Below are 144,179 nucleotides of genomic sequence, written 5' to 3' on the forward strand. Positions count from 1 at the left end.
TGGCATCCAGTTTGGCAGCAATGATGCCAAAGCCCACCTGCACCGGCTCAGCTTCTCCATCTGGCACTCCAACACACGGCGTTGGAAGGCCATGTGTTGTTCCTAGTGGTCTTGGAGGGTGCCGGGGCTGTGGGTGCCTCCTGCTGGGTGGTTTGGGTGGTAGGTGGGGTCTCAGCAATGTAGCTGGGCTGCCCTGAGCCTGGAGGTGAGTGACGGATGAGGTCAATGATGTCTTGGATGGTTTGGGTGTCGATGCTGGCATTGTCCTCCTCATCATCCATGAAGAGTGGCTGGGACTGCTCTTCAGGAGGTGTTGATGGTGCCCCTGAGATGTGAAGGAGAGATGGTGTATGACAATGTGTCCACATGTGTGTAGATGCATGGTACAGGTTGACATTCAGACAGCATGGCATTTTACATTGTGACAGTCTGAAGATCTGGGCGATGAGCCAGAGTCATTGTGCGTGTGCACTGTGCTCTGCTTGATTGTGCATGTGTGCCATTATGCCCATCTCCACCCATCCCCCAGTACCTGGTGGTCACTCACCCTGTTGCGGTTGTGTTGTGTCCTGTCGAGCAGTGTCCGGTCCCCCGACTCCGGCCACCGTCTCCACACTGATGACTGTCAACACCAGCTCCTCCTTGCCATCCAGCTCAGGCTGTGGCACTGGGCCCCCACCTCCTGTCTGCATTGCTGCGTTCTGGTTGGCGGAGAGTTTCTCCTTGGTCTTCCGCTTGATGTCATTCCATTGCCTCTTGACCTCATCCATTGTCAGCTTGTGCTCTCCGACGGCATTCACCTTGTCGACGATGTCCCTCCATATTGCAGTTTTGCTGCCCAGTGACACATTGGAGCTGATGAAGAGTTGGTGATGGTGTTCCATCACCTCCGTGACTATAATCCTGTTCGCCTGCGTACTGAACTTCATCTTCCTTGTTTTCTTGTCCTTGCCCTTTCCTATCCCCGTGGTCCCAGGCTGGTCGTCCGGGTGCTTGTGGGGTTGCGCTCGTCCTTTGCGCCTGATACGGCTGCCTCCATGGTGCTTGGGTGTAGGTTAGTTTGTGTGTTGGTGTTTTTTCTGCTTTTATGGACATTTTTCCCACCTGCCAGGTGTGTGTTGCAGGCCTGGCACTGCTTATAACTGAATTCCTCATCGCGCTTTGGCCCATCGCAGGTTTTTTGGTGTTTCGGTTTGTGTTTTTATCTCCATCGAGGTGGTTTTATCGCAGACATTGTCTGCGGTTTTGGCAGACTATCGCATGCTACCGCTTTGGCCCATCGCAGGTTTTTTGGTGTTTCGGTTTGTGTTTTTATCTCCATCGAGGTGGTTTTATCGCAGACATTGTCTGCGGTTTTGGCAGACTATCGCATGCTACCGCCTTGTTGCGAATCGCACGTTGTCACGGGGTTACTTATTTTCCCGTGATGGGCTGCGATATTGAAAGTTGCGTCACGCTACTCTTGCGGTAGTTACCACACGTTCTTGCAAATATACCCCAGAGTGTGTTAAATACCTCACCCATAGTTACATTTCAGCAGATCAAACCTGCCAACATTTAATAGAGAAAAAGCATACAGTATGTACCTAACCATGCATATTTTGGTATGTTAAACACCACAATTGACATGTTATTCTCCAATAACTCATAATAAGTGCCATCTATTGCACCCTATAAATAACATATACTGGGGTATCGTTACTGATAAGGTGCGATAAATAGCACCTTGTTAACGATAAACTTGGAATCAGGGATTTAAGGTAGACAGAGTTATGTGTTTTTGTTCCTGTCCGACACCAACGTTAGTGAGTAAAACCTGTCTATGAGTGACAGGAAATAATAACAACCCCTACACATTGGGAGAAAACTAGGATGGAGAGGAGGGCATTAGGTTTTTACTTTTCAAAAAGTATCTCCTGATTTAGAAGTTTGTTTATGAAAAATAAAGTCTTTGAAAAAGATTAATATCCATCCGTCATGTTTGACAAAGCTGGCTATCAAACTTTGCCTGTAGACAACTCTCAATTTCGGGAATCAAATAAAGCCAGAGCATTACTGTTTTTCCTGTCCCTCATCAACAGATGTTACCTACCACCCTGTCTCTCTTTACTATGTCCACATCCCAACTGAACGTGATGGTCTTTTTAGCTGCTAAAGAGGTAAGAGGGAAGAAAACAATTACAATTTAATCTCATTACAGTGTAACCAATTCGGCTAAACAATAACTACCTGATAACTAATATTGAGTTTAGTAAGGTTTAATTATAAATTCAAAAATAAGTTAATATAAATCAGTCTTAGCATCATTGTATAGAAATATAGGACTAATATAATAAGTCCAAATCTCCTAAAGAGATTTACCCTATATAAAAAAACATGCTACAAATTCAGTTATGGCAATGCATATGATTAGGTGAAAGAATTGAAAGCTAAATTGCATAAGTTGATTTTCAATAGCAAGCATGAGCATTCTATCTTTCCCTACACAACCTTTAAAGGGAAAACACTAAACTATGAAGCATTGAATAAGAATGGATAAGAGAAAGGTGTCAGCTGTCAGAGTCTTCAGTAGAAGAAACTCAAATTAAGGGTCATGTAGCATAAAGCCACACAATGCAGAAGAAGACCTGAAGTCCTAAGATGTCTCTTTGTCCATCTCCAAGTTACAGCATAAGATATTAGTTGCATCCATGATAAATCATGTGATCAGCTCCAGTAACTTTCCACAATTCCAGCACAAATTGTCTACTGGCACCACCTTTCCCATATCGATAAGTTGCTACTTTGTTCTTCTTTGGCCATTCTTCTCCTTCTCCATGAGAACTCGCCTACTTTCTATTTATTTATTTATAGGTTTTATATAGCACTAACTAGACACAAAGGTATCAGAGTGCTTTACATGAAATGCAAGACCATTCGATTAAAGTACATGCATATATAGAGACAAAGAGAATTTTTATGTAGTTAAGGTGGTTACAATATGCGGATATTAGAGCAGCAAGAGTTAATAGGGTAAATAACATAGTAGACAGCTGAAACAATAAATCAACTGACCGTCGCAATGGTTCTAGTCACAATGAGTGTGAGCTATAGGAACACAGCTCAGTTAGCATGCGTGTTAAAGTATTTGTAGAGGAAAAGGTGTTTCAGGTCCCGTTTGAAGCAGGAAAAGGAGGGGTTGGGGCAGAGATCTCCAGGGAGTAAGTTCCATATCCTAGATGCATTTCCGGGAAAATTAGCGTTGCCTGGGTGGATTTCTTTTTTCAGTTTGGGAGGAATGAAAAGAAGTGAGTTGGAGCTTCCGAGAGTTCTGAATCTTCCTGCTTTCTATAGTTTGTTATCTACATAGTTGGAGTTATGTGTTTGAAGGGATTTGTGGGTGATACAAGCAGTCTTGTAAATACATCTTCCTTTGATGGGAAACCAATTGAGGATCTTGAGGGCCGGCATGATGTGTTCAAACCATTTAAACTCTGTTAAGAGCCGGGCCTCTGTGTTGGAAACTGTTCTCAGGGGAGCAATGTGAATTTTCGGCATTTCTGTGAAGATGATGTTCCCATGATCGAGTTTTGAGAGGATTAGAGATTGAACTACCATCTTAAAATCATCAGGGGGAATAAATGCTTTGATTTTCTTGAGGTGTTTTAGTGTGTAAATCACTCCTTTGGCTGACTTTTTGATGTGGTTCTTCATTGACATGTTTTTGTCCTAGTTGATGCCTAAGGACTTTATGGAGTTCAACAGTGTGAAAGAGCAAACTAGGGCATTCAAGTTCTTAAGATAGTCTTAGGATGCGTAGAGGGTTATTTTTATGGGAGAAAAGTAGTACTTCAGTTTTGTTGGGGATCAACTTTAACTGGTTGGTGTCAAGCCACGTTTGTATCTTGATTACTGTGGTGTTCAGATGTAGGATGTCACTGGGTGATTTGATTTTGTAGCAGAGTTGAGTGTCATCAGCATATAAGTGATATTTGAAACCTGCTTTGTTCAAGATGACAGTAAGGGTTCCATGAAGAGATTGAAAAGGATTGGAAGAGAATTGAGCCTTGGGTTACATCAAGAGTAACTAGTGTAGGTTTTGAGAGACAGTTGATGATTTTAATTTGTTGCGAGCAAGATTGCAGGTAACCATCTTAGGACCGTGCCAATGATACCAGTGCGGTTCTTGAGTGTCTTGAGTAATGCAGGGTGAGCTACGGTATCAAAAGCCAAAGTTAAGTCAAATAGGCTACGTAGGCATGCGCCATCTTCATCTAAGGATCTGATCCTAGATATTGAGCATAGCAGTTTCTGTGTTACAGCCTTTCCTGAATCCTGATTGGAAGGTGTCATGGAGGTTGAATTTGTCTGCATGTTAGTTAAGTTTTTGTAGGACACACTTCTCCATTGTTTTGGCTATGGACAGGAGGTTGGAGATAGGTGTGATGTTACTGAGGTCATTGGGGTCAACCCCTAGATTTTTTGAGTATGGGTGTGATTTGTCCTACTTGGAGGGAGTCAGATACACAGCCTGAGGAGTGAGATGTATTTATGTTTTTTTGTCCAAAACGGGGCAATGATATGGTTGAGGTTTTGTACTATTGTGGATGTGAGGGGTTCAAAGGGGCATATCAACAACAACCGGCGATAATTATCGCAAAGCGCACTTAGCGCTTGGATAATTATCGTCGGCTAGCATTAATTTTTATCGCTGAGATAGCGTGCTATTAGCAACGCTTATCTCAATAGCGATAAAAATCTACATGCTAACAGGCTAACGTGAGATTATCGCTGGAAACCCAGCGACAATCACACGTTACCTTGTTGATAGGGACAGGCAAACTTAGCCATGATATCCTCCTTCCATAGATATCATGGCTAAGTCTGAAAATTGCGGTACAAAAGGGGGTGGTGATGGACGGAGCATCAGAACCAATCAAACACTCACACCCAGTCAACAGATCTGGGTTTGATCCATCACCGTTCTTTAGCCCACTCTGCCACCCAGTTCAGACATGGCCATATGCAAATCAGTCTGACCCTGTGCCTCATGGGAACAGTCCAGCCCGAACTGCCAAGCCATGCCTTCCCTGGAATGGAAACAAGCTTCCTAGGACCGGTTTCTGGCATTTCAGCCGTCTTCAGCCAGGCTTGCTTGAATCCAGTGGCAAAGTGAGCAAGGGACTCACGTCTGAGCATACCCTGCCAACTTATGGCGAACAAAGCGGTACAAAAGGGGGTGGTGATGGACGGAGCATCAGAACCAATCAAACACTCACACCCAGTCAACAGAACTGGATTTGATCCATCACCGTTCTTTAGCCCACTCTGCCACCCAGTTCAGACATGGCCATATGCAAATCAGTCTGACCCTGTGCCTCATGGGAACAGTCCAGCCCGAACTGCCAAGCCATGCCTTCCCTGGAATGGAAACAAGCTTCCTAGGACCGGTTTCTGGCATTTCAGCCGTCTTCAGCCAGGCTTGCTTGAATCCAGTGGCAAAGTGAGCAAGGGACTCACGTCTGAGCATACCCTGCCAACTTATGGCGAACAAAGCGGTACAAAAGGGGGTGGTGATGGACGGAGCATCAGAACCAATCAAACACTCACATCCAGTCAACAGATCTGGGTTTGATCCATCACCGTTCTTTAGCCCACTCTGCCACCCAGTTCAGACATGGCCATATGCAAATCAGTCTGACCCTGTGCCTCATGGAAACAGTCCAGCCCGAACTGCCAAGCCATGCCTTCCCTGGAATGGAAACAAGCTTCCTAGGACCGGTTTCTGGCATTTCAGCTGTCTTCAGCCAGGCTTGCTTGAATCCAGTGGCAAAGTGAGCAAGGGACTCACGTCTGAGCATACCCTGCCAACTTATGGCGAACAAAGCGGTACAAAACGGGGTGGTGATGGACGGAGCATCAGAACCAATCAAACACTCACACCCAGTCAACAGATCTGGGTTTGATCCATCACCGTTCTTTAGCCCACTCTGCCACCCAGTTCAGACATGGCCATATGCAAATCAGTCTGACCCTGTGCCTCATGGGAACAGTCCAGCCCGAACTACCAAGCCATGCCTTCCCTGGAATGGAAACAAGCTTCCTAGGACCGGTTTCTGGCATTTCAGCCGTCTTCAGCCAGGCTTGCTTGAATCCAGTGGCAAAGTGAGCAAGGGACTCACGTCTGAGCATACCCTGCCAACTTATGGCGAACAAAGCGGTACAAAAGGGGGTGGTGATGGACGGAGCATCAGAACCAATCAAACACTCACACCCAGTCAACAGATCTGGGTTTGATCCATCACCGTTCTTTAGCCCACTCTGCCACCCAGTTCAGACATGGCCATATGCAAATCAGTCTGACCCTGTGCCTCATGGGAACAGTCCAGCCCGAACTGCCAAGCCATGCCTTCCCTGGAATGGAAACAAGCTTCCTTGGACCGGTTTCTGTCATTTCAGCCGTCTTCAGCCAGGCTTGCTTGAATCCAGTGGCAAAGTGAGCAAGGGACTCACGTCTGAGCATACCCTGCCAACTTATGGCGAACAAAGCGGTACAAAAGGGGGTGGTGATGGACGGAGCATCAGAACCAATCAAACACTCACACCCAGTCAACAGATCTGGGTTTGATCCATCACCGTTCTTTAGCCCACTCTGCCACCCAGTTCAGACGTGGCCATATGCAAATCAGTCTGACCCTGTGCCTCATGGGAACAGTCCAGCCCGAACTGCCAAGCCATGCCTTCCCTGGAATGGAAACAAGCTTCCTAGGACCGGTTTCTGGCATTTCAGCCGTCTTCAGCCAGGCTTGCTTGAATCCAGTGGCAAAGTGAGCAAGAGACTCATGTCTGAGCATACCCTGCCAACTTATGGCGAACAAAGCGGTACAAAAGGGGGTGGTGATGGACGGAGCATCAGAACCAATCAAACACTCACACCCAGTCAACAGATCTGGGTTTGATCCATCACCGTTCTTTAGCCCACTCTGCCACCCAGTTCAGACATGGCCATATCCAAATCAGTCTGACCCTGTGCCTCATGGGAACAGTCCAGCCCGAACTGCCAAGCCATGCCTTCCCTGGAATGGAAACAAGCTTCCTAGGACCGGTTTCTGGCATTTCAGCCGTCTTCAGCCAGGCTTGCTTGAATCCAGTGGCAAAGTGAGCAAGGGACTCACGTCTGAGCATACCCTGCCAACTTATGGCGAACAAAGCGGTACAAAAGGGGGTGGTGATGGACGGAGCATCAGAACCAATCAAACACTCACACCCAGTCAACAGATCTGGGTTTGATCCATCACCGTTCTTTAGCCCACTCTGCCACCCAGTTCAGACATGGCCATATGCAAATCAGTCTGACCCTGTGCCTCATGGGAACAGTCCAGCCCGAACTGCCAAGCCATGCCTTCCCTGGAATGGAAACAAGCTTCCTAGGACCGGTTTCTGGCATTTCAGCCGTCTTCAGCCAGGCTTGCTTGAATCCAGTGGCAAAGTGAGCAAGGGACTCACGTCTGAGCATACCCTGCCAACTTATGGCGAACAAAGCGGTACAAAAGGGGGTGGTGATGGACGGAGCATCAGAACCAATCAAACACTCACACCCAGTCAACAGATCTGGGTTTGATCCATCACCGTTCTTTAGCCCACTCTGCCACCCAGTTCAGACATGGCCATATGCAAATCAGTCTGACCCTGTGCCTCATGGGAACAGTCCAGCCCGAACTGCCAAGCCATGCCTTCCCTGGAATGGAAACAAGCTTCCTAGGACCGTTTTCTGGCATTTCAGCCGTCTTCAGCCAGGCTTGCTTGAATCCAGTGGCAAAGTGAACAAGGGACTCACGTCTGAGCATACCCTGCCAACTTATGGCGAACAAAGCGGTACAAAAGGGGGTGGTGATGGACGGAGCATCAGAACCAATCAAACACTCACACCCAGTCAACAGAACTGGGTTTGATCCATCACCGTTCTTTAGCCCACTCTGCCACCCAGTTCAGACATGGCCATATGCAAATCAGTCTGACCCTGTGCCTCATGGGAACAGTCCAGCCCGAACTGCCAAGCCATGCCTTCCCTGGAATGGAAACAAGCTTCCTAGGACCGGTTTCTGGCATTTCAGCCGTCTTCAGCCAGGCTTGCTTGAATCCAGTGGCAAAGTGAGCAAGGGACTCACGTCTGAGCATACCCTGCCAACTTATGGCGAACAAAGCGGTACAAAAGGGGGTGGTGATGGACGGAGCATCAGAACCAATCAAACACTCACACCCAGTCAACAGATCTGGGTTTGATCCATCACCGTTCTTTAGCCCACTCTGCCACCCAGTTCAGACATGGCCATATGCAAATCAGTCTGACCCTGTGCCTCATGGAAACAGTCCAGCCCGAACTGCCAAGCCATGCCTTCCCTGGAATGGAAACAAGCTTCCTAGGACCGGTTTCTGGCATTTCAGCTGTCTTCAGCCAGGCTTGCTTGAATCCAGTGGCAAAGTGAGCAAGGGACTCACGTCTGAGCATACCCTGCCAACTTATGGCGAACAAAGCGGTACAAAACGGGGTGGTGATGGACGGAGCATCAGAACCAATCAAACACTCACACCCAGTCAACAGATCTGGGTTTGATCCATCACCGTTCTTTAGCCCACTCTGCCACCCAGTTCAGACATGGCCATATGCAAATCAGTCTGACCCTGTGCCTCATGGGAACAGTCCAGCCCGAACCACCAAGCCATGCCTTCCCTGGAATGGAAACAAGCTTCCTAGGACCGGTTTCTGGCATTTCAGCCGTCTTCAGCCAGGCTTGCTTGAATCCAGTGGCAAAGTGAGCAAGGGACTCACGTCTGAGCATACCCTGCCAACTTATGGCGAACAAAGCGGTACAAAAGGGGGTGGTGATGGACGGAGCATCAGAACCAATCAAACACTCACACCCAGTCAACAGATCTGGGTTTGATCCATCACCGTTCTTTAGCCCACTCTGCCACCCAGTTCAGACATGGCCATATGCAAATCAGTCTGACCCTGTGCCTCATGGGAACAGTCCAGCCCGAACTAACAAGCCATGCCTTCCCTGGAATGGAAACAAGCTTCCTTGGACCGGTTTCTGGCATTTCAGCCGTCTTCAGCCAGGCTTGCTTGAATCCAGTGGCAAAGTGAGCAAGGGACTCACGTCTGAGCATACCCTGCCAACTTATGGCGAACAAAGCGGTACAAAAGGGGGTGGTGATGGACGGAGCATCAGAACCAATCAAACACTCACACCCAGTCAACAGATCTGGGTTTGATCCATCACCGTTCTTTAGCCCACTCTGCCACCCAGTTCAGACATGGCCATATGCAAATCAGTCTGACCCTGTGCCTCATGGGAACAGTCCAGCCCGAACTGCCAAGCCATGCCTTCCCTGGAATGGAAACAAGCTTCCTAGGACCGGTTTCTGGCATTTCAGCCGTCTTCAGCCAGGCTTGCTTGAATCCAGTGGCAAAGTGAGCAAGGGACTCACGTCTGAGCATACCCTGCCAACTTATGGTAAACAAAGCGGTACAAAAGGGGGTGGTGATGGACGGAGCATCAGAACCAATCAAACACTCACACCCAGTCAACAGATCTGGGTTTGATCCATCACCGTTCTTTAGCCCACTCTGCCACCCAGTTCAGACATGGCCATATGCAAATCAGTCTGACCCTGTGCCTCATGGGAACAGTCCAGCCCGAACTGCCAAGCCATGCCTTCCCTGGAATGGAAACAAGCTTCCTAGGACCGGTTTCTGGCATTTCAGCCGTCTTCAGCCAGGCTTGCTTGAATCCAGTGGCAAAGTGAGCAAGGGACTCACGTCTGAGCATACCCTGCCAACTTATGGCGAACAAAGCGGTACAAAAGGGGGTGGTGATGGACGGAGCATCAGAACCAATCAAACACTCACACCCAGTCAACAGATCTGGGTTTGATCCATCACCGTTCTTTAGCCCACTCTGCCACCCAGTTCAGACATGGCCATATGCAAATCAGTCTGACCCTGTGCCTCATGGGAACAGTCCAGCCCGAACTGCCAAGCCATGCCTTCCCTGGAATGGAAACAAGCTTCCTAGGACCGGTTTCTGGCATTTCAGCCGTCTTCAGCCAGGCTTGCTTGAATCCAGTGGCAAAGTGAGCAAGGGACTCACGTCTGAGCATACCCTGCCAACTTATGGCGAACAAAGCGGTACAAAAGGGGGTGGTGATGGACGGAGCATCAGAACCAATCAAACACTCACACCCAGTCAACAGATCTGGGTTTGATCCATCACCGTTCTTTAGCCCACTCTGCCACCCAGTTCAGACATGGCCATATGCAAATCAGTCTGACCCTGTGCCTCATGGGAACAGTCCAGCCCGAACTGCCAAGCCATGCCTTCCCTGGAATGGAAACAAGCTTCCTAGGACCGGTTTCTGGCATTTCAGCCGTCTTCAGCCCGGCTTGCTTGAATCCAGTGGCAAAATGAGCAAGGGACTCACGTCTGAGCATACCCTGCCAACTTATGGCGAACAAAGCGGTACAAAAGGGGGTGGTGATGGACGGAGCATCAGAACCAATCAAACACTCACACCCAGTCAACAGATCTGGGTTTGATCCATCACCGTTCTTTAGCCCACTCTGCCACCCAGTTCAGACATGGCCATATGCAAATCAGTCTGACCCTGTGCCTCATGGGAACAGTCCAGCCCGAACTGCCAAGCCATGCCTTCCCTGGAATGGAAACAAGCTTCCTAGGACCGGTTTCTGGCATTTCAGCCGTCTTCAGCCAGGCTTGCTTGAATCCAGTGGCAAAGTGAGCAAGGGACTCACGTCTGAGCATACCCTGCCAACTTATGGCGAACAAAGCGGTACAAAAGGGGGTGGTGATGGACGAAGCATCAGAACCAATCAAACACTCACACCCAGTCAACAGATCTGGGTTTGATCCATCACCGTTCTTTAGCCCACTCTGCCACCCAGTTCAGACATGGCCATATGCAAATCAGTCTGACCCTGTGCCTCATGGGAACAGTCCAGCCCGAACTGCCAAGCCATGCCTTCCCTGGAATGGAAACAAGCTTCCTAGGACCGTTTTCTGGCATTTCAGCCGTCTTCAGCCAGGCTTGCTTGAATCCAGTGGCAAAGTGAGCAAGGGACTCACGTCTGAGCATACCCTGCCAACTTATGGCGAACAAAGCGGTACAAAAGGGGGTGGTGATGGACGGAGCATCAGAACCAATCAAACACTCACACCCAGTCAACAGATCTGGGTTTGATCCATCACCGTTCTTTAGCCCACTCTGCCACCCAGTTCAGACATGGCCATATGCAAATCAGTCTGACCCTGTGCCTCATGGGAACAGTCCAGCCCGAACTACCAAGCCATGCCTTCCCTGGAATGGAAACAAGCTTCCTAGGACCGGTTTCTGGCATTTCAGCCGTCTTCAGCCAGGCTTGCTTGAATCCAGTGGCAAAGTGAGCAAGGGACTCACGTCTGAGCATACCCTGCCAACTTATGGCGAACAAAGCGGTACAAAAGGGGGTGGTGATGGACGGAGCATCAGAACCAATCAAACACTCACACCCAGTCAACAGACCTGGGTTTGATCCATCACCGTTCTTTAGCCCACTCTGCCACCCAGTTCAGACATGGCCATATGCAAATCAGTCTGACCCTGTGCCTCATGGGAACAGTCCAGCCCGAACTGCCAAGCCATGCCTTCCCTGGAATGGAAACAAGCTTCCTAGGACCGGTTTCTGGCATTTCAGCCGTCTTCAGCCAGGCTTGCTTGAATCCAGTGGCAAAGTGAGCAAGGGACTCACGTCTGAGCATACCCTGCCAACTTATGGCGAACAAAGCGGTACAAAAGGGGGTGGTGATGGACGGAGCATCAGAACCAATCAAACACTCACACCCAGTCAACAGATCTGGGTTTGATCCATCACCGTTCTTTAGCCCACTCTGCCACCCAGTTCAGACATGGCCATATGCAAATCAGTCTGACCCTGTGCCTCATGGGAACAGTCCAGCCCGAACTGCCAAGCCATGCCTTCCCTGGAATGGAAACAAGCTTCCTAGGACCGGTTTCTGGCATTTCAGCCGTCTTCAGCCAGGCTTGCTTGAATCCAGTGGCAAAATGAGCAAGGGACTCACGTCTGAGCATACCCTGCCAACTTATGGCGAACAAAGCGGTACAAAAGGGGGTGGTGATGGACGGAGCATCAGAACCAATCAAACACTCACACCCAGTCAACAGATCTGGGTTTGATCCATCACCGTTCTTTAGCCCACTAAGCCACCCAGTTCAGACATGGCCATATGCAAATCAGTCTGACCCTGTGCCTCATGGGAACAGTCCAGCCCGAACTGCCAAGCCATGCCTTCCCTGGAATGGAAACAAGCTTCCTAGGACCGGTTTCTGGCATTTCAGCCGTCTTCAGCCAGGCTTGCTTGAATCCAGTGGCAAAGTGAGCAAGGGACTCACGTCTGAGCATACCCTGCCAACTTATGGCGAACAAAGCGGTACAAAAGGGGGTGGTGATGGACGGAGCATCAGAACCAATCAAACACTCACACCCAGTCAACAGATCTGGGTTTGATCCATCACCGTTCTTTAGCCCACTCTGCCACCCAGTTCAGACATGGCCATATGCAAATCAGTCTGACCCTGTGCCTCATGGGAACAGTCCAGCCCGAACTGCCAAGCCATGCCTTCCCTGGAATGGAAACAAGCTTCCTAGGACCGGTTTCTGGCATTTCAGCCGTCTTCAGCCAGGCTTGCTTGAATCCAGTGGCAAAGTGAGCAAGGGACTCACGTCTGAGCATACCCTGCCAACTTATGGCGAACAAAGCGGTACAAAAGGGGGTGGTGATGGACGGAGCATCAGAACCAATCAAACACTCACACCCAGTCAACAGATCTGGGTTTGATCCATCACCGTTCTTTAGCCCACTCTGCCACCCAGTTCAGACATGGCCATATGCAAATCAGTCTGACCCTGTGCCTCATGGAAACAGTCCAGCCCGAACTGCCAAGCCATGCCTTCCCTGGAATGGAAACAAGCTTCCTAGGACCGGTTTCTGGCATTTCAGCTGTCTTCAGCCAGGCTTGCTTGAATCCAGTGGCAAAGTGAGCAAGGGACTCACGTCTGAGCATACCCTGCCAACTTATGGCGAACAAAGCGGTACAAAACGGGGTGGTGATGGACGGAGCATCAGAACCAATCAAACACTCACACCCAGTCAACAGATCTGGGTTTGATCCATCACCGTTCTTTAGCCCACTCTGCCACCCAGTTCAGACATGGCCATATGCAAATCAGTCTGACCCTGTGCCTCATGGGAACAGTCCAGCCCGAACCACCAAGCCATGCCTTCCCTGGAATGGAAACAAGCTTCCTAGGACCGGTTTCTGGCATTTCAGCCGTCTTCAGCCAGGCTTGCTTGAATCCAGTGGCAAAGTGAGCAAGGGACTCACGTCTGAGCATACCCTGCCAACTTATGGCGAACAAAGCGGTACAAAAGGGGGTGGTGATGGACGGAGCATCAGAACCAATCAAACACTCACACCCAGTCAACAGATCTGGGTTTGATCCATCACCGTTCTTTAGCCCACTCTGCCACCCAGTTCAGACATGGCCATATGCAAATCAGTCTGACCCTGTGCCTCATGGGAACAGTCCAGCCCGAACTAACAAGCCATGCCTTCCCTGGAATGGAAACAAGCTTCCTTGGACCGGTTTCTGGCATTTCAGCCGTCTTCAGCCAGGCTTGCTTGAATCCAGTGGCAAAGTGAGCAAGGGACTCACGTCTGAGCATACCCTGCCAACTTATGGCGAACAAAGCGGTACAAAAGGGGGTGGTGATGGACGGAGCATCAGAACCAATCAAACACTCACACCCAGTCAACAGATCTGGGTTTGATCCATCACCGTTCTTTAGCCCACTCTGCCACCCAGTTCAGACATGGCCATATGCAAATCAGTCTGACCCTGTGCCTCATGGGAACAGTCCAGCCCGAACTGCCAAGCCATGCCTTCCCTGGAATGGAAACAAGCTTCCTAGGACCGGTTTCTGGCATTTCAGCCGTCTTCAGCCAGGCTTGCTTGAATCCAGTGGCAAAGTGAGCAAGGGACTCACGTCTGAGCATACCCTGCCAACTTATGGTAAACAAAGCGGTACAAAAGGGGGTGGTGATGGACGGAGCATCAGAACCAATCAAACACTCACACCCAGTCAACAGATCTGGGTTTGATCCATCACCGTTCTTTAGCCCACTCTGCCACCCAGTTCAGACATGGCCATATGCAAATCAGTCTGACCCTGTGCCTCATGGGAACAGTCCAGCCCGAACTGCCAAGCCATGCCTTCCCTGGAATGGAAACAAGCTTCCTAGGACCGGTTTCTGGCATTTCAGCCGTCTTCAGCCAGGCTTGCTTGAATCCAGTGGCAAAGTGAGCAAGGGACTCACGTCTGAGCATACCCTGCCAACTTATGGCGAACAAAGCGGTACAAAAGGGGGTGGTGATGGACGGAGCATCAGAACCAATCAAACACTCACACCCAGTCAACAGATCTGGGTTTGATCCATCACCGTTCTTTAGCCCACTCTGCCACCCAGTTCAGACATGGCCATATGCAAATCAGTCTGACCCTGTGCCTCATGGGAACAGTCCAGCCCGAACTGCCAAGCCATGCCTTCCCTGGAATGGAAACAAGCTTCCTAGGACCGGTTTCTGGCATTTCAGCCGTCTTCAGCCAGGCTTGCTTGAATCCAGTGGCAAAGTGAGCAAGGGACTCACGTCTGAGCATACCCTGCCAACTTATGGCGAACAAAGCGGTACAAAAGGGGGTGGTGATGGACGGAGCATCAGAACCAATCAAACACTCACACCCAGTCAACAGATCTGGGTTTGATCCATCACCGTTCTTTAGCCCACTCTGCCACCCAGTTCAGACATGGCCATATGCAAATCAGTCTGACCCTGTGCCTCATGGGAACAGTCCAGCCCGAACTGCCAAGCCATGCCTTCCCTGGAATGGAAACAAGCTTCCTAGGACCGGTTTCTGGCATTTCAGCCGTCTTCAGCCCGGCTTGCTTGAATCCAGTGGCAAAATGAGCAAGGGACTCACGTCTGAGCATACCCTGCCAACTTATGGCGAACAAAGCGGTACAAAAGGGGGTGGTGATGGACGGAGCATCAGAACCAATCAAACACTCACACCCAGTCAACAGATCTGGGTTTGATCCATCACCGTTCTTTAGCCCACTCTGCCACCCAGTTCAGACATGGCCATATGCAAATCAGTCTGACCCTGTGCCTCATGGGAACAGTCCAGCCCGAACTGCCAAGCCATGCCTTCCCTGGAATGGAAACAAGCTTCCTAGGACCGGTTTCTGGCATTTCAGCCGTCTTCAGCCAGGCTTGCTTGAATCCAGTGGCAAAGTGAGCAAGGGACTCACGTCTGAGCATACCCTGCCAACTTATGGCGAACAAAGCGGTACAAAAGGGGGTGGTGATGGACGAAGCATCAGAACCAATCAAACACTCACACCCAGTCAACAGATCTGGGTTTGATCCATCACCGTTCTTTAGCCCACTCTGCCACCCAGTTCAGACATGGCCATATGCAAATCAGTCTGACCCTGTGCCTCATGGGAACAGTCCAGCCCGAACTGCCAAGCCATGCCTTCCCTGGAATGGAAACAAGCTTCCTAGGACCGTTTTCTGGCATTTCAGCCGTCTTCAGCCAGGCTTGCTTGAATCCAGTGGCAAAGTGAGCAAGGGACTCACGTCTGAGCATACCCTGCCAACTTATGGCGAACAAAGCGGTACAAAAGGGGGTGGTGATGGACGGAGCATCAGAACCAATCAAACACTCACACCCAGTCAACAGATCTGGGTTTGATCCATCACCGTTCTTTAGCCCACTCTGCCACCCAGTTCAGACATGGCCATATGCAAATCAGTCTGACCCTGTGCCTCATGGGAACAGTCCAGCCCGAACTACCAAGCCATGCCTTCCCTGGAATGGAAACAAGCTTCCTAGGACCGGTTTCTGGCATTTCAGCCGTCTTCAGCCAGGCTTGCTTGAATCCAGTGGCAAAGTGAGCAAGGGACTCACGTCTGAGCATACCCTGCCAACTTATGGCGAACAAAGCGGTACAAAAGGGGGTGGTGATGGACGGAGCATCAGAACCAATCAAACACTCACACCCAGTCAACAGACCTGGGTTTGATCCATCACCGTTCTTTAGCCCACTCTGCCACCCAGTTCAGACATGGCCATATGCAAATCAGTCTGACCCTGTGCCTCATGGGAACAGTCCAGCCCGAACTGCCAAGCCATGCCTTCCCTGGAATGGAAACAAGCTTCCTAGGACCGGTTTCTGGCATTTCAGCCGTCTTCAGCCAGGCTTGCTTGAATCCAGTGGCAAAGTGAGCAAGGGACTCACGTCTGAGCATACCCTGCCAACTTATGGCGAACAAAGCGGTACAAAAGGGGGTGGTGATGGACGGAGCATCAGAACCAATCAAACACTCACACCCAGTCAACAGATCTGGGTTTGATCCATCACCGTTCTTTAGCCCACTCTGCCACCCAGTTCAGACATGGCCATATGCAAATCAGTCTGACCCTGTGCCTCATGGGAACAGTCCAGCCCGAACTGCCAAGCCATGCCTTCCCTGGAATGGAAACAAGCTTCCTAGGACCGGTTTCTGGCATTTCAGCCGTCTTCAGCCAGGCTTGCTTGAATCCAGTGGCAAAATGAGCAAGGGACTCACGTCTGAGCATACCCTGCCAACTTATGGCGAACAAAGCGGTACAAAAGGGGGTGGTGATGGACGGAGCATCAGAACCAATCAAACACTCACACCCAGTCAACAGATCTGGGTTTGATCCATCACCGTTCTTTAGCCCACTAAGCCACCCAGTTCAGACATGGCCATATGCAAATCAGTCTGACCCTGTGCCTCATGGGAACAGTCCAGCCCGAACTGCCAAGCCATGCCTTCCCTGGAATGGAAACAAGCTTCCTAGGACCGGTTTCTGGCATTTCAGCCGTCTTCAGCCAGGCTTGCTTGAATCCAGTGGCAAAGTGAGCAAGGGACTCACGTCTGAGCATACCCTGCCAACTTATGGCGAACAAAGCGGTACAAAAGGGGGTGGTGATGGACGGAGCATCAGAACCAATCAAACACTCACACCCAGTCAACAGATCTGGGTTTGATCCATCACCGTTCTTTAGCCCACTCTGCCACCCAGTTCAGACATGGCCATATGCAAATCAGTCTGACCCTGTGCCTCATGGGAACAGTCCAGCCCGAACTGCCAAGCCATGCCTTCCCTGGAATGGAAACAAGCTTCCTAGGACCGGTTTCTGGCATTTCAGCCGTCTTCAGCCAGGCTTGCTTGAATCCAGTGGCAAAGTGAGCAAGGGACTCACGTCTGAGCATACCCTGCCAACTTATGGCGAACAAAGCGGTACAAAAGGGGGTGGTGATGGACGGAGCATCAGAACCAATCAAACACTCACACCCAGTCAACAGATCTGGGTTTGATCCATCACCGTTCTTTAGCCCACTCTGCCACCCAGTTCAGACATGGCCATATGCAAATCAGTCTGACCCTGTGCCTCATGGGAACAGTCCAGCCCGAACTGCCAAGCCATGCCTTCCCTGGAATGGAAACAAGCTTCCTAGGACCGGTTTCTGGCATTTCAGCCGTCTTCAGCCAGGCTTGCTTGAATCCAGTGGCAAAATGAGCAAGGGACTCACGTCTGAGCATACCCTGCCAACTTATGGCGAACAAAGCGGTACAAAAGGGGGTGGTGATGGACGGAGCATCAGAACCAATCAAACACTCACACCCAGTCAACAGATCTGGGTTTGATCCATCACCGTTCTTTAGCCCACTCTGCCACCCAGTTCAGACATGGCCATATGCAAATCAGTCTGACCCTGTGCCTCATGGGAACAGTCCAGCCCGAACTGCCAAGCCATGCCTTCCCTGGAATGGAAACAAGCTTCCTAGGACCGGTTTCTGGCATTTCAGCCGTCTTCAGCCAGGCTTGCTTGAATCCAGTGGCAAAGTGAGCAAGGGACTCACGTCTGAGCATACCCTGCCAACTTATGGCGAACAAAGCGGTACAAAAGGGGGTGGTGATGGACGAAGCATCAGAACCAATCAAACACTCACACCCAGTCAACAGATCTGGGTTTGATCCATCACCGTTCTTTAGCCCACTCTGCCACCCAGTTCAGAGATGGCCATATGCAAATCAGTCTGACCCTGTGCCTCATGGGAACAGTCCAGCCCGAACTGCCAAGCCATGCCTTCCCTGGAATGGAAACAAGCTTCCTAGGACCGTTTTCTGGCATTTCAGCCGTCTTCAGCCAGGCTTGCTTGAATCCAGTGGCAAAGTGAGCAAGGGACTCACGTCTGAGCATACCCTGCCAACTTATGGCGAACAAAGCGGTACAAAAGGGGGTGGTGATGGACGGAGCATCAGAACCAATCAAACACTCACACCCAGTCAACAGATCTGGGTTTGATCCATCACCGTTCTTTAGCCCACTCTGCCACCCAGTTCAGACATGGCCATATGCAAATCAGTCTGACCCTGTGCCTCATGGGAACAGTCCAGCCCGAACTGCCAAGCCATGCCTTCCCTGGAATGGAAACAAGCTTCCTAGGACCGGTTTCTGGCATTTCAGCCGTCTTCAGCCAGGCTTGCTTGAATCCAGTGGCAAAGTGAGCAAGGGACTCACGTCTGAGCATACCCTGCCAACTTATGGCGAACAAAGCGGTACAAAAGGGGGTGGTGATGGACGGAGCATCAGAACCAATCAAACACTCACACCCAGTCAACAGATCTGGGTTTGATCCATCACCGTTCTTTAGCCCACTCTGCCACCCAGTTCAGACATGGCCATATGCAAATCAGTCTGACCCTGTGCCTCATGGGAACAGTCCAGCCCGAACTGCCAAGCCATGCCTTCCCTGGAATGGAAACAAGCTTCCTAGGACCGTTTTCTGGCATTTCAGCCGTCTTCAGCCAGGCTTGCTTGAATCCAGTGGCAAAGTGAGCAAGGGACTCACGTCTGAGCATACCCTGCCAACTTATGGCGAACAAAGCGGTACAAAAGGGGGTGGTGATGGACGGAGCATCAGAACCAATCAAACACTCACACCCAGTCAACAGATCTGGGTTTGATCCATCACCGTTCTTTAGCCCACTCTGCCACCCAGTTCAGACATGGCCATATGCAAATCAGTCTGACCCTGTGCCTCATGGGAACAGTCCAGCCCGAACTGCCAAGCCATGCCTTCCCTGGAATGGAAACAAGCTTCCTAGGACCGGTTTCTGGCATTTCAGCCGTCTTCAGCCAGGCTTGCTTGAATCCAGTGGCAAAGTGAGCAAGGGACTCACGTCTGAGCATACCCTGCCAACTTATGGCGAACAAAGCGGTACAAAAGGGGGTGGTAATGGACGGAGCATCAGAACCAATCAAACACTCACACCCAGTCAACAGATCTGGGTTTGATCCATCACCGTTCTTTAGCCCACTCTGCCACCCAGTTCAGACATGGCCATATGCAAATCAGTCTGACCCTGTGCCTCATGGGAACAGTCCAGCCCGAACTGCCAAGCCATGCCTTCCCTGGAATGGAAACAAGCTTCCTAGGACCGGTTTCTGGCATTTCAGCCGTCTTCAGCCAGGCTTGCTTGAATCCAGTGGCAAAGTGAGCAAGGGACTCACGTCTGAGCATACCATGCCAACTTATGGCGAACAAAGCGGTACAAAAGGGGGTGGTGATGGACGGAGCATCAGAACCAATCAAACACTCACACCCAGTCAACAGATCTGGGTTTGATCCATCACCGTTCTTTAGCCCACTCTGCCACCCAGTTCAGACATGGCCATATGCAAATCAGTCTGACCCTGTGCCTCATGGGAACAGTCCAGCCCGAACTGCCAAGCCATGCCTTCCCTGGAATGGAAACAAGCTTCCTAGGACCGGTTTCTGGCATTTCAGCCGTCTTCAGCCAGGCTTGCTTGAATCCAGTGGCAAAGTGAGCAAGGGACTCACGTCTGAGCATACCCTGCCAACTTATGGCGAACAAAGCGGTACAAAAGGGGGTGGTGATGGACGGAGCATCAGAACCAATCAAACACTCACACCCAGTCAACAGATCTGAGTTTGATCCATCACCGTTCTTTAGCCCACTCTGCCACCCAGTTCAGACATGGCCATATGCAAATCAGTCTGACCCTGTGCCTCATGGGAACAGTCCAGCCCGAACTGCCAAGCCATGCCTTCCCTGGAATGGAAACAAGCTTCCTAGGACCGGTTTCTGGCATTTCAGCCGTCTTCAGCCAGGCTTGCTTGAATCCAGTGGCAAAATGAGCAAGGGACTCACGTCTGAGCATACCCTGCCAACTTATGGCGAACAAAGCGGTACAAAAGGGGGTGGTGATGGACGGAGCATCAGAACCAATCAAACACTCACACCCAGTCAACAGATCTGGGTTTGATCCATCACCGTTCTTTAGCCCACTCTGCCACCCAGTTCAGACATGGCCATATGCAAATCAGTCTGACCCTGTGCCTCATGGGAACAGTCCAGCCCGAACTGCCAAGCCATGCCTTCCCTGGAATGGAAACAAGCTTCCTAGGACCGGTTTCTGGCATTTCAGCCGTCTTCAGCCAGGCTTGCTTGAATCCAGTGGCAAAGTGAGCAAGGGACTCACGTCTGAGCATACCCTGCCAACTTATGGCGAACAAAGCGGTACAAAAGGGGGTGGTGATGGACGGAGCATCAGAACCAATCAAACACTCACACCTAGTCAACAGATCTGGGTTTGATCCATCACCGTTCTTTAGCCCACTCTGCCACCCAGTTCAGACATGGCCATATGCAAATCAGTCTGACCCTGTGCCTCATGGGAACAGTCCAGCCCGAACTGCCAAGCCATGCCTTCCCTGGAATGGAAACAAGCTTCCTAGGACCGGTTTCTGGCATTTCAGCCGTCTTCAGCCAGGCTTGCTTGAATCCAGTGGCAAAGTGAGCAAGGGACTCACGTCTGAGCATACCCTGCCAACTTATGGCGAACAAAGCGGTACAAAAGGGGGTGGTGATGGACGGAGCATCAGAACCAATCAAACACTCACACCCAGTCAACAGATCTGGGTTTGATCCATCACCGTTCTTTAGCCCACTCTGCCACCCAGTTCAGACATGGCCATATGCAAATCAGTCTGACCCTGTGCCTCATGGGAACAGTCCAGCCCAAACTGCCAAGCCATGCCTTCCCTGGAATGGAAACAAGCTTTCTAGGACCGGTTTTTGGCATTTCAGCCGTCTTCAGCCAGGCTTGCTTGAATCCAGTGGCAAAGTGAGCAAGGGACTCACGTCTGAGCATACCCTGCCAACTTATGGAGAACAAAGCGGTACAAAAGGGGTGGTGATGGACGGAGCATCAGAACCAATCAAACACTCACACCCAGTCAACAGATCTGGGTTTGATCCATCACCGTTCTTTAGCCCACTCTGCCACCCAGTTCAGACATGGCCATATGCAAATCAGTCTGACCCTGTGCCTCATGGGAACAGTCCAGCCCGAACTGCCAAGCCATGCCTTCCCTGGAATGGAAACAAGCTTCCTAGGACCGGTTTCTGGCATTTCAGCCGTCTTCAGCCAGGCTTGCTTGAATCCAGTGGCAAAGTGAGCAAGGGACTCACGTCTGAGCATACCCTGCCAACTTATGGCGAACAAAGCGGTACAAATGGGGGTGGTGATGGACGAAGCATCAGAACCAATCAAACACTCACACCCAGTCAACAGATCTGGGTTTGATCCATCACCGTTCTTTAGCCCACTCTGCCACCCAGTTCAGACATGGCCATATGCAAATCAGTCTGACCCTGTGCCTCATGGGAACAGTCCAGCCCGAACTGCCAAGCCATGCCTTCCCTGGAATGGAAACAAGCTTCCTAGGACCGGTTTCTGGCTTTTGTACCGCTAAGTCTGAAAATTAGCAGATGTAAAAAAGCAGCGTTAACCGCGGTTAGCGCTGCTTTTTTTGTCTCTAACAGGGTTAGCGACATTCTTGATAATAGGAGAAATGTTGCTTAGCGACATTTCTCCTATTATTTTACTCTGGAACGCCCCCTTTGCATCTCATTAGAGATGCAAGGGGAAGCGTAGAGTAAAAGGGTGCTAACATGCAAATTTGCGTGTTAGCACCCTGTTGTTGATAGGGCGCTAGTTTTATCTCTGCTTTTTTGGCTTTTAAAGCCAAAAAAGCAGAGATAAAGCCCTTGTTGATATGCCCCTTAGTGTGGGAAGTGTCCTTCAAGTTCGCAATTATATTGAAGACTTCATTTTCAGCCATGGGTTTGAAGTCAAACTAATTTGCATCGTTTTTCAGTTGAGTGAGATTATCGCTGACATTAGTTTTTTTAGGGCCATTCAATCATTGGTTAGCTCTAGAGGGGGGACTACCATGGAGGGAAGTGCGTCAGTGGGGAAGGTTGGTAGGGATGTCTGATTTGTGACTTGGATGAGGGATTGCTCCATTTTTGCAACTTTATCAGTGAAGAAGCTGGTAATTTCTTCACAGTGTTCTTTGGTGGCTATTATTTTCTGTGGGGAGGTGGGGTTAGTTTGTCGTTTAGTGATGTTGAAGAGTTCCCTGGGTCTCTTCTTAGCACAGTCAAATTGGTTGCAAAACAATGTGGCTTTTTCTCTAAAGATGTGCTTCTCATAGGAAAGCAATGTGGTTATTAGGATTGTGAGGTACACTGTCTGGGGGTTCTGGCTCCATATCCTTTCTGACTGTCTGAGTTGTTTCCTCTCGTTGTTAATATCTGAGTTGAACAAGGATTTTGATTCGATTGTTCTCAATTGTTTTAGTTTGAGCAGTGCCACTTGGTGAAGAAGATCAGTCAGCACAGCCTTATAGTGGGTAGTCAGGTCATCAATGGTGTGATTCAGATGTTGATGCTGTAGTTGAAGAAGGATACTGGATTCCAATTCAGTTATTGGGACTTGTTCGATGTTCCTAGGCCAGTGCATAGATTTGTATGTTGAGGCTGGGTGAAATCTGATGTGGGTTTCGATGTTAAATAGTATGAGATGAGGGTCTGATGAGTCAATGGGTGAGATGGATCTAATTGAGACAAGCTCATTTTTGGTGATAATCGCATCTCGAGTGGAGCCTTTAAAATAGGTTGGTTTGCTGCAAAGTTGTTTTAGGTCATTTACTTCAAAAAGGTTTTAAGGTTACGGACTGTGGTGTCTTCTGAGTTGTTCCAGTGACTATTGAAGTAGCCCAAGAACACATCCTTTGAGTCAGTTAGGGCAAACAGTTATACTCTTTCGTGTTTCTCCTTGCCAAACTCTCATATTCACATACCTGGCGATCTCACTGAAACACAGCCCTTCTGCAATTGAAACAAAAATGTAAGCAAACACATTCTACATTGGAGGTAAAATACTAATTAAATGTAAAACTTAAATGTGAGCTTGTACTGAAACTGTTCTTACGGCCTAAAATCATGTCAGCTTACTAGTGCACAGGGTTTCAAATGGATGCAAATTTCTAAACACATAGTAAATGCAATTTCATAATGCAGAAACAAATTGTAAAGATTACGAAAACGATGCTATTTCAAACTACACCAATATGAATAGAATTTCTTGTTACATGTATAAATGCCTAAATTTCGCCTACACATACACTTTGTTTCACCAGCTTCATAATGAGACACAATATAAGCTTTAATTTATCTTAGAATACTAACATGCAAATGTTGTAGAAACGTTTACTAGTCATATTTCTATGCACCACATTTATAAGGCTAATTAGTGCTCATATGGAGTACTTTAAATATACAATACCCTATCCTTTATTAGTAACATGAGTCACACAGAACATATTTGAGTGCTTACATCACATGATTATAATACACTAATACGGTATCTTAGGACGAGATCAGAATTGCTCTGCTCCACCACCAAACCCTCAATCATGCACTACATCTGAGTGAGAAATATCCTTTTAGATGGGATATCTTTGGTCTATTGACACTAGAACTGGGACGAGCACTCCTTCACAAATGTGACCGATATCCTGTTTACCATATTGCAAGTGCATTAGGCTAGAATACACCTGTAATAAGGCAGACAGAATATCCATCACGTTTGTGACGGAGTGCCTTCCCACTACACTCTATATTAGATGTGGGCAAATAATTCTGCTCTGTCAGCGCAGTTTGTGGTATTTTGTCTCTGTCCAGAGTTCCGCAAAACTCTGGGATTGATATAGTGCGGAATTTTTTCTCTTGAGTGGCTCGCCAACGTTAAGTTTGTGAGCGTTTGTGAGAAATATCATGCACTAGACCGGCCTCCTGGCGAGATTTCTCAATGCGGGCAGTCGCTGTAGGTCGCAGCAGGTCACGACCACTCGGGTTGAGATATCTGCCACTCGCGTTGAGGAAACTGCAGCTCGAGTAGAATGTCCACTCAAGTGGCAGAAAGCAGCAGCATCCTTTGGCGTGATGCATAGTGCTGTTTGTGCTGATTTTACAGAACGGGACAAACTCCTGGCGCTCAAAATCAGTGCGACTTAACAGACTCCACTGCTGGCAGAACTCCATAGAGCATGGCTGAGTCTTTCCTGCACTTCGCAGAGCTTCGTAGAATAGAATTCCGTGAACTCTACTCAGGACTACTCTAAATCGGGCCCACTGTTTTTAATAGCATCTCTTTAATCATGAACTATCAAAGATCTGCCTAATAGAAGAACCTAGAAAGAAGCATTCTGTTTGCAAAAAAATCTTTCTCGGAATCAGATGTAGCAGCAATTTTATTTTGAAGGCAAAACGTAAACTCTTATTGGCAACGCAGAGTAAAAGCATTTTTAGGAGCGACACATTTTTGTAAGAAAATGTCTCTTCTTGTGCATTTATTCAGAGAAGCTGTTCCAGACTTTAAAGAGTGCTGTCAAAGTGACTGATTGGTAACTGATCAGAGTGTCATGTCAATGTTTTGTGATGGTTCTGAGAGTATGTCTCTATTGAATACTTTTGGTACAGTTACTGAAAGCTTACTAGTCTGTGAACATTGGACAATACAGTGAGCAAAATGTGATTCTAAACTTGGCATGCACATTCTGCAGAAACTTTAGGTTTGGGCTAATGCCTGAATTATATCATTTTACAACCAGATGTATTCTGCAGCATCACCAACATATGGAAACAGACATCCTCATCATATACTTTTTAAAATGGTAACCAACCTCCTCCCACAAAAAAGAACAGATACCATATTATTATCCATATCTGCGTAGTATTAAATGTGCTAGCCCAAGTTGTCAAGAAGTCTATCTACCTGTTATGTGTTTAGCTCTGTTTTGTTCAATTTGGATTTTTGATCTCTGTTGTGGGCTAAAGTGGGAGAAAGCATGCAAACAATCTCAAACATGTTAGTCAGGTTCACAGAATTCTTTAGTTGTTCTGCAAAACCATGCCTTAATCAAAAAGCTGAATTTTGCTTTTAATTTGAGTCTAAGGTTTTGCAAATGCATTCAACTTCAAAATTACACCCCAATGTCTTCATTAATAGATGGCTGGGTACATTGTTGTAATGCCATGATTAATTTCCACAATTGCTAATAGGGGTACTATGCAACAACCAAAGGAAATGATAGGGGTACTATGGCATATTTTGCATAAATGATGAAAAGCATGCAAAAGTGCTGTTTCTGCACATTTGTTGAGCATTAACAGGTGCAAAGAAAACAATAGTTTTGCTGGTGTTAAAGACATGGATTTCATCCATGCTGCAGTGGTAATACAACATTTTATTATCTGCAAATTCCTCTTTATTCAAAATTTTAAAGATCGTAATACGCTAAAATTAGGTCAATGTGTAGTCTTGCATAGTGTTCGATTATATTAATACAGGGCCTGAAGACACAAGATCATATCACGTCATCATGGTGGAACTCCATTGTCTCCCTATTGTTGACCCACAGCATCTTTAAAATTGACTGTGTCATATAATAAGCCATCCTGATCTGTACCCCGGCTTGTCTTGCGGACAAACTTACCATCTATGGTGGCTCTCGGCACACCCATAGCCAGGATACCATCGAACTGGAGATTGAGAAGGTCCAAAGCTGAACCTATTTCACTATTGTTGGTGTGCCTCAGCTACTCAATGAAATGTTAGATTGGTTGGAAAAGCAATGATGAATGCCACAGTGCCCAAATTTCATCTGACAACAAACATATGGAAAAGTGGCCGAGCTACAAACTATATGAACATCACTGAACATTGGTCACTTTCAAGGAGAATCATGTCAGGGCAATTCCCACCTGAAATGCTTTTTAGGGAATTATTGTTGGACTTGGCCCTTTTTGCACAGTTATCCATAAACGTTTTGCTTCTCCCTCCTATTTTTTCCTGACCTGTTGTTGTTGGTTATAGGACTCAGGGCACTTTACCACTGCTAATCAGTGCTAAAGTGCATATGCTCTCTGTTTCAATTGTTGGTACAATCGGTTCTCCTTGATTGGCATATTTGATATACTGGTAAGTCCCTAGTAAAGTGCACTGAAGTGTGCCAGGGGCTGTAAATCAAATGCTACTATTGGGCCTGAAACACTGATTGTGCCACCCACATGAGCAGCCCTGAGAGATATCTCAGACCTGCTAATGCAGTGTTTGTGCACAATTGTTAACTGCCATGACGACTTGGCAAGTGCACACACTTAGCAGGCCCTGACCTTCCGTTTTCTTACACGTAAGGCACCCCTATGGTAATTCCAAGGTACCCCTTTGGGCAGGGTGCAGAGTATGTGAAAAGTAGGTCATGTACTTGTGTGTGTGACATGTCTTGATAGTGAAATACTGACAATTTAATTTTTCACTATTGAAAGGCTATTTTGCCCCATAGGATAGAATGGGAAATGCTTTGTAACATCTTACAAGTATAACTTCCCATTGGAACAAGATGGAGAAATACCTTTTAGGCTCTCTGAACTCAGAATTTAATAGCACATCTTTTACTAAAGATGGTTTTTAAATTGTGTGTTTGAAAATGCCACTTTTAGAAAGTAGGCATTTTCTTGTTTCACGATTCTTTGTGCCTCTGCCTGTTTGTGTTTTGACTGTCCGGTTTTGGAGAGACATGGGCTGGGGATGTGCGTTCACTGTAGACAGCCACTGGGGGATTGAGGTGTGCCTGGCCCTTCCTGGATGACTCAGAGCAGAGCTGAGTAGACCTTGTCTAAATTTAGAGCAGTGGCAAGAGATTTCTTGGCACCTGAATAGGGCCTGTCTCCCTTGCACAATGCTGTCTCCACTCCCTGTGGTCATACCGCACCAGTGAGGACAGAACTGGTTTGGACCGGGAACAGAGACCCTTGCACAAAGAGAACAAAGACATTTTGGGGTATAAGTATTAGACCTAAAACCCCTGAACTTTAGACTACTTCTGGAATCAAGGGAAACCTTTGCCAAGGAGAGGAGCTGGAGAAACTGGAGGAGGAGTACTGCCCCTTTGCTGTGTGCTGTCTGGGGTTGGCCTGCAGTAGCTATTTCTGCCAAAGAAAGGACAAGGCTGTGTTGTGTGACCCCCTGCTTGAGGAACATCTTCAAGGGCATGAGTAGAGCTTGCCTCCTGTTCTTAAGTCTCAGGGACACAAAGACTTCACCCCCCAACTCCCCTGAGCTTCCTTACTGCGAGTTCTGACCTGTCAAGAGGTGCCTGTGACCTGTGACTGTTTTGGGCCTCTGGAGATAGTTCCTGCTGTTGGGAGCTGGAAAAGCAACGCAACTACAATAAAATAAACACATCGCTCTTCTTGCGGCTGTTTTTCTGATGCAGGACCACTGTGTGAGAAGAATCTCCACGCATCGCCGCACTGCTGCCGAAACCGATTCAGCACCTGTCGATGCTGCAAGAACAACTGACGCATAGAGGGATCGCAGCTAAAGAAAGTGATGCAGCGCCGCTCGACGCCACCACATTGATCGCTGGCGCATCCCGGATTTCCACACATCGTACCTGTGCAGCAAGTTTTCCAGACGCTTCACCCAAGGACCAGAACCCTCTCGGAATTGACACATCACTCCCTCTTAAAGACTGGATTTGACGCATCACTTCTCCTGCATGCAGCAGAACTGTCGCATCGCCTCCCCATGTCTCAGGAACTGACGCATTTCTTTGTTTTTTGACGCTTCCCATCTTTGGCCTTGTGAATTTTGTTGCAACTACAAACCCTTTGAGAGAAATCACGCATCCATAGTTTTCTATGGGCCAAGTTGTTTGAAACCTTTTTAAAGTCATATTACATGCAGGTTGAATTTTTGTTGCTTTGGTCTTGTTGAGTTTAGATAAAGATACTTTATTTTTCTAAACTGGTGTGGTGTTCATTTGTGGTGTTATCACCGTATTACTGTGCGTCTTAAGTACAAATACTTTAAACATTGCAGTTGGGATAAGTCTGTCTGCTCGTGCCAAGCTACCCAAGGGGTGAGCAGAGGTTATCTAAAGTGTGTATCCCCCTGACCATGACTAGAAGCAAGGGTCCCTAGTTGGGCAAAGTTACCTACCTTTGCCAACTAGTTACCCCCATTTCTAACAATTATTAAATATACAACAATTTCAATGTTCTCTGTTCAGAAAGTACACACAGCTTCTGGAGCTCTACCCAATTATAACAGCATCATGATTCACCAATATGCTGATGATACACAACTCTACTTGAACATCTCCTCTGTTTTAAACATCCAACACCCAAAACACTGCCTACACCTTATCCAGACCTTTATGCGCACAGCCTGTCTGAAACTGATCCCATCCAAAACAAATTCCGGTTATTTGCCAAGAGAAAAATCAAGAAAAAATACAAACCTGGCTCAATGATGAACTTTGATAGCTTCAAACCCGAACTTCCACTGAATGCTAAGTCACTTGGATTCACCTTGAACACTAAACACACCCTTACGGAACAGATTCACAAAAAATAAAGACGGTCTGATACCTACACTTCTTCTAAAGAAAGTGAAAGCCCTTGCACTCTTGCATCTGGATGGTGGTAATGCCCTGCTTCATTGCATCCCAGACTCTACACTGGCTACACTACACTTCTCAGTACGTTTCATCCAGGAAATAATATGACTACATTCCCCCCATTCTGATTGAACTCCACTGGCTTCCCTTGCCACACCTCCTGATCTTCAAAACCAGCTGCATCATTTACAAAACGATCACAGCCAACATTCATGTTTAAATCGCAGACAAGCTCAGCATTTATGGTGGCTCTTGGCACAACTAAAGCCAGGCTACCATCAAACTGGAAAGCGGCAGGACGTTAGTATCTGTCCACGGAGGATCTGGAACAACATCTCAATCCATAAGGACCATTCCAAAGCTGCTCCAGTTTAGGATAGAGTTGAAGGTACACCTTTTTCAAGAACAATAATTCACTATGCAGTAGAAATCCAACTGACAGCTATCTCTTGTATCGCTCGTTGACTGCATGCTTGCCTTTGACTGTACCGCACTCTCCTACCTTTTCTGTCCAAATTTATAAATGCATACAAACATACATACATACCCAGGCCCCTACAGCACCCCAACATTGGGGGTACGGCCCGTACCCAGGCCTGAAGAGCGTGGGTACGGGCCGTACCCCCAATGTTGGGGTGCCGTAGGGGTAGGTGTCGTACGGGCCGTCCCCACGCTCTTAAGGCCTGGGTACGGGCTGTACCCCTACGGCACCCCAACATTGGGGGTACGGCCCATACCCAGGCCTGAGGAGCGTGGGTACGGGCCGTACCCCCAATGTTGGGGTGCTGTAGGGGTATGGCCCACACCCAGACCTGAAGAGCGTGGGTACGGGCCGTAGCACCATTGTTGGGGTGACTTAGGGGTACGGCCTGTACCCAGGCCTTAGGAGCGTGGAAACGGGCTGTACCCCGCCTACCCCTATGTCACCCCAACAATGGTGGTATGGCCCGTACCCACGCTCTTCATGCCTGGGTACGGGCCGTACCCCTACGGCACCCCAACAATGGTGATACGGCCCGTACCCACGCTCTTCAGGCCTGGGTAATGGCCGTACCACCATTGTTGGGGTGACGTAGGGGTACGGCCCGTACCCAGGCCTTAAGAGCGTGGGGACGGGGCGTACCACGCCTACCCCTACGTCACCCCAACAATCGTGGTACGGCCCGTACCCACGCTCTTCAGGCCTGGGTACGGGCCGTAGCCCTACGGCACCCCAACATTTGGGGTACAGCCCATACCCAGGCCTGAAGAGCATGTGGGTGGGTGGGTGTCGTGCTACGATCCACATCATTGGACAGAGACATAGGGGTGGGTGCCTATCACTCCCAGCAGTGCCCAGACATATGAGGGGTGGGTGCCTATCACTCCCAGCAGTGCCCAGATGTATGAGGGGTGGGTGCCTATCACTCCCAGCAGTGCCCAGACATATGAGGGGTGGGTGCAGAGGACCCCCAGCAGTTCCCAGACATATGAGGGGTGGGTGCATATCACTCCCAGCAGTGCACAGACATATGAGGGGTGGGTGCCTATCACTCCCAGCAGTGCCCAGACATATGAGGGGTGGGTGCAGAGGACCCCCAGCAGTGCCCAGACATATGAGGGGTGGGTGCAGAGGACCCCCAGAAGTGCCCAGACATATGAGGGGTGGGTGCAGAGGACTCCCAGCAGTGCCCAGACATATGAGGGGTGCGTGCCTATCACTCCCAGCAGTGCCCAGACATATGAGGGGTGGGTGCCTATCACTCCCAGCAGTGCCCAGACATATGAGGGGTGGGTGCAGAGGACTCCCAGCAGTGGACAGAGACATGGGGGTGTGTACATCATCCTCCCATTAGCAAAACTCCATGGGTGCATGAAGGCATCCACAATGTGCGACTATGTTGATAGTGCCATGACAACACATCACTGACAGCAGTGTCCCACTCCCATGAGGATGGATGTCCTTCCCCCACTGCATGACACACCACATGTGGGTGTGATGACAAATTACACATGCATACCCACCCCTGGCGGTGGCAGCACAATACACACACTGAGGTCATGCAACAAGACTGTATACTCATGTTAAACCCTACTAAACTAAGAGAGCCTAAGGGAACACACACTGTCACGCACATTCCAGGACTGATAGGAATGTACAGGTGCTGGGGCAGCCAACAAGTTGTTGCCTCCCATGGAAGGAAAAGGGTGGAGTACCCACAGATACAATGCCCACAATTGTCAGGCAGGTGCCCAAATACCCTGCATAACAAGTAACACATGTGTGCTAGGCTGGGAGTACACACATGCATACTGCGGAAAGGGACCATGTCCACATGAAGCCATGGCAACATACTCCATACACAAGTACAGTGACTACCAAGGATGGCACAGACGATGCAAGCGGAGACATTGCTCAGCAGGCATGGCCAAAGTTGAAGGGATCCCTGACACACCAAGGAAATGTAGACACAGGTCAGCACAACAATTGGGAAACACCCTGCAGGGAAGATGTCAGGTGCCACAGAGGAAGGAACACTCCTTGGGACAATGTCACCATACTGTAAGAGCTTACATGACCAAAGATGATTTGCAGAGACCTTGTGATGGCACCCAGATACCAGGGTCCACCCCATGACCAGCACACTACAACATTTACCAGACACCTAACACATTATCACCATCCCAACTCATGAAGCAGCAGCACCAAGAGCAACACCAGAAAAGCATTAGTGTGCAAATGAAAAACAAAATGCTTTATTCAGCATAAAAATCATATTTGAATTGAAATGTACACTATATACAAGGCCCAGAGGCCAGTCCATATGCGAACTCGTGGGGGGGACACATTGGGACGCGTCTCCCCTAGCTTGCCTGCACAGTTCAGAGTTCCTTTTCATCCACAGGGGGGGGGGGCATCATGTGGGGTGGAAGGACCAGGCACCGCAGGGACAGGAGGGGCAAGGGTAGGTGTTGTGGGTGCAGGGACGGATGACTCCACCACAGGGGGAGGGGCAGCGCCAAAGGTGGTGGTTAGGATGGCGCTGCACACGGTCGCAAGGTCTTCCAGCGTCTCCCCTGCACCCGAAGGAACCACAGGCCCCAAGGAGGGGGGGGGTCGGAGGGATGGGTTGCAGCGCTACTGTGGGAGGGTGTGGACTGGGGGGGACTCAACTCCCCTGCCCGGGAACCTCCTCGACCGCTTGCGGGGTGGTGTCACACTGGGGCTGAGGAACAGACTGGCCATGAAGGACTCTTTGTCTGACTGTTGGGCAGGGGAGCTAAGGGGAGTGGTTTTTGGGGAAGTGGGTCGTGAGGACTGCGGACTCCCACTGTGGCTGCGTGTCAGCCGTTTCCCCCCCGACCCAGTGGGTGTGCCTACTTCACCCTGTGTGTGCGTGACAGGAGGTGTGCGCTTGGCCTTCCCTGTTGGTGTGCTGCCTGTGTCTGGTGGGGTGCGTGCATGGGGATGTCTGGGTGTGCTTGGGACAGGCATGGGAGTGGGAAGTGTGGATGGTGCAGGGGTAGGGGGGGACGGAGCGCTGCAGCAGACCCACTGCTGCCATCAGTGACGAGTCCATGGACCTCAGCAACATCCGTTGGTCAGACATCGCTGCTGACATGCCCTCCATGTACGACACCATCTGTGTCAGCAGTCTGGTGTGGCCATGGAGGACATTAAGCAGCGATGTCTGACCAACCTGACCTGCCGCAGGATGTCCACAGACTCAGCATTGACGGCAGCAGTGGAGACAGGGGCAGGGGGTGCGGTGCCTGGCACGAAGGAGACATGTGGTCGCCTAGCACGGACAGAAGGGACCCGAGCAAGTGGGAGGGCGGTGATGGGAATGGAGGGGGCGGCGAGAGAAGTACTGCTGCTTTCAGCTGTGGGAGCAGCCTCCGCCCCCTCTGGGAGCTCAGCCTCGGACCCGTCAGCGTCATAGTCGGTGTTGGGACTGGACAGGTCCTCCGCCTGACTCCCCTCGCCCTCCGTGCCACTTTCTGCGCCAGACTCCCCAGCACTGGTGGCACCGGTGCTGGATCCCTCCTCCACGTCCGTGCCGGTGTCTCCCCCGGTGTCCCCCGACGATGCTGTGGGCAAGGTGAAGAGACAGGAAATAATCAGACACCTGTATACATATGACACATGAGTCCAAACTACATAGGTCACAGTGCATAGCATGAAAAGCATCATGAGTAACATCTACAATACTACGCACATATGTAGGCCCTGCACTACACAGTTGGTTGACCCACCATGCCACTTTGAAACAATGGAGAGCATGACACAACAGCAAAGAACTTGATATCGAATTATACAGAGAAGCTAGTGTCTGTGGACAGTTGAGCACAGCATCTGGACCACACACCGTTGCCAAAAATGGATGAGCAGGAACCATGTCTTTTAACTTTTGACACATGCTGCAAAGCACAAACATTAAACCCTGCACAACATGACTGGGTCAATACTTGTTGAGTGTCTGTTCAGACTATCATCACACACAGGCCAGACCTGGCAAGGAGACATAAGGTTTGGACATGTAGGCCTTGCCCGCACAAACCCCCCGCCCCTACCTGAGACAATGTGATTGAGACAGAGGAAGGACTTACACCTCTTAATCAGGGTTTTCAAAAATGGCCTCCATTAAATCCTAATTGCACTCTAACTACCCCTCGTGGGGCTGATCACACATATTATTGACAAACAACCATCATCAGATAGTTGTACGCAGACACACAGGCACTGGCCAGTGTGAGGATGCACAAGCCACATTGGGTCACCCTGTACAGTGGACACATGTAGCACACCTTACGTAAATACTAATGTGGCCAGGGTACAATGCCACAGAGGCCAACCTATGCTGAAGACACTGAGAATGTCCACAGTGTTGGATGACACACATGATTCCTAGAAAAAGGTGTCTCAGGGGACTGTAGTGGCCACACTGCTCCATGGTCCTGGATAGATCTGACTGCAACAGGAGCAACCGTCCCCGCACTATGCATATCTCCCCCTCATGCACATCATGTCTGAGGCCACAACATCGGTCATGCATGCTGCAAGGCAGTTCATTTTAAGCCTCACACCCCTATGTTGAGACTCTGCATCAGTGCCAACAATCATGGACCACCAAATGACTGAACTGGACAGGGCACAGGCAAGGTCCCAACACATGTCACAGACCACCCCCACACATGATGCTGCAAGCATTGGGCACTTGGATTAACTGCCAGCCTAGATTACCTGGTGCAAGAGTGACTACACACAGACCAGGGAACACATGTCAAGGAGGGGAAGGGAGGAAGAACAGGACCGATTGACTTTGGGGAACAGGATATGCACTGCACATATAAACCCTGGCAGTGTATCCAGGCGACTGAGCACTTCTAACAGCTAGTGACACACAACAAACACACATGTACCTACCCCCTTCCTGCTGCTGCTTCTCCTGTAACCGCCTATCCATGTCAGGGAAGACCACCGCCAGGACACGCTTCATTTGGTGGGTCAGGCGCCGGCGCCCGCCGTGTTTGCGTGGAGGTGAGTCCCCCAGCAGGACCCGGGCGATCCTCCTGGTCCAGCACCGGATATCCTGCCAGCGTTTCCTCACCAGGGCCAGATGCCGACTGCGACCCTCCACCGACCTCACGGCCCTGACGGCCCGCTTCCAAATCTCCCCCTTGGCGTAGGCGGCTACCTGTGAAGATGACAAAGTGAGACAACATCAATACACCTGCTCCATGTGACAGAGACACACATTAGAACAATTGGGCTTGTTTGAACAGGGCATAGTATGCAGCCAACTCATTGCACCTTTGTCATAGGGACATTATCCTCTGGGGAAGGCCAAATGCACTACGTGGCATTTAAAGTACACAGGTGGCATGAGGGGTGCGACAGAATCAATGATCATGGCTCACACTGTGCATCACAAGCAACACCAGGATTATGGACAGCACCTCAAAGCAGTCACATGCCCCAGGCCACTGACGCAACCTCAGCGGAGTACACAGACACACACAGGCACAGGACAATCACCTGCCATTGGCAACTGCGGGTACAAACATCACTCTGCACATGTGCCACTTGACTGGGGGAGTCACAGGTGTGGGGCTAGCTCAGCACGTCAGACACACAGCACGGCTCCCTGCTCACATCAGATGAGTAGGGCATATGCATCCTCCATGCAGCTGGGGTGCAACACTCCACATAGACACTCACCCACATGATAGGGGACTTACACACACACCAATGTCCAGGGGCCGTACACATCATTTGGACACTATCACCACAGGTACACTCAACTCACACACATCTGTGGGTAGAGTCACCTGTCACACTGGGGAGACCACAGAATCACATCAGGACTATAGAAACAACATTCCCAAGAGGATTAGCCAGGCTGAATGTGGCATGCACCATGCAGTGATTGTCATAGTAAGCACAATGCAAGTAAGGAGTGCAGATATGAACCACATCAGGCTCTGCATGGGAGACATAAGGCATTCCCCACCCTGGGACCCACCATGAACAACATTGCATGTCTGTCACACCTGGACACAATGCCAGAAGTGACAGACACAAAAAAGGGGCACAGTCACAGCTAGTGGAGTCAGCACTCACCTGCACCCCTGGTCTCCCATACAGGCTGGGGTACTGTGGGAGGATGACGTCCAGCAACGCCTCATTCTCCTCCTGGGTGAATGGCTGAGCCCTCTCCACAGACCTGGACATGGTGCCAGAGGAATCACAAGCAGCAGCAGTGGTGTAGAATGAAAGGTTGTGCAGGCAAGTGCTCTCTCATGGGTCCTGGCTGCCTTATATCTCCCTTGCTGGGCTGTTTCATTTACAGGAGTACAGAGTGATTGGTCAATCTCATTTGCATCCTACGGTTCCTCCAATCCCTTTAAACCTACCCCAGTGAGGGCCTTTGCATGGTTCAAAATTTGAGCATGATGTCAAGTCAACAACCACTTTGCAACATAGTATATTGTCTCCAACCGACTTTTGCTGGCCACCTGATGAAAAATGTTGAACTGGAAACTTGGTCTCCATGACAACCAGCATGCATTTAGGCCCTTATACTTGTCCCTCATGTGTCCCCTATGTAATTTTACTATCCACACACAGGTACGGTGCATTCCACACGTACCCCTAGGGCACCACTACTCCAAAGATACGGTCCGTACACGCGTGTGTAGGGCCTGTAGCACTATGGTAGTGTTGCCGTAGGCGTATGCCATAGTGCTACGGGCCATACATACACGGGTACGGCCCGTATCTCTATGGCGTACGCCTACGCCAACACTACCATGGGGATAGGACCAGTGTGTACACGTACGTGTGTACGGTCCGTGCACACATGCATACTCCCACCCAAACCCCATATAGTGATACGACCGTACATACGCCCTCAGAGCGTGTGTACGGTGCATTTCACAGCTTACACTGGTGATAGGAGGCACACAGGAAAGGAATGGAGGTGTATGACTCGCACAAGGATGGACATCAAGTCATTGTCAGTGCAGTGCATCATGTGTAGGGCCTAGGTGTGTCAGGCAGTGAGCTGGCACATGTCTCCTCATGTTTTAACCCAATAGTTGTGTGCTGACCTGTGTACACATGTCACGTGTGATGGGGCACCATGTGGCGCACTTCCCCTTCACACCTTTTACATGTGTGCATGTAGTTCTAACTTGTCAAGCACTGCATCACTGGCATGGCACAGTCCCCAACACCCGCAACAGTCCCCTGATGCCAGGTACACGGATGATGACACCTGACATCTCACTACCAGCGTGCCACGATGTGACTATGTCATGTGTGTGTCATGTATTCCCTTGATCTTGCTGTTGGTGTTCTGTCAACTGCATCTGCTGTAGTTGCATCCAACATGTGTCTGTGTGTAGATGCCCATGTCACACTATTACGCACACCAGGACACATGTGGAATAACACGTGATGTGTGTCTGTATGCATCTAACAGGGACTTGCGAGCTTAGGACATATCTGCGTAGTCTCAATGTCTGTGTGATCATATTTGTCATGTACCCTTCATGGCAAGGTGTGTGGTCTGTCCTTTTTCCATGACATGTGACCTGTGCGTCTAGCTTGCTGGCAGCTGTCTGTATGAGATGACATGCTTCAAATGCACATATGTGGAAGTATGTCACTCCTGTAATGTGTCTGGCTGTTCACTCACACTGGCCCACAGCTACTTTCATGGCATGTCATGTAGACCTTGACTATCTATGTTTGTAGCTGGCTCTTGGTAGGAGTATCACCTGGCTGCCATACGTGTGCAGGATGTATTGCACAGACCAGACTCTGTATGTGGTATATGTGTATTAGCTGTTGAACATGTGCTCAGTTCATTGACATTGGTGTAGTAATGTACTCAATCTTCGTTATTCCTTCCAATTTTCTGCATGGCACCGCCTCTCCCCCGGCCAATGCCAGACTTGGCTGCCATGAGGGAACGTGACTGCATACGCCGCTACCGATTCCCCCAATGGTTAATTGTGGACCTGACAAACAGGCTGGCACCACACCTCCAACCGCGACACAGTTATCCGACTGCGCTGACCCCCAAGATGAAGGTGATGGTAGCCCTACATTTCTTTGCCACCGGTACGTTTCAATTGACCATAGCTGATGTGGGTGGCATGTCTCAGACCATGTTCAGCCGTGTCCTGCATGATGTTTTGGAAGCCATGTTGGAGCACCTGGATGAATTCATCCATTTTCCAACTTGTGAGCAGTTGACAGGTATCAAGGGTGGGTTATATGCCCTGGGAGGGATGCCCCATGTAATTGGGTCCATTGATGGGACACATGTGACTTTGGTACCACCACAGGCACAGGAGGAAGCCTTCCGTAACTGTAAACATTACCACTCCATTAATGCCCTTGTGGTGTGTCTTGCTAACATGGTGATTTCCCATGTCTGTGCACGTTTTCCAGGGTCAGCACACGATGCCTACATCATGAGGCGTAGCAGGGTGCCAGAAATGATGCTGCAGCTGCACAACGAACGAGCATGTCTTGTTGGTGAGTAGACTCTGTTTGTCCAGTATTCAGCGGTATCTTAGTATGTGACGGCATCTCCTGACCCACTTCTTTACATGATATTTCCATGTAGGGGACTCTGGCTATCCCAACATGCCATGGCTGGTGACGCCTCTCCGCAACCCGAGAACAGCTGCAGATCACCGTTACAACCACGCCCATGGGTAGACCAGGCAAGTGATTGAGAGGACGTTTGGCCTCCTGAAGAGCCGATTCCGGTGCCTCCACAAGACCGGCGGGTCCCTCCCATATGCACCGGTGAAGGTCTGCAAAATCTTCCTTGTGTGCTGCATGCTGCACAACATGGCAGTGGAGAAAGCTGTGCCACTCATCCTGGATCCCGATGAGCAGGAACATCCACCCATGGAGTATGACGGCCTTGGTCACGAGGCAAGTGAGGAGGAGGAAGAGGAGGAGGGCATCCGGAGTCAGCTCATACGCAACTTCTTCTCATAATAGTGAGTCCCTGTGTCTGAGTGTGCACGCTTGGAGCCTTGTGTGGCATGTGTTGCAATGTGTGTGTCCAGCTGACTGTATGCTAAGTGACTTTGAGGTGTGTGCTGATGTGTCACTCGAGTGCTGATGTCATTCCACACATTTTAGCTGACACACTCAATTGACAACTATCATGGTGTCAACCTTATTCATGTAGAGTACATGACCATGCATGCGGATGACTATGTTTATCCTGACTTCTTGTGTGTCTCTCATCCCCAGGTAGTTGCGCATGCTGTCTGCTCATGGCATCGTTGTGCTCCTGCTATTCCTCATGAGTAATGCAACGTTTGCTGAATCGGCGTTACATGCACGGATATGGTGAAAATTCTCCTTTGGGTAAGGATTCCAGCAAGGCTTTTTGGGTGTGGTAGTTGTTTGTAATGTGTGGGCACTGCTCCTGTGCAGGTTTTGTAACTATACATACATGTCGACTCACCATGGGGCACATGACATGTGGCATGACTCACATGAATTGATAGTCACACTTGGTGACAGTCATCTGTTATGGGATTGTGGTTTATGATGAAGGCATCAATGTGTGTACAACTTCCCTCGGAAACATACGGGAGGCTACGGGTGGACATATTGCGTGACATCCCCATATGATGCTCAATGGGGAATTGCAGCCTCTCCGTGTGCAGCAGGGGATGTTTGGGTCACCCCCTTCACTTGTGTGCCAGTATTATGGATTTACAGCATCTGTGGTGCAAAGGGGGTGTCCAGTGTAGGTCCCACATGTTAATCCAATAGACCTGTGAGTCAGTTAACATTGATGCATTTGCATAGGTGTGATCCTGAGAAATAAAGGGTTACCTCAGCCTCCAATGTGCCTCATCGCTGTCAATGCAGGTCTCTTGCCACTGTGCATGTGGCATCTCTGGCATGGTTGTCAAGGATTGTGCATATGAGTCTATGTTTAGATTAGCAACCTGCATGCTGTTCTTCATGCATTTGATTATCTATTGTGCATGATGTCCATGGCTGTGTATGTGTTTTGGCATGCTAGTCCCCCCCACGGGCCGTCAACATCTTCTGGGGTGTGTTTCCTGTGTGCAGCTCGGCCTTCAGTTTTATGATCCGGTGTCAGTCATCTTTGGTGATTGTGCATCCTTTGTCTCTGGGTGTGCCATTGCAAACCGGTAACTCCTTCCTTGACATACACCTGTTGCAGTAGTCCTTTCTGACATCCTAGTCTTTGTGTGGATATTGTGGCATAGTTCCCAGGACATGCCGCCTGCTGTTGCAGCCACTGCAGCAAGGGCACACGTAGTTTCCAGATTTGGCAACACACACACATCAAAGGTGCTCCTCCCTTCCTCCCTCAACACATTCATTTGGCTGTCTTCAGCTTGTCTGTGTCACAGTTGCGGCCACGCGGTACCAAAGGCTGGACCGTCTGCACATGCAACGTGCACATTGCACGACCCTCAGGTCCTTGCATGACCCACATCACACTACAGTCTGATGTTGCAGCCACCCTCCAAGCAAGGTCCATCCACACACCTCCCGCCTGCTCTCAGGCATGCACTGAGCGCACACACAACACCTTTGCATGATGAGTGTGCAAATCCGACTGCCTACACAGCGCTGCCACACCTTCCAGGACCTGTCACACCCACCAGGTTATGTCCCTCCTACTCCCCACCGGCTCTGTACCCCTGCAAGGCCATGGGAGTGGGAATCAAGGCTTCGGCATGTAGTATGCTTTCGTCATGAGGCACATGGCACAGGTATCATCTCTCAGCGTGTCAATCTACAATGTGTCCAGGACCCCCCTATCCACCATCACATGCGCACACGACCTCATCATCAACTCGTATGCCATTGACAGCCAGGTGCTCCTCACCCTCACCAAGGACGCAGACATTTCCAGTTCCAATATTCAAGATTGCATGGGATCCATAGATGAGTGGTAGAACAGCAGCCACCTGAGGCTGGACTTGTACAGGACTGAGGTCAACATCTGAGGGTTGTCCCCTTACAGCTGGGTCAACTGCATGTGTCCCACCCACAGAAGCCACGCACAGGCACCCAGTGTCCATGCACACAAGATGTTGTACATCATGGATTGCTTGCTCAAATTTGACATGGTAATCACCAGCATCTGTACCTCACACTGCAACACCCTCAGCATTATGCACATGATCCCCAGATAGATCCACTCCAAGGTAAGACGGACCATCCCCCAGGTCCACGACAACATCTGTGTCAAATACTGCCCTGCCCTCTACAGAGCAACAACATCCAAAATCCAGGGACACTTGTCCACATCCAGGCTGCATCTGCACACCTCAGCGTCAACATCCCGCGCCCCAGCCACATCACCGTCCAGCAGAGTTAGGTACAATGGGTCACTGTGTGCTGCAGGATGACCTTCAGACTCCTTACCCACACTCAGGAGGCAGGCCACAACCCTGACCCAAAACCAACCTTGTACCACTGTCATCTGAGACCCCGTAGTGCCATCTCCGTGCTTCCAACCTTGACCTGGCCACCATTCTTCTGATCCACCGTACTCCTGCATGCAGGACATAGTTCTCCCACCTGGGAAAACATACCTGGGACTCCCTCCCCGGCAACCTCCAAATGAGGCATGACCTCTACGCCTTAATGTTACTCTTCCAAATAGGTGTGTCCTCACAGTTTCCCTAGCATCCCCTCAGCAGCTTGAGGCCATCACAGGTGAGTATTGTGCTCCATGTCTGCATTGACTGATAACTTGTGACCCATGTTTGTCCTGTACCAGACTCAGATCCCAGGGAATGGATGGGTGGAGTTGGTTCAACACTCAGGCATAGTTAGACATTTACACACACATATGTTGTGGACTAATGCCAAATGACAGCAACATCTCATGAGAATAAAAAAATAGTTTATTTTTGGTGGGGTGAGTCTTTTGGTAGATGTGCAAAGGTGCTCTACCGGGTGCATAGAATCCAAAGTTCACAGGGGGAGATGGCATCCTTGTCAGTTGGAGTCATCAGAGTCCAGACCACAGTGTTGGTCATCATTGGTCAGACTGTGACCAGCAAGTCCATGTGGCAGAGAATGTCATTGGGTGAGGTGCTGCTGTTGCGCCAGAGGTCCAGGTGCCAGGCCAGGTGACCTGGGAGATGTTGATGGTCCGCTGACTCTCACGGTCTTTTCCGTGGAGGACCCACCTTCCTCGCGGGACCCTCAGATGCAGGCCTTGACGATGCTTGTGATGCTCCATCGGATGAATCCTCCTCCTCCTCCCTCCCTGTGGCTGGTGGTGGTCTTGGCTTGGTGGCACAGGGAGGGTTTCCCATGTTGTTGGCGATCCGACGGAGTGAACGGCTCATGTCCGTTTGCACCACCAGGAGCTCAGCCAGTCTTGCCTCCATCCGTCCTTGGTGTTGTTGTTGACTGGCATGTTGCTCGGCCTGCAGGTTCTTCATCTCGTCGAGGGTCCCCTTGATGTCTGTGAGGCTCGACACAACCTGGCTGATGCCCCTGGTGTCACGCCGGTATGTGTCCAGGATGTGGCGCATGTGTGCCATACCGGTTCCCTTAGCTGGCTGGTCAGGTTCTCGCCTCCGCCAGCCTCCACTCCCACCACCCATGCCCACACGAGCCTGGCCTGCTGTTGTGGGCACATCAGGTCTACGGGACCCCTGAGGGATGGCATTAGCGTGGTCGTCTGCCTCCTCCTGGGTGCCTGGATAACCTTGTCCCTCCTGGTCAGACTGGCTGTGTTGTTCACTGCGAGCAGGGCTCCTGGGTGTCTCCTGGGATGTGGCAGGAATGGGGGTGGTGGTTGGCACAGATGTACCTGACGCAGGTGCTGCAGGGGCTTGGGCACCGGAGGGGCCAGGTTGGTCAGGGTCATCAACGGAGTGGTGGGAGTCGTCGCTGCCGGTGGGATCATCTTCACGCTGAGCCTGGGACGGTGATTGTTCCCCCCCATTGTTGGGGGGAGGTCGATGACGTTGCCCTGTGTGTGAGAGAGAGACAATGTTAATGCTGTTTCATGCCACATCCATGTTTCATACATATTCAAGTAGTCACAGTTCCTCCAGGTGGTTGAATGTGCCTAGCATTCCTCTCAATGTACACTTGGGGATGGGTATGTTGTGGGGGACAGATTGGTATGTGCTCCTGAGTGTTTGCCAGTAGATTTTTGGCTGGGATGCTTATTTGGCTATGGATTGGTCTTGTTGCGTCACATGTCCATTGTGTGAGTGGGTAAATCTGTTGCCTGCCCCGGGGGTGTGTGCTTGTGTGAGGGGGGGTGTGACCTGGCCTGCTGTTGGGTGTAGTGTGATTTCTCATTGGGTCTCCCAGGTGATGTGTCTGTCCCCTCATGGTGCATGCTGGCATGACAGTGTGTGTGAGTTCCTGTGCTGGGTTTGTGAGCTAGTGGAGTTGTTGTTTGAGTGTACAGTGGTCACAGGAGGGCCTTGTGCTGCCTACAGCAGGGCCAAGTGTCAGCTACCTTTTCAGTACTTTGCCAGTCCCTGTGCATTGGGCATGGTTCATAGGAATGTACCTAGGCCATATGGGCTGTGGGCATTAGTGTCTGGTTTTGAGTTGCACAATGTATTCTGTGAGCCCCACCCTCCCAGCATCCCGGACATCCAGTCTTGGGTTTGTGGTTGGTGTGGCCTGGGACATGGCATTGCCTTAATTTGTGAATGGGGCATGGAGACGTTAGTGGCATGAGCGTGGTTTTTGGCTGTGGTTGTGTACAGTGAGGGCTTGGGGGTAGTTGCGTGCATTTGGTGTATTTGTGGTGTGGATGCCATTACCCCCATGTTACGTGAGTTGTTTGTGTACTCACCAGGCTCTGCGACTCCCTCGACTCCGTGTACTCCCACCGGCGGAAGCATGGCCATCACCTTCTCCTCCCAGGGATGGTAGTGTACGGGTCTGCGGGGCAGCCCGCCTCCAGTGATGTGACTCTGGGCGTATTCCTCATTCATCTTCCTCTTGACTGCCCTGCGCAGATCGTACCACCTGGCTTGGCATTCATGCCTGGTCCTTCGGATGGGCGCAACAGCATTCACCTTATTGACGATCCTCTGCCACAGGCTGGTTTTTTGTGATATGCTGGTCTGTCTGACCAATGTTCCAAACAGCTGTGGCTCGACTCTGATGACTTCGTTGACAAGGAGCTCCAGCTCCGCCGTTGTGAACTTTGGATTCTTGTCTGTGGGCATTGTGTGGGGTGTGGGTGTGGATGGTTGTGGGTGTGTGGGTGTGAATGTGACGGTGTGTGTGAAGGTGAAGAGGGGGTGTTTGTGAAGGAGGTTGTGTGATGGTGTGTCAGTTAAGGTGTATGGGTGCAGTTGTTTGTCTGTGGTGTCTGTGAGCAGTGGGTCTGTTGCAATGGCTCATGGGTTGTGTGTGTGGGCCCTTTTTATTGGTCCATTTGTGGGTGTGGCTGTGTTTGAATTTGTGGTGGGTGTGTTATAAGAGGTGGTTGTGATTTGGGCCTCTGTTTGCCTGTTTGGATGTGCCAGGTCAGTCATAAAGATGTATTTTGTCATGTTGACATGTTTTGTGGTGTTGTGCGAGTCGAATTGACCCTCCTTGTGCTGTTTTACAGTGTCCTGGTTCTGTACGAGTCTTTTTCGCGTAGGTACGGTCCGTACATATGCGATGCTGGGTGAGGGTGCTGGGGTACGGTGTTGTGGTACAGTGCGTACAGGTGCGGGGCTGTGCTACGGTGTTGGGGTGTGGCGCGTACAGGTGCGGGCTGTGCTACGGTGTTGGGGTACGGTGCGTACAGGTGCGGGGCTGTGCTATGGTGTTGGGGTACGGTGCGTACAGGTACAGGGCTGGGGTGAGGTGTTGGGGTACGGTGCGTACAGGTGTGGAGCTGTGCTACGGTGTTGGGGTGCGGCGTGTACAGGTGCGGGCTGTGCTACGGTGTTGGGGTGTGTACAGGTACGGGGCTGGGCTACAGTGTTGGGGTACGGGGCGTACAGGTGCAGAGCTGGGAGACGGGCTGGGGTGCGGAGCGTACAGGTGCGGGCTGTGCTACAGTGTTGGGGTGCGGCGCGTACAGGTGCGGGCTGTGCTACGGTGTTGGGGTGCGGCGCGTACAGGTGCGGGCTGTGCTACGGTGTTGGGGTGCGCCACATACAGGTGCGGGCTGTGCTACGGTGTTGGGGTACGGTGCGTACAGGTACGGGGCTGGGCTACGGTGATGGGATATGGTGCGTACAGGTGCGGGGCTGGGAGACGGGCCTGGGGTGCGGCGCGTACAGGTGGGGTGCTGGGGTACGGTCCTGGGGTGCGGCCCGAACATTTGCGGGGCTGTGCTACGGTGTTGGGGTACGGTGCGGAGGGGGGGTACGGTGCTGACATACGGGGGTACGGTGCTGACATGTGCGGGGTGAGGGGGGCTGTACGACTCGTATTCGGGCACAAGTTTACCTGTGTACATGTGTGCTACAGCGTTCGCTCCGTACGGGGCCTTTTACATGCGGTTGTGTATTCGGACGGGCGGTACGGATCGTACTTGCGCACTCGGACTTCTGTTTTATGATTTGCACGTAAAAATGTCCGGCTCCCTATCGGACACTTTTCCCGACGCTATTCGGACGTAAATATTTACGGGTCCCTCTCGGACCATTTTCCCGACGCCATTCATATGTATTTTTCACGAACGAATCGTACTTCGCCGTTTGTACGGTACTTGTACGATTCGTACGTAAAAAAATACGAATACGAGTCGGACGGTAATTTTTTTTAACGGATCGGGATCGGCACCAAAATAATTACACAATTAGCATAATTAATTACCAATTAATTAATTAAAATAAATTAACATCGAATTATTAACTAATTAATAATAAATTACCTTACACATTTAAAACTATAAAGTCTCAACTAAACAAATAATACATAAAATATAATCAATTAATTTACTGTAGTTAAATTACTTCCCACCCTATTCCCCTATAAACCCACAACGTGCTACGGAACTAAAACCACAAAATTCAAATTAAAAAAAAATGAATAACTACTAAAAATGTAACACATACATTAAAAATACAAAATAAATGATACAAAAAAATACATCACATAAACATAAAATATATACTAAAATACATAACATTAATTAACAAGCATTTGCAATGCAATAGGTCTCGCATTTATGCAAGTTTAAGCTATTGGTATTGTAAATGGCATTGTGTTTCATTTATGTTTCAAAAACCAAAACATAAATAAAAGGCATTGTGATTTACAATGCCAATAGCTCAAACTAGGGTAATTGCGAGACCTTTTGCATTGCAAATGCTTGTTTCCGTTTCAAATTATGCCAGCAGTAGCATAATACACAAAGATATTTCTTTCACGAAGGAAGGGTGCAGGACCAGGGACACCTAGTAACAGCCTGTGGTACTGCGCCCATTTCTTCGTGAAAGGAATTTCTTTGCGTATTATTTTTTTTTTTTTTAGGATTAGCGGTTATGATCAAATACGTTTAGATAATCCAGGGAAGAAAAGGAAACCGCAAACATAGGGAGCAGATGGATGGCTTGTGTGATCAGAGATCCCAACATGCAGACAACGGGAAATAATCGTAAAATAATGGAACTCCAGAGGTTAATTAGTGGAGAGAAAGACATGCTCCCTCGGTGGAGATGAATCCTAAATGAAGCATTGTGTAAATGTGAGCGATTGGCGTTGCAGATGCTAATTAGTTGTTTTCCATTTCAAAGTATGCCAGCAGTACGCAAAGAAATTTCTTTCACGAAGGAAAGGGTGCAGGACCAGGGACACCTAGGGACAGCCTGTGGTATGGCACCCTTTTCTTCGTGAAAATAATTTCTTTGTTTATGCTAATACTGGCATACTTTGAAATGAAATAAAAATTAGCATTTGCAATGTCAATAGCTGGTTTCCATTTCAAAGTATGCCAGCAGTACGCAATGAAATGTCTTTGGCGAAGGAAAGGGTGCAGGACCAGGGACACCTAGGGACAGCCTGTGGTATGGCACCCTTTTCTTCGTGAAAATAATTTCTTTGTTTATGCTAATCCTGGCATACTTTGAAATGAAATAAAAATTAGCATTTGCAATGTCAATAGCTGGTTTCCATTTCAAAGTATGCCACCAGTACGCAAAGAAATGTCTTTCACGAAGGAAAGGGTGCAGGACCAGGGACACCTAGGGACAGCCTGTGGTACTGCACCCTTTTCTTCGTGAAAATAATTTCTTTGTTTATGCTAATACTGGCATACTTTGAAATGAAATAAAAATTTGCATTTGCAATGTAAATAGCTGGCTATTTTGAATAATACGAGAGGTTTTGCACTGTAAATCCTCTGAGCAGCCTCCTGTGTGGCTTCAGCAGTGAATATGTAATTGCGGCAGGAAGCAAAGAACAAACCTGCAGTTTGCCCAATATAAGTTAAAAGGTAGGACAAAGTGAAAGGAAACACGTATCCACGAGGTAAGAATCTAAGGCAGGCTGAATGGAAGTGAAGTATCTTCTGATACAAAGAAACAGTAGGCTGCAAAGACAAGCGGCCGGAACGAGGGAGAGTAGGCACCCCTCCCCCAACCAGATGGCACACTGCAGGCAATTAAGTGCGAGCGGAAGCGGAAGTAAACTGTAGTTAGGCGCCGCTGCCTCGGGACTACACGGGACTACACGGAAGTGACAATAGGGCCAACAGCCAACAGAAATCAAGAAAACAACAGCAATGCTAAACTTAAACCAATCACGAGGGGCAGGAGAAATTACACAGAGGTGAAGCCAATATATAAATTACTTTAAGTCTCGCTGAGACAGCACATGCAGCGCATGCGCTGCCACACGCGAGACCTAAAAATGATACTTTTAGAAACTATATTTTTGCAAACGATATTAAACACTTCAATTTTTTTTAAATCGATATTACATACCATAAGTCGATATTCTTGACCACAATATTCTTGCTGTCGATATTTCTGGACTACGATATTTATTACTCGTTGTTTCTGCAACTTGATATTTTTTACTCAACATTCTGTCTGCAAACTACCCAAGACATATCCCCAGCCCTTCCAACAATCTCACCCACAATACACACTCAACCCTTTTCAAAATCCAATAAGGCCTCCCACCACAATATCAAATAATAGCCAATCTTCTCGAGCCAGAACAGTACCATTTTTTTTTTAAAAGAAGCCAGTTTGATAATTAGCGTTCTTCCAGTCACTCATGGCTATATACTTTTGCAAGGGCCACAATCTTTTCGAAGAGATAGAGGCTAATGCTTCAGCTGTTATGTTGGCTGTGGTGGTCTTGTGTTGACTGATGGATGATTTTGTCTTTGGCACCTCCATCACCTTTTGGACAAGATGGCATTTGCCCACCACTGTCTTCGCTATTCATGTAAGATGCAGTCACTTAGCAATTTATGTCCTGGCTGAGCTTGTGCAATTTCCAGTTTCCTATCAAGGGACAAATAAAAGGCACTGATATAATAGTGCTCATCATACAATGCAAAGAGTTGTAAAGTCATACACAATTACTAGTACTCTTAGGCTATGTATTCCACAACCTATACCCCTGATTTCTTATACTACCAATGTCTTCTTTACTATTAAATGTGTTGTCTTACAAATATCATATTCCTGGTTAGGATTACAATACCTTAAGGTGCCAGTCAGGATTGGAGTAAAGGATTGTCTAAGGGAAGGTTTGTATATTTAAAGGTTAAAGCAAGGGATGATTTTGGGGTAAAGATTAGGTAAGGCTAGGGTATGTCGTTAAGGAAAGTTTGGCTAGGTTTGGGGTGGTTTTGTGCTAGAGTGATTGAAAGTGTATGTGATTGTGAAATGGATAGTAGGGAGAAAGGAGTTGTACGAGAAAGTATGGGAGTGTTTCTATCTCACAATAATAAAATGGCAGATACGCAACATGGTGTAAGACAAAAACGTAACATTTAGGGGCAAAGAGGCAAAACAGTTAGAACTCTATTCAGAAAGGGAAATTTGGTAGTAAAAATGAGTCTATGACTGACTTTAGAGTAGCTGTCAGACTCTGTGTTTCCAGCAAGGGGGACAGCAAACTACTTCCCCTGGGTGCTCAGGGCCCCAGGAGTCATTCCTGTCAACTTTGGGCATAGCTTTATTGAGCACGTCTCCCTGTCCCACAGCATGGGTTGTAAGACTCTGTGGTTCCAGTGAGGGGGACTGCAAACTACTGTGACCAGAGTGCTCAAGGCCCCAGGAGGTGGTCATGTGAATTGCTCTCACCTGTTTATGGCATAGCGATTTACGCTCATCTCCCTGTCCCTCATCTTAGCTCGCACCCTGGCCTTTGCCCAGGCCAAGACCCCGGCAATCTGCACCCAACCTCTTGGTTTTACGGGTACAGATTCTCTATCTCCTACTAGGGTAAGATATGATCAAATATTATTAAACTATTTATAAAGAGAAAAGTAGGTGAAACATTTACAAAACGGTCAAACAAAAACCTGCCAAAGACATGACGAGAAAGAACCCCAAACGTTAAATGACAAACTCTGGGCCATATTATCAAGGAACGGCGATAACATTATTGCCGATTTAGCGGCAGGAAACTGCCACTAAAGCGGCGATAATGAGCTTGATAATATGCCCCTGAGAATTGCCATTGAAGCCCATGTTCTGTTGTGAACCTGGGCTTCCATGGGAATTCACGAGGGCATATTATCAAGCCCATTATTGCCAATTTAGCGGCAGTTTCCTGACGGTAAAGCGGCGATAATGTTATCGCCGTTCCTTGATAATATGGCCCTCTATTACCAATTATCTAATGGCTGCAGTGAGCCACATTGAAAGTCAGATAACTAATGTAGAGGTAAGAATTGCTGCCACAAAATTTGCCACTAAGAAGACCATTGGGAACAGTAAAGAGCTGTCTGTGGAAATTCCCAAATCCTTTCATTCCACAACCCCAATACTTGTCGGCCCTGATAAAACAATGGAACAGCCCATTTTGGTCAAACATCTCTCTGGCTTAATTGAAAGTTCACAAAATACCATCTTGCTTGTTCCTCATCATGCCATTGGTTTACCTCCAGCTATAATAACAAAACACCCAGCAGGAAAACCTGGGGCTATACCAAAAAATGTGAATAGAGCTCAAAACATAACATTTTCAACCCAAAGTGACACTCAAAAGGGTAACCCAAGGGAGCTTGGTATACAGGATTTTAAGAACATTGAGACTCTGATTAACACTAAAGATTACACCTGAAGCTCGATAACCTGGAAAAAAGGGGTGGGTTACAACCCTGGAAAGTATGTGTTCAACCTCTACTATTACTAGACAGAGTGTCTACCCCAAATGTCCCAATCGATGGCATAACTGATAGTACTAAGAAAGTTGACCAGACTGTAACTTCAACTGGGGGATACAGGCCAACCAAGTCCAGTCACCATAAAAACTGAGAGAGAATAAATATCCCAACCAATCTGATAAAAAGCCCGGATTAGAACGTCAACAGCCTCCGGCTACCACATCTGTTAAAGGCAACTAGGGTTGTTATGCACCCACTTCAGATATTTTACATCTTCCTCCAGATGCCACGCCAGATATTATCATACTGAAGGGTGTCCCTAAATTGGAATCATATACTAAAGAAAATTAGTCACACAAAAAAAATAAGCCTGCCGCTTGGTTGACACAAATTTTCTATTTCAGGAAATCATCACTGCCAGAAGGGTAAACTGGGTGGAGCAATTGCAGAAGACCTATCAGGGTGATTGTATAGTACGAAACTTTAGACACCAAGCTGTGGTCAAATCCTTGCTTTTTACTGTAAATCACAGACAATAACGTCAATGCCAACTTGAGGGGAGGATCACCCCAGTGCCGCTAGGCTTCTTTTATCGACTGCTGGAGCATCTGAAAAAAGTAGTGGGTCACTTGCCAACTGATGGATTAGGTTTTCTGGATCTGACATTCCTACAATATTAACCAATAGATACACACCCCTCTCAAACCCTGGGAGCAAGATGTTCTGCAAAATACTAATAAAGTACTAGAAAAACCAAGAGACCCTGGGAATAATAGTGTAGTATCCATAGGTATTGAATAGGCACCAAGAGTCAATGAAGTTAATGATACCTTAGTGGTCAAGTCATGGAATATTGCAGGAATAAAAAGCAAAGCAGACAATAGGGAGTGGCCAGAATATGTAAGCACAGCACACATATTGTGCCTGCACAAAATATGGCAGACACAAAGTTTCTCAGTAGATATTTTTGTGACAATTCCCACTCTTGCACTTCCATCAGCACATGGGTGGGCAAAGGGGGGCTTGGCAATCTTTCTCCGAACTACAGTTCCAGAACATTAAGGAAAACATATCTAAAATCCCTATTTTTCCAGGTGGCTCTTCTCCAGACTGTCTTAATCAGCTTTTTGTGTTGATAAATTTCTATAACAATGTTATTGGCATCTCAAAGTATAAACTAGATAGGGAACGGGGAGTTTTGCTAAGGACATGAGGGATGAGTGCGTGTTCATCTGGTTGGGAGATTTTAACTTAAGTAAGTGTAAACACTCCCTGCTCAATGTATGTGGATATAAAGATGTATCATGGAATACACTGAATCACTTTCCCCATAATAGATATGGGGATAACCTAAATAAAGTAATCCACAATTACAACTTTGAACTTTCAGAACAAAGTAGTGAAAACGGAAATGTCCACTTGCATACCTGTCAAGAGAACAGGCGTAGCTTGTGCATTGATCATATCTTGCTCTCTACACATCGTTTGGCTATGTTAATCTCCTTTTATGTGGATTTTTCAAATTAAAGTGATCATCTTTCACTAGCATGAACCATAAAAGTAGAGCTTAACAATTATAAAGCACCACAGCGAGCGTCCCATGTAAAAGTAGCAAGGAATAATGGCATTAACCTTAAATGGTCTGCGGTTGATGGTTCAGCAATCATGGATATAAATAAAAATAAAGAAGATTTTATGGTATGTACAGATCCAGAGGAAGCCCATAAAAGCTTACGGCTGTATCATTGCCCCCTTCCTATTTTCAATATACATTATTGTTGAAGTAGACAAACAGTTACAGCAGTTAGAAACCAGTGCTTCTATATGCTGATGTTGCAGTTGTGATTTCCAATTCTGAACAAAATCCAGAGAGAGAGGAACAACAAAGCTCGTCCTTCTCCCTTAGGCACTTATAACAAACAAAAATAATGAGCTCAATTAAATCTCATTTGACCAGCATCTTGTTGGTCAGACAGTTGTCTCCCATGAGTAAAAACCAATAGGTTTTTAAAGAACCCTCAGCCACCAACATACTTGATGGCTTGCTTCATCCACAGGTGCCCACCTAGGGGGCAGAGTGCCTCCTAGGTGTGCTTTGATGTCTGATTACAGTGGAGTAGGATTTGTTGGGGTGAACAGGTGAATTTTGGTGAGTGTGAACCTTAAAACTACCTCCAGGATACTCAGTCACATCAGGATAATTTTAATAGAGAGTTCCTGGAAATTAAAAACAAGGGTGGATGTGAAAGAGAAAACATTATCTCATACATCCCAAGAAGTTGAAATGGTCTACATGTTTCAGCCAATCAATTCTGTGTCAGGAGGCTTTCTTTAGGACCAGTGCTGCTAGGACCAAAAGTGAGTCTAAGCAGGTGTAATTTAGGCACACACCCTAAGGTGTGCGTAAGTGAGGGTGACTTTGAAAGTTAAGATCGACACCTCAAATGAGAATGTTAGAGGCACGATCATTTTTCATAACAAGGATCACGGCGGGAGGCGGTGCCTATGAGCACATTTTCCTCAAAAGCTTCTGCTTGCTCTAGTACCTACTTTGGCCCTGAGCGGGATCCTGACGATGATTCAGATGTCCAAAACAACAAATGGTTTACGACTATTGATCGAAAAGTTTGCAGCATGTATATAGCGAAAGGATTTGACACTTAATTTCACGAAAACCTTCATTATAGTTTGTGGGAAGGGAAAACCAAAGAATAAAGTACATCATTTGATTGGGCATAAACTGGAGGAAGTGAAGAACTTGGCCTATCTTGGGGTGATTTTCTTACACCGCGAATCATGGGATCCACACCTAAATACCGCAAAGTTAAAAACTGCCAGATCTATTGAAACTTTGTTTACATTCTCCAGCAAATGTGGTAACAAACCAATAAGGGAATTGACTCAGCTTTTCAGGAGTAAATGTGTCCCTTCTGCTACTTACTAAGCTGCAGCGTGGGGCATGACCAGGACCGGAATCTTACAAATTCAGGAAAAACAGTTCCTATGTTGGCTCTTGACTGTGCCCCACTCTGTAGCGTCTTTTGTTACCCACGGAGAATTGTATATGGCTTATCTTGAAGATACAGTTTGCCTGAATATGCTCACCTGTTGGCATAATATTTGGAGCAAACCAGGGTCCAAGTTCTCCATAGACGTTATACATGACTGTCTCACACTTGAACACTACAACAAGATTCAGTGGTTGACAAACCTAGATGGGGTAATAAAAGAGCTACAAGATGCTGTCTTTGTAACAAAGCTGTTAATAGCTTATGCAATAGCAAGAATGACATGAAATGTCTGTTTATTATTAATAGAATGGCTTTTAGAGAAACAAAACCAGAGAACTTTTAAAAAAACTCTGTGGTGAGATATGTGCTAGGACCTGTCACCCATGGAGTGCAGGGGTACTTGATGAGTAGGACACCTTACAATGCAAAGTTTTACAACGCATGCCTTTACAACGCAGTTTTTATATTGCAACATCCATTACAATGCATGATTTTACAACGCATGCCATCACAACGCATTTTTAGAAACTACACTTACAATGCATTCCATTACAACGCATACCATTACAACGCGTACCATTACAACGCATAATACTTTTAGGGCAACAGTAGTGTAAGTGTCGGATAGTGTAGGGGTATAAATTACTATTCCCACTCCAATGAGTGCAACAGTAGGGTAAGTGTTGGATAGTGTAGGGGTAAAAATGACTATTCCCACTCCAGTGAGTGCAGCAGTAGGGAAATTGTTGGATAGTGTAGGGGTAAAAATTACTATTCCCACTCCAGTGAGTGCAACAGTAGGGTAAGTGTTGGATAGTGTAGGGGTAAAAAATTGTATTTCCCATCACTTAATGGCATACGCTGTAGTGGTATGCATTGTAATGGCATGCATTGTAGTGACATGCATTGTAATGGCTGCGTTGTAATGGCATGTGATGAAAAGTATGTTGCGCTGTAATTACTGCATTGTAAAGGTAGTGTATTGTAATGACTCCATTGTAATGGTTGTTTACCGTACTTGATTATCTTTATGAATATGTAACAAAGATTTATTTTAACAAGGATGCAGTAGGGTATCCTACACCACCTTGTAGCATTCCCAGAAGGAGATACATGATTAAATAATTTACCCAAATGTCCCTGTGATGGGAAGTCCTTACTGCCAACTATTCATCCAATGTTGTTTGTTTTTTTTACTTTTTATTTTATTTTAATTTAGCCATAAATGCAAAACAATATACAGGAAACTAACACATAGGGAAATAACATTAACAAAATCCCAAAAGAAAGAAAGGGAGAACAAGGGAGCACTGATGGAAGAAGAGAAAAAGAAAAGCCTCACAATTTTGTAATGCAAACAGTAAAAGAAAGACAATAATTAATTATGAACTCATATATCTTGCTGGATATAAACTCAAACAAAGTATGTATATAACACAGTTCTAGCCCCACTGAATACCAGACCACATCCGTTTAAATTTTCGGCAAGAGCGTGGACCTCTAGCTTTGGCATTTCGTATATTTTACGAAGCAGAATCCAAAATTCATCAATACTGGGTCCTGTTTTTTGGATCCAAACACGAGCAATGCACAAATGGGCACATGCAATTAAGATTGATACAAATGACCCCTAAAGACAACCTCGATCCTGCATTACCCCCAACACAATTTCCTTCTCTGTCATCTGAATATTGTGTCCAGTCAAAATTGAAAAAGTATGATTAACTTTAAGCCAAAATACACTCAGCCCTGGACATATAATGAACATATGTCGTAAATCAGCTGAATAACCTTGGCATTTTGGACAATGTGCTTTAGGTGAGGATGATTTATTCACAGCCCATTTAGAAATTAGCTCGGGAGTATAGTACAGCATAAAAAGGACCCTGTGTTGCTGTAACTTCAGGTTGACCGATGCTACTGCTGTATGTATGGTCACCATGGATTCCTTTATTTCATTGCTAGTTATATTGGTTTGAAAAACCCGACTTAGCTTTGCTGCAATCTGTGTACCATCATCACTGTCAGTAGCTAAAAGTTTCCTGTAGGCTTTGCCAATTAACCCCCCGGCCAGAAGTCTGCAAAAGTAAAAAGAGTATTTCCAAGGGACTTGGTAACTGTAAGAGTCCCAAGCCACGTAACAAGCAGTCCCTTATTTGTAGATACTTGAAAAATGTACTCTGTGGCAGCCCATACTCTTCCTGCAAGGCAGCAAATGACCGGAACCCTTGTCCATCATACACCTGGCCGAGTTGTGCTATGCCCCTACTTAGCCATCTACTTCCAACAGGGTCGTGAAATACCTCTGGTAATGCAGAATTTCCCCATAACCTAGTGTATGCATGCAGATGTGAAAAAAGTATGTCTTAGAGATATCTTGCCATATCTTAACAATATCTCTCACAATCGTAAATCGCACCCTCTTGTAATAGTTAGTGTCAATGGTTATGTATAACAGAAACCCCGCATAAGGGCCACATGCCATTTAATAAGAAAACCAGGTACTGTTACTATCAGGTCCCTTAAGCAAACTTTGCAAGCGACCAAAATAAACGCGGCCCAAAAATATAATTTAAAATCTGGGAGCATGAACCCGCCTTGAATATAAGATAGTTTAATAAAACGTATGGCTCTCCTAGCATGTTGATAGCACCAAATAAAGCTACCTATAGCACCCTCTAAACGTTTAAAGAATGCCAGAGGAACCCTGTATGGGATAGTACGAAATAAATACAAAATATTAATTTTAACAATATTGCATCTCCCCACAATACTGATGGGAAGCCGGTGCCAACTACGCAGATTTGAAACAACACTCTTTAGCAGTGGTTCATAATTAAGCGCGATCACCTCGTCTATTTGACTAGAAATGCAAACCCCTAAATATCGTGTAATCCCCAGAGCAGTCGGAGCCGCATTTGATTGATAGTTCAATATTGGCAGTGTTTTATTTAAATGTAATTTATAGCCTGAAAATGACCCGAAACGCTGGGCTTCTAATGTAATCTCAACTATAGAGTCCTCAGGTCTACAGGAAAAGACTGCTATACCGTCTGCATATGCAGTTAGTTTGAGCTCTAAGAAATTGAGAAATACTGGTGGGATCCTTGTATTACGTAACAAATGCTGTACAAAAGGCTCAATATAAAGAGCGAACAGAAACGGTTAGCCATAGTGATCCTCAGACCACCCGGTCGAAGGCGTTCTCAGCATCTAACATCAACATCCCAACTCGCTGATCTAGCTGGCCGGAAACATCAAAAACAGCAATAGCTGTATTAATGTGAGCTGCCATGTCTCTGCCTGGAACAAAGCCATGCTGGTGCTCTCACACTAAGACGTGGATAACCAGGGCCAGACGAGACGCAAGAATTTAAAAAAAGATTTTAGTGTCGGCGTTTATCAATGATATCGGCCGATATGAACTCAGCTCCTCTGTCGGTTTCCCCTTTTTTTAAAACACTATGATATTAGTAATGTTCCAGAAGGGCGGAACATCTCCCCCCTGCATGATCTCATTACATAGTGACAGAAAAACCGGTAAAAGCCTGTTTTTGAAAATCTTATAGAATTCCAATGGAATTATATTGCCTACTACAGCTTTACCGGTAGGCAGAGGGTTAATTGCTCTCTCAATTTCACCTTGGTCAACATCCCTTTGTAAAGGCTCAGAGAGAGAACAAGTCAAAACAGGCATAGCACTCTCTTCAATATACTCTGTAGCAGTTTGTTGGTTGAATCAAGTTGAACTGTCGTATAAATCAGCATAGAATGACTTGAATTGTTCCATTACATCCTCAGATCTAGTATAGACTAACCCATCTGCCCCTTTAATACATTTAATGCTAGATCTAACCCTCATATCAGTGATTTGATTAGCCAGCAGACGCCCAACCCTTTGCCCATACTCATACTGTTTGGTTTTGAACTTATGATAGCTATTCGCTACTTTATCCCTTAAACATCTTTTAAGTTTAGCTCTGGCGTCTATAAACTGTTGATAAATTAACTGTTCTCCGGGGTCTTTTAAAACAATAGACCTAGCACGCTTTTGCTCTAAATCTAGATACAGCTTGTGTCTTTATTCCAGCGAAGATAACCCTATTCTTTTTTATAATATATTGCAGTGTAGCCCCTCTAACAAACGCCTTCATACAATCCCAAACCATTGCCGTTGACATTGTTCCCACATTATTTTTGATAAATTCCCCTAGTGTTCCCTGCATAAATTCCACATATTCTGGACCATTAGGAAGATATCTATGGAAGGAAAATTCCCTCCTTGGCCCTTTAAACCCCGGTTGGAGCCGCAAGGTCAACATCATCGGATTGTGATCTGAGGTGATCTTAGGACATACCGCGATATGTGCCCTCTCTAAAATCCTATTATTAACGAAAATCATTTCTATTCTAGAGTATGTTTTATGGGGATGCGAATAAAATGTATTACCTGGCACCGTAGGATTTAATCTTCACCATACGTCCTCTAGTTGATGTATGTGGAGAAATTCGAATATAGCAGCCCGAGTCCTACCCATTCTGGATCGCGTTAAAGTATTAGTAGTATCTATTTGTTTATCCATAGTACAATTAAAATCTCCCATAAGAATCAGATCGCCATCCCATTCCAATAATTCAGAACACAGATAAAAGAACATATCAGGGCAGTCGGTATTAGGGCCATACACTGAACAAACCTTAACTTTACGCCCATAGATCAATACCTGAACTATTGCCCATCTCCCTTTAGAATCAGCCAATGTACGAAGCACGGTAGCCTTGCAGTATTTAGATTTCAGAATAGGCACCCCCGAATAGAAATTGATTGTGACGTGTTAACAAGCACATCGTATCCAATCTGTTTTAGGTATGCTCTATCTTTAAAAGCCAGATGGGTTTAGGAGAGTCCTAATATATAGGGTATAAATACCCGAAGTTCCTCTGTTACAAGACGGCGCTTCCCAGCATTATTGAGACCTGATACGTTCCAGCACATATACTTCAAGTATAACATTTAGCCATATTTAAAAAGACCACTCCACTTGTTCCCCCTAATTACATTTCTCTTTTCCTTGTGCTCGACCAGTACTTCCTTAACCAAACTGTCGCTAATTAAACCCCTCCCTCCCCCCTCCCCACCAGTCATTCTGTAAGATAAGTTCAAAACAGCCAACACCAAATCCCACTTTCACCCAACCAACCCACCCCCGTGTCTAGGAAAAGGAATCGCCCCCTTTTCTGCTGTCCCACCCTGGCAGCATTTTAGGAAGATGCTCCCCCTGCATACCCCCGCGAGCCCCAAGCCACCACCTAACCCCACTGCTTCTACCCTAGTAAGTGTAATATAACCATCTTCAAACAACATCTACAAAAAACCTGTAAGAATATTATAAAGCATATTCTACAAACATTCACAAATTATTCCTCACTATTAGCCCGGGATAAAGAAAAGAAAAACCTATCCCCCAGACATTCAAAAGAAAGAAAAGGAGCATATGCCATCAAGTATTTGGTCCCTTTTTGGCCGCAGACTGCCACTCTGGAAGAGCTTGTTGAGCATCATATTCATTAAAGAAAAAGTATGTTCGGCCGTCCTTCATAACTTTTAAGAGGGCCGGTTCTTGCATAAATACTTGTGGACACAGATTCTTAAAAGGATCCATCAGTTGGCGCAGCTTCCATCACTTGTCCATTGTTTGTTTGCACAAATCAGAACGCACAAATATAGATATTGAGTCAACTTTAACAGGTGCTACAGGGCGGGCCTTCAAATATATCGCCTGCCGTAACCGAAAATTGCCAAGAAACATCAAAATTGGCCGTGCAAAATTTGACCTGCCTTGATTAGCCTGTGTTACGACCAGAGGTAACCTATGCGCACGTTGGACCTGTGAATCCACGTCCCAGTATCCTAGGTCTGGAAAGGCTTTCTGAAAAAAATTGACGATAAATGCCCAAGGGTCATTGCTTCCTTCCCTTCTGAAATACCAAAGACCCTTAGATTCTGATGACGTTGCCTGTTCTCGTGGTCTTCCAACTTTGCTTGCATAAGCCCAATTTGAGAGTTTTGCGATTTCACAAGATTCACTGAGTATGTGTTAGCCTCCTCTACTGCTGCAACCCGCTCCTGAAAATCCGTGACCTCCAAGGAGAGCTGAATAACCTTAGATGTAACAATACCAGCAGAGCTTGCTTTATCTCTTTATTGTCTTCTTTGGCCTGTTGATAGTACTCTTGTGCCGATTAATGATCTTCTTAGGGAACTTCCCTAGCCGATGATGTAGAACACAGGGACAATGGTGAGGGCAACAGAGAACTTGTAGGCATATTTTCCGCCATTGAAGGGGAAGGGAAGATGGCGGACTGACTCTGCCGAGGACGCTCGTCTCCGCTCTGGCCCTGTGAGCCCTGGATGTACTGCCGCCTACCCGCCTGCTGGCTCAACTAAATTGCTGTCATGACACCCGGGCGCAATTGCAACTCTAATACTGCGTAAACAGTGGGAAAATACCTGGAGAAAACCCCTCAGTTGATGTGTCGGATTACAGAGCTCCATGTAGCGGTGAGCGCTGCTTGAGCTGCTCGCTGGCTGATACAGCAAGTATGGCAGGCGCCATCTGAACCGGTGAGTATCACGAAGGTACAAGGAGATTGGCAGAGGTCCGCTCCAAATTCGAAAGAGCTGTGAAATGCGATAATGGCTCCACCGCGCACCACAAGGGGACGAGGTCGCATGGAGACACTAGCGGAGGCTGGAGCAGCTGCGGGGGGCAGGTTGATAGAAGGTGCAGAATTGGCAATACTGTTAACGATAGCACAGGTGAGCTGTTGGGAAATTATGTTACCTCCACCCTCGGCTTAGATAAAAACACTGGTTTACGGCTAGGAAAACCTATACTGAAACTGCTGCACTCTGCAAAAGGCACTGAACTGCTCCAGTCCTGCAGTATAGAAACTTCCAGTTCAGGTTTTGCTATGGCCGAGCGGCTAAATACAGCTGTTCAGGAGGATTTTGGGGATGGAGATGCTTTGGCTAAAAAAACACACTTTGCTTGTAACCTGCCATGGAATAGATGGGAAAGGTGGGTCAGCTACAGGAACATTGGGTGATAATATTGTGGAAAAAGGAGGAGTGAAAGCTGCCTCATTATTGAACAAGGAGAGGCACAGCATCCCCAGAGTTTGCTTGGCTTCTACTTCTACTTCTACTTCAGCAGTAAAATTAGTTGCTACTGTGGATTCGAATAGTCTGATACTGAATCCTTTAACAAAACCAGCGGCCATCTCTGTCACGTGCAGGCCGATAGTAGAAGATTTTCTAGAAGCAAATAGCCAGACATATCATACCTATGAGCAAATGTCTAAAGAAGCAGAAGGGAAAGAAAATGGGAATAGCGCCAGCAATGATGATTTGACTATGGACGCGGTGTTAGCAAACCCTACTCAAGACATTGAAAATGGCCAGTCCAGCCCCTCGGCGAGATTTGTGAAGCAGCAGGATGCATTGAGCTATATGTCATACTAATGATGCAGAGGCTCTATGTAATTCCAAGGCAACCATTTCCGAGGGGGTGAAAGGAGGCAAAGCAAAAGGTCCTAAAGCAGCGAAGGTTGGCAAGGGAGCAGAGGGCCGCGGCAGCCGAGCAAAGCTTCAAGTTGCTAACACTGTGGGGCGGCTTAAGGAGGCAGCGGCAAACACCGTAAAGGTTAGTTCGGTAGCAAGTCCCTTACGCAAATGGGTTTCTTCAAAGGGCGGAGTCAAGGCTATTGTCTCAAGGCTGTCTAATTCGGGCAGTCTTACAGCAGTGGCAACGGCAGCAGGAGTTGGTGTAGGAACCCTTTTTAGTAATGAGCAAGTAGAACTTTCAGAGGCTGCAGTAACCATTGGTGACAGTGTTAACAACCAAGGGGACTGTCTGGCACCTTGAATAACGGACTCGCAGGCCTCTCAAGAACGTCAACTGAAACATCCATAGTAACAGTAGTGCATATTCATCTAATGTTGTTTTGTGGATTGTACAGCAACAATAGAAAGCGTTTGTTGTGCTCTCTATTTTTACCTGAGAAATTCAAGTTTTAGCAAGATGCTTTTCCCATTTTGGGTAATTTAGAGAATGAAGGGATCTGTTATACTGTTTATACTTTTATTTTGTGCATAATTAAGAAAATAACTACTCTGAATTCCCTGGATAATTCAAGGCATGAATACGATTAGCTGAATATCTTGACCCATACGGTGATCCTGGATATTACTTTTTATGGCTGAATTTTGATTTTCTGTATTTGAAGTACTTTTTTCACTAACTTTACTAACATTACTGATTAGTACAAGTCTTGCATAAAGCTTTACTTGCGCAAGTACTTTTATACTCCATAATAACTGCAAACTATCTTGTCATGTCCACAAATTGACCTTATACATTCCTGAAGCGCTTTTGTACAAGTATTGTTTTGTATTTCTATTTGGTAGTTGCTTGGATATGGTGTTTTTAATCAAACAATGCCTAAACTGCTTGGAAAACTGACCTTGTAAATCTCTAAAGCACTTCGGAACAAGTACTGTTCTTTATTTTTGTAACTGGTAATTGTGATACATAAGGTGTTACTTTTAACTAACAGTCATTTTTAGAATCATATTGTAGACCTTTTAATCACTCGCTGCTATTTTGTGATTTCATGCTGCTATTCTTGTGATCTCTGCTCTTACCCGCACTTTAAAAACGATTATACGCTATCTTTGCACATTTCCGACTTTTACCTGCCTCTATCTCTGGGACGCCGTCTTCGGCGAGGGTTGGAGGGATTTCCGGGCTCTGTGGGCGCCATCTTTTTGCTCACAGGTCAGCGCTCTAGTTGTCCGTGAGCACAGGGGGCATTTAATGCGCGCTGCAAGGACGCGCAGCGGGCGCGCCGCTGGCGCGCCGAAGGCACGCCTAAGGCAAGCCCGTCTGCGCCCGTCCGCGCCCCGACGGTGCCCGGTGCACCGGAGGCTCCTGCTTGTGCCCACGCGCCTTATTTGCCTACGGTGCCGATTACATACTCCGGGGCGGCGCTTAGGGCTTTTGACCGGTTTGTTTGTCGCAATCTTCATTCCTTGGATGCGGCTGAGAGGCATCTGGGAACCTGCAGCTTGTGTGGATATCGACTAGGGACATGGGGCCCCCCCTCCATTCCCCCGGGTCCCACTGAGCGGTCTAAGCCTACCATGTTTTCTGCTGCACTTATTAATGTGCGTTCTCTGAATAAACACCATACAGACGTCTTTGAGCTGCTTGAGGACGGCACCTTAGATATGCTGTTCCTTACGGAGACGTGGCTGGACCCTTTTTCCGCTCCTACAGTGGCGATGGCGATCCCTGTGGGCTATAAGATTCTTAGAGCTGATCGTCTGGGTTTCAGGGGAGGAGGTGTTGCTGTTATTTACAAGGACCGGTGGGTTCTGCATCTAGGTAACTCAGGGGACTGGGTAGGCTGTGAAGCACTAGATTTCAGTACCCACCTGTCAGCCCACTTCACTCTGGGGGTTTCCCTTATTTATCGACCTCCCGGCCCATCTAACCCCTTTCTTCTGGCGTGTGGTGATGCTCTTACCTCTCGAGCAGCCAGGTTTTCTCATTATTTGGTCCTAGGTGACCTGAATTTTCATTTGGATACGCCAGGGGTCGGAGATGCCTCTGTTCTGCTGGACAATCTGCATATGGCCCAACTTGCCCAGCATGTCGTCCTCCCTACCCATCGGGCTGGCCATATACTGGACCCGATCTGTTCCAACTTTCCCATTTTGGTGCGTGAGCCCCGCCCTGTGTCATGGTCCGATCATTTTCTATCTTACTTCTCCTGGTCCATCGCCAGGGCGGAGTCCCAAGCTCCTGTTTTCCTGAAACCCGTTTTTGGGAGAGTAGACCCCCTGGTTCTGGCTCATGCTCTTGACATTTCCAGACCTTCGTTGTCCGGGGGTCTGGAGAACTGTTTATCCAGGTTCACAGGCTGGGTGTCTGGAGCGGTCAATTCCATCACCTCCTCCCGTCCTATCAGACCGGCCAGAATCACTCCCTCTAAACCATGGTTTACGCCCGCTCTTAAGGTGCTCAAACAGGAGTGTAAAATTCTGGAACGTGACTGGCGCAGGAGCAGCTACTGTCCGGCGGCCAAAAGTCAGCTTAGAACTGCCCAGAGATCCTATTATGCCGCCATCTCGGAGGCTAAAGGTCTCTTTTACACCTCCCGCATCGAGGCTGCCAGGAATAATTCTAAGGAATTATTTTCCATAGTTCAGAGTTTTACCTCCCCGGCAGCCCAGATTAATGCGGCTCCTGCCTCGTTTGATTGGTGTAACACTCTGTCAGGCGCCTTCAGAGACAAAATATTGGCTATTCAGGCATCTTTTCCCCCCACGCACGTGTCTCGCCTGACTTGCTGCCGGTGCGCCCGGTTCCCTATACCGTGTTGTCCGCTTTTTCTCCAGTGTACCCGTTGGATAGTCTGAAAATCCTCAGAGGTCTCAAATCGGGGTCCCCGGCTGATGCCTGCCCGGCTCGACTTCTTGCAGCAGTTGCAGATAACATCTATTTAGAAGTTAATCACATTGTTAACCTCTCCCTTCAGACTATGGTGGTTCCCCAAGTCTGGAAAGAGGCTAAGATTCTGCCGCTACTCAAAAAACCTACTTTGGACCCGCGTGACCCCGTCAACTACCGTCCCATTTCCCTTCTGCCAGCGATGGCTAAGATTTGTGAGAAGGCGGTGCTTAAACAATTGTCGGATTTTGTGGAGGCTGAGGGTCTTCTTCACCCATCACAATCTGGGTTCCGGTCGGGCCATTGCACGGAGACAGTTCTTGTCGAGGTTGTGGAGGCCATCCGGACATGCCTTGATGCGGGGGGTAGGGCCGCCTTGATTCTATTGGATCTCTCGGCGGCCTTTGATATGGTCCCACACGATCTTTTGCTGTCCCGCCTTGCTGAGATCGGTGTGTCAGGGGCCGTGTGGGGTTGGCTTAGGTCTTTCCTTGAGGAAAGGGTCGAGCAGATTTGGCTCCCGCCTTGCCATTCCTCCCCTCGCCCGGTCTCTATGGGTGTCCCGCAGGGCTCTTCCCTGAGCCCTTTGCTTTTCAACATTTATGTCACGCCTCTGATTCACCTGGCTGAAGCACTAGGTGCCAAGGTGATGGCCTACGCTGACGACACTCAGCTGCTTTTTACCTGGGATAAGGTTGTCAGCTCAGCGCTGGGTGCTCAACAGTGTCTGCATTCCATCTTCACCTGGCTGGCAGGGGCGCAGCTTAAGTGTAATGACCAAAAATCGGAAATTTTGCTCTTCGGCCCTTTTCCCTCTGATTTCCGGCTTCAGCTTTGGCCTCAGGAGCTCCCCCTCCCCTCGTCTGAGGGTCGGCCCTCCAAGAACCTGGGCGTTTGGTTTGAGGTGAGTCTGCTGTTTTCCACCCAGGTTAAGAAAACTGCTGGCTGCTGCTTTGGACTCATTAAAACATTGAGAAAGTTCTTTCCTCTCCTTCCACAGGCAGCCAGAGTTACAGTTACCTGCGCGTTGATTCTTTCCCGGCTTGACTATGCCAACTCCCTCTACATCGGCTCTCCGGGATACCTCATCAAGAAATTGCAGGTAGTCCAGAACACTGCTGCCAGACTGTTACTGGGCCTTTCCTCTAGGATGAGTGTTTCTTCCCATCTGATTGACCTACATTGGCTTCCTGTAGCGGCCAGAATCAAATACAAAGCGTTGGTTCTGGCTCACTGCACCCTTCATGGTCAGGGTCCTCTCTACCTCCAGAAACGTTTCTCTTTTTACGCCCCTGCACGGGCCTTGAGCTCGGCCTCTCTGGGCTTGGCCCTGGTTCCCAGATTCAGACTTCAGAGGATGGGAGGTTGTTCTTTGGTGGTCAGAGCTAGCAAGGCCTGGAATGCCCTCCCCCCTGCTCTTCGTATTACCCAGGAGCTCGCTGCCTTTAAAAGGAAGCTGAAAACATTTCTCTTTGTCTGATATCCTTTGTCTGTCTCAGGTTTCGCGCCGGGATACTCATGAGTAGCCGAGCGCGTTATAAATGGAATATAACATAACATAACATAACTTGTAAATCTCCCTGAAAGGATGGCAAAGTGTGCATTCTAAGTCGTACGTAGCCTTGGAAGTTTCTGGATGCCCGCACACATGGCTATTTTTTGGCATTTGCTCTTGTTCTTTCCTTTGAACCCTGGAAAAAGATTTATTAGAGGCAAGAGCGGGCACAAATCTTTTTTCCAAGTGGGAAGGGGAATGGGTCATAGCCGGATCTGATAGGGGTGTTTAGTAGAGGTTTCGCACAGAGAAAATGTTTGTTCTTGCATACAAAAAGTGTGTGCATTAGAATAGGCATATGCATTGCTTTCCGGTGAAGTGGCACTGGGGCACAGAGACTTGAAGGGCCAAATTCACTCCAATTTTGATGTTGTTTTTTGCTATCAAGTCAAGACATGGGGTCATATTGCATTAGGACCCATTGCACCCATGCGATCCATCTGTGTACAGTGGATTCTATTCCTCGATGTGGAATTCTCTTTTTGGAGAACTTCACATAACTTCACATAAGAGAACAATGATCCTGCTGGGGATGTCACTAGGCCTTCCTAGGACTATTCTTGGAAACCTATGCCTGGTGCAACCTGTCATGCATATTGCTGGGGAAGTTTGTAAAGTCGAGAAAGGAGTAAACCTAATCTTGAATGTTGGAGTAAATATGTGAGTGCTTACTAGTTTCTTTGTGAATCTCAGCATTAGAGTTATTTCAAGGATTAAAGTATGTAAGTGAATAATTCACAAATACAGTGACAATAATGTGGCTTCTTTTACCACTACATATTTTTATTTTTCATATATGTTGGCCACATAATTCATACCTTTATTTTTTTCAAATACTAGTTTGTAGGTTCTTATCAGTCAGTCAGTCAATTTGTTTTATTTTGCTATATTTCATAGCATATAAAGTACAGAAGCAAGAATATTCATCTTAAAAAGCAGATACAATACAATGTATCAACTGGCAATAAGAACTAACAGTAATTAACTTTGAAAATCAAAAAAGGTATCTCATTCCTAAAATCAAAACCAAGTTACATAAGAAGTAAATCTTAAAAATGAATTGAAGATCCTTTAAAAACAGATTTCATAAAGTGTCTCAGTTGGCCTTTTCTTCAGCCCAGAGGAATGACACCAATGAGTAACAAACCAGGTGGTCACCCAACATTTGAAAAAAGTAAAGTGCAAGTCTACGTCTTCTAAATTTAAACTTGCCTAATATGGAAATCATAAAACTCTTCTGGACAGTATAGAAAGAACAAAAAAAAGTATGTGCAAATCTGTCTGTAAAGATCTCCCGTCACAAGGACATAAAGTCAAATCATCTACAGAATATACATTACTGTGATAACTCAACATCAAGGAGATGTATTTTGTTTCTTTATTTCCAACGGCCTCCCTTCTATCAGACTTCATTTTCTGGAAGAATATTTATCTTATCCTAGCTTTAGAGATGAGCAGACAATTAGTGGGGATTTCATATAGATCTAATAAACTAATATCACTCAAAGTGTGACTGTCTGACAGGTACACTCCTATCCATTTTTTACCTACAAATACCCAATCACTTGAAAAACATCATGCTGGAATTGAAGCAATCAGTCCGGATGTCCAACCTTCAGAGCTACTTACTCCCCAAGTAATAATTACCATTACAGGATTGGAACAACATGAGTAATGTATCCTACTACTCTTCAGCAGAACATGAAAAATACTTCTCACACAGTAAACACTCATAAGAACCTACACCCATTCACCCATATACAACAATAAATGGTCTATTATTCCTCACTCATCCTCCCTCAATTGCACACTTAGGAGCAGTGTCTTATATGAAATAAAACCAACACTCTGGACAGTCTTGCACAACACCAACATGATTTCCACCTAGGTTACTGCTGTTCATCACTTTCAAATTAAACTCTCCCTTATGTTTGAGCTAGCTACCCATACTTGTATTTATATCAGTGTCTCATCAGGGTGCAAAGTACTATACAAATGAAAACATTTCACTAGAATACTAAATGTCTCACTCTGATAAAGCTTAGAAGCCATAATGCTTGGAAGTAAGCACAGCAGGAGCAAACCAGACACTGTAATATGACAGGTTACCTGACATCCCATCTCTGTGCATTGGGATTCCCTGGTGTGCATTTTCCACTCTCCCTTGGATCTGCCTTAAGCCCTCTTAATGGCAGAAGGGAAAGAGATTTGCCTCCACTATAAATGTGGCAAGCAGCATAGTTTCCACTCTACTTTGTCCTGACAGAAGTTCCTCGACAGATGGACATAATTTAGGAGTCACCAGGGATCCCAGCTCTGACCCCTGGCACTGCATTTGTGCTACCTGGCCTCCGAAGTAGCAAAATCAGTGCCATGAACAAGGGGGCTCTGCGTTCCTAATTTATTACCTGCTTTACATTATATTAATATTGAATAATATTCTATTATTCACTATTAGTGTAATTAAAAATGGAGCATTCTTAGGTTCTATGGTGGCAGTTGTGATAAGTAACAATGGTTTTAAATGTATGTTATATGTGTGATTGCGGATGAGAGTGTGATTAATTGATAGACAACTTGTGTATGTTTAAGAGAATGTTTCTGTATTTGTAAGCATGTGTTTGTGAGTTAAAATGAGTGAAAGGTACTGAGTGAGATTGTGTACGATTGAGGCCCAGATTTACTATTCTGTGATGCAAGGCAACAATGGGCCAAAGTTGCTGTGCTGCCTTGCTTAAAGAAAAATGTGTCATATCTATTAAAATATGGTAAATCTTTTCTCTCCCAGTGCTCTGGCAAGCTTTTGACAAACATGTGCTAATGGATATACCCTTGTGCCAGAGTGCAAAGTGTATGAATTTACTGAATCATAGGTTTTGTATTGGAAGGGGCTCCTTCCAGTACAAGAACTATGCTTTAAGATATTTCCCACTTTATATGCGTGTTGTACATTGCAGCACACATGCAAGGTTGGAAAAACAAGAAGCAAAGAAAACAATTCTCATTTTTATGCCCACCTCGAGGAGGCATAAGATTTTGGTGTAAATTCCTGCCTACCAATATTTGTAGATAGGGATTTGCATCAACACCCATGGGTGGTTCCATGGGAACACCCATGAACCATCCATGGACCCAATATAATGCAATGCAGTGCATATTGCAAGTTTGTATTACATTGTGATATTAGCCAATGAAATTCCTCAATTGTTGTGCTATTAGGGTCATGTGACATGCCTTCATTTAAAGAATCAGGGTTCATATGATGTCACTTCCTATAATGTCATTAATGTCAAAGGGTATGTTATGTTACTTCAGCTACCCCTGGTATTTTGGTGAATCGACTCCCATGGTCCGACAGCATGGGAGCTGAAAACATGCAGCCGGTCACGGTGACAAGACAGTGAAGACAATGAGCTGAACCGTGTCGAGCAGAGTGCTCCTGGCCCTCAGAGGCAACAAGAATGTTGACACAGTAGCACAAGCAACGTTTTACGGCCTTTCATCTTTTTAAATTCACATCACATTTGGAATCTGGCAAAAACTTGGAAAGGCTTTATGAAGCTTTGATGGGCTTAAAGTCGCATTTTCACACAGTAACAATAGCAGAGGAATGTTTTATAAAATAATGCAGGTGTACATACAAAAAGTAAAAATATTACACTGATTAATAATTATGACATCGAAGAGGTATAAACTTGAATTAAACTAATGTTGTCTTGTGCAGCTCTACATGCTGCTGGTTGTCATTCTACCCCACATATTAGCAGTTTCTTTTCACCCCAAAATGCAACGAAGAAAAAAGGCACTGGATAATAATAGTAACCAGCCTATTACCAGCACAAAGTCCTGAAACTAGTCCCTACAAAAAATGGCAACGTTTTCAATTAAGTGACAACAATTAATGATAGTGGATGGCAAAGCGTAAGGACCTGATTTAGAGTTTGGCGGATATGCTATCCCACCACTTTCTTTTTTTTTTAAGGTTAAAGAGCTTTATTGAAGCAAATAAGAGCATAGGTACAACAATAAGTATATAGAAATAGCAAAAACTAACAGGCAAAATGTATAATATGGAGAAGTGAAAAACTTAAAATAACTATCATTGTCAAATGAATAAAACCAAAAAATTAAAGCATTAGTGAAAAGTTGTACCTTGAAACGGAATAACATTTAACATTTTTCAGAATAGGAAGAATGCTAGAAGAAGAGAAAAGAATAGAGGGGGAAAAAGAAAGGACAGGAAAAGAAAGAAAGAAAGAAAGAAAGAAAGAAAGAAAGAAAGAAAGAAAGAAAGAAAGAAAGAAAGAAAGCGAAAAAGAAAAGAAAACATCCTTATCAGATATGTTATGTAAAACTTCCAAAATACAATCATTATATTATTTCCTGAGAACAAAGTAGGAACCATACATTGACCTATAAGAACTATATAAAAGAGATGAAACAAAATACTCATGGTGGTTGATATACAAAAGAATTGTCTTTGTTGCGTAATGCAGTTGTGGATAGATAATTGGTGAGAGGAGACCAGAAGGCTTCCTTTTGAAGATGTTGCTGAGATGTGATAGCAGAAGCTCTATCCAATCTGTGATGATAACAGAGAAGGTTCCACCGATCAGAAAAAGAGACCTTGGTGGCATTCTTTCAATTAGATGTAGTTACCTGAAAGGCAATCGCAATTAACAAATCCACAAAAATGCCCACCCTGCGAGATCCAAACCAATGTACAGAATTACTTCCCAAGAATATAGAGTAGATGTTAAAAGGAACATTAATGGAGCAAATGGTGGAGATTGATTCACATACCTTGGTCCAAAACAGAGTTATGCTGGGGCATAGAAAAAAGGAGTGTATAAATGAGCCAGGGGTGTTATTACTAGAGCAGCAGTTTGGGGATAGATCTAAACTATACTTGGAAAGAGATAATGGAGTTAAAAATAACCTCTGATAGAAATAATAAAGGGTCTGAGTAGTGCTGGCAGTGCAAGAAGTGTGGTGCATGCGTGCCCAGATAGGGTTCCATGTCTGAATAGAGAGGGTGTGTTGCAAATCAGATTCCCATAAGAGTCCAACTTTACTCTTGGGGCAATTAAGAGAGGAGAAATGGAGATATTTGTAAATATGAGAAGCGCGAAGGGACATGGAGGTGGACAGAGGTTCTAAAGTGGGGTCTAAAGCGGAGGGGGTGATCTAGAGAGGAGAGAAAACTGATTAGTTAAAAGCAATCTTAAAGAGTCATACATAAGGAGTGAGGAGACAGGTAGGCCGAACTTAGATTGAACTTCCTGGGGAGAAAGAAAAAGCGAACCATGTATTAGATGTTTAACCAGAAAGATCCCCTTGACCTCCCAGTTTTTTCAAAAAATAGTATGTTTGGACAGTTTAATTGATTTATTATGCCAGAGAGATGAGTCTAGAAATATCTGTAGAGGAGTGTGGGATTTGCGCTTGACTAAATGAACGGTTGAAATAAATTATGAGATGGTCGGGCAATTAAAAGAACGAAGAGGATGGGTAAAATTGGCTAACCAGAAAAAAGGGAGGGGTGAATCACGGATTCCTCTAATATATGCCAAACAGATGCATGAATATCTTCTGAAGAGGACAAGTAAGGTAAAATTTGACGGATTAAAAAGGAGGAGTGATACTGTTGAAAATTATGAAAGTGGACACCTCCCGGATCCTTAGGAGCAGACAGGAAAGACAAAGAAATATGGGGTTTTCGACCATTCCAAAGAAATTTACTCAAAGTACCATTAAGGGTTTTAACATTTTTAAATGGAAGTTTTACTAGTAACATGGACAGATAAAAGTTGATAACAGGGAGCATCATCATTTTGATTACGTCCAGTCTACTCCACCAAGAAAAAAAAGGGGAGACCATCTTCCTGCCATGTTATTTACTTTTAATAAAGCAGCTTCCAAATTTAGCTGAACCGTTCTTACAATCGAAGAAGAATATTTAATTCCCAGGCACGTGATATTGTTTATATTCCATTTGAAATCAGTCCCATCTAACATGCTTTTTAAACAATATTTGTTGAATGGAAGCACTTCAGATTTAGAAAAATGTAACTTGTAACCAGACAGGGCGGCACAAGAGGATAAGAGACCTGTGAAGGCAGGCAAAGAAGTAAGGGGATCAGAAATATATAGCATAATACCATCAGCATATGCTATAAATTTGATTTTAATTGCCTTGTGTTTGAAACCTCGGAAAGTGGAAGAATGACGTAGTGAATGAAGAAAAGGATCAAGAGAGAGGATAAAAAGCATGGGAGAGAGAGGACAACCTTGACGAGTACCTTGTTGTAAAGTAAAATAAGATGATTGAGATCCATTAACAAAAACTGAGGTAGTTGGAGAGGAATATAACAAATTAATAAGGGGCAGGATCGGGGGGGCCAAACCATGCCATTTGAGGGCACGCATCGTAAAAAGCCAATGAATATGGTCAAAAGCTTTCTCCGCGTCGAGAGTTATGGCTGCAACAGGGAAGGAACTCTTAGAAGCTAGATGAATAATATTAAGAAATGTTCTAGAATTATCAGCCAAAGTCCGTCCTTTAACGAATCACGTCTGTTCAGTGCCAATCAGTTCTGGAAGTACCTGATTAATACGGAGTGCCAGTATCTTAGCAAAAGTTTTACAATCTAAATTGATCAATGAAATGGGGTGCTAATTAGCACACAAAAAAGGGTCTTTATCTTTTTTCGGAATTAAACAAATCATAGCTTCAAGAAAAAAGCCAAGAGCCTCATTATGAGAAACAAAATATTGAAAAAGAGAAAGAAGATGAGGCAAAAGGATTTGAGAAAAACAAGAATAGAATTCAGCAGTAAAGCCGTCTGGGCCAGGGGCCTTTTCCTTAGGTATCTTAGACAGGGCTGACTTAATCTCAGAAAGAGACATATCTATATCCAATAAAGAGCACTCAGGGGGTGGGAAATGGCAGGGATACTGTATAAAAAAATTAGTTTAAGGCAGCGTCAGAGGGGGAGAATTCAGGGGTATATAGGGTCTTATAGAAGTCCATAAACCATTTCAATATCTCTTCGTCTTTAATAATAATAATAATAATACTGGATTTTATAAAGCGCGAACAGCTACCTCGCGAGGAGGTGTCCCGGCGCTAGAAGAACCATAGAAGACCTGGGGCGGAGATGGAAGACCTAGCGTGGCTGTGAGAAGAGCCAGGTCTTTAGCATCTTCTTAAAGCAGTGTTCAGATGGAGCCTGCTGGATTGCTTGAGGTAGAGAGTTCCACAGAACAGTGGCGTTAGCTGAAAAGGTGCGTCCGCCAAGGCGGGCCTTTTTTGCTCGTGGGACAGCCAGTAAGACACGGTCATTTGACCGTAGTGCCCGACTTTGGGAATATCTTGGGAGGCGTTTTTTTAGGTAAAGTGGGCAGGAGCCATGCAGGGATCTGAACGCAAGTGTCAGAGCTTTGAATTTTATCCGGTTGACCACAGGGAGCCAATGCAGGGTTCGAAGATGCGGAGAGACTGACTGCTTGAAAGGAATTCGCAGTAACAGCCTCGCAGCCGCATTTTGAACTACCTGCAGTTTATGTGTTAGGAATTTTGGGAGGCCCAGGTAGAGGCCATTAGCATAGTCAAGCCGTGAGGTGACTGTTGCATGGACTACCAGTTTCCTACAACTCTCTGGTAGAAGTTTAAGAAATTTTCGGAGGTTTCTTAGTTTACTCAAACAGCAGCCAACCACTTGTTGAATATGGGAAGTAAAAGACATTTTATTATCCCATCTCACTCCAAGGTTTTTTGCCGAGAGACTGGGCGAGGGGGGGGGGCCCATCTCCGTCGGCCACCATAACTCTGGGGCGGGGGTGGGACCTTTACCGAAAAAGATAACTTCGGTTTTATTGGCATTTAGTTTTAACTTGTTGATATTCATCCAGTGAGCAATGTCCTGGAGACAGCCTTTAAAGTTTGCGAAGGATCCCTGTGTCATCTCAGAGTAAGGAAATACCAACTGGGTGTCGTCGGCGTAGGAAATTGCCTTAACACCCCAGTTGGCAATTAGCGTAAAAAGGGGGGCCAGATAAACATTAAACAGGAGAGGGCTCAGGGCCGAGCCCTGCGGGACTCCACAGTTGAGGGTTTTGGGTGTGGAAGAAAACGTCCCAAGTGCCACCTTCTGCGTTCTCTGAGATAGGTAAGAGTTTATCCACTTCAGCGCGTTGTCTTGAATGCCTATCTCTGCCAGTCGACTAAGTAGTCTAGCGTGGTCCACCGTATCGAAGGCGGCCGACAGATCCAGGAGTACCAGCATAGCTGAACGTCCCGCATCCATCGACCACCTCACTGACTCGGCTACCTCTAGGAGCGCTGTTTCTGTGCTGAAGCCGGGTCGAAAGCCAGATTGAGTTTCATGGAGAATGTTATTAGTCTCCACGAATTTACTCAATTGGCGTTGTATCACTTTTTCCAGCATTTTACCCGGGGCGGCTAGCAGGGATATTGGGCGGAGATTCGTGAGGTCATCTGGGTCCCCGTTAGGTTTTTTCTTTAGGGGAAGAAGAGTGGCATGCTTCCAAACGTCGGGGAAGATTCCTGACGTAATGGAAGAATTCCAGATACTCTGAAGTGTGGGCGCTACAGAGTCCGCTATGGTGTTCCACAGTTTAGCAGGGCAGGGATCATCAGGGGAGCCGGATTTACAGCGGCTGAGTTCTTGCCTCACCTCGTTCAGAGAGATCTGCGCGAACTGGGTGAGGGTTCCTCCTGACTCGCCATTATTCGCTGTGTCCTGTTTCACCGTACTTATTACTGGGCCAAAGGAGTCGTATACTTTTTTAATTTTAAGATCGAAGTATTCTGAAATTTGCTCACAGAGTAATGGTGTGGGAACAACCTCTCTTTCAATGCATTGAGGTTTGAAGAAGGACTGCACTACTTTGAACACTTGTTTGCAGGACTGTTCTGCCTGTCTGATTGAGTCCGCATAGAAGCGCTTTTTATTTTTCCTAATGGCTTTGCGGAATTTTTTTAATGCTTCCTTATATCTTGTTTTTTCTTCTAAGCCATAGTTTACTCTCCAGAGTCTTTCCAGTTGTTTACAGGCCGCTTTCTCCTCTCTAAGTTCCTGCGTAAACCAGGGGGCTGAGGGGGATTCTCTTTTTGATAGGGCCCGAGAGGCTGGGGCAATAAGAGAGACCATCCCTCCTATCCACTCGTTGAGTAGTACGGCATCCAAATTGGGATTATTTGTCAAGAGGGGAGTGGATTGTGCCAAGACCGGGGACATAGACTCAGGGGTCAGTTTTTTCCATTGTCTTTTCATAAAGTAGCATTTGCTAGGTGCCTTGGTTTCACTACGAATGTTCAAAGTGAATGGGACAAGTGAATGATCTGACCATATCAAAGGGAGAGGTTTTTCGGGCCGCACATCTTTGATGTTCGCAAAGATGAGATCAATAGTATGGCCCCCAGTGTGTGTGGGGCCTTTATTGATCAGTCTAAGGCCGGCAGCGTCTAGCGTTGTGCGGAGCATCTCTGCAGTAGCGCAGTCTACTTTATCCATGTGGATATTAAAATCACCTACCACTAAGAAAAGAGGGTGGAGGAGCGAGCTCTGCACTATAGTGTCCAGTAGGGTAGTAAGGATAGGGTCTACACTAGCCGGGGGGCGATATATCACAAGTCCTGCTAGTGAGAGCTGAGGGCTCACTTGGAAGCAGAAGTGAAGACCTTCAATTCCTTGAATAGTCATGGCAGCCGAAGATGTCAGTACTAGATGCTCTTTGAAAATGATAGCTACGCCACCGCCTCTTTTTGTCCCAGGCCGGTTGGCGAGGCATATTTTAAATCCCGAAGGGATGGCAAGAGCGATAGAGGTCAGGTTGTCCTCTTTAAGCCATGTTTCAGTAAGGAACAGGATATCCCAATCCTTCTCTTGTAGTAGAAGCCAGACCTCAACTGTATGTTTGACGAGGGATCTACAGTTTAATAGGCCCGCCCTGAGGTTAGTATGAGGAGGGGATTTAAAGTTGGGGGGTGTTGCAGGGGCAGCGTTATCAAGCGTTATCCTGCAACTGCTACAAGTTTGGGCGGGGTCAAAGGTTGCTGGGTCTATAGAGTGAGGGCAGCAGTTGGATGGTGGGTTAAGTGCCTTTAGATCCTCACCTGACCAAGATATCTGTCCACCAAATGTTCCAATTTCGGCAGCATGTCTGGCCCCGGCCGCAGTCTGGTCGCGGACGGGCGCAGACGGGCTTGCCTTAGGCGCGCCTTCGGCGCGCAAACGGCGCGCCCGCTGCGCTCGTCCGCTGCGCGACCGGAAAAGGCACATATTAAATAGGAAATGGATAATAGGAAGGGGCGTGGCCTGATGTTGGTGGGCGTGGCCTCTGTGTCCCGGAGCTGGCGGCAACACAAACAATCAGGTAAGCCGCGGCAGCGTTGTCAGCTGCAGCGCGCTAATGCCAGGGGAGAATGAGGTAAAAACGTACTAAAACACAGTAAATACACTCAAATGTTAAAAGCACAAAGCTACTCTCCCGGCTTCCGCCTCAGGAGGTCTAAAGTTCTGGGACGCGCTAGCCAATCAGCGCGTTTTAAATGCCCAGCGTCGGAGGGGGCGTGGCCTGATGTTGGTGGGCGTGGCCTCTGTGTCCCGGAGCTGGCGGCAACACAAACAATCAGGTAAGCCGCGGCAGCGTTGTCAGCTGCAGCGCGCTAATGCCAGGGGAGAATGAGGTAAAAACGTACTAAAACACAGTAAATACACTCAAATGTTAAAAGCACAGAGCTACTCTCCCGGCTTCCGCCTCAGGAGGTCTAAAGTTCTGGGACGCGCTAGCCAATCAGCGCGTTTTAAATGCCCAGCGTCGGAGGGGGCGTGGCCTGATGTTGGTGGGCGTGGCCTCTGTGTCCCGGAGCTGGCGGCAACACAAACAATCAGGAAAGCCGCGGCAGCGTTGTCAGCTGCAGCGCGCTAATGCCAGGGGAGAATGAGGTAAAAACGTACTAAAACACAGTAAATACACTCAAATGTTAAAAGCACAAAGCTACTCTCCCGGCTTCCGCCTCAGGAGGTCTAAAGTTCTGGGACGCGCTAGCCAATCAGCGCGTTTTAAATGCCCAGCGTCGGAGGGGGCGTGGCCTGATGTTGGTGGGCGTGGCCTCTGTGTCCCGGAGCTGGCGGCAACACAAACAATCAGGTAAGCCGCGGCAGCGTTGTCAGCTGCAGCGCGCTAATGCCAGGGGAGAATGAGGTAAAAACGTACTAAAACACAGTAAATACACTCAAATGTTAAAAGCACAGAGCTACTCTCCCGGCTTCCGCCTCAGGAGGTCTAAAGTTCTGGGACGCGCTAGCCAATCAGCGCGTTTTAAATGCCCAGCGTCGGAGGGGGCGTGGCCTGATGTTGGTGGGCGTGGCCTCTGTGTCCCGGAGCTGGCGGCAACACAAACAATCAGGTAAGCCGCGGCAGCGTTGTCAGCTGCAGCGCGCTAATGCCAGGGGAGAATGAGGTAAAAACGTACTAAAACACAGTAAATACACTCAAATGTTAAAAGCACAAAGCTACTCTCCCGGCTTCCGCCTCAGGAGGTCTAAAGTTCTGGGACGCGCTAGCCAATCAGCGCGTTTTAAATGCCCAGCGTCGGAGGGGGCGTGGCCTGATGTTGGTGGGCGTGGCCTCTGTGTCCCGGAGCTGGCGGCAACACAAACAATCAGGTAAGCCGCGGCAGCGTTGTCAGCTGCAGCGCGCTAATGCCAGGGGAGAATGAGGTAAAAACGTACTAAAACACAGTAAATACACTCAAATGTTAAAAGCACAAAGCTACTCTCCCGGCTTCCGCCTCAGGAGGTCTAAAGTTCTGGGACGCGCTAGCCAATCAGCGCGTTTTAAATGCCCAGCGTCGGAGGGGGCGTGGCCTGATGTTGGTGGGCGTGGCCTCTGTGTCCCGGAGCTGGCGGCAACACAAACAATCAGGTAAGCCGCGGCAGCGTTGTCAGCTGCAGCGCGCTAATGCCAGGGGAGAATGAGGTAAAAACGTACTAAAACACAGTAAATACACTCAAATGTTAAAAGCACAGAGCTACTCTCCCGGCTTCCGCCTCAGGAGGTCTAAAGTTCTGGGACGCGCTAGCCAATCAGCGCGTTTTAAATGCCCAGCGTCGGAGGGGGCGTGGCCTGATGTTGGTGGGCGTGGCCTCTGTGTCCCGGAGCTGGCGGCAACACAAACAATCAGGTAAGCCGCGGCAGCGTTGTCAGCTGCAGCGCGCTAATGCCAGGGGAGAATGAGGTAAAAACGTACTAAAACACAGTAAATACACTCAAATGTTAAAAGCACAAAGCTACTCTCCCGGCTTCCGCCTCAGGAGGTCTAAAGTTCTGGGACGCGCTAGCCAATCAGCGCGTTTTAAATGCCCAGCGTCGGAGGGGGCGTGGCCTGATGTTGGTGGGCGTGGCCTCTGTGTCCCGGAGCTGGCGGCAACACAAACAATCAGGTAAGCCGCGGCAGCGTTGTCAGCTGCAGCGCGCTAATGCCAGGGGAGAATGAGGTAAAAACGTACTAAAACACAGTAAATACACTCAAATGTTAAAAGCACAGAGCTACTCTCCCGGCTTCCGCCTCAGGAGGTCTAAAGTTTAAAGCGATTAACACCCCTTTCATCAATTAGACTTTGCAAAACAGTGCATTGAGAGTTCTAATGTGGTCACAAGCCATTGAAACATGCCTTTGCGAAATCACAAATAAATAATTCAGAAAGGTTTGCAAAAGCCTTTTATGTGTCATAAAAACATTTCTGACTCTTAAAAGGGCTTTTGTACATTGCGCAGCAGAAAACCATATGATTCTTCAAATCAGAAGGTTTGCACTCCACAAAATGCTTTGTATAAATGGAACTTAGTGAGGTGCCAATGTTAGTGGTTAGGTCTATTTGGTTAAGGATGGAGAGGAGGAGATACTTGGGCGCAGAAAGTGTCACTTCTTCAAGGAGCAGGGGCAGATTTTTCTCTTTTTGGGTTCAATGGATAAAATGTGGTGTGGACCATATGAAGGATTGAATTAGGAAATGATTTATCCTTTCAATGATAAGGAGTGAGCGGACATAGGTCTACAAGTTTAGGAATGCCCCTTGTTGAGAATTTTCTCTGATTCTAAATTTTGTCATTTGATTCATAAACTTCCAATGTTGCTGTGTCTAACATTGATCAAACTCTATTTTTAGTTTTTATTTGAATTTATATAGCCTGCTAGTTCTACCACAGAAAGCCTCTCTACGCTATATTTGGAAGAATTGCATTTTTGTTGTGTTTTCTGAAAATTGTTGACTTAACAAATGCACTTTCATTTCATTACGGTTTCTTATTCTTTCGGTTCTCAGCCTGTTCAATAATGGATTTTTTGTGTATGCTTTCAGGAGTGTCAGCGAAGAATAGTGAATGCTGAAGGCCTCTGATTGGCCTGTATTGCAGATGTACTGCCTGGTTTTGAATAAAAGTTTGATAAGTCTGTTCTTGTTCTTCTTGTACCAGTAGCATTGGAAAATGATGTGTCAAATAGGTTCCATTTATCCTAAACTGCGCCCACACATTCTCCATTAGCAGCCATAGTAATCCTATCCATAGTTTCCTGACCATGCCACTCGCAGCTTTCAATTGTACAATCCTGAAAAAGCTTTGCAAATTCCTTTTGCTATATTTTAGTGTGTGCTCACTCCCTTCTGTACTTTTTTCCACCACAGGGAAAACATGTTTCCATGAGAAAGGTCTCGTCAATTTTGGGAACATTTCTTCTTCTGGTAAGGGATTTATTTATGCCTTTAAAAGGGGTAACTTTCTGACTTTTACAGGATTAAAATAAGTCGGACAATGATTTAGAATACCCACAAACATGGACAATTGTGGGTGTTTATCAACTTATAGGGCATTCCCACTCAGCAACAACCACTCCCCACCCGCAGGAGAATATTCTTGCCAAGGTTTTTACATATGCAAATAGATTTGTGAAAGACACACTTTATGCTTGGAGTCTAATTGATGAAAGGGGTGTTAATCGCTTTAAAGACACAGAGAAGTTCAATGGCTCTTCTTATCTCCAATGGTTTAATTTCCTTTTCCATGTAAAGTATACGGCCATGGTCCTGTCTATTTAGGTCTTGTTTCCTTCTACTGTGTTTACAGCAGTCTTTTCAGGTAGAACCATTTGATCCATCAATCAATCAATCAGGAGTTTGTTAAAGAGCGACTACTCACCCGTAAGGGTCTCAAGGGGCAGGTTCCATTCCATCAAGGAAGGGGGGTCTGTCGAAGAGCCAGGTTTTGAGGTTTCTTGCGAAGATGGGGAGCGATGTTGTCTGTCTGAGGTGGAGCGGAAGGGCATTCCAAGCTTTGGCCACGAGGAAGGAGAAGGAGCGGCCTCCCGATCTGGTCTTTCTGGTGCGGGGGACCACGGCGTAGGAGAGCTGGCCTGAATGTAGGGTTCTTTGGGGTGCGTGGAATTTGGGTTGGCTGTTCAGGTATGATGGTCCGGTGCTGTGGAGGGCCTTGTGTGCGTGGATGAGTATCTTGAATGTGATTCTCGCCTTGACGGGGAGCCAGTGGAGTGTGCGCAGGTGCTGGGAAATGTGGCAGTGTTTTGCCAAGTTGAGGACCAGTCTTACAGCGGCGTTCTGGATGTTCTGCAGCTTGCGGTGAGGTTTTTGTCTATTTCGGCGTAGAGTGTGTTGCCGTAGCCGAATCTGCTGGTGACCAGGGCGTGAGTGACAGTCTTTCTGTGTCTGAGGGGGATCCATTTGAAGTTCTTCTGAAGGAGGCGGAGGGAGTGGAAGCAGGAAGATGAGATGGAGTTGATCTGGCAGTCCATTTTAAGCTCAGAGTCCAGGATGATTCCCAGGTTGCGTGCGTGGTCCGTGGGGGTTGGTGGGTTTCCGAGGGCAGAAGGCCACCAGGTGTCGCTCCAGGCGTCGGGGTTTGGGCCCATGATGAGTACTTCTGTTTTGTTGGTTTTTAGTTGTAGGCAGCTGTTTTTCATCCATGGGTTCGTTGGATAGGGAGAGGATGAGTTGGGTGTCGTCTGCGTATGACACAATGTTGAGTCTGTAGGTTCTGACGATGGGGGCGAGTGGAGCCATGTAGACGTTGAAGAGCGTCGGGCTGAGGGAGGAGCCCTGGGGGACTCCGCAGGTGGTAGGTGTGGGTTCCAAGAGGAAAGGGGGAGTCTGACCCACTACGTGCTGCCGGAGAGGAAGGAGCGGATCCAGTCGAGGGCTTTGTTCTGGATTCCTGCGTCGTAGAGTCTACGTATTAGGGTGCGGTGAGAGACTGTGTCGAAGGCCGCTGAGAGGTCGAGGTGGATGAGGGCTACTGTTTCTCCTTTGTCCAGTAGGGTGCTGATTTCATCTGTGGTGGCGAGGAGGGTGGTTCCGTGCTGTGTTTTTTTTCTGAAGCCGGATTGGGAGGAGTCGAGGAGTTCTTCGATGAATGTGGCGAGGTGGCTGTTGATGGCTTTCTCGATGACTTTTGCTGGGGACGGGAGTAGGGAGATGGGTCTGTAGTTTTTGAGGTCTGTGGGGTCCGCTGAGGGTTTCTTTAGGAGGGGGTCGACCTTGGCATGTTTCCAGTCGTCGGGGAACAAGGCGGTCGCCAGGGAGTGGTTGATGGTGTGGCAGAGCATGGGTGCGATGGTGTTGGCGGCTCTGTTGAAGATGTGGGAGGGGCAAGGGTCCATGGGGGCCCCTGAGTGGATTGACTTCATTGTCTATAGTGTGTCTTCAGTGGTGAGGGCTGTCCAGTTGTCAATTGCTGGTTTCCGGGTGTGGGGTGGTTGGTGAGGGTTCAGTGGTTTGGTGGTCTTCGTCAAAGTTGTCGTAGATGCTCTTGATTTTGTGGTGGAAAAAGGTGCTGAGTTTGTCGCAGAGGTCTTGTGAGGGAGGGATGTCAGTAGACTCGCTGGTGGGTTGGGAAAACTCCTTGATGATGCTGAAGAGTTCCTTGTTGTTGTGCTCATTTCACAACGGCAGGTGAAAATGTTTTGTGGTGAAACTAATATATGTTTGGCACTGTACATTAAGTGTGCATACTAATTACTTGTGGCAAATAATTATGATTATTTGTTTGCATCAAGTATCTTTGTGAATACAGGATGGTGCAGATTTTGTGCTTTGCCTCAGGTGCATAATTGCACCTGGCACATTTTGATTCTAAATGTTTTCTTATTAATTCCATGACTTAGAAGAACCACTAGTTCAAAAATGTTTGTAGAATACTAATTGTGCGTATATCTCACGTCTATCCTCTGCCTCCTAGAGGAAACCTCTCCTAAAAGGATCCTGTTTCAGACATATTGTCAAAATATGAATTTATGATTTATGTTGGACCACAGAGATTATTTGTATTCTGCTTTTTCGAAAATACTTTTTAAATGAACAATGATAGTTAAGCCTTGCCAAGTGGATGAAAAGCATTTCATAATTCAAATATTTTAGAGGCGATAAAACCTCTGTGGCATCAATGTGTTCCTTGGCAACTTTCTATTTACCAAGTGTCCTTCCTCCATAATGGGCACAAAACGCTTCTCTTTTATCCTTTCACCCCCTCTCCCGAAGTGTGTGGTTCAGTATTGCCCTTGATTGTAGAGTAGCATAAATCTAAAAATCTTCTTCATCCTTTTACATTTGGTCAGGCAACATATATATTCACCTTAGGCATTATGTACTCATGTGATGCAATAATACCAATGAGCTAAGGTGCACTAAAGATATTGAAAGTGTGTATATTGTTTGTTCTGAAATATATGTGCGTGCTATTAACGTTTTTCCTTTTCAGAAACATCTGGATTGCTGAGATTAATTTTCTATAGGTTTAGATAGTAAGGTGGGGTGCTAAAGTGCATTTAATGCAGAGCATTTGCCAGGGATTAGTGAGAATGAATCATATGTGGGTTTAAGGCTTTCTTTATAAATTGTGACCAGTTGTCCTTTTTGTTTAAGTATTACATTACTGTGCCCCATATAAAAATACAGTATAAAATAGTCTGAATCCTTTATTAAGGATTTAATTTATTGGAGTATATGTAGGTTGTAGAATTATATATGCATTCAAAGACATCTATCAAGTTAGCTTGATTCCGAGTCTTAAACTTGCAGTTGAGACATTCAATACTAACGGGAAAGTTGTTCTTCTGCATGTTTTCACCTCTGCTGGTGCAGGCAAAGGCATTCTTCAGTTAGTGAAAAGCATATTGTAGTTTAGAGGGATGTTCGATAGAACAATGACTGCCGGAACAACAACAATCTTTACAATGACACCTTAATAACAAATTAGTCTTAACCAGGAAGGTTTTTACAACAACTATTTTTTCCAACAAATATGCCTTTCCAATGAATGCCTTTACCATGAAAATATATGTATTTTACAGGTATGTATAAACCTTATATATATATTATCAACCAATGGCAACAATGGATAAAGTATATCTATCCAATTCAACACTGTGTACCTTGATGGAACTTTACAGCATTGAAAAGGCGATAAACGCCGAAACGCGTTTGCTGTTCACAATCAACCTAGGAGTGCTCCAGTGTTTTCAAGTTGCTGTGCAGCAGAAGTAAGGTCCCACCCTCACATATGGAGGCAGCACCCGCTTTTGAGTTCGGAGTTTGAGGTGGGAGGAGTTTTGGAGTTCAAAGTCGAACTCCTGAACTGCCGCCGATGAGGTTTCCCATCGACTACGGAGTCTCAAGTTATTCAAAATTGGGACGCTCAGTTAATTATCTGACGCCCACGGATAAACATCGTATACCATCAGACGGCTGCGAGGGATAAGCTGGTGACACAGTGTTGCATTTGGATTTGCGCAGACAAAATGATTGAACTTTTTGCGGGACATTCGGAGCCATTCAATTGGCCCATTATCGATGAATGGCACCAATGGATACAATATATCTATCCAATTCAAAACTGTGTACCTTGATGGAACTTTACAGCATTGAAACCGCGATGAACGCCAAAACGGGTCTGCTGTTCACAATCATCCCTTGAGTGCTGCAGTGTTTTCAAGTTGCTGTGCAGCAAAAGTGAGGTCCCACTCTCACATATGGAGGCAGCACCCGCTTTTGAGTTTGGAGTTTGAGGTGGGAGGAGTTTTGGAATATAGGTATATAGCCTTGGAGTGCGAGTATTCCTTTACTGGATTCAGTATTGTGGAGTTTTCGAAAATATATATATATATATATATATATATATATATATATATATATATATATATATATATATATATATATATATATATATATATATATATATTACCTACTGGCGGTCGCCAGTAGGTAGTTATAGTTAGGACCACGTTTCCATAGGAAATCCGCAACATTCTATTTTGAATAACTTTGGCGCCGGTCGACGAATCCTCGCGAATTTTTCAAAATAGGTGGGGCGCTACGCTCCGCTCCTACCCTGAAAGTCTCGGGGGGATTCGTCAAGCGGGGGCTGAGATAAAAGGGGGGTCCCAAAACGCGTTTTTCCCATGCATTTTTCCATAGGACCTTTAGACAGGGCTACAGCCCGAACGGCTGAACAGAATTTAATGAAATTTGGCAGAGAGGTAGTCCCCAGGTCAAGGAAGTGCCTTTTGTAGGTTTGGTGTAAATCTGTTCAGTAGATTCTGAGAAAATAGCCTTTAAATCAATATATATATCTGAGCCCGCTTACGGTGCGCTTACGGTGCGCTTACCGTACGCATACGGTGGCAAGCGCGATTCTGATTGGCTCTTAGATCTTAGTAAACATTCGAATCGTCCGAAACCAGGAAGCGGCGGCCGCCATTTTCTCTCTCGCTCCCTGAGTTGGGCAGCAAAAACGAATCCCCAAAAATGTGTAAAGAGGCAGTTTCATGAGATCCTAACCACCCAGCATTGATACAGGGGTCCCCAAACCACCCCCAAGGCCAAAATGCGTACGGTAAAAAATTATAAAAAAAAAAATCATCCACAATCTCCCCACCTCGTGTGCAAACGGTGCCCGAAGGGCACCAATTGTTCATGGCATATTACAGCTATGAATTTAACAAAGAATACATTTCACAAAGATGTGCATAATATGTCCCCCATGTGCGCACGGTGCGCGAAGCGCATCGTGCGTACATGGCGCATCCCGCTTAACGTGGGCACGCGGTGCGCGCAGCGCACCGCGTGACCACCGTGCGTGCACGGCACTAACTGCGTAAAGTGGGCGCGCGGTGCGCGAAGCGCACCGCGTGCTCACTGTGCGCGCACGGTGCGCGGCGCGCACGGTGCGCGAAGCGCACCGTGCGCGCACGGAATGAACTGCGTTAAGTGGGCGCGCACGCCACGAATGGCGTAAAGTAACTTAGCATTTAAAAAACCGTACAAATTCACTGAAAAAACCATAGGTTTCACACACGTTATAGTTAGGAATTAGCATTAAAAAAACCTTGCAAATTCACTGAAAAAACCATAGGTTTCACACATGTTATAGTTAGCGGAAATTTTACTGATAAAAAACCAATGAAATTCCCCCGTTATAGTTACTGTAGGCAACTATAACTCACACGACGGTAATCCTCTGCTGATGACATATGTGTCTTTATGAAAAAAAAATATTTGTAATATATGTATAGCTAAAATTTAATGGAAGAAGACATGGGCAAATAAGTGTCTAAATACAGTATTAGCATCAGCAGAGGATTACGGTCGCGTGAGTTATAGTTGCCTACAGTAACTATAACGGGGGAATTTCATTGGTTTTTTATCAGTAAAATTTCCGCTAACTATAACATGTGTGAAACCTATGGTTTTTTCAGTGAATATATATATATATATATATATATATATATATATATATATATATATGCAGCCACTCCCAGACCCACACAGAAACTCACACACCCACTCACACACCCATCAAGACAATCACGTACTCACTCGTGTACCCGCTGAGACACTTATGCATTCACTCACATAATCACACACAAAACTTACAGGTTACCTTTAGGAAATACAATTTAGAAAACCTTAGAAATTCACTTAAAAAACAAAAGGTTACAGGGATGTTGTAGTTATGAAACAACATTTTTTAAAAACCTTAGAAATTCCCTGATAAAACCAAAGGTTGCAGGGACATTATAGTTAGGAAATGGAAGTTAATAAAAAATGTAGAAATTCACTGAAAAAAACAAAGGTTACAGGGATGTTACAGTTAGGCTCAAATTTCACTCTTACAAAACCAGTGTAATTCAGCAGTTATAGTTACCTGAGCTAACTATTACCTATGCCCCTGCACTGCACTGCTTATGACCTCACATATTACACCACTAATGTCATAGTCAGTGACATCACTGATGATATCACTGATGACATCATCCACGGAACCACTCAAAACCCCATACAGCCTCTCATACTCCCACACACACATCTGCACAATCACTTACCCATTTATAGACCCATACAACTACTCACATATCCATTCACTCATGCAGTCACTTGCCCATACAGGCACTCACACACACACTAACTCACCCATACACTAAAATAACAGTAAAGCGATTTTTAAATGTTTCCTGTTATCTAGATCACATTTCCAACAGTCAGCAATCCCCAGACTTCTTGCCTTCTGGGTTGCAATTGTGCTGTCAAAACAAAAAATGCCCATTTGAGTTGTTTTTTAATCACTCACTTGCTTTGCTTTACATCTTATTCTCCTTTGTTTCAAATGCTATTGGCTATTATAATAAATTGATCTTTCATAAAGCACTTCTGTCATTTCTAGGCACTTTGATTAAATAAATTATTAATATTACCCAGTTTAATGTTGCTACTCTTACCCATTTTATTGTTTTTTTCATCATTCTCTTACTTTGCTTGATGTCTTGTTTTTCTTTGTTTCAAATGCTATCACAATAAAGTGCTTTTTCGTAGTGCACGTCTGTTATTTCTAGACACTTTAATTAAATAAAGTATTACTCTTATCCAATTTAATGGTGCTAATTTACTCAGACACAAGGAATACAGACATGATCTTGCCCAAATTTAACCTCTTGATCCTGCGATCACTACATCTTTCAGCTGTGATTGTTGAACTCGCTGAGCCACCTTACGGATCTATTGTTATTAAGTTTTTTTACGTACTTTGCAGTCAGATGACAGGGCATGCAAGCCAGCCCGTGGCTGTCCCTCTGGTTATTATTGTGCAGTTTCTTGCCCCTCAAAGGCAGCATCAACAAGCCTTGCTACTGATGACAAAGAGCAGCACAGTACAATAATGACAATGGTCGGCTAAGACTTATATTAAAATATGGAATGGGAGGCAGCAAAAGTGAGTTTATGGATAGCTGTAATTATTTCTCATTGTCTCACTCTGTATTTCTCCATCCTCGCTGTGCTTCTTTCTCTCCCTGCCATCCCTTCACCTTGATTTACACATGCATGTCCTCACAAGCAAACACTCACACTGCAATGTGTCTTTGTACTGCTGTGTATACATGTACATCACAGCACTAAGACTCTGTGACCATTTATGATATCTTGAAGCCCGTCCATCTATCTGACAACATCTCCTTATTACACCCCCACACACAGACACAGGTGCATATTACAAACGTCATAGGCCATGCAGACTAAGAGACAACAGTGAGAAATGTGTTCAGCCCAGCTCTGTGGAGCCCCGTTACCTCTGCACCATAGGAGACATGTCCTCCACCATTTCATGAAGACCAAGATCACTGCGGTGGCAGCAGTTGAGCAGAGATCATACATAGGCAAGGAGTGGTGCTCCAAGTGTTTCCAGCGAGAATCACACAAAAACTAAACTAGCATGCTTCTTGCCACACACAAACACAGTAATTATCCATGACTCAGCTCAGGCACTGGAACCTTTGCTGCCAGTTCACCCATGTTGCCAACAGACTCTGCCCTTCAATAACACCCCTTACTTGGCCGCGCTTCCTGCTCTGGCCCCTATTTTTTTTATCCCTGCTTTCATGCATACCCACAGTATATCTAATGACGCGTTTATATGGGTAGCACTTCATCCTGCATGTGTTCCATTTCTAAGCTCTGTAAATAATGTGCATTGTAATGAGGAACCTTTTAAGAGTGCAGATTAAGTTACACCTGTAATGTAATCTGGTGAACATATAAAGCTCTCCAATGCCACTAGGTCAAGTTTGCACTATACAAAAGTGCAAAAAAAAATTGTCCCACAGTGACACTGTAACCCCTGGTTTTCCACATCCATGAGGCCCTAATCTATTTTCTGTTTCCCTGAACGGTTGTTAAGTGCACTGTCTGGCTCGCATATAGCACTCACTCCAGTGGGCAGGCTCCTCTTGGCGGCCTGTCCCTGCTGCAGGATTTCTCGTCTAAATTAAATATACACACATAATTAACATTGCCCCCAGGACCTGGCCCACCTGGGGGCTAAACTTAAAAAAGCGTCAGAGCACTTGTTTTTTTGTAAATTTTTGCAGGAGTTGCGGATCCACCATGATTTTCAGCAAAAAATAATAAAACATCTTTTTTTCCCTGGGGGGGGCCCTCTTTGACCCCAGGAACAGAGTAATAGGATCAGGGTATTATTAACCTGCCCCCTTATTAGGGGTGGGTGGAATTTGCGTAGTCGCGTAACGCAAATCTCTGCAAAATTGGCACAAATCTCCGCGAGCATGCGGAATCTCCGCAAAGACGTGGAAATGCTTGTCCCGCCTGTTCGCGATGTGTTTTTGCATGCTCGCGGGAAAATATATCGCTAACTTGCCAATGTGGTCGCTAATGGGCACAGCCATCTTGTTTTTCACTCGTCCCGCCCGCTCGCGATGGTTATTTCCTGTTCCGGGTCGCTTATTGCATGCTCCCGATGCTTATTTCATGTTCCAGGTCGCGTACTGCATGCTCCCGCCCGTTCGCGATAAGTATTTCCTGTTCTGGAACGCGTATTACGTGTTTGCGATGCTTTTTGCATGCTAGGGGGGAAAATATCATGCGAACTTTCAAACGCAGTCGCAATGGGCGCGACCATCTTGTTTTTCACTCTATTGCTATGGTTCTGGGCCTGCTTTTCAATCCTCCCTCTATTTGTTTCTGGAAACTTTTTTTGATCTTTTTTTATTTATTATATATCTCTCTATTTTCCTGATTCTATATTTTGAGTTTCTTTCAACTTTTTGTGTATTTTTCACTACTTTTTCACTCTTTTTCTATTACCTGCTTTTTTCATTTCTTTTACTTACTTTTTTCATTCCTACCTTTTCTTTTCCGCCCCCTGTCCTACTACCCAGAACCATGGCAAAGGGCCAAAGTGCTCGTAGCCGTAGCCAGAGCAGCGACCACCTTCCTTGCGGAAGGCGGCGCCAACATGGGGTGCAGCCACGGGCCTTGTTCGGTGACACCGAGGTGGCCGCACTGGGTTTTTTTGTGCAGCGCCACCTCCCCTTAACCCTGGCAGCAGGTGGCAGGTCTGGGTCCCGGTACGGGCTCCGGGAGTGTCAGCAGCGTTGGGGAAAGGTGCACTGGGCAGTGTTTCGCTGCTCTGGTATCCGGCACACCCAAAACCAGTTGACGCACCGGTGGTCTGATATCCTGGACCGGGAGCAGGGCCTGCTGGACCTGCTAGGAATGGAGGACCCGGGGCTTGGTGAGTAGCTATTTAATATTACTACTTTGTGTCTTTTCTTCTGCTCTGTGTTATATATTGCGAATATATTTTTTTTCCGACCAGCAAGAATGCTGCGGCTTACATTGCAGGTAAATAACGTTTAAAAATCTTCTGTGATTGTTATGACACTGGTGCTCGGCGCTACTAATCTTACTTGTTTGCAACTTTGCGCTCGCTTAGCGTGATTATGTAAGAGTTTCTTTTAGAGAACTTAAGTTAGGTAATGCAAGAGAGACTCTAATCCTTCCTTTGTCCTCCTGTCACTAAGAGATAGTGGTGGATTGATACTTAGGTTTATTTACTTATTAGTATGAGTTGGTAATTTTTTAGTGGTCTTCGTGATGCACCCTCTGTTACATCATGTGCTTTTGAGTGCTGCTTACCTCAGTCCTTAGTAGAACCTTTTGTAGTTTGTTTAATGAGTGGTAATAGGCTGAGCACTAGCAGAACATCAGCAGCAACCAACCAACAATTTGGTGTATGCAAAAGTGTAGGCATGTGTCCTCCATTTATGCATTTTTGAGGACTAAAATAAATGGAAATGCAGACTTAGTGAACAATTGGCCCGCCTGGAATAGGTGGACTAGGTCAGGTGGTACTTAGGCTTAGTTGGTATTCTGGAATCAGAATGGAACACTGGATTAGTGTTAATAAATAATAACTAGTCGGTCCGCAAATCCCCCGATAGTACTAGTTGACCAGATTAGATAGGTCAATTTTATTGCAATTGTTGTTTCTATAAATGTTTTTTTGACCGTTTAAAAAAATATTTTATTTGTTTCACAACAATCATCAATGTTTGTCTCTTTCTTTCTTATATCTTTCATGATCAGCATCCAGGGGCAAGAAGACGGGGTCGGAGTCGGCGGAAGCAGCTGGACAAAAACACCAGGGACAGGAGGAACAGGACCAGGACCGCTCCTCTATCAAGAGCTCTGCTGCTGGCCCCAGTAAGTTTTCCTGTTGTTAATATTAATAATTATTATTCCCTAACTTTTACTGCACCTTATTTTTTCCAAACTATTGTTTCTGTTTCCTAATGCTATTTTTTACCAATTCTTCTTCGATCTAGACTATCTGTTTCTAAATTCTTGTTATCCGTGCCACTAACTGCCTCTGCTATGAATCTCTGTACTACTACTATTCTGTCTGTAGCTAAGCTTGCCCAGTTTGCCACTCTTTATTTAAAAGGTTTTAAATAAAACTCAGATCCACCAATAGCTCTAGCCATTGAGTCCAGTCCTTTGGGTTGTCCTCTTCTACTACTTCTAGTCTTCTTAATCTTGAGGCTTTCTTCATCTTGAGGTTTTTCGACAATTCCCACCAACAAAATGCCCAACCAGATTTTACTATTTTTGATAGGATAGGACATACTACTACTGTTGTAGGGATTCTGCACATACAGAACTTTCCACAAGAAAATAGGACGTTGGTGATGGGGGGTTGGACCTTCCTTACACCTCAATCAGAACCCACCACAATCCCCTGACCGACTAGTTATAGGGTCTCATTACTATTAGCTCTCCAAACCCCCCCCAAGCTACCCAATGAGTAGACAACCCAGATTATAACACTCCTGACCTCTCAGTCACAGAAGCAATGCACATGCACACCCTTTCGCTCACTCACTCGTGTAAGTCCACACCAAATACCACTGAGTCTATGTAAGTTCAAAAGGTTTATTTTCAACTGACAGTGAGAAAGTGCCATCTTTCTTGCATGGCATGCCCCCACTTGTTGCTGAATTGCTGATGTACTTTGACTGAGTGTGCCCTGGGCTCCTGCCAATCAGGTGCCCAGGGCCTGTGTTCCTTCCCTAAAAACTGCATTGACGCCTAAACCCAATTGGCATCTCTGGCCACATGTCAGCCCCAGGTAAATGGTACCATAGGTACCCAGGACACTGTGACCAGAGAAGGCCATTAAGGGATGCAGCACAGCACCTACTGTGCCACCCTTAGAGGCCCTGTACCATGACACACACACACTGCCTTTGCAGGCTGAGTGTCTTGGTGCAGAACGAAACAGAGAGTCGACATGGCACACGTCCCTGTGTGCCATGCCCACAAACACACTGCCAATGGCATATCTCAGTCATCCCTCTAGCTGGGTGCACTATGCCAGTGGTGTGGGTACAGGTGCATGAACCCTGTACCCCTACAGTACCCAGGTCCATTCCTGGGCATTGTAAGTGCAGTGCCGCCATTAAGAGTATATGGTGCTGGGAGATCGTCATCACGAACTCCACAGCACCATGATGGCTACACTGAAGACTGAGAAGTTAGGTATCCAACTTCTCAGCACATTAAACCCACACTGATGCCAGTGTGGGATTTAATGTAAGATGCATGACAGAGGGCATCTTAGAGATGCCCCCTGAACCTAACCAACAACCAGCATCCTGCTTGAGAGGCTGCCTAGGCTGCCACCCAGCAGACATGTTGCTGGACCCCTGGGTAGAGAGCCATCCGCTCTCATGGGTCTGTAACAATGCACATCCTGGGCGAGGTGCTAGGTATCCTCCCCCAGGATGGGCAGGGGAAGCTTCAAAGGCATGCCGCCTTTGTGAGCTTCTCCAGGCCACTTGCTGTACTCAGCAACTGGCCCCCACCGGTTCTGACCCCCACTCTGGCGGGAAGATTGGCGGGAAAACCTAAGTGAGGAAAGGGGGTGTGCCAGCCTCTGCCAACCCCACCCCTTAGGTGGGGGAGGCAAGGTGAAGCACAACTCCGGGCTCTCATCATCTTGAGGATAGGGAGCCCTACCCAATCAGGACGAGTCTCCTGCCCCCCTCCCACTGGAGAGTGGCAGGCTAAGGGGTGTACCCACCCCAGGGAAGGGACCCATTGGTCCTCGACCTCTACCTACTTGTAACTCCCCTAAATTTAGTATTTAGGGGCACCCTGAACCTTCCTCCCTCAGATCCCGATTCTGAAACAAGAAAGAAGAACAAGAAGAAAGAAGACCTACGGTGCAGCTGTTAACAAGAGGACGACACCAACTCACTTGGCCCCAGCCCTACAGGCCTGTCGACCCTCGAACCTGCTCTGCTAAACCCCGGCGTCTCCAGTTGTCAGCAACCTCGAAAACCCCGGAGGACCTGGCTGCCTTGCTCATCTAACAGACTGGGACTCCCACGAGCAGTGGTTCTGCTCAAAACAAGCAACAACCCCTGGTGCCAGCCAGGAACCGCAAATCCAACACACTCTGCATCCGCCGAGCCCAGCCTGTGCCTGAGTGAACAAAGACCATGAGGACGTCCCCCCTGCGACTGTGACCAAGAATCCAGCACCCAAGGACACTCCTCGACGCTCCTGATGACGCCTGCAGCCTCACAACCAGGGACCCCACCAACCGCGACCAGCAGAGGGTAAGATTTCCTGATGTGAAAAGACACCCCTGCACCCGGCGCCCTGCGGCCCCCTGTGCCCAGCTCCTGGATGCCTACCTAACCTACAGCTTCCCAACTTACCTCTCGAAGTGGTGGTCGCACCTGAAGAATCTCCATCCCCGAGCTTGCAGCCTTTGTTCATCTTGCAGCTTCTCCATTGAAATACATCGAGCGCCCGACGGCTCAAAAGCACCCTGCACCCAGCCGCCCGAGTGCCCCTGGAAGTGCAACATCTATCCTATCTTACTTCCCCACTTGCCCTGTGTGAGTGTCCAGGGGCCCAGCTCCCACAGCCGCGTGACCTGCCTGCTAGCAGCCACCAACCAAAGGCCCCCTGCCCGCTATAAGCTAACATTGGGCCTAACTCTCTCTGAACCCAGCAGCCCCTGTGCCGCTGAGGGTGTAACAACTGTACCTACCTGACCCTGGGAGACCCCAGAGTCTATGCCCAGAACCTTAACTCTGCCAGTCAAGTACATACCTGAAAGCCGATAACCTACATTTTCTCCATAGGGTAACATTGACTGGTTTCACTTGGGAATTCTTCTAAGTGTCGAGTTTTGAAACTTTAAAATATTCACTAAAAATCAGCCGATCAACGAAAACAAAATTACTCACCTGTTATCAGGAGAGATCCCAGTGCTGGATCTTGGTGCCCAGCACTGACCCTGAAAAGTAATTACAACTGTACTTACCGATAACTTGATTTTCCTCCATTGGATAACATTGCCTGGTTTTTGCCAGAAATTCTTTTAAGTGGCGATTTTTGAATCATACAAATATTCCTTAAAAATCGCCTGTGTAACAAAAACAATTTCTTTCAACTGTTTACAGGAAATGCACCAGGGCTGAATCCAGGATCCAACCCTGAGTAAGAAAATCATACACAAAGTAATTGAAATTGCATTTACTTAAAACTTCCCATTGAGCTCAATGTTATAATTGTGTTTAACATGTGTTGCCTATTGCAACAACTTTAACTATTGCATTTAAAAGTATATTGCTTATTGAAAGTATTTAACTTAAGCATCTCATTCTGAGAAAGTATTTTGATACCTACTTGTGGTTCTAAAATAAAACAACTATATATTTTTATATACAAAACAATTGGCCTAGAGTTCAGTTCTTTAGTGTGTGAGACCATTTGCTGACTGAGTGTGTACAACAAATGCTTTACACTGTCCTCTGATACTGCCTTACTGCTCGACCAAGCTACCACTTTAGAGAGTAAGGTTATATCTAACTTTAGCCTCAGCCGAACCTCTGGGGACTGTGGACTCTGTGCACACTGAACCTTACTTTGGTGCAGTATATATAGAGCCACTTTCTTACACTGACAAGCTCTGTACGTTGTTCTGTAATGCAGCACCAACAGCAAAATGCATAAGATCAAAACAATAAACATTGTCTCAGTTAGTTACACTTACAACAACTACAAGTCCATAGAAGACAAAAGGCGAAATCATGATAACTGAACAGTGGTGGAAGCACCACCCTCCCCTTGGTAGGAATATAGTTTATATAAAATTATAAATGAAGATCTCTGAGCAAATTCTGGGGAGCCCTCACCTTAGAAGAACCTAGTACTGGTTACATCATAAGCTCTGCAAAGCTCTGGTTTGTAGAAGGGAATCTTCCGTCTGTTATGAGAAAAATGGTGCATGTTAGTACTATATTGCTAGCATTTCTCATTCGTGCCAAAAAGTGTAGCATTTTTATGGATAAGCAATATGGACTAACAGCAGAACTCCATAACAAACTGACTTGTTTTTTGACCTTGTACGCAGCGCTCAGACAGTTGCAGTATAAGCTCAAGTGGGCTCAAAGGCGTCTTACACAACAAGCTGCGAAGTAACATGGGCAAAAATAAAAGACACAAAGGTAAAATGGTTGCATGGCTCGGGCTAACTAAGCAAAGACTACAATGACCCTAGGGACCATATAACACTACTAGTGTCTACTCTACTACCTGATTTGTACTAGTGATGTATGTTGTATATGTCTGTATTAACTTATTTTTCATTCTTGCTAGTGAAAAATAGGGGTAGATGTATATGGCATCTAAAAAATGTGTAACGTTTTTTCTAGGCGCACTACTGACCACCAGTGCCTGGGCCAGCGGCGAAGGCAACGCGGCTGCTGAGGGCGGAGAAGATGCGGCAGTTGCAGGAGGAGCTGCAGGGGGCGAGCCAGCAGCAGTGGCGGGCGGTGGTAAATTATATTCCTAATCCTTACTTATTGACATTACACTCACTGCAAGGTTGTACTGTATACTGTACTGTTGAGACTTATTAAGTAAGATGTTGTGAATGGTTGAAGACACCCTCTACTTAGCATTAGTGAAAGCATTAGTAAAAGCATTAGCGGCGGGAGTGTTGACTAACCAATTGCCTCTTCTATCTGACTTCAACTCAGCTGTAAAAGTTTTATGGAGAAGACTAAAAGTCAGATCAGATGACCTTGATGGATGGGTTGAACGAAAAGGGAAAGAAGGGTGGAAGGAAGAAGGACGGGCGAGATTTAATATTTATGACTGGCAGAGAAGGATACAAGGGATGCATGCATGCATAGGTGGCTGATAGGAATCAGATGCATGGGTGGTTGAATGCCTGAAACTCCCACAAATGTTAGAGGCCGAGGAAGTGGGAGGATAGAAACATACCACAAATGTTATGTACTGTGCTTGCCAGTACTACCGTGCTACTATGTGTAGAATTAATTTTTCTTAATGCTTTGCTAAGAGTATATTTTACAATAGTCTTGTTTTTTCTTCTTGATATAGCTACTCCATCCAAAGGGAAACCGAACAGGTAGGAGTTGGCAGCCAAGGCCTGGCACCGGAAGCTGGAGGCCATACAAAGGGAATGGTTTTGGTCGAGGAGGAGGAGGAGGCAGCAGCAGCTGCAGCCTCCTCCAATGTCCCGGGCCCCAGTCACCCCCCTCCAGTGTTACGGCACCACCGTCTGGCAGCCGCCCGCTGCCGCCCATCTTTTAATATCACTGATGCCCCCCCGTGGATGCAATTGCCGCGTGTTGAAGCGCCACGTGGCCCGGCTAGAGAAGCAAGTTCGTGTCCTCCTGGAGAGGCGAGCCTGCCGATAAGACCCTGTTAATTGCCCCTTTTTTATTTCTTGTTTTGGTGGGTGGGAATCGGGCATTGGGGTTAACTTTCTTTGAACAATTGGACTTTTCATATAGGTTGAACTTTTTCATTCCGGACATTGGTTGGGGTTAGGGAGAGGGGTGGGTCAGGTGTTGTTGTGGGATTTTTTACATAGTTTATTTTTGTTAGGTTATTAAATTATATATTTATACTGTTTTACGTCACACTGTTTCCTAGCTGGTGCAGGGCCACTGCCAGTGTTTGATTTAAATAATTGGCTGACTTTGTAAGACACAAACAGATAGATGCTGTACCAATCACTGAGTGGCTTGTCCTACTAGTACTGTCAGTCTCTCCTCCTAGTCTATGCATTCTGCAACTGGACTCATCAAAGGGGTGTGCGAAATTGAATAAATGAAAAAATGTCCATTATTAATTATGCTTCCCCCAAACTTCTTCTCTTACCTGTGCTTAAATAAGGCACAGCGATGGATGCATGGTGATGATGGTTTTCTTTCCCAAGATGCCATGGTTGTGGTGGTAGTAGTAGTAGACACTGGCAGTAGCATTTACAAAAAAAAAAATGAGACAGTCAGTCGCCTGAGAGAGACTGTTGGAGGAGTAGTAGAACGAAGTACAGTACAGAACTTACTGCCAAACAATAATATCCAAAAATCCAATAAAACATAATGGTGGCGGGGATAGCCTAGTACATAGAGTTACAAACTCTAGTTGTGTCGAGTCACTCGAATAGGCCTACAGTACACTCGACACAAGCGTAACCATTAGTGCTTTGTATGAGGATGACAACAAATCCAATCAATGACGGCAATTAATGCTGATGGATTAGGTTCCTTTGGTTAAAAAATTACCTCGCAAATATACTGCTCATGGGTGGGCAAGCAGAAGAAGATCCTCGCCCTGCCTTGAAATTTAATCAGTGTTGCTTTTGCCACATCCGCCCCAGCAAGCGTGTGATAAATTATTGGTGTCCATTTAATTTAGTCACACCTCAATAAGTCACACAGCCCGGGGGAAGAGGGTTAGGGTTTGATGAATGGTTGGGAAGGGGGGTTTGGGGAAAGGTTTGACAAAGAAAAACAGTACGCATGGACAACAACAAAAGACAAAACAATTTGATTTGTAGTGTTTTTATTGTTATTACATTAGTCTTGGAATATTTAATATCTTTTTAACGCAATTTATTGATGATGGGATTTTTTGGTTTTTTTTGTTTTATTACTGTATTCTATGATGTAGTATTGTATATCTTGTTGATGTTGTGTCTTTTATGATTTTTAATCGAATAAAGACTAATGAAATTAAATGAAATGACAAAACAATCGGCAGACAACCATATCTATAAATCAGTTAGGGGAGAAAAAGGAAATGCATGCATGATGATGATAACTTGATGGTTAATGAAGTACTTACTAAGTACTACTAGACAATTAGACAGTACAGTGCAGCAGTATATTATACAATTTGCTTTGCCTGTCTGCCCTCAGAGACCCGAATTACATACAGTTTCTGTTCTGTTGTACCGGCCCGGGCTTACTAATAAAGATAGCAAAGGAAATTCAAAAATAGCTGTAGGGATGAATTGAATTATAAGCAGAGAGCAAACATACTAATAGCATCAACACACAGTAGTAATGATTGAAGACAAAAAAATTATCAAATTATTTAAAAGATGATGAAACTTGATACTGTTACTGTATGTTATCCTGGTCAAAATGGGGAGTTGCATCTCGGCATTCCTCTTGGTCCTCCCTTCCATGGATGCTCCGGCCATCAATCTTAGGTGACGCCACTGCCTGCCTGGCAGATGTAGATTTATTGGTAAGGTAAGTGTGAGTTGTTTTTCCCAGTATAGCACAGGGTAAGGGCCGACCTGTAATTGTAGATGGAAAAACAAAAGGCATATTGAAAGATCAAGTAGAAAAAAATGCATAAATTACGGTGGAGTGCAACAAGAACACTTTCAGAGGTGGCATGGATACATCATGTCTACTCTAGTCTGTTTCCAGCATTAACCTCCAACATTAACAGGACAGAGCAGGCCCACGGCACCCGCCATGACCCATCCTCCATTTAGCGTACTTTTTTGGGGGACAGCGGCAGACAAAGCACATCATATACAGCAACATAGCATTTTACAAATTAAGTGACTAAATCTATGCACCGCTCTCAGTCATGCCACCACACTCAACTCCACCACTACACAGACATATAGGTCTGCAGTGGTTGTTGTTGACTTGTTTACCTTTTATGCCACTCATGAAACAACCTGAGTTATTCCATCAATCATCTTGGATCCTACTGAGTGACTGCGACGATATTATGTCACTGTGGTCATCATCATGGTGTTGTCCAACTCAGTGTGCATTGTACGGTTTGAGTCCCCTTCCCATATTCAAAATGCAATGGATCAGCCTGCAGTAGAAGCACTAATTTGTTATTAAAATACGAGAATGGAATTAAACATTGCCTTGAGCTACTTTTAGTGTGTAGATTAGATAATAGTACACAATGAATAACTTCATGCACTACAAACAACAACAACACAAATCACTCAGTCAGCGTCCAATGTATGTCATCATTCATTACCTGTACCTTCTCATCTTCAGTTAATGGGCAGTCTCTCTCGGCTCGGAAAGGAGGATAGCTATAGTAGTCATCATCATGTTCCACTTCTTTTGGAGGGACTCAACGAGGCAAGATTTTCTTCTATTATGCTAATCATTTGGCTTGAGGAAAATACATTTAGGGCAATTCAGGAGGATGGAGGAGCAGGACTCGGATGAGTGGACTGAAATGCAGAAAGCTGAAACTCATATATGGCAATAAAAGACTAGAAGACGGTGGTAATGGATTTGTTGTGATTCGAAGTTTCCAACCAGAAAGACAGACACACAAATAAAAGTAAATAAGGGAGGAAGACTGTAAGAAGTGGAAGTCTAGTTGTCAGGGAAGTATAGCTTGTCTTCAAACTCTGGGGGTTCAACCAGAAGTAGGGAATCATCATCTAACACGCTACTTCTGTCACCTAAGCCAATGTCCTCATCTTCCTGCATTGATTCATGTATTGTGTAATTATGTGGTTTAAAGTGCTGATTCATTTCGATCATGGTTAACCTCTCCACATTTTTGGGCGAGAGACTGGTCCTTCTCACTGTTACAATGGAACCAGCAGCACTGAAAACACGTTCAGAAGAGACACTTGCAACAGGGCAAGCCAAATAGTTTATCGCCAGCCTGATGAGCAGTGGCTATTGGACCCTTTTCCCATACCAATACCGCAATGGGTTTTGATTAATGTACACCTCTGTCGGGTCATCCAGATAGGCATGGATCATCCGCTCAATGTTCAGTGGTGCTACACTTTGTTCGGCCTCTTTTTATGTGCATCAGCACTAGACCTGCCAAGTCATTGCTGTAAATACCAATCCTTTAACGATTTTACTGGGGCTGATGATCCGGTTCTTGCTGTTGTCGATAGTTTTGGTGAGTGTTCTGAGCCAAGCGCACTGTCCTCAGGCTGCGAAGTTGAACTTAACGCCGGATGCACTGCTGCAGTACCTGTTGTGGTTGTGGGTGTATGGAGCAGGCTTTTAATTATCAGCCGTTCATTTTCCAACTTCCTGGCTGCCTCAGCTATCCAAGATTTGTACCGGGCAACATCCACTTCAGAAAAAGGAATTAATGTCTTACTTTTCAGTGCCGATTTGGGCCATGGATCCAGAATTGTTGCACAAATGTAATGTTCTTGTGACAAAATCTTATTTTGCACCCTTGTATTGTCAGCTAAGCGACGGGATAAGCTCCCCACCAACTCATATGCTTCTTTTTTTTCCTCTACACCTTTGTACACTTCAGACACCTCATTCAGCATGTGCAACAATAGGATAGCTTGGCCAATAGTACAGTCCTCCTTGCTGACTTCACATGTGAAGACCTCGAAAGGAAGAAGCATCTCAGTCAGGCATTTAAATAGGCACCATTGGTCCATCTGAAGGGTCATGCCTTTCACAGTAGCATCCCCTCTTCACATGACATATTCATTGATTGGTCTGTACTGCTCAAACAGATGGTCAAGCATGTAATAAGTTGAGTTCCAACGTGTTGCCACCTCCTGGATGAGTGCTTTGACTGGCACTCTATAGTCACGTTAAATGATCCTCAGTTGCTTCCGAGCTTTAAAAGAACGGCTGAAATGAGTGCATATTCTTCGGCAGGTGGTCAGTAAGTTGTTGACTATGGCTTCTTTTTTCAGAAAGTCTTGAACTATAATGTTAATGCAGTGCGCCAAACACGGGACCCTGAAATAGGAACCAAGCTGCATGGCCTTAAGTACATTACTGCCATTATCTGTGGAAACAAAACCAATTTTAAGCCTTCTTGGGTTGAGCCATTCAAAGACCTTGCTGTGAAAGTCTTCCAAAATGTTTACAGCAGTAGAGATTTCTCCATGGTGAACATGGCTATAGTTGCTTGTTTCCGAGTAGCATTAAAAATCTCAGCTGTGTCAATAGCACCTACTTGAGATAGCTTATCTCTAACCCCCACAAAAGAGACTCAGTGTGCAGTGATGCACATGTAATTAGTGGCTTGGCAACTGGTCCACATGTCTGTTGTCAGGTGGATATTGTGAACAGCACTCTGCTGCAAAGCTTGTCCAACCAATTCCAGCACATAGTGATGTAGTGCTGGAACAGCAACTCTGGTGAAATAGGACCGGCTGGGAACCTTCCATTTAGGGCAGATGGCTGACACAAATTCAAGGAAACCCACCCCTTCCACAAATGAAAAAGGGAGAAGGTCCAGCGCTAACATTTTAGCCAGCTTTGCATTGTACAACAGTGCTGTTGGGTGGTTGCGTTCGTACTGCCCCTCCAACCTAACCAGGCTGAGAATGGTAGGCTGGATTCTTTTCCTTTGTGGTGCAGCTATTTTCTTAAACCCAGTTAGGCTCAACAACGCACTTTTTTTCATTTCAGTACTCGGTTGCATTGGTGTCTCAAGCTGACTCTGAGTATGACTCTTACTGCGGTGCCACTGAGATGTTGCTGAGGATGTCAGCGGTACCAATACACTGCTGGGGACAGGGCTAGAAATGTCTCCCTCTTGTTCACCTTCCACCGCCATCACATCTTCCCCTAATTCTTCATCCCCAACAACAGCAATGGCTTCAGTTTTACTTTTTTCTAAGCTAAGTAGATGAGCCTCCCACTGGATACTGTGGTGTATTCTGAGATGACTTGTTTGGCCTCCGGTACCAAGCTTACCCCGCCTAACAGCCTGTCGACAAATTGAGCATATAGAAATGTTCTCCTCCTTACTGCTAACCGAAAAGAAGTCCAAAACTGTGGAGGAGAACTTTCTGGCGCTGCTGGATGTGCCACTTTCAATACCAGATGAACTGGAGGGTGTGCCTGGAATTTGACTCTGTGCAGTTACACTAAATACCACTACCTACTGAGGTGGTGGTTGAGCTGGATGTAGGTCCCTGCCGGGCCTTTGCAAATATGGAAGCTGGAGGTCGTGTTGTTGTTACCTGTGTTGGAGGTATCAGTGCTACATCCCTCGCAGCGATTTTGGATAGGGTAATAATGTTGGTCTCCATCTCCTCGGGGCTGGGAGTGATGTTCGTGATGACTGGCTCGTCATCATCATCTGCCTCTTGTACATTTACCTCCATAACTGTAAGGCTGTCTGGAACCTTCCTTTTCACTAGCCTTGTCTTGTGGCGTGCATCACTCTCAGACTGAGCTGGTGGCTTCCAAGTGGCATCAAGATCATCAGATGCGGGGCTTGAAGAAGAAGATGATGGACTAACCCTCCTTTTCCTTTCTCGGAGTCTGGAAGACAATGGATCTTTTGAAACTGTGGCTTGCTCCTCTTTGTCTGCAGGAAGCTCGATTTCCTGAAATGCCCCTACTTCAGGAAGAACAACTAATATTGTGGGCTGTGCTGCTGCTGTTCTTGCGGCTGCTGCTGTTCTTGTGGATGCTGCTGTTCTTGTGGCTGCTGCAGTTCTGACGGCTGCTGCTGTTCTTGCGACTGCTGCTGTTCTTGCAGTACCTGCTGCTGCCCACTTATCTGCTGAATTTCCGCCTGCGTTGATTGTGTACTGCTTTGCGATAATGACATTTCAACATCGCTGCTTGTTAGTAGACTGGCTACCTCTGCGACACTCATGGGCTTGGGCCTAGGTTGGTTGGGCTGGCCCGCTGATGCGGAGGTGCTGCTCCCAGCTTGGTCCCCAGACAACGCTGCTGCAGGCGTAATTGTTTGTTTCCCAAAAAACATCTGGGACGGCACACCAGTCTTGGTAAGTGCCACTTCCTTTTTCTGTTCCTTCTTCTCACTGACAACTTTCTTGGTACTGGAGGACCTGTTACCTTTCTTTGGGCCCATCTTCTTCAGATGTCAGCAGGACGCAGGTGCACAAGTTTCAGAGATGTCTGTGGTCACACATGGACGTGACGTGTTGTGCGCAGCAGGATTCTGTCTGACAGTACGAGTGATGATGGCACCTCCTCCTCTGTATTTTTGTGCAACTAAAAGCAAAGAAGCCATGAGAAGAACATCAGTGAAATGCTGCATTTGTTGTTGTGGTTCAATTACTACTAGTACAAACAAACAAATAAAAGATATAACTTAGTGTAGCCATTTGTGAGACTTTGTCAACAAGGGTTCTCATGCTATACTGTGTACACTCTCAGGAAGGATAGGAAAGAAGAAGAACAACAACAAAAATATAAATGTAATGGAAGTGGACCCTGTTTGGCATTAAATTATTTGCTCATCACATCATTCAGGGAGCTGCTGCTGGCAAAGGGGATGGATGGAAGCAGTGAGCCAAGAGGAAAACCATACAGGCCTATATAGCAAAAGCAGCACACTTATATAACTCCCACCAGAAATGGCCACCAGCCACATAGACACTCACAAATCACAAGCAACAAGCAGGAGGCCTGGAAAACAATGTACTAACAAAAGGCCTATAATAGCGAGGCAAAGGATGCATGCTAAACCACACAGCTTTGCCTTTAATGCAATAAAATGCAAAAACGAAAATCTGCAGGGCTAAACAAGGTCTGCAAGGTACACAACACACCGCACACCACACACCGCAAAGGCATTTATTTAACACACACCCAAAAAGAACAGAAATACCCCCCAAAATACACATTTTGCAATTCAATCCAATGCCATTCATGCCCTAAATGATGTGTAAATTCAACAGAACACAGAGAAACAGTTGCTTCATGCACCCGTGACTACCTCTGAGCCTACTGAATGAAAGGCCTGTTGTCAGACTAGGCCACAAGCTTGCAGGCCTATGGCAAAAGCACACTACCAGGCCGCAAAATGGCCACCAGCCACATGGCCAGGCCCACACAAAAACAAGAAACTGAAGACAGACAATGCAGGCCTATTGCTAAAAGCACACGGCCTGGCTTCAAAATGGCCACCAGCCACATTGCCCGGCCCACAACTACAAGAAACTGAAAACAGACAATGCAGGCCTATTGCAAAAAAGCACACTGCCTGTCTTAAAAATGGCCACCAGCCACATGTCCAGGCCCACAACTACAAGAACGTGAAGACAGAATATGCAGGCCTATTGCAAAAAGCACACGGCCTTGCTTCAAAATGGCCGCTAGCATCATGGCCAGGCCCACAACAACAAGAAGCCTAGGCCACAAAGGAAACACATGCAGGCCTATATGGCAAAAGTAGTACACTTATAACTCCCACCAGAAATGGCCACCAGCCACATGGACACTCACAAAAAATCACAAGCAACAAACAGGAGGCCTGGAAAACAATGTACTGAGAAAAGGCCTATAATAGCCGGGCAAAGGACGCATGCTAAACCACACTGCTTTGCCTTTTAATGCAATAAAATTCAAAAACAAAAATCCCCAGGGCTAAACAAGGTATGCAAGGTACACAACACACAACACACCACAAAGGCATTTATTTAACACACACCCAAAAAGAACAGAAATACCCCCAAAAATACACATTTTGCAATTCAATCCAATGCCATCCATGCCCTAAATGGTGTTTAAATTCAACAGAACACACAGAAACAGTTGTTTCATGCACCCGTGACTACCTCTGAGCCTACTGGGTGAAAGGCCTGTTGGCAGACTAGGCCACAAGCTTGCAGGCCCATGGCAAAAGCACACTAAACAGCCTTCAAAATGGCCACCAGCCACATGGCCAGGCCCACACAACTACAAGAAACTGAAGACAGACAATGCAGGCCTATTGTAAAAAGCACATTGCTTGGCTTCAAAATGGCCGCCAGCCTCATGGCCAGGCCCACAACAACAAGAAGTGTAGGCCCCAAAGGAATAACAAGCAGGCCTATGTGGCACACTAATAACTCCCACCAGAAATGGCCATCAGCCACATGGACGCTGACAAAAAGTCACAAGCAACAAGCAGGAGGCATGGAAGACAATGTACTGAGAAAAGGCCTATAATAGCTAGGCCTGGGCAGTAAATTCCGTTCCGCTCGTGGAATTTGTGTAATTTTGCGTTCTGCGGAGAATGCGGAATTTCCCAAAATTCTGTGTTTTGCGGCTTCACGGAAATTTTTGCTTGTTTGCGTTCTCAAAATGCGTGTTCGCAAGATATTTCCCCCCGAGCATGCAAACAGCGATCGCAAACAGGAAAAAAGCATCGCGAACAAGCAATTCCGCGTGTTCGTGGAATTTCTGCGTGGTCGTGGAGATCTTTTACCGTTTTGCGTAGCTTTGCGCAGCTTGACTACGCAAATTCCGCCCCCCCTAATAATAGCCAGGCAAAGGATGCATGCTAAACCACACTGCTTTGCCTTTTAATGCAATAAAATGCAAAAACGAAAATCCACAGGGCTAAACGAGGTCTGCAAGGTATACAACAACACACCACACACAACAAAGGCATTTATTTAACACACACCCAAAAACAGAAATAACCCTAAAAATACACATTTTGTAATTCAATCCAATGTCATCATTGCTCTAAATGATGTTTGAAATAAATTCAACACACACCAAAGGAGCAGTTGCTTCATCATGCATCCACCCATGACTAGCTCTGGGCCTACTGGCCACCCACAACAATTAAAAAAAAAAATAATGATAAGCACCAAAATTGTAGTTGCAGCAACTGCAATGCCCCAATCAAACAAACAACAACACCAACTTACTTATCAATATCAAATTCTAAAGTCCTCAAATCCAATGATAATGATGCAGCAGACACAAAGAGTGATCCTTCCAGCTCAAAATCGAAAGGCAGAATGAACAGGAGATGGACAAAGCACTGGGAGGAGCCTGCTGGACAGGAACAGGAAGTTGGAGACTCTGTGGCACTTCCTCCCTCTCCCCCCCAAATTTATTTTTAAAAAGGACTCCTTGCACAAAAAAGGACAGCCAAATGTCAATCTGAGGAGTTTTATTCATCCAAATCATCATTTACAGAAGGTTTTATGCTGCTCGAGATATTATTCTTCTCCAGATTGAAAATTTTGCGTGTTCGGGATCGCGAGCTTCACCACACTTCCACCGGATGTCGGATGGCGCGTCCAAATGACGTGTTCGCGAGCGCACGCTCACTCTCGTGGTGGTGAATGACGTGTTCGCGATCGCAGACATCTCGCGGTGTCCAATGGCGTGGCGAATTACGTGTTGGCGATCGCAAATTCTCACGGGATAGCGCAAGCAGCTACCAACATCTTGTGGCACACGTGAACGGATCGGAAAACTCGTCGGCGAACGCAGGGATCCCGGTAAGTTGACCACGCGCGCGAGAATGCATTTTTAAAGCGCAAACATGAAAAAAATACGCTACACCGCGGATCGCGAAAATTTCGACATCTCCGCGTTCTCCGCAGAACGCGAAAATGCCTAAATTTCGCTAATTCCGCAAGCGGAATGGAATTTGACGCCCACCCTTACCCCTTAGCTTTTTTTTTAAAAACATTTTTTCAGGGACTTGGCTGAAGCTGAGTCCCAAGATGGCTGCCAACACTTCCTGGTTGAAGGAATTTCATCTAGATTTCAGCATGGGGAATGTTGGATCCTCAGAGGATTGGCATCCCTAGATATCCAACTTTGCATTTCTTTTAACATCTCAACAACTACTAAATGGATTTACACTAAATAACAAAAAGGTTTTTTTCTCTGGACCAAGAGCTACCTTTCTGCTACATTTGCTGTAATTTCATCCAACAGTCTGTAGTTATGTCTAAAATATCTATGGATATTAACATGGGAAAGTTTGTGAAGAATTGTCAAACGGCACCAAAGACATAGGCAAGTCAAGAAATGCTATTCCTGTGGAAATATGGTCCTAAATATAACTACCTAGCATACCTAATATACGTAAATATTACCTACTGGAGGTCGCCAGTAGGTAGCTATAGTTAGGACCTAGTTTCCATCGGAAAAGCAGTTTTTGACTTGAATATAACTTTGGCGTCGTTTGACCTATCTTTATGAAATTTGCCGAAAAAAGAGTTAAAGTAGGTTTTGTGTGTCATGGAAAGATTGGGGTGATCCGTGCAGTGGGGCCAGAGAAATAAGGGCATGAATTAAGGGTGAGTTTGTAATCTTAATTTCCATTTGAACGTGTTATCAAACCAACAGCCCGAACCAGTGGACAGATTTATATCAAATTTGGCAGAAAGGTGGATGTTGCTAACCAGATTGTGCTTTTTGTTCTTTGATGCAAATGCGTTCAGTAGTTTTTGTGAAATGAAATCTGAACAATATAGCGATAGCTCTGGCTGTGGCTATTTCACTGCGGTTTCGTGGTGATCGTGGTTAAATTGGGACGTGTTCAAGGTAAATCACGAAAGTGCGCAGCAGCGGGAATGCTCTGATTGGCTGGACTCAACCTGAATAGTCGGATTAACACCCACAAAGCTCACCCCACCCCTAAATGCTTTCCAAATAAAAGCGATAGAAAGTGGAATTTGATTACACCAGCACACTTTGAAGGTGCATTTTGTCCACCTCATCACGCAGAAACAGATAAGGTTGAGAAATGCCTAGCCTCCTTTAACGCTAGCCTACTTGCTACTTTAGATAGTTTAGCACCTCTGAAACAATGCTCTTCAATCATTAAACGATGCCAGGCCCCGTAGTACTCGACTCCCCTGCGGCTAGAAAAAGGCTCATGCAAAAGACTCGAAAGCCATTGGCACCGCTCTCAAAACCCTTCAGATAAAGCAGCATTTAAGGTGGCTCTGAACCATTACCACCGCAATCTACAAAATGCGAGGAAGACCCATATCGCAGCCTCTCTCGAACAAGCTGAGAGCTCTCAGAAATGCCTTTATCAGATTCTAAAAACCTTCACCAGTCCTTTGGCCTGTGACTCGGCATCTGTTCCATCCCAAACATTGTGCGATAACATTGCTGGTCATTTCACATAGAAAATAGACACGATCTATAACAAAATCACTTCTACTATAAATCGCCAATCTAAATAAGGAATTGATCCCCTACACATTCCACCAGCTACCAACACATTAGGAAATGTTCCACTACTTACTGTAGAAGATATAGAAGCTCTCTTAAAAGGTGCTAAATCAGGGTCCCCTTTGGACCTGATACCAGCTGAACTAACTGCCACATTGACCAAACAGTTTGCAGACCCCATTTGCAATATTCTTAATAGCTCTCTGAAGGAAGGAGCTCTTCTTCTGGATTGGAAAGCTGCACAGATACTCCCGATTAAAAAGAATCTCAAAATTTCACCGGAAGATATTATAAACTACCGACCCATCTCGCTTCTTCCCCTCCACACTAAAATTTTAGAAAAACACATCAACACCCATCTCTCCAAATTCATTGAATCCACGAACAGCCTAGATTCCTCACAATCTGGATTTCGCCCCAGATACAGCACTGAGTCTACCTTAGTGGCAGTGACAGACAACATCAGGACGCTGTTGGATAAGGGTCAAGCGGTGCTTTTGGTGCTGCTTGACCTTTCCGCAGCATTCAACACCATATCCCACCAAATTTTACTCAGAAGACTGGGTGACATCGGCATCACAAGGGAAAGCGCTGAAATGGTTAACCAACTTCCTATCCGACAGAACACAGACTGTTAAGCTAGGCTCATACCACTTTAAAACCACCAAAGTCAGCAAGCGATTACCTCGTGGCTCTTGCTTGAGCCCTACCTTGTTCAACGTTTATGTTGCTACCCTGGCGAGACTATTGAGAAAACTGGGCTTTATCCCTATATCATACGCAGATGACACCCAGTTACTCCTTCCACTTGACAAATCCAACCCTAACACCCAAGCCATCTTCTGTGAAGGAATGAAATCTATAGCGGAATGGATGAAAATGAATTTCCTCCAATTGAACGCCACCAAGTCCGAGATAATGCTATTTGGTGATGCCACTGTGAGATGGTCGCCCAGGCGGTGGCCAGAGGAACTGGGGCCCACCCCATGCCCTAAACTAGTGGTGAAAAACCTTGGTGTCCGACTGGACCAAAAACTTACCCTGAGAGACCATGTCTCTGCTACCGTCGGAGCCTGCTTCCATACTCGTAGCATGCTCAGAAGAGTCTTCCCTTTCCTACCACTGTCTTTGAGGAAAACCTTCAGGCATTAATTTTAAGCCGTTTAGGCTACTGTAATGCGCTGTTGATCTCAGCCAAAGAAAAAGACATAAATAGATTACAGATTGTCCAAAACACCACGGCTCGTTTGGTGACCAATGCCCCCCCAAGAACAGCCTCCCTCCCTTTTTTCTGAAGAAATTACATTGGCTACCCTTACGAAAAAGGATTAATTTCAAAATATGCTGTATGGCTTATAAAGCCGTATATAGATTAGGCCCTAGTTATCTCAATGACAAATTTGTTAACTATGTGCCCCTTAGACCCCTCAGGTCAGGAGACAAAGCCCTGATTTCAGTCCCACGCTTTAGAAAGTCTTGTCAAGGTGGTAAGGCCTTCTACCACCTTGGCCTACGTCTATGGAACGATCTCCCCATTTGCCTGCGACAATGTACAGACTACCTGGCCTTTAGGAAATTGTTGAAGACATCGCTCTTCTAAACCGGTCTCCTCGGTTCGCTTATGTGGTCCTAGCGCTGAGATACCCTTATGGGGTGATTTGTGCGCTCCATAAGTGAAATAAATAAATAGAAAGTTGTGACAATTTCACTGTGATCGCTGTTATATCGCTACGTGTTCGAGGTAAACCACAAAAAGTGCACCAACGGGAATGCTGTAATTGGCTGGACGCAACCTGAAGAGAAAGATGCAGCAGCCAATTTATGTATCAGGAACGGTTCCCAGGGTCAAAGCTAAGATTAAGGGGTCATAATGGAGATATTCTGACCCATGTTTGAAAAATGGGGGTATTAGTGACACAAGTTATGCGTCCAAAATTACTTTTTTTAATTGTGTGTGATATTTGCGGTGACTACGCAGCCCCCGTGTACCTTTGCAGGGACAGCGTAACTATGGATACATCATTGTGAATATTGGTGGAAATATAAATCAAAAAGTGCATACATCTATATCATATACACCCTCGTTGGTCACAGTCACAGACTCATGTACACCCTCACAAATTTACTCAGATGCTTATATACCCATTCACATACCCACTCACTTACTTATACATTCAGTTACATACCCACACAGATATTCATGCAGTCCACTCACATATTTATTTAGGTACTCATGCACCCACTTACAGACTCGCTCGGAGAGTGACACACCCATGTACAGTCCCACTCAGAGACTCACGTACCTACTTAGAGACCCACTAATAAATGTATGCGGACAGTCTCATACCCACTTAGAGACTATTATACCCACTCACAGACCTACCTAGGCACTCATGCACCCACTCACAGAACCACCCAGATACTCATACACCACTTATAGACTTACTCGGAGAGTCACACACCCATGTAGAGACCCAGTCAGACACCCATTTATGTACTCACAGATCCACAGAGACACACACCCACTGCGGACCTAGTGAGACACTCATACATTCACTCACAGAACCACTCAGATACTTATATACCAACTCACACACCCATACAGTCACTCACACACTCAGTCACAGATCCTCTCAGATGGTTATGCACTCATGTCACTCATTCATACATTCAGATACTCACACATCCACTCACTGACTCACTCAGATGTACACTCACCCACTCATTCACCCACTTAAAGACGCATGCATCCTCTCACAGACCCACCCAGATACTCGCCCTCCCAGTCACAGACCCACACAGGCACTCATGCATGCACCCATTCACTCACCCACTAAGAGACTTATACTCTCACTCACAGACCCATTGAGACACTCATACACCCACTCACAGATCTACTCAGACACTCATACACCCCCTCACAGACCCACTCAGATACTCACAAGCCCATACGGTCACTCACACACCCACTCAAAGACCCACTCAGAGACTTATGTACCCAGTCACTCAAGAACTCAGAGACTCACGCACCCACCCACAGTTGCACTTGGAGACCCACACACCCACTCACAGAACCACTCAAACATGCACACTCCCAGTCATAGACCCACTGAGAGACTCATGTACCCAGTCACAGACCCACTCAGACACTCATGCACCCACTCACTCACTCATTGAGACATGCACTTAGACACTCATGTATCCACTCACAGATCCAATCAGACAGTTATATACTTACTTACAAATGAACAAAGGCACTCATGCACCTACTCACAGATTGACTGAGAGAGTCATGTAACAAGTCACAGACCCATTGAGACGCTGATTCACCCACTCATTGATGCACTGAGACAGTCATGCAGTTTATTAAAAAACTATTGAAAGACTGATACACCATCTCACACTTCCTCTGAATGAAAGACTTAATGATTCAGTGATGCACACAGTCACAGATTCCACTGAAAGAGTTGTACACTGTGTTATAGAGATATTAAGGGAGTTATGCATGCTATTTTGGATCCTTTTAAATATTAATATGTTTAGTGTGGTGTTTATGATCTATTTTGCAGTTATACGTTTTGTATGTGGTGGTGGCTATTGAATGTCTGCTATTATTTTGTTATTTTGCAACATATTCGTAGTGATCGTGGCTGCTGATATCATTGCGGCACCCAGCATCATCCTGAAAACAGAAAATCCGTTTTAAAGATGGTTTCTATACAAACCCCGTAGAAAATTATGATTTTAAATAGTGCTCTAATACACTATTAGGGTCTAAAATACTGTAAATGTGTGCACATATGTGTTTTACACCTCTGAAAAAGGCGTGGTCACCGACATCATTGCAATTCTCGGAGTACTCGTGAACATAGAAAATCTGTTTAAACGATTGTTTTTACACAAACTGCATTTAAAATATAACTTTAAACAGCGCAGTAATAAACACCTAGGTGCCGATTCCGATCCTGTAAAACCCGGGTACAAATGGTCGTACGGAGCGTATTCTCCGTACGACTCGTATCCGGGAAATCCACCTTACAAACCAGCAAGTACGATTTGTACAGAAATACCATTTCCGTACGAATCGTAAAAAACACCGTACGGCTAAAAATACCTACTATTCTGATCCTGGACAGCGCGTACGCGACGTCCGCACGGAGTCAGGCAGAGTTTTACGGACCAGCAAGTACGATTCGTACCTACAGCACTCCGTACGGCTATTTTTTTACGGGAGACAAAAAGTGCCGGAAAAGCTAAGTACGCTGCGATGCACAACGAAAAGCGGGCCCGGTACGCGACGTACACGCCATCAACCACATCGTACGTGTCATCATGTACAGTGCGTACCCCAACATTGCATATGTACGGTTCGTACATACGCACTGTTGGGGTACGCACCGTACATAGGCCAACAGTGCGTATGTACGGTGTGTATGTCCGCACCGTACCCCCCCACCCGTGTATGTCTGCACCGTACCCCCCACCCGTGTATGTCCACACCGTACCCCAGGCATACCCCAATCCTCGTGTATGTACGGACCATACATACGGTGGGGGGGTACGGTGTGGACATACGCGGGTGGGGGGGTACGGTGCAGACATATGTGGGTGGGGGGTACGGTGCGGACATACGCCGGTGGGGGGGTATGGTGCGGACATACACGGGTGGGGGTAGGCTGGGGGTGGCCATACGACTCGTACCCCGGGCACAAGTTTACCCAGGGTAGGGGTCGTACAAAGTTCGCTCCGTACCGAACGCCGGTACGGATCGGACTTGTGCGCTCGGACTTCAGTTGTACGACTTGTACGTAAAACTGTCCGGAGACGTCTCGTAGACCTTTTCCCGATATGATTCGTATGTATTTTTTAAAGTACGAATCATACTTCACCGGTTGTACGGGACTTGTACGATTCGTACATAAAAAAATACGGATACGAGCCGTACGGTATTTTTTTTTACCGGATCGGAATCGGCACCCTAGTGTCTAAAATACTGTAAATTGTGTGCATACATTCTTTATCCTTCTTAAAAAAGGCTTGATTGTCTTGGGTACCGGAGGCATTGCGACACTCAGCTTCATCTCGAAGACGGGAAGTAGGGTGCAAACACAGGTTTTTTTTAAATTACTTGAAATATAAGTTAAATCAATTATCTAATCTTAGACTCAATATCTAATTAAAACAGAATTTTAAAAAACCATTAAAAATTACACACAAAAAAAGGTTACAGGGACATTATAATTAAGAAATAGACTTTGAAAAACCATAGAAATTCACTGAAAAAACCAAAGGTTACAGGGGCGTTATAGTTAGGCTGACATTTCCCTCATACAAAACCAGAGAAATTCAGCAGTTATAGTTAGTTGAGCTAACTATAACTTGCAACCCCCGCAATGCACTGATTATGACCTCACATATTATTGATCCGTAGGCTGCAGATAGTGCAAAATGCGGCAGCTAGGCTGGTCCGCAAGGTCCCTCTCCACAACCATATCTTCCCCCACCTCAGACAACTCCTATGGCTCCCTGTGGCCAAGAAAGTTGAATTTAAGGCCCTCACATTTGCTTTCGGGGCCTACCAGGGAAGAGGCCCTAAGTATCTGAGGTTGAGATTTCGCCCCTACCAGCAGGGTAGATCGCTGAGGTCCAATTTCAAACGCTACCTATTCTTCCCCTGCTTTGTTACAGCGAGAATGGGTGGTGCAGAACGTTTGAGGTGGTAACCTCTAAATGCTGGAATGAACTGCCCCTCCAACTATGTATGATGCCCATTGAACAGGAGTTTAGAAAGGCCTTGAAGACCTGGCTGTTCAGCTGTAGAGACTAGTTCTCTACTAGCATGGCTACAATGTTTTCCACTTTAGCGCAGAGACACCTCAGTTGAGGTAGCTGCACGCTTTTTAAATGTCTTTTATTATTATTATTAACATTATTATTATATCACTCTTGACATGGTCAGTGACATCACTGATAACATCACATCTGACATCTGAAATGATATCACTGATGACATCTGAAATGACATCACTGATGACATCATCTAGTGATTATGATTTTTTCTAACAGTTACTGAGTGTTAAACAAATATACTAAGGTAAATCTCTGTGGAAGTGCCTGTATGGCTAAGTGAGTGAGTGTGTAAGTGGTGTATAGAAGAGTGATTGGGTATATAAGAGACTGTAATCATGAGATAGTGAGTATGTGAGAATTTGTATAGGTGAGCAAGTGGATATGTCAGTGCATGTATGAGTAAGTGAGTGGCTGTGTGAGTATCTGCATAGTTGACTGAGTTGATGTATCAGTGGTTGTAAATGGTGAATCAGAGGGTGCATGACTGGCTGAATGAGTGTTTGAGCAGTTACACAAGTGAATGGGTGAGTGACAGGGTAGATGAGTGGCTGTCTCAGTGCATCAATGGGTGTGTAAGTGGGGGTATGGGTGAGTGAGTGGCTGTATTTGAAAGCACATGGGTGTTTGAGTGGTTGAATAGGTGAGTAAGTGACTATGTGACAGGTTGCATTGGAAAGTCTGTGATTCTCCCAGTCACAGTATAGGTGAGTGATTATATGTATGAGTATTTGTATAAGTAACTGAGTGGCTGTGTGAGTAATTGTATGGGTTAATTAGTCACTGAATGAGTGAGTCTATGCGTGAATGAGTAAGTGTGTGAGTAGGTGTATGGTTAACTCATTTACTATCAATAGCTGTGTAGGGATATGAGTGGGTGTGTAAGTGTATCTATGTCTCTTTGACTGAATCTGTGACTGGCTGTATTGGTAAGTTAGTAGGTATATGAGTGGCTGTATATGTGAGTTAGTGGTTCCATTAGTGGCTCTATGGGTGAATTGATATGTTACTGGCTGTATGGCTGAGTGATGAGATGTGTGAGTGTTTGTATGGGTTCTGTGAATAAGTTTGTTAGTGATTGTGTGGGAGTGGGTGTATGACATGTTTTATGGCGGTGTAAATCGGTGTGCTAGTGTTTCTCTGGATGATGTGATCAGTGATGTAATTTTAAATGTCATCAGTAATGTCATTTGAGATGTTATCAGTGATGTCACTGACCATGTCATGAGTGATGTAATATGTGAGGTCATAAGCAGTGCATTGCGGGGGGTGACTTTCATTTAACTCAGCTAACTATAGCTGCTAAATTTCGCTGGTTTTGTATGATTGAAATCTCAGCCTAACTATTACATCCCTGTAACTTTTGTTTTTTTTCAGTGAATATCACTTTCCACCCAAAAACCTAAACCCACCTTAAACCCTAAAATGACGCCTGCCACCCAAAAACCCATACCCACACTAAACCCTAAAAATATCCTTGCCACCCAAGCACCCATACCAACCCTAAACCCTAAAAATATCCTTGTGTCCCAAATACCCATACCCACCCTAAACCCTAAATAACCATTGCCGCCCAAAAACCCATATCCACCCTAAAACCTAAAAATACCCTTGATGACCAAAAGCCCATACCCACCTAAACCCTAAAAATACCCTTTCCACCCAAAAATCCATACCCACCCTGAACCATAAAAATAACTTTGCCACCCAAATACCCACACCCACCCTAAACTCTAAAAATACCATTGCCACCGAAATACCCACAGCCACCCTAAACCCTAAAAATATCCTTGCCACCCAAAAACCCATACACACCATAAACCTTAAAATTACTCTTGCCACCCAAAAACTCATACCAACCCTGAACCCTAAAAATGACCTTGCCACCCTCTCTTACTCTTTAAAATCTTTATTCAGTTGACAAAAACAGCCGTGAAGGAGTGCAATAAATATGGCATATAAACAACCCTGTATAACACATTACCAAAGAGGATTATAGAACAGTTAAAAAACAGATTTGCAAATATAAGCAAAACAAGTACAGTACATAAATAACATTCCCAAAATTAAATAATTGGGAGCGTGCTGCTCCTGTGAGAGAAAAAGAGAGATATCAGGGATAAGTGAAAAAGGGAGAGTGTGCTTACGCCAATGCAAGGTCGGAAGTAGAGCTGAAAATGTGGAGAACAGATATGATAGAAAAAGCAAAATTATACCAATTACTGTAAAGTGGAGAAGTGGAAAGAAGGACTGAAAACAGTAAGAAGGATAAGACAATAGAATCCGGATTGAAAGATGAAACCAGTGATTGTGATACTAGTGACAATCTTTTAGCTGTATTATTGTCTGTGCGACCACCTCGGTATAATGAGTTCATGTTACCATTGAACCAGCGATTTCTATATATAAACCTGGTTCTGGGGGTAATGGGATGGAAACCCTAGATGCCCCACTCAACAACAGGCATCTGAAATTACCCCCATGAGTTGGAAGGTAGGAGAATTTGTCCCTTTGGGTCGATTAATGCAAGTTCTCCTTGTGGTGCCAGTGCAGACCCATCTGTACATCAGACTGGATTTAGACCTTTTAGGTTGTTCCCCGGTTTGCCGAATCTGTGTTCACTTACTTGGGAACTGCTTTTAAATATGCAAAGTAGCACCCCTAAAGTAAAGGTACTATCTAAAGCCCCTGAGATACATCCTGGTCTTAATGTTCAGGAATAGAAAGGCTTTTTGAAAGCTCTTAATGCTACATCAGATGAGAGTGGAAGTAGGGTAGTGAGTCAGGGAGCTCTTCAGTTTACTTTGAATATACATTTGGTGGACGTGGGAAAAGTACATTTGGATTTGGATGAAATTATAATTGTTTTCCTTGCATTAGATTGAATAGAAGCATATCAGCAGAGTGAACCTTTGCTCATGAGTAAGGATGTTACTAGGAGAGCAAGACAGGGCCATGACATATTATCTGGATTAGCTCACAAATATGAAGTTGATCTGGAGCCGACAAAGGCTTTACTGAAAAACTACTGACTCGCTTTTAGTGATCAAGACATAGAACAAAGGAGAACACCAGGGATGAAGATACAAATTCAGAAATTAATCCACAGCCTCTGCATTGGGTGTGAATTAGAGAAGTGGGAAGTTAAATGGTCAAAAAGAATGACTCCCAAGAGAACGACGGGAGAAAAGCTACCTCCTGGATGGGGGGATACTGTAACTACAAGCTTCTTTTTACAGGAAGTACCTAGTGGAGGTTACATATATTATCCGTGGGCATAGCAGACGTAGTGCCTCTACGCATATTTACACGGAGTTTAAGAAAAACTCTGGAAATACGCTACGTTCCCTCTCTCCTCCCAAAGTCTTTAAAAATGTAAAAGAAGCCACTTACCTGTTGTCTGCCACCTCCCCCGCCTGGCTGCTCTGCATCCTGCTCCTCGCATCCTTCTGTAATTAAAGAAACACTATGTTGTATGTCTGACACGCGTCTGTTTAGTGGTATAAACAAGTTGAGCGTTTTGTGAAAATTTGAAGGTTTTATAGACTGGTTTGAATACTTTGTTTGATATTGTGGTTCTACGTGATTTGTGGACAGTGTGTAAATTAGCCAAAGAGTGGTCCGAGAGACAGCCGACAAGGGATCCTCCCACTAATGGTCATTTAGCTATAATGATGAGGAAGTGTGATCAGGTAATGGTGTGATTTCAGTCTAAGGTGCCACCCCAAGATATTGACTGGGTTAAGATTGATCGGACAACCTAGGAACCAAAAGAGACAATTCATGCTTGTTATGAGAGATTGCTAAAGGCATTCAAACAGTATAGCGGAATGGAAACATTGGAGCTTAAAAATGTAGGCTATTTTGTGGCCAGGCTTGTGACAAGATTGAGGCCTGAGATTAGTATAATGATTCGGCAGCATTTGATTTGTTGGTAGAATAAGTTGGTGGACGAGATTCTGCGATATTCTAAATATTGCAATGATGAGATTGAACTGAGGCAGAAAAAATTAAAGGAAAAATTGATGGTGGTCCGGCGATGCAGGGTGGAGGTGGATTTCAGTCCCTGGGTAGAGGTTGAGGTGTCCCTATTGATCCAAGTACTGAAATTGATATAGCTACATTAAAGAAGTCTAATCCATGCCACTACTGAAATAGGCTGGGGCATTGGAAGTGAGAATGTTGTCTTAATCTGTCAAATCAAGGTCAGAATCCAGGGTTTGTACCACCTCAGAACAGTAATTCCATGTAGCAACAGAATGTACCCAGACCCAGATCTCATAATATTAATGTGGCACAATCTCCAGTGATGAATGTTGCCCAACCCCCGATGTCACAGCAAGCTGCTAATGCTCCCAGATTTTCTTCAAACCAGGTCCTCAATTTAAAATCACAAAGCTTTCCAGAATAAAATTCCTTACCAACAAATGACCATGTTCGAGTGAAGTGAAAATATCTGCATTGATCAGTATTTCTGATGGTACCTTGGGGGGAAGAAGATTGCATGCTTGACGCAGTCTTGGAGGTAGACCTGAGTGGCCCATTTATAGTAAGTGTGGGCGTAGTTCACGAAGTAGCACTTCGCGAAGCTACGCAAAGTGAAGTTCGCACTACGCGAGCTACGCGTAGCACTTCGCGAACTGCGTAGTAACATGTTCGCACTGTGCAAGATGTTGTTTTCAATGATTGCACAGTGCGGACAAGCAACCGACACTGTGCAATCATTGAAAATGGCATCTTGCACAGTGCGAGCTGTAATTTTCTGCTGCTCGGGTAGATTTTTACTTGAGCGGCAGCTTTCTCAACGCGAACTGGTAGTTTCTCATCGCGAGCGGTCGCGAGCATACGCGACCCCTCGCAATGAGAAACCTGACCTCCTCGCGTTGGGAATCTCACCGGGAGGTTTATTTTCCATGCTCGCGATCGCCAACTTGATGTTGCTGATCGCGAACAAGGAAAAAGTCTCGCCGGGATGTCATTTTGCTTGCTCACGGTCGCCAACTTGACGCTGAGGACCGCGAGCAAGCAAAAAATGACCGCAGCACTACGCAATACTACGCTACGCGTGTTCGCACTGTGCTACGTGCAGTTCGCGTAGTGCGAAGTAGCGCGAACTTCGCAAACTACGCGAGCGTAGCGTAGTGCTTTGCCCAGGCTTAATTTATAGTTGCTGAGGTAAATGGCTATGATGTATCATTTTTGCTTGATACTGGTGCTTACCGTTCTACTGTGAGATCAGTGGAAGTCAGAAACCTACACCTCTCAGGAAGAACTATCCAAGTTGTTGGAGTTGCTAATCAGCAAATAGAGAACCCCATTACTGAGGATGTTGCTGTAAAGATAGGAACTTTTGAGGATAATCATCAATTTGTGGTTTGTGATTCTCATTCTGTGAGTTTGTTAGGACGTGATTTGTTGTGCAAATTGAATTGCACCATATACTGTACCCCAAAAGGAATAAAAAAAAAACTCATAATGAGGACATTGCCCTTAGGTTTGCAAATCAGAATCTAATTATTGGAATGTGTCCGATGATGATGACAGAAGACTTGCCTTTGGATCTCCAAGATTCAGAGACAGCAGAAGTTTGGTATTTTTCAGGTAAGTACATTGGGCTCATCAAAGGAGTTGAGCTTCTCCATATACAGATATAGCCGAATGTGGAATATCCCAGAACCCTGCAGTATAATTTGACCCCTGAAATGATTGCTGGAATAATGCCAGTGATCAAGACAATGATTCAACAAGGTATACTGAAGGAAATCATGGGGATAATTGCTGATGCCTCGCAGTCTATCACTCAGATTCCACCTACTGATGTCTCTGGCATCTAATCATCGTAAGTACAGGTTTTAGCTCTCCTAGCACCGTGATAACCCTTGGCATGACTGTTGCGCTCTATAAATACAATATATAAACAAATAAAAGGAGACCATGTAACTCACCCATTATGGGCCTGCAGAAGCCTACTGGTAAGTACCGCAGGACCATCGCAAAGTCAATAATATTGTGAATCTCTGTTATCCTGTAGTGCAGAATCCTGCTGTAATATTGTTTCAAATTCCATCTGAGGCTGAGTGGTTTACTGTTATTGATTTGTGCCAGGTGTTTTTCTCCATACCCTTTCATAAGGACAGTCAGTTCCTCTTTATTCAGGCCTGGGAAACATGCTTTGTCATGGTACCAAGTCCCACAAGGGTATACGGACAGCCCTTCTATTTTCCATCAAGATCCTTAAAAAGAATTTGGAGACTCTCATCATGCCCTGTAATTCTGTCATAGTTCAACATATTGATGTCCTGCTGGTTGTGTCAAAAACTTTTCAAGCATGCAAAATTGACACTATTGCATTGGTAAACCACTTTGCTGAGAATAAACATAAGGTGTCCCCAAATAAGTTGAAGTACTGTTTGAGAGAAGTACAATATCGTGGTTATCATATTGAAAAAGGTGCAAGAAGGGTGTCACAAAAAAGAATGACACCGCCAACAACACAGAAAGAAGTCAGGATGTTTTTGTGAATAGTAAAAAAAAAAATTGATACTTGTATAGCGCACTACTCACCCGCAAGGGTTCAAGGCGCTTGTACGAATACCACAGTAGAACCCATCCTGGCTTTCCCTGTGAGGCGTCCACTCCTGGGCACCCCCAAGGTGGAGGCCAGGCATCCTTAGCGTTGTGGGGGCCGTTGTGGAGATTAAGCAAGCTATTGCCCAGAGTTGCAGAGTTGGACTCCATGATTGGAATGGCACCGAGGTGAGAATTATCGGGTCTGTGGAATTTTTGAGCCCAAGACCCGCCGAGGCGGGGAATTGAACCCTGGTCGCAGGCTAGACCTCTGCATCAGAGTCTGCCACTCTAATCATTGAGCCACACTTCTCCACAGCCACACTTCTCCACAATGGTGCATACCCAACTTTTATCAAGTGGCCAATCCTTTACAAAGACTGACACACAATGATGTATTGGATCCAGTGTCTTGCGACAATGATTGCTTGGTTGCCTTCCTAGAGTTGAAAGAAATTCTCTGCCATGCCCCGACACTAGGAATGCCTGATTGCAACAAAGCGTTTTCACTTTTCTGCTGTGAAAGAGAGGGCTGTGCTCTTCAAGTGTTAACACAGAATCATGGAGGTGCCCGAAGACCAGTTGCTTACTTCCCAGCCATGTTAGATCCAGTGGCTGCAGCGCTGCTTTGCTGCTCCAAAGTGGTAGCGGTGACTGGTGTCAGCATCAAAAGGTCTCATTCTTTACCTGTATACGTTCCTCATTTTGTCAACATTTTGTAAACTATAATGAGGACACAGCCCCTCACGAACAGCCGCCTGATCTGGGATGAGCAAATCATACTGGTGGCTGAAAACATATCCCTAAAAAGGAGTTCTGTTTTGAATCCTGACACTTTGATACCCCTTCCTGAGAATGACAATGATGATGGTGAGGTGGAGCGTGACTGTCTCGATGACACTGAACTATGCACCAAGCTGAGACCAGATATACAAGATTAACCACTACCTGAATAGGATTACATATTGTTTGTGGATGGCTCGTGTTTATGAGATCACAAAGGAAATTTGAGAGCTGCTTGTTCAATTTGCACCATTTCAGGAGTGCTGGAAGCTGCTTGGCTTCAAGGAGTAGTCTCCACACAAGTGGTTGAATTGATCACTCTTACCCAATCGTGCTGCATTTCAGATCAATTACCTGTGACTAGATTTACAGATAGTCAATACGGCTTTGGTGTGGTGCACGACTTTGGACAGTTATGGTCCTGAGGAGAGTTATGACATCACCAGGATCCCCTAGCTGTAATGTTGAATAAGTGAGAAAACTGCGAGAGGCTTTAAAATTGCCTGCGCAAGTTTCCATCATGAAATGTTCCACACATTGTAAGGGAGATGACGATGTGACAGTCGGCGACAGATAAGCTGATGGAGTCTCAAGATACTATGCTTACAATGCCTCTACATTTAATGAAGGAACATGCAAGAACAACTACAACTTTTTTCCCACAGCAGCTGATACTTGGGATGGAACTTAAAAGGTTACAGGAAGGGTTGTCAGTAGCAGAAGAGCAGAATTTGGTGAATGCAGGTTGTGTCAAAAGAGATGAGGATGGAATATGGATTTCAGGAGATGGCAGGCCTGTGTTGCGAAATAGTTTGTTGCCGCCATTACTATGGTTCGACTCATGTGGGAGAGATGCCATGATCAGACTGTTTTGCCAAACATGGTTTAATCCAAAATTCAGGTTGATGGTGGAAACAGTATGCCTGGATGTGTTATGTGCCCACAGAACAATGTAAGGAAAAAAAACCGAAATGACATTGGGCCACATAGCAAGGTCAGGTGGTCCCTTTAACAGGATGCAAATGGACTTTATTGAGATGCCTGTGTGCAATAGGTTGAGATATGTGTTGGTTGTTGTGTGCATCTTTTCATGATGGGTTGAGGCATATCCAACAAGAAGGAATAATAGTCTCACAATAGTAAAGTTGCTGTTGAGGGATTTGATGCCAAGGTTCAGTTTCCCGACTTTGGAATGAGACCGAGGCACGCACTTCAATAACAAAATGCTGAGGATGCTGTGTGCTGCCTTTCAGGTTGAACAGAGACTGCATTGTAGTACCAACCTGAGGCTTCAGGTCTTGTGGAGCAAGTCAAGGGGGCGCCGAAGTTAGGACTTGCTAAAGAGTGTGCTTCTACATTTTTTAAATGGCCGGATGCTTTGCCGTTGGCGTTAATGAGTCTGCACAGCTCACCAGATCGTAGAACAGGACTGTCTACCCATGAGATCATCATGAGAAGGGCAATGAGATTGTCAGCTGTACCTGCAAATGCTCTTGTAAACATTACTGATGATCTGATACTAAATTACTGCAAAGGATTGGCTGATGTGGTGCCTTCTGTGTCTCATCATGTTGAAGTTGCTACAACCTTGCCACACCAGGAGCAATGCCACAACCTCAGTCCTAGTGAATGGGTGATGGCGAAGAAGCACACATGAAAGTTGTGCTTGGAGCCTCGTTGTGGTTCGCCATACCAAATCATACTCAAGACTACAACTGCTGTGAAGTGCGGATGCTCCCTAATTGGATCCATGCTGCCCATACTCATATATTTCCATATTGCCTTGATGAAATAACCACACCTGTCCTAGAAACGCCAATGGTGGTTGAGAGATCTCAGGAGTATGTTAGTAAAAATGTAGGGGAACGGTCAGAAACTAAAATAGCACTTGATCAGCATAAGGAGGCTTCTGGAGAGTTGGATGATGAAACTGGTGATGAAGAGAGTAATTCAGTGGTCGAGCATAGATAGACTCGGACCCTGAGTTTCCTGTGCTAGTTGATGAACTAAAGCATTTCCTTTTGGGACTAATAGTGAATGAACTAGAACCGTTTGTTATTAAAGACCTTTCATAGACTTTGTAGGGAAGATAGAAGAGCACCGAGGCTCAAGGAAACCAAAGGAGCTCAAGCTTGTCTTTTAGAAGAAGGTGAAGTAGTGCTAAGGAAGATTCATGAAGATATCTGTATATATTTTGTAACGTATCAATTGATTTTGCTGTTTGCATAGGTGGAAATCGACAGAGAAGTCTTTGCAGCTGCTATGTTTCACCCAAGGTTTAGATTCCAATGAAGTGATGGAAGCCAATCTTAATACTAGTAGGCATAGGTACTTCATAGTAGGCACATTAATGGCTTTAGCTGTCTTATTAGTTATAGTGCTTATAGGGTTATATTCAGCTACAGATAGCTCAGTGGAATATAAGTCTAATGTTGCCCCTACCACGCCACATCTTTCTGATAGTAACATGCAGTTGTGGGGGGGTTAAGAAATTACACACAGATGTATTGAGAGGGGATTATAACTTGAATGTTTATTTTAGATTGCTTTATGAGTGCATAGACACAATGAATACTAGAAGTTGTTAAGTTTGTACTCAGTTACCTGCTTATGGTTTAGAGGGAATTACCTAGCATCATCTCCCTCTGAAATATGGTATTTCTTGAACTCTTTTATTAAGTATCTTTTATGGACAAGGTAGTTTTCAATATGATTTTTCAAATTATGATGTAGTTCTCCCCCAGGCTCCCCTTATCAGGCATTCAAACAAGAATCCTTATTTTAAAGGTGCAGAGATTGCAGGCTAATATTTTATATTCTTTAAGTCATTGGATATGGGTATGCATACAGACATCATTTGACTTGTCTAATGTCAGATGTGGAAACTAAATTTCTGGATTTTGTGGAGAATAGATGGAGAGACCTAAAGTCTCAAACTGAAACTGATAAGGATCTCAAAAATCACAAGTGGAGAAGTGAAGAAAATGAACATTAGGAAAAAGGAAATGTACCCTCCTTAGTCTTAGATTGGCAACACAAAGGAAAGTTGTATATACATGTTGATCAGAGTTATATAAATCTGTTGTTTCTAGGGGACAGGGAATATGCACATACTTTTGAAGTGAGAGGGCAAAATTCTTGTTGCCTGGAGGTACAGGGTTCTGTGATTCCTGGAGTTTATTTTATTGTTGGGCAAAATGCATATTTCAAATTGCCACATGAATGGCATGGTACCTGTTATCTTGAAATAGTTTCCCCAAATATTTACCATGTGGAACATTTTAATGATCCAGTATGGTAAGTGAAATCCAGAACTAAATTTAATGCAGCAGCAGTAGTAGGAATAATAATTGGTGCCATAATCCCATCTGTGGGAGTAATTTTAAATGATTTGAAAATTAGAAAGCTGTCTACATTAGTACAAAATCGGCTACTAGTGCTGCAAATTCCTTATTACTTGTAAATACTGAGATGATTGCGATAAGGTCTATGGTTTTACAGAACCAACTTGCATTGGACCTATTGCTCGCAAAAGAGGGCAGAGTCGTCAGATGTTGAAAGTTTAGCAATGCTGTACTTGTATTCCAGATGAAAATAAAGACCTAGAGAAATATATTAAGAATATGTCCTGGTTGATGAAGGATTTGAAAGAGTTGTAAGCGACAGGTGCTTGGGTAGCTATTGGAAATGGGTTTGCTTCGATAGATCGATGGTTTGGAAGCTTGGAAGTGGAATCATGGGTACCATTTTGAAACCTCTTTTGATAAACGCCCTTGATGCAATATTCCTATTCTTTATCTTTCAGTGTTACCAGTATGCACAAGGTAGACAATGAGTGCAGGGAATGAAGAGGAAGAGAGCAGTTGTGGAGTTAGAAGTAGGTCAGAGCAGATATTATGATGGTATTAAGCATCTGGGGAGTCTAGACTAAAGATGCACAAGACCACTAGGTTTTGTTTTGGTCTAATCTGATAATGATCTGATTGTGATCTGTGATGGCTTGATCTGAATCAGAGGAGGGATTAGAGTAGCATAATTTTGGCTCCATCCTTTTATGTTTGATTAGGATATATATATTTATCTTTGGTCTTATGTACTCATGTGATGCAAGAATACCAATGAGATATGGTGAGCCAAAGGCATAGAAAGTGCATGCATTGTGTGTTCTGACATATATGTTTGTGTGCTTAATAGCATTTTTCTTTTTTCTGAAACATCTGGATTGCTGATATTAATTTTCTACAGGTTTAAATTGTAAGGTGGTGCACTAAAATGCATTTATTGCAGTGCATTTGCCATGGATTAGTGAGAATGACTCATATGCGTGTGTAAAGCAGGTGCAGACCAAAGGCATTCATTAGTTAGTGAAAAGCCCATTGTATTTCAGAGATAGTGAGGCAAGGAAAAACTGGCATGGACAAATAATTATAATGAAGAACAAAGGGAGTTTTACTAGTTGGTACTATAAAATGGAGGGAGGAATCCAAGGACGCTTGGGAAGTGGAGACTGGAATATGGGTGTAGTTTTCAAGGCTGCAAGTTCTTTCTTGGGAACTGGAAAAGTACTATGATGCGTATGAGCTCATATTTCTCAAATGTTCTTTGTCAATTTAAATTAGTGAACCCACCTTGGGTTTAGTCAGATTCCCTTTAGATTTGGAGAGGTACAAACCTCTCTTGTCATTTCTGATTGTGTGGCTTCATACTATACATGACTCTATACCTATAGAACTTCTACAGAGGTTCTGCTGCTGACACCTTTCTTGCTTCCTTGATTCAATAGGGTTTCCCCTATCCTTAGTTTAGTGTAAGATTTAGTACATGTTGCAAATCTTTTCCAAGTATGGGGAGAAGGATCAAATCTTTTTGTCTAGTCATCAAATCAATTTCCTTATTTTTTGCATCGCTGACATAGAAATTCTTTTATGCTCTTTACTGTGGAGGACCAATATTGTTTGGTCTTCTTTTGATAATTTTGTACTTTTATAGTTTATTTTTTAGATCGAATTATATTAGTCTGGCTTTAAGTATGCAATAGACCTTTTAACTGCACGTTATTGACTCCGATATTTATTGTGTGGTCCTAATGATCACACTGTACATTAAGATTTAAATTGTTGTTAACCCCTTTTCCTCTAAGGCTACTAAAAAGGTCTATTGACCAGAGTCGAATTGGAAGAAATGGCTCAGAGCATTCTAAATTGCCTTTGTCAAACTGAATTTGACTAATCATGAACCAAGTATTCAGTAGAAAGAAAATATTCCTTACATTTCGCTTTATATTGAGAAACAACAATATTGTCATTTGATTACAGTCTCTGCTGCACAAACACATTTCTAAACGTTGCTATGCGTTTCTGATTGTGTGTATTAAATAATGGCATGATTACTTTACATGACCCATGCCACCTGAGTTCCACTACTGACGAGTATGTATTTTTCAGGAAACCCCTAAGCGTCACTCAGCTAATTCCCAAGTATGCGTGTCTGATATACATCTAACTTTATGCCATGAATGTGTTTACCAAAGTGATTAGAGAAAGATCATGAGATCACAAGTGTTTTCTCCAAGCTGTCAATCGGTTAAGCATTTTGGTTACAGCTCTTTGTCACACTTATTCAAAGAAACTTCCATAGAAATGCTAGTTTGTTCTAAATTAAAAATAATGTATTTCATTCATTATACTAGACGAACACTAACAGCAGAAAACCTGTCATACAAATGGAATACAGTTAACATATTTTTTCAATAGTTTACTGAGTACTCAGTTTCTCTAATTGTCTATCATTAATTTATTTAGTTATTAAACAAAGGAAACCCTAAGGTTTTTAATAGATCTTTTGGCAGATTGATTTATTATTGAGGAATCCGGTTGTATGAACTTTTGGAGCCAGGAAAGGAGAAACCTTGAAAATGAGTCAGTTTTACGCGAGATCAGGAAAGACTTTTGCATTTCAAACAGTGTCTTCTATTTTACATCATGTTGTTATACTATCAACCTAATTTGCTTTGACATATGCACAATTTATGTTCATCAGTCCCGTATGAAAGAAAAACTATAATGCTTTCCAGGATGCTATTAGCATGTGTTGCTCAGTTTGCATGAATTTCACCACCAATGCACTTAGGAATGATAAGTAAATGCATCTAATGGACCGTTTTCCCCTTCACGCTACGCTAATGCACCAATTGCAGGAATGTTAGTTCTTTTTTTCCCTCTGGAATCAGGTTGTTAACCCTTCATAGGAGCAGGAGACCTTGCGCCATTGGAACTCTGCACCCTCATGTCTATCTGGCGGGATCTGTACATGTCCTCAGTGATGGGAGCATCATCAAGTTTCTGAGGGGGATTCATGGGATTTTTGTGCCATTTGTCTCAACAAGCAAAGCACTGGGATCTTCAGGATGGAGGTCACCCAAGGTGTACACCCACCCAAGTATGACGACCCACCCAATTATGAGGACCCACCCAAAGTGGAGTGGGGTTATTGCCCTTCTAATTTAGCTTAGTGTATTTCCTTTTGTCTCAAGGCCGATTCTAAAGGCTTTAATTATCGCCTATCCGTTTCTAATTAAGACCATTTTTACCACATTCTCAAAAATAATTCTGCCACTTATTTTTTAGGTGAACTCATGTGTTCTTTTCCTGATGATGACTGTGAAAATCAATACTTTGGGGCATATTATCAAGGGGCATTTCGCCGCTTTATTGGCTTTAATAGACAAAAAAGCGGTGAAAATGACATCGCCCTATCTACAAGGGGATGTTAACATGCATTAGCGCATGTTAGCACCCGTTTTCCCGACACCTCGCTTTGCATCTCTAATGAAATGCAAAGTGGGCGTCACTGGGCAGTACTCCTTGTAAATTATCGCTGATGTGCACATCGCGATATTTACAAGGAGGCCCATGCATTTTTGCAGACGTTAGTTTTTGGCGAAAACCGCGGAGTTTCGCCAAAAACTAACGTCTGCAAAAATGCTGACTTAGGTATACTTACCATTGGGGGTGGATTATGCTGATACGACCACAGGGTCGTATCAGCAAGGTTATCGCCGTTTTCCATGGAACATCGCTGAAAAACCAGTGATGTTCTATGGAAAACACCGCTATTGCTGGAAAATTATCGCCATTGCGCTATGCGTTGTTGATACAGCCATAGCATGGCGATAATTGCCAGCGATAGCCGGCGATAAATAATTTCTCACTAAGAGTGGCCAGCGATAATTATCGCTGCCGCTTGATAATATGCCCCCAAATTTGAAACATTATCGTCATTATAGCAGACAGACTGGGCTCATTGGACAAAAAAAGAAGCAATGTGACAGATAATGACATAAACTGCTTGAATTCCATTTATACACACTTAAATTCACTTTTATTTGTTGTTCACTGTGTGATTACTTGGGGCACTGATCACTGTTTTCTTTATATTTAACATTGTGGTCTTAAAATAATTGTTTGTACGCTGGCTTTGTGAATTATTTTAGCCACATTCATTGTCATGAGTCCATTTTCTTTTGCTCATGAATGTAATATATTAGGTTTAAATGAGACACTAGTGAACCATGGTTATGCATGCATATAATTACATAGGTGCCGATCTGCATATTGACACAACCTTGTTTTTGTTACTATTGAGACTTGTGTGGAGGCTTATTCGAGGAAGAGTGTCTGCTTAGTAGGCATGAGGTGCTGAAATTCATCTGTGGGTGCCTACATTTTGATGACATCTGCATCAAATAGGATTGAAGGATGTGCTGGAATCTTAAAAGTTTTTTTTTTAATGAGGCTTAAGTGCCTCTTGAGCCCCCTTCGCTTTCTGCGAGCCTGTATGTCTCCTCCAGCAGCCCTGGAGGGACATAAAATATCTCCATTCACCTCAGACGTACAGAGACTCACTAGCAAAAGCAAAATGTCTTGATTCTGTAGCCATTTGAGCAACCTCGCTGTAATATTCCATTCTAGGCATAATAATATATGAGGATCCAGCTGATTCTAACCCTAAATCCTGAGATGCTTGTGGGGGACAGTGAGTGGGTCCAGTGGGAGCGCCATGTTCTATTGGTGGCCTAGTCACTTGTCAGTGCTCAATACACCAAGCTATTTTAAAGAAATGGGACAAGCTCTCTAAACGTGAACTACAATTTATGAACCCACGGTGGATGCCACATCATAGGCTCAAAAACATTGAGCTGTGGTCTTTTTCTTGGGACTATAAACATGAAACACCACAGGTAAGCTCACTATAGATGCTATGTCATGTGCCTTCACCACTGGCCCCAGAAGACTGAGTTGTGACCAATTTAGAGTTTGAAGTCTCTGAACGGTGTCCCACCTACCAATATGGATCATCAGATTTCTTGGTTAATTCTTTATTCAAATACCCAAGTACTAGAGACATTGTCTAGTTTATGGTCTTTCACACAGTAACACCCTCATTTGTGGGTTGGATTTGATTTTTTCCTGGTGGGCCCTTGGATTTTGTGCATGATTGATGTAGGACTATTTCCAGTCCAAAACATATATCTGAATAAAAAATGTTCTGTAACTGATAAGCCCAACACTGTACATATACATAACCAAGAACACGATACTGAATTGGAAAATGCCTATACTAGTCAAGATCATGTGGTATACTGAGTCAATTTTTATCAGAATTTCTAGTGTTTGCAGTTCGGTTTTCTGAGTACTAGAAACATTTCTTGGGTGATATCTCGACTCTAGAATGTGACCGGGCCTTTTATATTTTGTGTATACCTTCACTTTAGTTGTTCTACGTATTGCTTCTGTAAATGACACTTCCTACTCACCACAGAGGTGATAAGTAACCACTGTTTTCACGATGACCTGTAGAAAAGGACTGCATTTTCCAAAAAACAAATATGTAGTATTTTGTGCCTTAAATGAAACAATTTGATTGACCAAATGCCTTTGTAGGGATGCTTTCAGATCTTTTCTACAATAACATGCAGTTTTTGTATATAAATGAGCTCATTTCTTTAAATAGCAGTACATTACTACCATATTGAATTGAATATTTGTTTGATATGCATGAATGTGACATTATTGTTTATAATATTCTCAACTGAATTATAGATATGTATATATGTGGTATTTGTGTAGTGTGAGCCTGATGTAAATGCAGCCGAGTCACATCCATTCTCAGAAGCCAGATTCCAGCCTATTTAGTAATTCTATCCCTGCCTTTGACCCTGTACAGCACTGCACTGAATCATGGCTAACTTCGCCCTACACAGTCGACATATACATGCATAATTACATACAAGCATACACTTGTAGATCATGGTTGAGAGATATCAAATTTGATAGTGCTTCTGATCTACCATCCTCTCTACTTGTGGCTGTTCATGTAATTCCAGCTGCCCACTTTGTTGTGATTTGCTCCTCTGCAGCTAACTAAGCATCTCCTATTGAGAGGAGAATAATGACACGCTTTGAGGATCCTGCAGTGCAGGAGTGTTGCCTGGGGTTTTCTGACCAGCATTTGCCTGTGGTGAACTTTCCTGGAGAGGCTGGGGTGGTACTACATCCCCCAGACTTCATTGAGGCAAGATGGGGACCCGGGCAGCGATGCGCTTAAAATCGCTTTGAGGATCCCGCAGTGCGGGACACACGTGGGACACACCGGAGTGAGTGCGTGTCTGGATGAAGACCAGGCCAAAAGTGGGACCTTCCGCGCTCGTTCGCAGTCGGGCGAGGTTTAGCCGGCCCACTCATTTTTAAGGTGGATAAAGGGGTTAGTAGATTGCAGCCATCTACAGATAATCTTAGACTAAAGTGGAAACTCCAAGATCCAGGCTAGTTCCTGGGAATAATAATAAAACGGAACCAGGTGCTGGTCATGACGGAAGAGGCTGGCCAAGATTGGTCATTAGCTCCTTTACTGCTCATTGTTCAAATATAAAAAATAGCCCTTATGAAACGCTCTAGATCTGCACATACTTCACTAAGATGGGTCAACCATGATTGTTCGGCAGCTAACGAATCTCTATATATGGTGTTTGCTGCCAACTCTAGGGTCCCCTCTGTTGTAGCTGCATCAAGCAAGCAGTGCAAAATGGTCATCACAAAGCGAGGGAGGGAAGCCATCACGCAGCAGTGGGACTCACTCGCTCAAGCGCATCCAAGAAGGACAGAAATTCCCTTTGGTCTACTGTAACTGCAATGAGAAACCGAAATGAAACTGTGTCCTCAATTAGCTGTCATATGAATAGTGAGGTACGGGAGGCTCATTTATCCAAAATATACTCCGCTACAACACCGATCGCTCAGCCCAGAGTGAATGTTAGTAACTGCCAGGGAATTCAGGTTACCCTGTATGAAGTTGAAACCTCCATCCAACAGAATGTTAGCGGCCAGGCTCCGGGCCCGGACAGGGTGCCAACTGATCTAATAAAGTGTAACATTGAATTTCAGGCCCCCGCCATTGACCAATGTTTTGAATAATCTTGCACATGCCCAGGCACCTAGTTCGGGGATCACCTCAACTATTGCGCCAATAATATTTTAAAAATGTGACCGATGACAACCAAGCTGCTATAGAACTATTTCCCTCATCAATACCACGGTCAAAATCTCAGGCAGAGTCCTTTATAATAGGAGTAAGGAGTGGACCCAAGAAAAGGCAATATATTACATCCCTGCCACTCTGGGTTCAGAAACCACATAGGCACAATCAAGCAATGCCTGAATTTAAATTAAATTTTAGGCAAGTACACAGTAGCCAAGCATGCATCGCCATATTTAGCATTTATGGACTTGTCTTCGGCATTTGATTGTGTAAATCACTCCAAGTTGTGGCAAGTTGTACTATCAAAAGGGATGGTTGAAGCAATTGTTCATTTTACAGCATATTTTACTGAGAACATGAAAGCCAGGGTAAGGATTAGTTCAAATTGTGAAGTTTCCAATGAAATAAAGGTCTCCAGCGGCTGCATATTGACATCTCCCCTGTTTATACTATACAGATGAGCTTAGCTCTTTTTTATCTACAATTATGCTGGATGTCCCAAAGATTAAAGGTGCTTTACTTCCAAATTACTATATGCGGATGATGCAATGCTGATGGTCCATATGCCAAAAGCATTGCAACTATTTGTATATTTGTTTGTCCAATTTATGGCTGCTCCTGATTTGCAAACCAACTTTTCTAAATCATGCATTATGGCTTGCGACCCCAGGCGCACCCGTCTCTCCACTCTTGCTGTTGGTACAAATTGTTTAAATAGCACTAGCAGTTGTTTGTATTTAGGGATTATGTAGGATGCATCTGGCTCCTGGGCTGCTAAGATCACACAGCACAGGGTAAAGCAATCCAGGGCAGTAGGCTCCCTTTTAAGTCTTCTCGACCTCTTGGAGGAATGGCTCATCTTCCTCTGCTTTACATTTATGCGAGTCAAGTGTTCCCATTGCGACATATGGGCCCGAGATATGGGGCATACAAATTGTGAAGCTAGTCAGGTGGAGGAAAATAGATTTTTTAGAAAAGCCTTCTCTGCCCCTCCATGATTCTCTCATTTTATTTGTCATGAGGAGTTGGGTTTGACCTATTTGGGCAATCATATTAGTGTACGTCCTTCCTTCTCTGTTGAGGTCAACCATCTGGAGAACTGAGGAGGCGTCCTTGACAAGAATTATCAATGATTGCCTTGCGTGTGATAAAGGCCTCTCCATTGCCTGGATAGCTTACATAGGGAAAATAATCCAAGAGTTTGGGCTGCCTCATGCATTTTCTGAGCCTAGCTCTTGTAGAAGCATAAATAAAAGCATGCGTAATCGCTACTACTTACCCAAACTGATCCATTAGGCTTTCCACAGAAAGGATTAGGGCCACTGTTGCAGTTTATCTGAGTTTGAGCACAGATAGCCCATTGACTAATTACCTTTTTAGTGCACGGGGCGCTGGGAAGGTCGCTTGTTATTTGGCTTTAGTGCAGATACAGGTAAGTATTTATTGTGTTTTCCAGTGGGCTATCAGAAAACATCTGGGCAAATTGTGTTTCATTTTACTCATTCTGCAAATATTATATAAAGTAATCTAAAGAGTTTTAAAACCCTTTTATGAAACAGAGGAAATTTAGTCAAGCCTGGCTAGCGTTTAATTTGCTGCAACAAATGACTGAAGGTGAGGTATGCTACTATGTTGCCTCCTTTTTGAGAGACGCTGTGCGGCCTCGGAGCACAATGCACTTTGACTAATGTATTACTTTGTAAACTGTATGTAGGTGCATTTAATGAAATGCAATGTGCCTTTTTGTTAAGAGAGTGTTTGCTATTCTTATCTGCTCCTAATGTATTGTTATTGCTGTGTCTCATTTGTGGAGTGTGTACTTTTATGAATGCTATTGGCGCCAAATAGAGTTATCGAATCTGAATCTGACTCATTCAATTGTTGGACTATTATTCCCGAATCATCTTCTTTTTCTATTTCCCAGGAATTGTGATGAGAAAAGAAGCAAATTATTGTTTAGAGAGTTAAATAAACCAGAAACACTACCCGTGATCTGAATGCTTGATACTTTGTAAGACGAGGACTCAGAGGTCCACTGCAGAAGGACCTCTTTGGAAGGGCCTACCACACCAAACTGAAGATTTTGGCATAGTTGAGTTTTTGAAAAAGTGGATTGTAAATTCTGTGGTCTCAGAGGGACTATCAAACCTATTTCCAATTGCACACACTCACCGGTTGTCGAAGAAACCTCCACTACCTGGCTGACCCCCAAGGCATGTAGCAGCAAGAATCCTAATCCATCGGTACTGAGACCAGATTTGGAAAAAAAGCATAAAAAGTTGGCCACTTTAAGTTGTAAAATAGTAATGTCCTCTGATTACACAATTGTGGTCCCACACCAAAGTCCACTCTTCACAGTAGTGATACACAATCTGAGAGAACTAGGCGTGTGATATGTGCTTCTTTTTCTGATCCGAAAGATGCCTAGTAATGGATGGAATCATTTACTACAGTAAAAGATTATTGCTGATTCTGAGTAGCAAATGAAGAGGAGACGGTGTACAACAAATAGAGTAAGACAAGTTAAAAGATCGTCCCAGTGGCAGGCGCTGGCGAGGAAGATGTGACAGCAGTGGTGTAATTCCAAAAATAAGTCATCAGAGGAGTCAACTGGAAGTGCTGGAGATAATTCAAACAACGGGAAGGTCTTAGCCACTCTTCTGTAGAGGAGGACGCCTTAGCCCAATGAACTCTGTCCCCTGGGGTTATAATGGGATTCATCCTGCATAATGGATAGGAAACATTAAGATATGAGCTGCACCTTAAAATATTGAGTGTAATCACTTTTGAAATAGGGATCTATGTATGAAGTGCCAAGGGGGTCAACAGAATGCAATATACGTCCCCTACCCATTGCTTCTTGACTTTCAGTATTCACAAAGGGCATTTTCGAGAAGTAAATTCCCTTCGTGAACACTGAAAGTCGTAAATTTAGACTTTCGTCTAACTTTAACTTTGTGAATCGGACCCTCTGTGTGTCAATCTAGACCATTGTTTTTGCCCACCATGCTACCTGAGACAGGAACCAGCCATAATCAAATAAGCCTTTTTACTTCTCCAATAGGAATAGTCCAACCCTAAGTGGTAGGTCAGGTCCCATCTGAAAGTAAATACAAACATCCCAAGACCAGTGATGGCCTATTTTGGCTTTGTCAGTAGGGTACAGCTTGAGTGTTCTGTTGTTTGTTGCTGATCATGTGGTATATTCACAAGAAACTCACCTCCTACATAAAGAGGGAAATAAGTTATAGAAAAGAAAGAAGAGACAGCTGTTCACTATACATTTCTCATCATACACAAGGAAGGCATTGATTTGAATCAACCCCGGGTTCCCCTTTATTCTCAGTACAATAATCATTGTTAAAGAGGCTAGAGATACCACAGTGCAAATTAAACTAAATATGATAGATGTTATGTTAATACGTTTTTAAGTCCCCAACATAAATCCCTTTAATCAAAATAGTTGCCACATTTGGCTCACTTAAGCTACATAGCCAATATTTTTAGGAGGGAATTTATAATAATGTAACGACACTGACCTGGATAGATCACATCCATCTTTACTGAGTTCACCACTGGTTATGATGAACTGCATGATGAGCAACTGGGAGGCTAACTAAGGGTTAGTGGAGCCTTGGAGAGAAAAATACTTCAATATTAATCAGTGTTCATGTTATTCTCCTGCGCATGGTTTACATGTATAGCTTTATACAATTGTCCCTTCTATCTGTTTGCTGGGAAGAATAGCTGACTCAGGCTTCTTCTGGAAGCCCTATTTGAATATAATTCCTTATTATTGACAGCTCAGCTGGATAAACACCACTAGTGTATCCTGCATTCAAATGGCAGAAGAGTGCACTGGAAGACAGATCCTTTAGGGCCTTGATACAAAGGAGTGATAACATGAAATCTAACGTATTAATAGAACTGGAGGCCCACATTTGAAGTACACAGGGTCATTGTCAGAAAGCAGTCTCAGGGGTAAGACAGATATTGGTATGAGAAATAGATAAATCTGAAAAGAGACTAAGGGCCTGATTTATATCTTCACCACAACGGGGACGGAAATCCCATCCGCCGAAATATAAATACCATAGGATGTAATGGGATTTATATTTCGGTGGACGGGATATCCATCACTGTTGTGTTGGATTTACCCATCTGCCAAGATCTAAATCAGGCCCTACTAGAATTAGAAAAGGCTAGCTACAGGAACCTAATATTCACGGGCAGTTTGGTGGAGGAGAGAGAATAACGTGCACACTTGTTACTGAAAATACAGAACCTTTAAAAATTATAACACAAAAGAAAATACAGAACCTAGATTAAAAAGAATGCCTGGCCAAATTGCATATTGAGGTTGATAAGTCCAGAAGAATACTAGACTGGATCTCCAGACCTCCAGATCTCCAGACCCGGAGGCGATATAGCGTGTGCACAAGAAGAGTTTAACTAAGTATTTTCTGAGTATTACTCTAAACTAGGCGAAAGCCATGATTTTATCAGTGATCAGGAAATAGAGATTTATTTCAGTCAAGCAAGACTGAAGTCCCATCCATAAGATCTATCAGATGCCTCAGAAGACACGATCACAGTTCAAATTAAGACTGATTTAAAAGACATTGCTGAGTGAAAACATGTGAAACTGATGTCCTACTAGATGAGTGGTGTTAGAAATTGAAGCCTCTAGTTGACAGTGGTATGCACCCTATCCAAGTAGGGACCATTCCTTTTAGTCAGGATAAGGCAATTACACACCTACATTACCCCTGCTCACCCCGTGGTAGATTGGCACAAGTTGACAGGCTTATCTCAGAGGCAATGTATAAAGTATTTATACATACCACAGTGAAAACACAACAAATGACACCACACCAGTTTAGAAAAATAAAATATCTTTATCTCAACCAAATAAGACCAGACTTCAAATATTGAACACACACAACTCAAAATATGAATTTTAAAAGGTTTCAAGCAATTCTGTCCATAGAAAACTATGGATGTGTGAGTTATACACAAAGTACCTCAAATGCAACAAAGTCCACAAGACAAAACAGTTGCAGAGGAGGGAAGCATCGAAAAGCACAGCTATGTATCAGTTTCTGAGTCCTTGGGGAGGCGATGCGACAGTTCTGCTGCACGCAGGAGAAGTGATGCGTCTATTCCGGACTGTAGGGGAAGTAATGTTTCGATTTCCCAGGCGATTCTGATCTGCGAGTGTTGCATCAGAAAAACTTGCTGCACAGCTGTTCTGCATGAAAAAAATCAGGCTCTATGGTCGCTGCATGGATTTCTATAGCCGCTGACTGGTGATGCCTTGATTCTTTTAGCTGCACAGTGTGGCCTGCATTGGGGTTGGTGCTCGGTGGTTTATTGGGCAGCGGGCAGGCACTGCTTTGATTTCTTTTGCTGCACGGGGCTGTGAGTTGGAAATTTCTCCTGCACGGCGGTGCTACATCAGAAAATTCAGCAGCAAAAAGAACAAAGCATCAATTTAGTAGAAGTATTCAATTCTTGACAGCTTTCTGTTGCAGGAACAACCAAGAGGGGCACAGAACTGGAACGGGCACCCTCAGGCAGGTCATTACTCACAGCAGTGGAGTTCAAGAAGGCTGTCCCTGAGACTTTAGAACAGGAGGCCAGCACACACAAGCCCTTGTTTACTCTTTTCAAGCAGATTTTAGAAGTCCAAATGTTATCCTCTCCTTGGCAGAAGCAGCAACTGCAGGCCAGCAAAGCAAATCAAAGCAAAGGTGTAGGCTACTCCTCACAGCTCTTCTCCTTGGCAGAGATTGCTCTTGATTCCAAAAGTAATCTGAAGTTATGGGGTTTTAGGTCTAATACTTATACCCCTTATTCCCTTTGAAGTCTTTGTTTAGAAAGCTTCTCTTGCGCAGTAAAACTTGTTCTGTCCTCTTTGGTCCAGTTTCACTATATGAGGTGTGGACAGCATTGTGCAGAGTAGCCACAGTCTATTCAGATGTCAGTGACAACTCCTCCTACCACTCGAGCACAGGATGGCCCATCAGCATATGCAGGGCACACCTCATCTCCCTTTGTGTGAGTGTCTGGAGAGAATGCACAAAGAATTCCTGTCAGTCTAAAACCAGACGGTGAATCCACAAGCAGGCATACATACACAGGATGGTTAAACACAAAAATGCCCACTTTCTAAAAGCGGTAATTTCACACAATTTAAAAAACACCTTTACTAAATGGAGTTATTAAATTCTGAGTTCAGAGAGCCCAAACTCCAAATCTCTAGCTGTTCCCGCATGTAAAAGTTTACAAGGACGCTCCAGTAATAGCCCATGAGAATGCTAGTCCTTGCAATAGTGAAAAGCAAAATACCCAGTATTTCACTATCAGGACATGTAAAACACACCCGCACATGTCCTACCTTTAACACTGTACCCTGCGAATGCTGGTACCTTGGGCCTACCTTAGGGGTGACTTACATGTAAGAAAAGGAAGGTTAGGTTAGGGCCTGGCAAGTGGGCGCACTTAATATGTTGACAGAGCAGTAGTAGCATTTGATTTACAGGCCCTGGGCACATAGTGCACTTTACCGAGGACTTACCAGTAAATCAAATATCCCATTCATGGATAACCAATCAAAATGTCATTTTATATAGGGAGTCCTTGCACTTTGGCACTGATCAGCAGTGGCAAAGTGTCCAGAGTACTTAAACCAGTAAAAATTAAATCCAGCACACAGTCAAAAATACAGTAGGTGGAGGCAAAAATCAAGGGAAACTGCACCAAGGATATCAGGTTTTTAACAACTTGTATCAGCATGTATAGACATTATAGCACTCAAAATAGCTGAACTGTTGACGAATGTGCTATTCAATTGTTTATTGCCTCATTCTATGCTAATTATACTCTGATTATGTCTCTCCCCAAACCTAGAAGAGATATCTTAAATATCTCTAACTATGATGTTTTATCAAACACAACGAACAGAATAAGTTGACAGCAGCTAATTTAGATAAACGAAATGCTGTAAAAGTCACCATATATAACCTCCTAACCCCAATGATACAATATACATAATCAAAATTCTATGTGATGTAAAGATAGGAAATTATAAAAATAAAAATGTATGAAGCAAAAGAAATATCACTAACGTTTTAGCGCGCGCAATGAAATTCGTTTTATTTATTTATTTACTTACGTTACTCCGGTCGGCCGGTACCCCCCACCCTGCCCCTCCCCCACCCCGCACCACCTCCCCGCAGCACTCCCTCCACGAGCCGCTACTACATCAGTGCCAGGGGCCACTGCAGCAAGGTCAAGAAGGGGCAGGAGGAAAGACATAGACTTAACGAAACACATCAGACCATTAGCAATGGAAAAAAAACTATTTTATTTTTAAGGTGTTAAAAACATATTTATTTTAGTGGTAGGTGTACCTGCAAAGTAAAATACCATTACAAAGATCAGATAATTAGTAGTATGAAATATTCTCTATTTTTTATGTTCTTCATCGGTGCAAATACAAAATGTATGTTGGTAAAATAAAGTAAAATATTTTGCATCTATTATTTTATCATGGCCATTAATACATACCTTAGAAAAAACAATTTGCTATTTTAGTTGGCATGCTGCATCCTCTGCAGTCACAGTTGCCTCTCATCTGGGTTTTGTTGGAGAAAAGGGTAGATCATCGTCATATGTACTGTCATCCTCAGCTTCAAATAAAGGCCTTTTCTCATTGCTATGTTGAGCAGAATAGCATAGGTACACAAAACAACGGTCCGGAGGTGTGGGGAGAAACCTACCAGACTTGAAGGGTGGGCAGATCCTACAAGGATGGGGGGATACGTCCTCCCAGCTCGGAACTACTATTATACCTAGAGTATCCCTCGACAACTAAAGACACTTAACAGGGCGTGAAAAAGTTATCTGCCACACCTAGAAACCACTCCTCAAGGAGTGGGAAAAGTAACAAAAAAAAACGTTTTTTTAATTAACCCTCACGCACTCTAATAGGGGCATGATTCATCATCAGGTTACCCCTGACACCTAAAGGTCAGGGTGGGCTCGGACAAATTCCAGGGAGCTCTTAGGAGACTTTAATTAGGGGGCATCACTCAAATATAAAAATTCTTCATCCACTTCTAGGTTTCCCTTTATTAGTGGGGTTGATGGGAAATATTAAAAACGAATATATGGTTGGGTTTATGGATTTAATGGTCCTATGACCCTAAGTAAACCAATTACACCAAGCTATAAAATGATCAATCATTGAGAAGCTCACTCGCCATGCTGAGGTTAACAACGGACTCCTAGAAAATGAACAAAAATTGGTTTACAAATTGAAAACAAATAAAAAGAGACTCAATGAAGAAATACCATTGAACCAGCGGAGTCTCCATTAAAATCCATCTTTTTATCAAGGCATGTACTACAGGAATCAGTTGAGGCCACATAACATGGGATCCCTAACCTTTGAGTCCTTCTCTAAACACTTTAACAATTAGGTCCCCTGACAGATCAAAGCATAGCTTTAAGGTTGGACACGAAAAGTGGCTGTGGGATCCCCAAACCAAGCAAACTGGAGTATTGATATTATTCCCTACACACCTTTCTTCAGTTACATGAATCAGTGAAGAATAACAACGCCATGGGGTTCTTAAACACTTAGGGCCTCATGTAGGTAGCCAAATACCGGTCGATAACGGCCGATTTTCGGTAATTATACCGTTACCGACCGGTATTTTGGCTATTGGTATGTAGGGGGTCAATTTCTTGATTCGGAATTTACCGAGTCGGTAAAACTACCGAATCGGTAAAATTACCGAATCGGTAACGTTACCGATGTGGTAAATTTACCGATTCGGTAATTTTACCGAATCGGTAAATTCCGAATCAAGAAATGATATGTAGGGGGAGTGTGTGTGTGTGTTTACGAGTCGGTATTTACCACCAACTTATAGTTGGTGGTAAATAATTAAAGTATGTGTATGGGCATTTAGAAGCGCGTAGCAGTGTGCAATGTGGCATACATACATGCCCTTAGGGCATGTATGTGTGCCACATGTGCACACATGGCCGAATCAGGGGTGCAACAGGGTGTCAATGTGACACCCTGCCACCCTTGTATGTTTTCCCCCCATTACCGAATCGGTATTTACCGATTCGGTAATGAGGCATACCTTCCCATCAATGGGAAGGTATGCCTCATTACCGAATCGGTAAATACCGATTCGGTAATTACCGACTAGTAACGATTCGGTAAAAAATACCGACTCATTACCTACATACCAGTTACCACTTCTAAAATACCGATTCGGTATCGGTCGGTATTTTAGAAGTGGTAACTGGTATGCTACCTACATGAGGCCCTTAGCACTTATAAATTGAGGAGGACTTTACATCCCACCTAACCCAATTATCACCGATTACCACCAGTGGGCTCGGAAGAGAAATACTTATGCCCCCCAATATCATACCACCACAAGCTGAGAAGAGCAGAGCCAAATAGGTAACTGTTAGACCTGGCATCATTGGCATGAGTCTCTCCTCCATTTTTTTCTGTTTGCCTCCTCTGTTTACGATGTTTTTGCTGGTTTATTGCTTTGGGCACTGTGCCACTGCTGATCAGTGCCACAGTGCAAGTGCTCCCTATGTTAAATTGTTACATTGATTGGTGTTACCATGATAGGCTTGGTTGACTTACTGTTCAGTCCCTAGTCTAGTGCACTGCGGGTGCCAAGGGCATGTAAGTTAACTGCTGCTGGTGGGCCTGCAGCACTGGTTGTGCCACCCACAGAAGCAGCTTGTAAAATGTGTCTCAGGCCTGCCACCGCAGAGCCTGTGTGCAGTCCCTGACTGCCATGTCGACTTGGCAAGGAAACCTACTTGCCAGTCTCTAAAACCTTCATTTTGCCACATTTTGGACACCTCTATGGTAAGCCCTAGTGCTGGGTGCATTGTGGGTAAAAGGTAGGTCATGCCCTGATGTGTGTGGCATGACCTAATAGTGAATTACAGCCATTTTCGTTTTGCACTATTGAAGGGCTACCTGCCTCCAACAGGCCAGACTGGGCAGACTGATTATTAACTCCATTATAATCTATCTGACTCAGGGAGCATGGTAGCAGGTCGAGTTTAGTATCCCTGAACTCAGAATTTAATAACACACCCTTTAGGATGGATGGTTTTTAGATTCTGTGTTTGAAAATAGCCCTTTTAGAAAGTGGCTATTTTCTTGTCCAACTATCCACCGGTCTCTGCTGGTTTGGTGTGTGTGTCATTGGATGGGTGGCTCCAGAGGTCTGAATGAGTCAGTGTGGGGTGAATGAGGCATTTACACATAGAGTGAGGGAAGAGTAGCCTGCCCTGCCTGACACAATACTGGCTCCACCTCCTGCTGGGCGACTGATAGCCCTGCTCCTGCCAGTGACAATACTGGCTCCGCCTCCTGCTGGGCGGCTGAGGACTCTGCCCTGCTCAGTGAATAGGCCAGGTGCCTCTGCCTGGCAACACCCACAACGAACCTGAGATGGGGGGAATTTCCCTGCTTGGACAAAGGGAACAAAGGAGAAAAGGGGTATAAGAGAAGGACCCCTGGACCAAAGACTCATATCACTTCTGACAAGGAAACCTGTACCAAGGACAAGAAGCCTGCTGATCTAAGGACTTGCCTCCCCTTTCTGCCAGAGTGCTGTTTTGCTGTGGAGGAACCTGAAAGCTGCTTCTTTATTTTTGCCAAGGAACAAGGAGAGAGGAACTTGGTGTGTACTCTCTAAACGCTTGCTAGGAAATCTCCAAGGGCTGGAAGAGTGCCAGTCTCCTGTTGTAGTCACAGGGCCAAAGGACTTCACCATCTACTGAATTGCTGAATTGCTGGAAAGTGTTGTTTCCAGTACACAAGGGAAAATCTGCAGTCTCGACGCCGCCGAATCCATCTCGACATTGTGAGTAACGGCTCCAGTGTCCCGAGCCTTCGACGCCGCTCGCCGGGCCCGATCGACGCCAGCAGCAACGCCAGTGAGCAGTGGGTATCGGCCCTGGTTCCAAATGACCCCGTCTCGACGCCGGTATCGACGCCAGTGAGGAGTGAGTATCGGCTCCACCTCCAAGCGACCCCGTCCCGACGCCGCTGCTGATCGCATCGACTCGACGCCCTTCTCGACGCCGTGAGCGCTGCTCCGGGCCGACATCCCTCAACGCCGCTGCGGATTGACCCGACTCCGAGGTACGATCAACGCCGATCTCGACGCCGTGAGCGCTGCTCCGGCCCTCGACGCCGCTGCAGATCGACCCGACTCCGAGGCACGATCGGCGCCGACCCCGACGCCGACATCTCGATGCCATGGATCATCGTTTTCTTCATTTCTCAAGGTACTGTACTTGTGGGGTCTGTTGCAACTCCAGGCTCGACGTAGCGCTCCTCGCGGTCGACGCCGAACCTTGGGAATCTTGTAGACTCGACGTCGTGTGACTCCTGTGGGGGTCACATTGTTGCCAAAGAACTGTGTTTCAGAAGAATACTTAATTTTGTTGCTAAAGAACTATTTGCCAAGAAGAAACCTTACTTGAACTATCATTTTTCCTTCCAAAGAGTATTTATTAAGACTGTGGTATATTTTTGTCGTTATTTGGTCTTGTGCTAAGCCTTATATAAAAATACTATTTTTATAATAACTTCTGTGTCGTGTCCATCTGTAGTGTATTCACTTTATTACTGTATGTGGTCATAAATGCTTAACACACTGCCTCTGAGATAAGCCTGTCTGCTCTGCCAAGCTACCAAGGGGGTAGCAGGGGTTATCTGAGTGTGTAATCCCCTTTACCTGACTAGAGTTGGTTGGTCCCTATTTTGTCAGAAGTGTATACCTCTGCCAACTAGAGACCGCCGGTTCTAACATTGGTGGTCAGCGGTGAGGATTGAACTTTGCATTTATGACTCATGTGCAGTGATTAGTGTACGCTACATAGTGAAAGCAGACCATAACGCAGCCACAATCTGTTTTTGGTAGGATACTCTATTTTTGTTCTCCGCTTTCCTGGAGCTTATTTTTTAAACACTGCCAGTTTTGACCATGGAGGATGGCGGAGCTGCTGCCCCTTCTCTTATTGTTGTGGAGGAATTTGATAAGAAATTGATAAATAAGTACAAGAAAAAGGAGCTAGAGCAATTTTGCAAGCAGTTTAAAGTTCCTACCACAGGTCTCAGAGTGAGAGACGACTTCCTTAAAGCGCTGAAGGCCTGGTTAGAGGCCAGAGATCCCTCTGATCCGGGGGTGGTACCGGAAGAGGAAGAGAACCTGAATGGGCACGTGTCATCTCCCGGCAGCAGTGTTTCCTCTAATAGCCTTTCTCCTGAAGAGTTGGAAGACAGGGAGAAGGAGAGGGAATACAAGTTAGAGATGGCAAAACTTAAATTAGGAGGGCAGTTGGAATTAGAGAATGCAAGAAGCAAAAGGGAAGCTGAAATGGAGAGCAAAAGATTAGATTTTGAAAGAGAGAAATTAGCGTTCAACGTGAGAAGATGTTGAGGGAGATGGAGCTTAAAACTAAAAGTTTAGAGTTGAATCCCTCTGGTGGCAGCGCTCCATCTGTGCCTGCAGAAAGTAGGTTTTATTTTCCTAAAGATGTGATCAAAGATTACAGTAAGAATGAAGATATTAGCCAATGGTTTAAAGCGTATGAGCTAGCATTGTTGGCCCACCAGGTCCCTGAGAAAGATTGGGGAACGGGGTTATGGAGCCGCTTTACACATGAAGGGAGAGATACCTTGTTGAGCATGCCTGAAGAGGAAAGGGCGTCTTATACTCATATGAAAAATGCTTTAATGCTGAGATATGGCTTAACCCCAGAAAAGTACAGACAAACCTTTAGAGAATGTAAGAAGTTGCCTGGTACTACGTGGGTTGAATATGTGTCTTTTTTTTGCAGAGCCATGGATGGTTGGATAAAGGGTAGCAAGGTTGATAGTTATGATGCTCTTTATGATTTGTTTCCTTGGGAGCACTTGTCTAATAACTGTTTTCCAGAGCTACGCCAGCACCTTGTTGATAGCAAGATATCTAACCCTAGAAAACTTGCTGAGGAGGCGGACCGCTGGGTCAGTACCAGGGTCCACAAGGGTCCAGTGGGAGACTCAGCCAAAGGTGGGCAGGGTCCCCAGCAGAAGAGTGGGGGTGACAGGGGTAAACAGAGGGAGTTCCAGAAAGGGCCCCAAAGTAATCCCCAAGGGAACCAAGGGAAGGGTTCCCAGCCTCCCCCTGGAAAGAAGCCAGAGGCCCCGACAGGTAAACCTGTTCCAAGGGGCCCCATGACCTGCTATGTTTGTAAGCAGGTGGGACACCGTTATTATGATCCCCAGTGTCCCATGAGGGATTCCAATGCACCGCTGCGTGCACTCCCTGCCAGGTAGCGAGTGTAGCCCTGGGAGGGAATGAGATGGGTGCCCCCGGTGGGTGGGGTCCCGCAGAGATGTCCCTGGTCTCTTTAGGAGACGTGGAAATGGTCCCTCCAACCCCTCTGCCTAGTAACACTAAGAAATATAGGCAGTGGGGACCATTAATGGCCATAGGGTGGAAGCTCTCAGAGACACCGGAGCAAGTGTGACAGCTGTCAAGTGTCACTTGGTGTCCAGAGAGCAGATGGTTCCTCATGCATTCTACCCCGTTGTAGCTGCTGACAACTCACAGAGTCAGTGTGAGGTAGCTCAAGTTCCTTTTGAGTGGGGGGGGGGTCTCAGGTACTCTTCAGGTTGCTGTGAGGCCCGCCATTCCTGTTGATTGTCTCCTGGGCAATGATTTGGAGGACTCCCCTTGGGCTAAGGTGGAGAGAAAATCGCATCTGGAAATGTTGGGTCTGCCTGAGTGGGTGTGTGCGACCACCTGGTCCATGTCAGTCAGTTAGG

Source organism: Triturus cristatus, chromosome 8 (genome assembly GCF_964204655.1).
Source record: "Triturus cristatus chromosome 8, aTriCri1.1, whole genome shotgun sequence".
NCBI lineage: Eukaryota > Metazoa > Chordata > Amphibia > Caudata > Salamandridae > Triturus > Triturus cristatus.